The following is a 130,951-nucleotide window of genomic DNA, read 5'->3' on the forward strand; positions in this document are numbered from 1 at the left end:
TTCCTTATTAACAACGGGATTATTTAAACGATCTTCATGTCTAGAATAAATACCCGGCATACATTAATATGCATGCTATGCAAAATTTTTTTCGCCGAAATAATATTTAACTAACTGTGGGTTTCTGACCTCGAAATCATTTTAAAAACATATAGTCACCCTTGTCTTTTATATTTGACAAAACTAAGATAAGAACATGTTTTAAACCGGGATTTTGGTTTGAGAAACTCATTCACAAAGTATTTATTAAAATGATAATTATATTACTTGTCTATTAAGATATGGATGTTGCATCCAACTGATTGATACTAGCCATAAAACAAAAGAATTAATAACAAAATCCGATCGAAACCATACACATATGTATGTCACTAATATTACGTCTACTATCTAAGTCAATATATTTGTATTAATTAAACTGATTACCGAAAAATATAAATGTAAGTACGCTTAAACAAACAATAAGTCTAATGGTGGTTGAGTGGCTAATTGATTTACTTTGTCCCGCCTCCAATTAAAACTGTATACATTTACAGACTTGACCTTCGTCTAGAGGTAATAGTTTTTAAAAGTATAATTTGTAATATAATATTATTTTATTTATTTTACTCCAAGTTAATTGAATCGACATTACATCATTTTATAATAAAGCAATTTAGGTAGAAAGTAAAAAATATCGTCCACTTAGTACTATTCATTACAGAGAATATATAGCAATACGTAGTACAGTCAGCTGCATTAATATGTATACACTTACCAAACTTTAGAAACTTTTATCGGTGTTCGACTACGAAAATACGTATGCATGAATTCGTCAATCACATGTTATCATGGTATAAAGAATATGCACCGATCCGTGTATACAAATTTTTGAAACCGAAGACGTATATTAGTTTTTGAAGCTTTGTTACTGTATACATATTTATGCAGGTGACTGTACGATATTTTAGAAGAAAAGGTAACAAGAATTGTAATAATGTTTTAAAAACAGTCACAAGCTCTAGGGTTGAAATATGAGCTTTGTTAAATACTACTTCACGGATATGAAATGATACTTTTAATGTTAGCTACGCTTTTCGTTGTTACCAACAGTACGAGATATATTTTAACAATTTTTATATTTATTTGCTGTTTTAATATTTGTTTATGACTACTAGCGTACATTTTTTCATTTAAATCATAGAAATTTGACTTATTAAAGGCTTTTTGGAATACACTCTTTTTTTCTATCTCTTCGATATCCAAAACACAAAAACATCTTACTAATATTATAAATGTGAATGTTTAGATATATGTATGGATGGATGGACGGAGATTTGTTTAAAGGTACATATCTTCAGAACGGCTGAACGGATCTTGATGAAATTTGGTATACATATAAAACTAAGTCTAGAAAGACTCATAGGCTACTTAGTATTTTTTACAGCTAGTACCTAATATTAGTAATTTATTAGTAATATACCTATTTTAGTAATTATGTTATTCCTGACTTCAATATTTTTTACTGTACAATAAATACTGTGTATATCATATTACAATAAATTCAAAATTTAACAATGTAGGGCAGTGGCATGTTGTGGATACAAAAAATAACTTAGAGTTCGGTTGACGAGCTATCGATGATTTTGACGGACCGCACTAACTGTGGGAAAAAACTGAACCGCTAACGACAGTTTAACTAGTGGGTAGTGTCACAACTTTTCTCGCTTTTGGGGTTATGTGAAAAATAATACGGAAACTTTTAATTCTTTTTTCGAAGAAACAAAACAAAAGTAATTATTTTTTTAGTTAAGGTCTATAAAAATAATTATGAAAAATAAGCCAAATTAAAAATATAACAAAGATTTCTTTCACAAAAAACAACCCTTAATTTAAACTTGATCTTGTGAATTCAAGCGTTAGTTATTTATAATATAATTTTATTAAAGATGTAATTTACCGAAAAACAAATTCACTGATTTAAGAGAGGATGGCATTTTACTTTGTATTATCAAGTATTCTTTAGAAACTTGAAAACAATTGAGTATATATTTCGCAACGTAAAGGCATTTGAATAAACACGAAAATTGAGTTGCAAGTCATAAACTGGGCTTCAGTACTTAAAACATAACAGATTTCCGAGAAGAGAATACAATTCAAAATGCTGAATAAAACAGACGCCATTGAAAACTTTTAAAGCACTTAAAGCCTAGATAGATTGCGAACCAAGTACTCCTTCGTATAATAGCTTGGGAAACGAACAAAAAGCTTTAACTTAAATATTATGCTTGATGCAATAATCATAACTTAATTCTATTCATAGTTAAAAAACCTGAGTAACCATATACACTTTTATATCTCAATTAAACGGTCTATTTTCATCTAAACTGCATAAAGAGGTCAAAATAGATTTCAAACTGTTCTCTATTAGAAGTTCAGAGCTTCAAACTTTCATAGAGTTTTGAATTAAACTCATTTCATATATGAAAAACATACAATAATGCAGAGAAGTGTAGAATACAAAAGCTGGACTCGCATAATGTGGGTAATTCTCAAAACAATTTCAAAACCAGACATTGGTCAAATTTTCTAAAATATCAAATCTTTAAGCTTACACAGAATAAAACAAAAATATGAACAAAAACAATAAAACACAAATTACAATGCCCTTCATCATTCAGCTCACTAGACGTCCCCACCGAGGGGCTCGGAGCCTACCCTTAGTTAGTGGTGACTATGCCATAGTCAACCACGCTGGCCCGGTGCGGGTTAGTTCACTTCACACATATCATTAAATTTCTTCTCAGATATGCAGGTTGCATCACGATGTTTTCCTGCATCGTAAGAACGTCGGACAAATGTACATATGTAAATCGGAAATCGAAAGAACATTGGTACATGGCGGGATTCGAACCCAGGACCTTCATAGTGCAAGTCAAGTGCTTAACCCTTGAGCCGCTGACGTTTAATACCCTTCAGAATATCTTATTTCTTTCTTTTGCTCCAATTACCCTCTCGTCAACAATAATAATTTTATTCTGTTGTAATTCTCTGTTAATCACAACAAAAACATGTTTATCTTAGTCTCCACACTCTTAACAAATAAACGACATGTAGAAACACTTTTATAACGAAGAAATAAGACTCAGTTACCTCTAGGGGATAACGTGTAATTGATTCAAAAGTACCAACACGACACAAGATCTTGCAATTAGAGAGCAAGGCAATAAAGCTTTAATAGTACCAGAGCGTTCAGCGCATTCCCATTGCGCTCGATGTTTTATGTAGGTAATTTAATAAAACTAATTGTGTTAATGCACACACTTTCCCACTTCACAGTATAGACAAAATTATCTTTTAAAAGTCAGAGAAGTCCACAACATCAGTTGTCTCAATTTACTGGCTCGACCGGAGAAGCTGCGTGCCAGAGACCTAATTATAGTCCTCTTCCCTTCATACCCTTTTCTTCTAGTGAAAGGAAAAGAAGAGGTCTTGGATTTAGTGAAGGAGGCAACGCATCTGCAAATGCGGATGTCTAAGTTTATAGGCAACGGTACTTTCCTATTTCGGCAAATTATCGTCGTATCTTATTTTATTTTTTTTGTTTTAATATGTTCAGAATTTTAAACAGGTAAAACACTATGTTTCAAATCGTTTAGTTCTAAACTGTTGATCCAGCTATTGTTAAATAAAGTTAATACGAAAATGTTGTAACTGAGCGCCGGGTAAAGCAATTAGTAAACAAACCAATAAGGCCTAATAGCGCTAGAGAGCGCGCACAATTCAATTGCGAAGCCTTGTGTTATTCAATAAAGCAAGTTTTGCGAAACAAGAACTTAAAATAGCAAAATGTTTTTATTTCATTTTATGTTTACCTGGCTAGTTAGGATGATCTTTGTTGCTATTTGTATGTTGTAAAATTTGACAAATTCTATGAACGTAGTGTTTTGTAAGTACCAGATATTACCGTTTCCGTTATCAAAACGTTTCTAACTTCTTATTAAAGTCTGTTAATTTATTTCGGAATACTAGAATGGTCTTTATATTTTTTTTTATTAATTATATAAAAGTATATGAAAAGAGAATATTGCAGGCATGATGTTTTTACTTGCCACAAAATATAAAGTTTTGGTGACTAACAGTTAACTAAAAGTACTCGTGTAATTGACAAAACTATACCGCTACCCCGCTAAAGTTATACAGGATACCGCAATTACTGAACGAAAAGCCAATTACCTGCCTCATAAGGAAGCTCGGGGAAACTGCACTTGTATCGTTTCGTATGAAATTGTTAAACAATTTGTACATAGTGCTTATTAAATGATTTACGTATATCTAGGTCAGTATGTGTTATCGTTTTGAGGTAGATAAAATATATAATATACTAATAACGATTAAGAATGATATAAACAAAATTTGGGTCAATAAAAGCTACTAAATGCTAATGAACGAAATCCGATGCCACCATGCCGGCCACTCTAAATTAGATCTACTTAAAAATAAAATAATCATCGGACATAGATATTCAAGGAAATTGATATATAAACACGGCTAAACACTCACGTATATACGTCCGGTGACGGCACCGACTAGTTTCGAGCCCATCGGGTCCCTTCATCACTGAGTGAGTGAGCAAAGGGCCGCGTCCGCGAAATAATACCTGTACCACTCATCCTGATGTGAGTGATAAGTGAGTGTTTAGCCGTGTTTATATATCAGTTTAGTAATATAATGTCTCACGAAAGTTTGAATAATTTTATTCAAGGAAATGATTACACAAGATAGTTGTCATAAATGGAGTGAAAACTGAATTGTACAATGATTATATAATCGCGGATTTTTTTTCGAAATCATTGAAGAAAAAACCCTTGAAATAAATACTAGCAATTATGTTGTATATTTACAACAAAGTCTCGATGATTTTCCCTATTCTTTTCAATGTTATGACGCCGGCCACGAGGAGGTAATTGATTTACTTTGCACCGGATACCTCAATTAAAAACTATAACCATTAATCGAACGGCCCGTCGAGCCAACCGATAAAAGTAATAGCAAACTCCGCTTTTTTTACCCTAAATAAACACTTTGCAACTTTCTACATTATACCTACATCAAATTTGAAATTAATATTTTTCCTACAAGATAAACTGTTTTTATAAAAATACAAAAATTATAAAATATCTTTATAGTTATTTAAATACGGTAATAACACTTATTTTTATCAGAATTAAATTTAATTTAATATACTTACCAATTAAAATAATACTGCATACTAATATTATAAATGTGTCTGTTTAGATGGATGGATGGTTGTTACAATATATCTGAAGAACGGCTCAACGGATCTTAATTAAATTTGGTACAGATGTACAACATAGTCTGGAAAAACACATAGGCTTCTAATTTGTTTTTTTTACCGCGCGGACGGATTCGCGGGCCACAGCTAGAGATAAATTAAAGAAATAAATATGTCCTTTTAAAAAGTTTTAAGTTAAATATAATAAAGTATATTTTAAGACAATCAATCGCAGTCAGTAATCCTGTGCTCTAGAAAAGTATGTATATTTGTTTTGTTTAAATTGAACTAGTTTGCGAGTTGCTTGCATTTCATTATGGAGCGCAAGTGTGGCGGAGTATACTGACCCATTTGTTATCTGTCGCAACTGTTTCTGCAACTTTACTAGTTTTACTTCCAGCTATAGAGATATCGCTAATGTTTGTAACGGATATTATTAAGAAATAACTATTGAAAAATTGTTTTGCTACAGTGTACTGACCATAACTTTATTTATATTTTTCTTATTCATATATTGTGATGGGTTTTTAATTCTTTAAAAAATATATTAATATCTTTAGTTCTGTTATGTGAAATCAACGAAGAAAACAAATTTCAACAATTGTCTACCTTATGTATAATAAGTAGAAATTGGGTTTAATTTTAAAATTAATATTTTCGAGTCATAAGCTTATTTCTTAATAGGTTATATGTTCTTTAGATTTACATTAATTACTACTATTACATATTTATTAATAACCCGAGAATTCAAATCAAATCCAAATTATACATTGAGACATGACATTATTTACAGATACTTTAATCTAATCTGTAAAACGATTCTTATCTCCATTAACTAATGCAATTTCAAAGTTGGAACGCATATTAGCATTATTTACAAATATATTTATTTTTATGCAAAAGCAGAACTAACTAGAAGTGCTTGTACATATTTTAAAGGCGGCCGCAAGTACTAGGTGCAACCGAAATAAAATATGTGCAAAGTTTGACATCACTTCGCCTTTCTTTGTTTCGTACGACTTTGTTATTGTTTACTCCTAGTTTTAAATTAATGTCATCTTAAAATACATTATACAACATGCATAAAATTATATTATAAAAAGGAACGCAATAAATAACCTATCAAATTGTTTATGTTATTTTATCAAACACTAAATTTTTTTCTAGATATTTTTATCTTGAAACTTTTAACTCTCTTAGGAAATGGGTTTAACTAACTTACATCCATAAAAATATTTTTTGGTATTGGATAATATAGTTAGAATTACAGACGAACATTTTTTCACCATAAATCTGTCTTATTGAAAAGAGGAATAGGCTATGAGTAAGAGTGCGGATTTTGCACTTATTACCTTAAATTGAACGCAACAAAGTTAACTGCAAAGTTTCGATTAGAGTTGAACTCTATTCGAGAGTGACTTTGAACGTAACACAAAGCTGGGTCCGACTGAATCTCGCTAAATACTTGTCAGAGCGGGCACGGGAGCGGGGCACAGCCACTAAATTGAATTTCCGCGCGAAGACCGACACGCTTCGAGACAGTCGCTATAAATGGAGGCTTTCAAACTTTCTCCATTCAAAACTCGTTCAATTTAAAGTGATTCTTTACATTTATTTAATTCATGTTATACTTAATCTTCTATATAAATAAAACAGTTCACCTGTTTCATTAGTAAATTAAAGCTTCAAAATCAATGTTCTCTCCTATGCTTAACAGTGGTAGACGCCGGTAAGAACGTTTGTTGTACAAATGGGCAGGCTCGCCTGATGCAATACCAAAATTTTGGTTCTTTGTAAAGAAGGGATTAGATTGATGAGAGGCCAAATATAAAACGTAAATATTATCTTAATGTACGTCTCCTATTCCGACCATTAAAGGTACGCAACGTATCTGCAGCGGTCACATCGCCATTTCGGCGAAGTCGGGTGGCCGCTTGATCCTTTGCCATCATATTATATAAAAAATGCTCCTGACTTTATGATACATTTTCTTTTATTTTCCTTGTTGATATCTTTAATTATTTAAGTTTTGTGCTTAATGTAAGTCATTTGATTTAGTATTCAAAACAAAGTAGTATAAGAACGTCATGAATCCTAAGTTATGAGGCTGCGGCTTGCGGACTCAGAACTATTTAAATGGTTTTGAAACGCTCGCTGAAAATAATAGCTTAATTCACCTACACTAAAATCTATTATGCACCTTCATAGCTTAAATATTAAAGTGGTATATTACGTATAATAATAAAAGCGACGGTGGTTCAGGGCACTTGCCTTGTAATCTGCAGTTCTTGTGTTCGAATCTCGTCGTGTACCAATGTGTTTTTCGATATCAATCCGTCAAATCAAATCCGACGTTTTTACGATGAATGAAAACATCGTAAAAACGTACTACATATATCTGCAAAGAATTTCAAACATATGTGTGAAGTAAACCGACCCACACTGGGGCATCGCTGCTATGGCCTAGTCACCCCTGACTTAGGGTAGGCTCTGACTAAACAATTTGTACAATATTGTAATTTACCTAGATATTCTCAAAAATTTCGAACAAATCTCTAATAATTGCAATGTCCAGCTAATAAACTATTGCAGTTTTTTATATTCGATTGTTAATAATTCACAATTTAACACTTATGTCTGTGAAAATCATGATTGTCTCGTTTATCACAACCGCGGCATAATTTATTGGCAACCGCAGCGTGCAAAATTTGCAGCTTTATTTTACAACCTATTATTTGATGCTTTTTATATAAAATTAATATCCTTATAAATTTTAACTGCTCATTATATTAACTAAAATAAGCTCGGTTTTTTTACACTTAGCGCTTTGAAGATTCGAATTTCAGTAGTTAAAAAAGTTCTCCTATTTTAAAAATACAACAAATATAATATCACTTTATAAAATTACGAGTAGTTCATTTAAAAAACAAAAATGTATTAAGGAAAAAATGCAGGAAGTTTGAAGTAATACATTCTACATGACTTTGAAATAACTGAATTTAATTATTATAAAAACAAAAATGCGTAATCTTAGTTCTAAATAGTAATCAGTTATATCGCCGTATTCTATAACGATGTAACTTGATTAAACATAACGAGCCTTCATTGCGTGAATATTAATTACATGAATGTATAAAATCTACACAATATAATTCGTAACAAACCTTAAATTTATAATATCAAGAAATGTTATATTACTTCTTTCGCGCTTATTTTTACTACAATAAAATAAACCAATATAACGCATAACTCTATTTCTTCTGTATGCATCTTTCTATTTACTAATAATAAAAATACTAAAGTTTGGATGAATATTTGTTTTGATGGATGTTTGTTACGTGATATCTCCGGAACGGCGCAACTTACCAAGAAGACCAAATAGGCCAAAAAGTTTTTTTTTAATTTCACGACGAATTGCGGTCTTCAACTATATGTTCATAACATAAAACGGATTTTATAATATAGTGATAGTGATGTACGAATTTGTTTGAAATTAGCATATTTTAGGTAAATTCTAGTCATTATTTGAGTATTTATTACATCCATAATTTAATTTATTAGAGACCGCAGTTTGTGGAATGGATGATTTAATTCTGCATAATCGCGTTATCGAGTACGTATTTAAATATTAAATTTAAAGTTATTTCATTGGCTTTTTTTAGTAAAAACTAGTAATAGTGATAATTAGTACTATCTGTATTTTATCAAATCTTACTAATATTGTAAATGCGAATGTTTAAATGTATGGATGGATGTTTGAAGGTATCTCCAGAACGGTTAAACGGATCTCGATGAAATTTGGCATACATAAAGAATATAGCGTGGAAGAACACATAGGCTTCTAATTTTGTTCTTTTTTATTCCGCGGACGGCGTTGCGGGCGACAGCTATTTAGATTATAAGATTAGAAAGACCTTCCAATTGTAGATCAATATTAAACTAAACTTTTAGAAATAAAGGAACTAATGCGGTTTCGTTCCACAAACATAATTATAACTATTGTTATTTCTACTGCCATTGTTGTAAAGTCTTTATAAAATTTAAAAAGGATATGAAAAGCTATAATGAAGCAAATCTAAATATTATTTTTTGCTTTACAGTTTTATGAGAACAATTTTACTAGAAAATTCCATTCCCATATAAACTTTGCAGTGCTGCATATACGTGGCGTGGATAGTTTAAAAACTTCCTTAATTCCGATCAACGCATACAGAAGTTTGAAATTAAAAGTCGCATTTTTATAGACACGAACAATCTGTAATTAAAATTACATTTTCTTTCAGCGAAACCTTACACTAACGATAGATCTGGAGTATTTGACGGTTTAAATTATATTTTAATTCAAGTGTATATCCTACTAGCTGTCGCTCGCGACTCCGTCCGCCCGGAATTAAAGAACAACTTAATAAGTATAGCATATGTGTTCTTTTAGACTATGTTCTATATCTGTGCCAAATTTCATCACTATCCGTTGACCAGTTTCTAGATTAACAAACATCCATCCATCCATCCTAACTTTCTCATTAATAATATTTGTAAATAAGACTTTTATTTATACACAGTGAATAACGTGTTTTTTTTAGCTACAACTTTTTAAGAAAATAGAACCATTTAATCATTTGTGTAGTGTCTGTAATTGGAGTATTTCTTTCGATATTATAATGACACCAAATTAAGCCATTCATTACGTATGCTGCGGTCTCTAATAAATTAAACCATGGGTGTGATAAACGGCGCAATTACGACTTTCAACAATGAGTTTCGTTAAAATTATACTTGGAAGTAACAACAATCGAATTATATTTACGACATCAAGATACGTACTAACATAAAACCTTTCCTACTATTTGTGTAATTTTTTAAAAATTATTAGCGGATTTTTTTTTATTAATATTTCTTGTACCATTCCCACTAAGCTCTACGCTTTTGCTACGATATGGTTTACGACAATAGTCGAATGGTGGGATTCAAACTCTCGAACTCGATCGGAAATGCGTACCCTTAACCATTAGGCTATTGGCTCTTCGAATTACCTTCTCACATTTGTTTGTCTAATTTGAAAAAAAAAATTAAAAAAGTCAAGAACATTTTAATTAATTTTAATTTACTAACAGATTTATATAGAAGGTTAATTCTGAGTGTGAATACTCCTAAATAACTTAGGATAGGACAACTCGATCGGAAAATTCCTTGCGGTTATGGACCTCGTATTTTGATGTACAATAGTACCACAAATATACTGGCAAAGGTAAAAGGGACTGAGCCCGGAATTTCACCAACTGGAAGGAATTTTCTTACTTTGATTATTAGATTCTTGATTTTTTTGGATACTTAATTATAAAATACTAACTTTTAATATGTAGAAAATTACATCAATTTCATCAAAGAATTAAAAAGGAAGATTCAAACTGTTTGTAATAATTTTTTCTATATTTGGCCAAAATTGAACATTATAGGCTCTCGTGTGAATCGACTGTATATTTGTCGTTACTGAAAAATCCCAGATTGATAAATAACAAATGATATTAGTAATGTAGACAATTTGAAAATACAGCACCCTATATTGCGAGAATTCAGAAGTATTTTTTATTTTAGTTTATGTGTGCATTATTAAAATATGAACTTTAATATACGGTGCAAAGTATGGAGTACAAAAACTTGTAAAGGTAAATGAACATAAATGACTACAATTTAATTCCTTCATTGAATCTGGTATTATGAAGTGTACTCGGTCAGAATTGTACAGCCTACTTTCATCCTAACATCAAGCATAATATTTGAGTTAAAGCTTTTTGTTCGTTTCCCAAGCTATTATACGAAGTACTTGGTTCGCAATCTATCTAGGCTTTAAGTGCTTTAAAAGTTTTCAATGGCGTCTGTTTTATTCAGCATTCCAAATGCAGTTCTTCCAAATCAGTTATGTTTGAAGCATAATACCGAGTGTTGAGTTTGAAGCGCTTATTTTTTTTTAACAACGTAATCCGTTTTACTCTTGTTTGTTTAAAAAAAAATATTAAACATCGCAACGTGTTAAAGAAAACCTAGAAGACGAGGCTAGTTAAAGTGTAAATTCATTACCCTAACTTCCTTCATATTAACAGTAAAATACCACACTATTCCAGAACAATACGTACAAAATAAATAAACTTCAAATAACTCACGACGTGAAGTGGAAGCTCTTTTACTATATAGAATTTCTAAAGACAGCAAAGGAACAAGTTTTAAAATTAATTAACAGCTGCATGTTCTAAAGAAAGTCGGATCGAACTCTATATAATTATGCTCAGTAATAGCACTTTTTTAATTTTATATAGATACTATTTTAACAGTATGGGCGCTTGTTTGACATAACAAATTTATAACAGCCGCATTAATTTTTCACAAAGTTCAAAAATTTCGACCACCAGTATAGCTTTGAATGTTTAAATAACACACATTATTCTTAAGCATTAACCCAATATTGGAAATAAATAATAGCTATAATTTCATTTCGGGAACAGTTTATCTAACTTCTAATTAAAACAAAAAAAAAACATTATTTCTTTCTATCAAATATGTTCATGCATTATTTCGTAGCACATTGTAGATAACTGTAGCAGAAGCGTAGCGGAACAACTCGTTTTTAACAGATCTATGTTGTTTTATTCTAAGCGACGTTTTTGGCCGTCGGCGTTTACAAATGAGCGCTTTCTTTCTACAAACGCCACACTTAGTTGTTTGTGACAATTGTTACTGCAGTAAACCGGTTTATGGTTCTGTATCCATCTGTGAATAAATGCGTTGTTGATTTTTGAAGAATTTGTTTGTCTATTGTTTTAATTAGTTAGAATCATTTAGATCGAATAGCGCGCTTTCGTTACCAAGTCAAGTGTCAGATTGATTAGTAAGGAGACACGGATAAACGTTGTCATTTTAATAAGGCTAGTGTCGCACCGATACACCGGCACAGTGTCAGATTTTCTTCCTAACAATTGTAATGCAATACATTGAGATGTCCATCAAAACAAAACACAACCATGATATCATTGTTTGCAGTGAAATTAATCTTTATCTTTTGTATGAACACCAAATAACAATTCAGTACAAACGTAACAAAGGTGACCAAAACAATTTGATAACAAAAGATATTTACATTATCTGTAAATTGCCCAATCCTGTTTCATTTGACAAGCCATTTACCTTAATATTAACATATCTTTGTATTTTATAAAGTAAAATTAGGCCTCGTGTTTGGATATTTTGACCCTTAAATTTCTTTTCCTTAAAGTAAACTTACATTCAATTGGCTATAGATACAATGGAAAGAAAAATTGGGAAACCTATCTATCATCTTATTTACTCGAAAAAGTCGCGAAGCAAAGAAAATGTAAGTAACCGTAATACTTATTTACGATCGTTTTTCTGTTTTTTATCTAAAGTAGGCTTAAGTTTTCATAAGTCTTGTTTTTATAAACATTTAAACTCATAAAAATGTAACACCTATCCAAAAATTACTAGATAATATACTTTGTAAGGGAATAAATTACTAAAGTATAATACTGCCAGTTTCTATTTAAGATTTTTAACTTTCTTTTATACATAAAAGTTAATTTAAATATATTAATTGGATCTTTACTATTTAATTTCTGCTTTCGCAACTTTCTTGTCATGTGTACTATATATAAAACTCATGAATTTGACCAGACAAAGTTTAATAATTGTCTTAGGCAAACCAAAAAAGATTTTCAACTTTAAGTTTTTTGAATACCTTGTTGATTATATAACTTTATTCAAATATCTCTTAATTCTACATTAATTAAACTTAATATTTTCTAGTCATACGAATTTCAAACCATATCATCGTATAATCTTAATAAAGGTTTGAAATAAGCCTGTATGCAATTTATTAATTTCAAATGTAATATAAACGTAGTATTTTTATCTATTTATTTTCGTAATATAAATCAATACGTATTCAATAATTTAAAAGGTAAGGTTAAATGTAACATTCATATATAAATTGGTATAAGTTTAACCAGTTTAATAAATCCTGAACGTTAAGAGTACTCGTAGAACTTTTAATAGAGATAATTTGATTCGGTATTCAAAACATCCGGAGTTATGAATTCAGAGTTGGGTAAACGGAATTTATGTAAAGGTGGGAATAAATTATTTATACAAGTATTATATTGAATAATTGCTTATGTATTTTGATAAAGCATATAAATAAATAGCAAAAATGGTTCTCGAAAGGTTCTACGATAGGATTTTTTGAAGAAAAATGTTGAGAAGTTCTCGAATCTTTCATCATCATCATAATCAGCCTAGATTTATCCACTGCTGGATGTAAGCCTCCCCCATCGATTGCCACAATGCCCGGTCCTGTGCCGCCCTTTGAATCTTTATTCGATTCAAATAAAATAAAGAATTAATGTAATCGAATGATCTCTGTAAAGAAATATCAATAGAACGTAAAAGTTATACCCAAGCTATATATTTGTACGTTATTCTTTAACGCCATTAGGTTGTTTCGCTAAATGAAAGCGCAAAAGCAACGGAAGCAGTTTATGACAGATAACAAATGAACACAAACTGCAGCGTTCGGTTCCTAGTTATTTCTTGCTTTATAATTGATGTTTACAAGCGTTGCCTAAATGGTTATAGTTCTATTGTATATAATACTAGGAATAATGAGTATTCTTAAATATAAATCGCCACCCGTACCCCAGGTCTCTGAAAATTAGTCCTAAAAATTGTAATCTTAACTACTGCCCGATTTAAAAATTAATACTTACAAAGAAGATAGAAAATTGTTAGCCTGCTATGTTCTTAATTTTCTTTTAAATCTTACTAATATTATGCATATATATGGATGTATGGATGTTGATGTTTATTAGAAAAGATTCAGTTCTAGAGATATAGAACTTAGCCTGGAATTACACATAGGCTACTAATTAAGTTTTATTATAGTTGCGCCCTGACAGAGTCGCGGGCGACATCTAATACCTCATAGGATACTTACTACTGTTGCCTCTTTAGAACAATATAAATAAATAAAATAATTGTCACTGAATATCACACGATATTAAGCGCAAAGAACTAAATGTTAGACAAACGGAGCTAAAAAAAACATTACCGATGTATAACTCGGGTATTTGCATAATATCCATTGTATTGAAGCTGTTGCAAACAAACGTAGAATGTTTTTTTTTGTTAAAACTGGATTAGTTTCCTTGTTCGGTTAGTACAGAGTTCAATTAGGATTTACCAGTTCAATTTCCGCTTGGCGGTATCAAATAAACTATTGCAATCTAAGTTTCATTACGGACTCTAAGCGTAATTGATTAAAAGTTTAGTTGAGTGATTAAAATTAATAAATCAAGGTTCCTATCAACTAATTTTTAGCATTATGTATATGTAAACTTATTGAAATGAACAATTTTACTAATTTACTTCTTTCTATCTTAGTGATATAAATGCGAATATTTGGATGGATGTTTGTTTGAATGTCACAAGAACGGCTGCATAAATCTCGCTGAAAAGCATAAATGTATAAAATAGTTCTTCCAGAACACATAGGCTACTAATTAAGATTTTTAATAATTTCGCGCACACAGAGCTGCGGGCGTCAACTAGCGGTAAAGAATAAACACCTTAACCTTTTTTCTACAGAAAATAAATAAAAAACTTAATGTTAACGAAATGTTAACCTTTAACAATGGACAGGGCACTTAAAGTTAAATGAAAAATGAATCGCCATTTTCACAATTCTTAATGCAAAGTAAAATTAAGCCGGCACTTTATTTTACTTATAATATTTTTAGTCTCAACATAATGTTTCCATGACAGTAATAATACAAAAAGCCTTTATAGATGACAAAAAAGAGTTATACAAGTATAGCTTGACAGGGAAAATAATAACTTACAAAAAAAATTGGAACTAATTAATTTACTCATATCAGTCGCGTTATATACTGTAAGACCATTGAAGGAACCATGACCTGATTTTATTATTCTCAGTTACGCTATACTACTATTTTATTGACTAGTTCCCCCAACTTAGTTTAAGCACATACGGCAGAATATTTTTAACTTCACGACTTATTTAATTCTTTACAAAGCATGTTGTTGCTCGTTTATTTTTTTATTATAAGTAATAATATATATGCAATTGATCTAATGTTCCATATAACTCTTACATAGTGCTGGCAAAGAGCGATTTGAAACTTTTAATGGACCAATTTAGACTTCTATTGGCAACGGAAACACAACTGAACTTGAATGCAATTTACTAACTTGCTATTTTCAAAACGTTGTCTGCGTTTGGAGAAGTAAAAATAAACGCAATTTTTACTAATAAAATGTAAATGATTTTACAAAAAAAAATATTATCAAAGAATCATTTTCCAAAGATAACCTGTAATACTGACTTTATTAAAATAAAAATAATAGAGTACTATATAGGTAAAATATGAAATAAATTTTTATTCTTCCTCTTATTATTAACGCTTATTATAGCTCAGGAAGCAGCACTTTATATCTTATTAAAAGATTAATTATTTTTACTTTACACCACCTTAAACTGGTAAAATAATAGATGTTTTCAATAAGTCAATTTAGCGGAAAATAATTCAGCAAACATCGTAAGCAGAAAAATGTCTTATTATCTTACAAAATTTCCGTATATACTTAAATATTTTGATATCTTAGAAGCAAATTCTTCGAGCGTATATTCTAAGAAAATTCAGATTTAAGATTCAAGCGTCTAAGTTTAGCAAATAATTGCTGCATTGTATCGAGCAAATTTCCCTTCAAAACCGCAACCTCTATGACTATGAGGGAGCTACGCTGTTAGCGGTATTTGCATTATACGAGTAATAGCTTGTTTCGTAATAACCTGTATATACTTCAATATTTAAACTTTATTATGTTATTACTTAAAATATAATATATTTCCATATCAATTAAGAATTTTCACCAGAATGACAAGGGAGTTTTTCTCGTATAAGTAAGGATAGTTTTTTATATTCAAGCTATTACCCGCAACTCCGTCCGCACGAAATTTAAAAAAAAAACATAATTAGTAGCCTATGTGTTTTTCCAGACTATGTTCTATATGCATGCTATATTTCATCGAGATCCGTTCACAGTTCCAGAGATACCTTCATCCATCCATCCAAACTTTCGCATTTATAATACTAGTAAGATATGGGTACGTAAGTATGTAAATTATTTTGTGACAACCTAAAGATTAGATGTTCTCCTATGTCATATGAACACAATCAGTTTGCTTTGTTTCTTCAAAGGTTGACACCTTTTCTTTAAAATATGTTATTAAGTTACATATTCAACTGTTCAGTGTACATCTTACCAGAGGTATCGTCATCACTTAGAAATTCTAGACCAGTACAAAGACGTATTCTGTTCTACTATTTATGAATCCGAGAATTCGAGGAACGGAATTTGCGATTGGTGACGTCATTTTGATCATAATTGAGTTTAGCCGTTATTTTTAAACTTTAATTTGTTTCGATTTGTCCTTTTTATTAAAAGCATTTTTTTTAATTAGGATTAGTTTCCTTGTTCGAAGTTCAATTAGGATTTATCAGTTCAATTTCCGTTAGACTACAATGTGGAATCAAAATATCTAATTGATTCACTTTAATTTTTAACATTTAGTTAATTTGGCGTAAAATTTTTGTTGCTGTCACATACATATTTATAAATTTAAAAAAAAAATATCATAGTAAAAAAAAACATCTTTTCGCAATAAATACTGCAGCATTCAATGATTCTTCTCTACATTGTAATTGATGAATGAGTGACAAAGAAAATTTATTAAAACAAATTTTATACAAACCACAGACAATTTTAAAATTCTAATGTTTAAAGGTCTGGTTAATTAAGTATTATTTTACTTTCATTTCAGCAACAGATGTTAAGACGTTTTTTTCCTGCGACAAATCGAAGTCAATAGCGTCCCTCAAGTGTCACTTGCAATCGGTTGGCAGCACAATTAGCAGAGCCTTTTAAATTCAGACCTTATTCCTGATTGCCTTTGTTTTTTTAACTCTTATTGAAATCGCACTTTTTATAGACCTATTTAGTTCTAAATAAACTGTTAAAAGTATTTGTAACATAAGGTACTCATAAGTTTTAAGGCTTGAAATAATAATTGTTAACATAAAAAGGAAATGTATTATTAATAATTCCCTTGTAAAGAACACCAAACTCTAATTGATAAAGATGCAATATACGAGTACGTTAACATGTTTTGTATGCAAAATACAGTTATATCGACCAACTGTTGACAAAATTTATGATATACTAGCTCTCGCACGAGACTCCGTCGTCGCGGAATTAAAAAAACTGAATTACTCGTGTTCTTCCAGGCTATGTTCTACATCTATACTTAATTTTACCGAGATCCATGCAGCTGTTTTGGATATACCTAACAAACATCCATTCATACATCCGTCCACACAAACAATGTAGCATTAATGAGATATAGTAAGATATTTTTTCAACTGTAACAGGGAATTAAAACATAACAATCTCTTTTTTTTTACCTTTCACAATAGTTAATTTGATTTTTTATACGCAGAAATTCCTTCATCACACGAAAGCTAGACTATGGCAGTTGGAATTGCCAATCTGCGGTTGTATTCTGTGACATTGATGTCGTTCTCGACCAAACCTATTCCAGTTATAATTAGTTTAACGTCTCTAGATCAGTTATCGGATTGATAACATCGTTCAGACATGAATATTTATTTCATAGTATTTCAATATACCAATTATTCGATATGTTACACGATCAAAACATTTATTTTTCAACCTTTATTTATTTATTTATCATACTCTTAATATAGTACATTTCATATATAAAATTAAAAAAATATACAAAATATATTATTTTAAAAAGAAAGCACCACAGGCTGCGGAAACCCATGACTCAAACAACCAGTGGTCAGGGCTGCAGACCGGAGCCTTCTCACGATGCGTGCGGTTTCTAGGATAACTGCCTTTTGTATCTGGCCCTTAATCCAACTGTTTAACGAGAGCTTCTTAAGATGTTGGTCGAAGCTCTTCGCTATCAGTCTATGTTGGTTATTACTACTTCTCTCTTTACGTTATAGAAGCAGCCAATGCCAATTTAACTTAGACTTAATAAACACGAGACGTAACAATAACCGTTGGTTTCTTATACCTAAATCATGGTATAAAACATATCGTCATGTCTGTCATTATTTTTAACAAAACAGATAAAGATATATGATTTTAACGGAGATTTTAGTCTCAAAAACCCACGGTAAGTTCGACGACGTAAACTTTGAACAGATGCTAGATTAGCATATAATATTTAAGTGTAGACTATTTTTAAAGGTAACGTGAATTAACCTAAATAATACTAGTACTAAGTGTTAATGAAGAAAAAACAATGTAAACAGTAAATAATAATTAATTAAAAATAACTATTAGTTAATTGAGTACTAATGATGTAAAAACGCAATTTAATATTTACGTATTCATAAGTTGGCCAGTTGGAAATAATAAATGGAATTAAAAATAAATTCAATTAGTTTATAACACAGCACAGTACTGTTTTCTACAATAGTACTAAGAAACACTCGCTCATTGAGCGCAGAATGAGATTTTTAAACTCATTAACTGCTTTTGCTTCGCAGCTCCAAACGTAACTCAAAACTATGAGAAAATTAAAATAACGTTTACTTAATTCATTACAATGCACTTTGTAATATACATACAGAATATTAAAATATTTTTATTTTATTATTTATTTTAATTTCGTATATAAATGAAATCTCTCAAAAGGTATGTCCAAAAGAATTTTAGCTAGAGCAAAAATTGTTTTATAGATGGTAAAATAAAATAACATTTCTTTGATGTAAATGGAAATAAATCTTACTAACCTTACTAATATTATAAATGCGAATGTTTACATGGATGGATTTTTTGATGGTATCTCCAGAACGGCTTAATGGTTGTCAATGATATTTGATAACCTTAAAGAACACATAGGCTACTAATTAACGTTTTTAAATTCCGCGCGAACGAAGTCGTGGGCGACAGCTAGCTTTTAATATTCTTCTGATCCACGACAGATGTTTTCTATGTGTGCAATTTTCATTATAGTTAACTGTTAGCGACATAGACTATTAATTTTCTAGGCCATGTAGAGAATTAACGATTACTAATGACGCCGGCAGCTTTGACAGACTGCCAGATAATTAATCTATTAGTCTCCACAGGTAGCCGATAGCTCTTTTACGCTAAATTAGCCCAACTTTATTCTACTTTATTCATATTTACGAGAACATACTATTTTATTTAATTTAAATTCCATATATTTGTTGCGTCTTCTGTCCATCGTCCGATAACATCTTTACCTAATTAAAATCATTCTATCTTATGTAAGTTTTCTAGTAAAAATACTATTTTTGTACATTTATTTTTCTTAAATAAATATTGCGCAGAGATTTTAACAGTTAGAACATAACTTTAGTTTTCAATTCACGCTTTATTGAACAACAGCGGGCTGGCACAATTGGATTGTGTTGCACACGACATTCCTATTAAAGCTTTACCGGTCGGCTCCCTAATTGCTCCATCTTGCGTTCAGTTACAACGTTGCCGTATATTATAAAACGTTTCCGAAGCAAACATCCTTTTTTCTACTTTCTACAGCAATGAAACTAAAAATAATTATGTTATTATTTAAAACAGCGATTATTGTTATCGGTTGATAACGTTTAATATAAACTACTAGCTGTCGTCCGCGACTCCGTCCGCGCAAGGTTAATTAGTAGTTCTAATTATCAACCTATCAAACTTTCTGTTCTTTTAGACTGTGTTCCAAATATAGTCTATGCAGCCGTTCTGGAGATACCTTCTAACCAACATCCATCCATCTAAACTTTCTCATTAATAATATTAGTAAGATAGTTGAGTTATTTTTTGGTTACATTTTTATTTGTTTTTTGTTTGTTACTGAAAGAAATAAGTTTACGTAAATGTTTATATGAAAGGAAAACGTTTTTGGCATGCACAGGATAAAGCAATTAGACAGCAAACCAATAAGGCTACAATAGATCCGTTGTACGTACGATTCAATTGTTCCTGCCTCGTGATATTCAATGGAGCAAATAGCACACACAATATAAAACCTTTGTGATCATAATAAATGAAAACAAACAGGAGAAAATATTCCTTAATTTTTAAATATTTATTAATAATCATTTTATTTTCCCTCTTTTTCCATATTATTGAATATCATTTCCTTTTTATTTCCCGATTGCTATTTTTTTAATTCATAAGGTGGCAAACGAACGAACGGCCACCTGAAATCGCTGAAATAGCGAAGTGACCGTTACCCATAGACATACGCAATTGCATATGCGTTGCCTACCTTTAATCGACGGAGGAGAAGATGCACTGAAAGAAAATATTTTCCCTGTCTATGCATCCTCTCATCCGGAAAGACAACTACCACTTCCCATCCTTTCAAAAAGTAAGCGCCTAATCACAAATAACATAGAGATTCAATTACATTTTGGCTAATCTAACAATAGCCTAGTCTTTGATCTCTGACTATGACAAATGACTATGTCCTAGTAACTCCTGACTTAGGCTAGGCTCTAAGCCCCTCATTGCGGCAATATGAGCTGATGATGATGATGAACAATAGTAGATCTCGCAACAACAATATTTGTTGGGTGTACGGATGAGCGGAGTTGATACGTGCAATACCACGATCACAGATAAAACATGCAAATGTTTAACTAAATAGTGTCTCACTGTATATTTTGGAGTAATACAGTAACTTTTTATATTCCATTGAATTTCTCCATTATTTTTTAATTCATTACTATTCAAACGTTTTATCATGTCGAAAGACGCCTCTGATAGAATTTTAATTCCGTGTCTTTCGAAGTGCGTCAATCAAGTGTCAATTGTTGATGGTGTCGACGCGACGGCCGCATAAGTCTTACGTTTCTTTTTGAAAATAATCAACGGAATTTTACATTCAGTGCTGGTAATAATGATTATTAGAAATGTAAATTGCAGACATTGTTATTAATGCTTTGGTAAAATATTATTGGCCAGATATTATTGGATATTTTAAATGAATTCACTATCGATCGATAGACGTTTTTCGATTAGTTTTAGAATAACGTAATATGAAATAGCTATTTCATAATATTAATGTTAATCAACTTTAATTGATGATAAGTCTTAAGTCATTATAATAAATCCTCAAACTTAATTTAAATGTTTTAATTAAATTAAAAAAAAACAGAAGTCAACTTTTTTAATTCGATTTTCCCGCGAAATGTTACGCGCTATTATATTGACGTATGAAAGTTATTAAATATTATTTATTTACATGTTGTAATGCAATTGAATATCGACCACTTCGCAGACTCCACATAAAAATCTGCAGACTGCAGTGAGAGTGCCATTCAAAAAAAAACATTGTAGATCAATGTAAATATAAATGAAAGACTGGCTGAATATTTTGAATGGGCTGCGAAATATGAAGCACTACCTGAACGGGACCATTCTTTATTGTTTGTATAAGTTAATTGTTAATTTTTATTAATTAACTAGCTGCCGCCCGCGACTTCATAAGCAAAAGGATAATAAAGAAGTCTTTAATATTGTCGCATACATCAGCTGCCTTCCCATTACAGACACCTTGATTTCTTTCCACGAACAAACGCGGCCTTACGGACAGAAATAAAAGTCAGACAGACAAACATTTTAAAATTTGTTTTTCCTATTAAAACGATAAGGTTTGGCTTTAAATAAATAATAGCGATTTCTCACTTTTGAATAAAAGTATATGAATATTAAGATAACTTAAGTTATTAAAAGAGAAGTTTGTTTAGTTGAAATAAAGTTGTGAGTTAACTTGGTTGCAAGTTATTATATATAGGTAGCACAATAAATCGTTTAAAGTCGAAAGTAAATAGTTTCTTTATTCAAATGAGAGATTTTAAAGTTTTATTCAAACTAAAAGAAAACTTATAAATCTAAAACAGTTTTTAAATAGTGGAGATTAACTAAAAAAATGTTTAACAGTAAATTTGGTCAATTGTTCCGTCGCGAATATATATCAAAAAAATATAAATAAACCAACAATGTTGCCTTATTATTTTCATGTACTAGCTGTTGTCCGTGACTCCGTCCGCACGAAATAAAAAAACTTAATTGGTAGCCTATGTGTTTTTCAGACTATGTCCTAAATGTATAACAATTACATCGAGATCCTTGAAGTCTTTCTGAAAATACCTTCTAACAAATATCTATCATCCGTCCAAACATACGTGTATTGTTCACGCCTACATATCAAACATAAGTCCATTGACAATATACAGATAGTTAATATCATTTTATAAAGACTTAACTCTTAGCTAAAATTGACTTGTTCCTAGTTCTACACTACGCTAAAATTAATAGGAGGCAGAGTGCTTTCCAGGAAAACCAGTAACGCTACTATTGGAGCTTTCAATGAAATTTTAAAAGCTTTATTGATCAAAATGATGTTGCATATATAAAATGTATATATTATAATAAAATAGTAAAGTATTATAATAAAATAAGTTCAAACTTTAAAGATAAATAAAATTGGTTTCTTTATAAAACAATGAGTTTATTGTAATTATATAAAATTGACTAAAATAGGTAATATCAAAATAAAATTGCGAAACAAACAATGTGCTTAACTAAGGCCACAAACCATTTTTTTGTGTGATTATTGTCCAGAAAGCCGCATTAGTTACAAGTGTTTTCAGAAACGGCTGGACAGATTTTGACGGGACTTTAAATTTAAAGTAGCTTATGTATGCACGGCTAAAATCGGATAATTCTTTTAAAATTCACTTTGACGAAGTTGCGAGCAACAGCCAGTTTTCTATAAAATGTGGCACAATAGGAAGATAAGCTAATCTATAATCTCAGTAATATACTGGAAATTCTACATCTTATGAATGAGAAAGTTTCAGCGGATGGATGGATGTGTGTTTGAAGGTATATCCGGAACGGCTAAAGAGATCATGATGCAATTTTACACAGATGTAGAACATAGTCTGAAGGAACACATAGGCTAATTATTTTTTTTAATTCCGCGCGGGCGGAGTGGCGGGCGAAAGTTAGTAAGAGTTATTACCGTTCCAATAATTGTTGACATTTTAAATGAATGTTTAAATTACACACTCATTTTTGATTGTTCACTTTAACGTTTTCAAACAATGAATGTGGTGCTGGTTCGTAGTATTTTCAATATGTTTATAATTAAATTGTCAGGGTTTAACAATACGTGTTTGTTGTTTTAGAAATACGTATGCTAATAATATGAATTTATTATAATTCAAATTAATTTTCACAGCTTTAAAGATATGTTAGATTGAGAGTTTTAAATTTACAGACCTAATAAATGCCTTGCGTATTTCTCACTTAGAAAATAGTGTACACTTATTTTCCAGTAATAGGGTGCCCAGATGGAAATAGGATAATCAACAAACTGGGAACCAATTACTTGAATCTAATGCAAACGAAGCCGGTGCTACTTTTTAACTGCTTCTTGACTGAATAATTCTATTTCCTTATACTTGCATTCATTGGTTCGAAAAAAATATAAAAAACAAAAATATAGCTTTTATTACATTTCAATGCAATGCCCGTGGCATATATACGTTTAAAATTGGATAAACAAAAGATAAGAAGAAATAATCCTTTTCTGCCTTTTCTAAAAAGGAAGGGAAGAAAAAAGATTCAACTCGAAAGAAGATAGAAAGGAAAAGGGAATCTACATGTGTAAATTTAAGGCAGTTAACGCACCCGTATTTTATTGCAATTGCCACTTCTAATTTTAGAGATAGAGAGGAGAGCCGTTTGCTCATTTTCTACCTTTTACTATAAGAAAAGGAAAAAAAGTCTATCTAAACATAACTACATAGAAATAGGTTTTGAGATTCACATTCTATAACTTTCGATTTCATAACATTCAATTTAAATTGTAGTAGCATTTTAAATTCAATTATTTATAACCCACTTATATCGGACTAATAAATCTCATAAAGCGAGTCTGTCTATTTCTTTGAACGCTGTAATAAGTTCAGAGCACTGTGAAGTACTGCACTTTAATATTGGAAGCTAAATCATTTTTACGAGACAGCCAAAGAATTTCATTCCGAACTCAATTTTAATAGTAGTTATTTTGTATTTAAAATACTAATTTATTATTAAACTTTAAATAGAACGAAACGTATAATTGAACCTTAAGTATGAGTGTGGAGAGGTACACCGGTAAAGGAATGCCTAGGAATAGGTAACATGATTGAGAAGGGGGTAATGACTAAGGCGACTGTAGATACAAAGATTTAGAGGAAGTAAGCTTGGTTCGCAGACCCTATATAAGTGGAACAAGATCTGCGAGATGATGATGGTTAACTTTAAATGGAAATATGAATACAATAAAGTTAGATAAATGTACCATTCGATACCACTCCCTCTTAACAGCTTCAAGCAAATTCAAGAAGTAAATAAATTATTAATTTCAAATAAAATTTGACTACAGGCTTCGGAACGCACCGCGAGCTTTGAAAATTATATATTAAACGATATTTAACAAACACAAAACTATATTCATTAAAATAACACTCAAAAAGGCTCACTCATACCAAATATAAGTTAAGGCGTAAATGGACCTCATAGGAAGAGGGTTGAGTAAAGTTGTACCAACTTGTTAACGTCTTTTGTCTCGATATTACGTCGTGTTTAGAAACTTCACTAATCGCGGCGAACGATTGAGTCATCTCTCGGAAGTTAAGGGGAGTCCAAAAGGACTCTTTGGGGCTCTCGCTCAACGCGATTGTATGCGAGCACGCTGAGTAGTTCCATCTAATCCATGAAATTATTGAGGATTTAACACGATGATTGAACCGTATGATTTAATTTCAATTCAGAGGCAAGATATTAATAAGTGATGGATAGAAAAGCAATTACGTCTTTTGTGTCCCGTGGGTTACAATTTCATATAAAAGTTAAGTAATAAAGAGTGGAAAGATTTAGTAAGTAATCTACATACGTGTTCTATAATTCATACATCATAACTTGGGAAAATTGTCTAGGTCGTTATCTAATTCTGGAGCGCGCTAACAGCGACAGCAATTTGTAGCTGGAGCCGAGCTCTGCAGAATTGTTCAAATTATCCGAACATCGACGGCGGAATAACGTGTCGCTTGCAACGACTGCGGCTTTGGGAATTTCCTTCAGGCATTCGCATAGAAAAATTAAAATTTTAATAAAAAAAAAACTCTTACTTACATTAATAGTAGGTATTCAAAAGCTTCTTCGTCCTCATTGTGTCTTTTTACCTTAAAATATAAAACGTAAAAGCGTTTAGTTCAGTAATTGCGTCGTTAACAAGTTTACATTTAGGCAATGTTCCAAATGTTTCACATTACCATCATTGTCTAATGCTTTGAAAGAATAAAGCAATATGTAAATAAAACTACAAACATTATTGTATATCCGTATTCAAAAACATTAAAAATAATTAGTCATTGCGTTATGTGTCTATTTAAATCTACCTTTATCTTATTTTATAATGAGAATAAATCTACTTTGACAAATTATTATAAGAAAAGATCATTATTAAGAGAAATTATCATAAGAAACGTATTCATTTTGCAAAATTAAAATAAGAAAATGAAAACTCTTACCGTAATGTTATAAAATAAAATAATTTTTATCGGAGCTGCAAGTTGTGACGTAGATATAATATGTAAAAAAACAAATGACATTGTCTTTGAATTTTAACTGCCACTAATTTTGATCATCAAATGATCACAAATTCACTCAATTAAAAAAAATCAATTATCCCCACACTATAGCTTAAAAGTTATGAAATTCCCAAGTTCACTAACGGCGGCGGCAATTTAAACCTCAAGGCAAACGCTGCAGAATAGTTTGAGTTATTCGAATATCGCAGCTTTAGTCACGATGCCGTCGTCTAAGATGATTGTGGCTTTGGTAACGTCTCAAATATTTGCTTTACCCATCACAAAATTCCCATACAAGGAATTTTCTTGGTATCCAGTGTGAGAATGCAAAACCTTCAAAATGATTTTATAACTATACATATTTGAATATACTTACGGAAGAAGTATAAGACAAGCAGTAAAGAAAGAAAGTAACTATTAACTAATTTTATAAAAAAGATTATTTATGTAAAAATATTTTTCGCCGCGAAAATTTGAAGTGAATAAAATTAAATTTTCAAAATAATTACAAGCGGTTACGTGAACTTCATTAGAATAATTCAACATTTTTCCGCGTCTAAATATGGCTTAAATTGGCCGAAACATTGTTAACAATTTATTAAGACCATAAATAAACACATGTGCGTTTGCTGTATCTCTAAATAATGGCGTGTTGCTCTGCCAACTGCAAAAAGTCCATTAAAACTTTACGCCACGATTATACCGTTGCAGTCGAAATTTTCGCTGCTAATCATTTAACTGCTTAAATTAGAAATCCGCTTACTTTGTCTGGCTTATACAACAGACAGTGCATTAGTTAATATATTATTTTTATCGATAAGAATTGAGGATTTAAACTAGTGTTAGCTACTTGTTCATGAGACTGTTTATTGTTTTCAGAATTAATATTACAGAATAATAAGAGTTTAAACTCAATCAAATTGCCGTGTAGTCAATAGTCAATAGAAAACGCCATCAAGACAAAATCTGCTTATCTGAAAAAAGCATTCGTACTAAAGTTTATTGGAATCAATGCTACTTAAAATCGTTTTTAAAACATCGGTGATCAAGATGGGCAACATCAGCGGGCAGTAGGCAACACTGACCAAGACAAACTGTCGGTTGACATTGACATAAAATCAAAATAAGAAATTGTCTTTGGATTGTTTTGGGACTGTAAATTGCAACTTTTTTTAAGAAGTATTCCTAAAACTAATCTTAAAATTTAAATTCGTTACATCAAAGTGAAGTATTAAAAAAGTATAATGACTTACGATCGTATACATAAATTTCTTTTGAGGTCCATTGCCAGTCGAGGAGTTATTGCTATGCCAGAAGTTAAACAAATCATAAACTCATTTACAGGTGATAGAATAGTTGTTAAAAATTAACAATGAGATAGCCAGGTTTTATTTCAAAATTAATTTGTTACAGAGGATGTCGATGTTTCTCCTAAAGATCTTATTAAAGACATAAATGAAAAAATACGACCGTTCCAACAAAAGATCAAGATAACTAATGATGAACTTACCTCAGAAGAAGTCGTCGTGTTTCTTTCTCTTGGATATGATGATGCCACTAAATCTCAAAATATATTCTCGGCTACTGAACTTGAGTACTTCCGAATCTTATTGGAACAAATTATGACCACAGTAACTCGGCAAATAACTGGTATACATGCTATTAATTTAGTAAGCAGTATGAAATCTTCATTTACTAAGACTGATGCACAGGTACGTAATAACTAGTATTAATTTAAGTTTTAATTGTAATAAAACCTCCTTGTTTATAGAAAGATCTTATGAAATTTTCAAATCTTGATGGCGCCGGACCGAAAGAAGTAGAGAGATTTAGTATTGCTGCATCTCCAGTTATTGTTTTTAATTGCTACATAATTAATTTGTTTGAAAAAGATCCAATTAGCTACTAAGGGGTTCACAAATATGGCTTTATTAATCTAAGAAAATTGTCCAAATAATTTCTAAATCTAAATCTTTTAGTTTTAAGGTTTAAAAATAAAATAAAATCATTCAGGATGTGTACAAAATTAACAAAAAAGTTTTACACACAGTAATAAACTGATTTCTTTTAATTATTCCAGAAATTACTCAATGTATGGTGTCAGATGCGATATTTGGACAAGGATGATGCCAATTATGCATTAGGTGTTCGAGCAATTCATGAATTTGAAGGTTACTTCCGTGAAAATATGCCTGATATTATTGAAGAATGCTGCCTTTGTAAACAGGTTGTGTTTAGGGTAAGCAATTTAGTTTTATCTATTTCAATATAAAGTATTTGATGATTACCTATTTGAATGCTTAGCTATTTGTTTTCTACCTCAAAGGTTTTACTGCCTAGTCTTTAAATCTAGCACTTGTAAACTTATCTATGAAGATAAGCATATACTTCTTGCTAATTTTAAAATATTGGAATGTTTGGGTGTACAGATGTAAGTTTGTTAGAAGGTATCCCCATAATGGTAGCATGGATTTCGCTGAAATTTGGCATATCTTATATGTAGCATATAAGATCACATTGAGTCGTAGGCAACAGTTAGTTGTACTTAGTCAAGAAATACAGCATAATGTTTAAAAATAACAAGATCATTGTTTATAGTAACATTAAAAATAATCAATATTTTCTAACTTCAGGGTTGTAACTGTCCCGCTTGTGGGGTGGCCATTCACACGCTATGTCTAAACAAATATTTGGAAAAGCTACAAAAATGGCCATGTTGTATGATTGACTTTAATCAGGCTCAATTAGACCGTTTGAACTGTATAGGGTGAGTAAAATTTTTATATGTCGGGAATTTTTTTTAGCTTTTCTTATAAATGTCTATAACTGACATAAATGCTACAGATAATTACGATACAAATATTGTATAGATTCTTTTCTGGACAATGCAGCATTTAAAAAAAATTTTACTAGACAAAGAAAGAAGAAATCCTATGTTTTTAGCACTCAAATTTAAATAAATGTTTGAAGTAAGTAATTTTGAGGTTTTACTTTAAAAAAAACTACAATATATTATCTCAGGTTTTCAAAGTAGACTGAGAGATGAGTTTTAAATTTTTGCGGCAGAAACACATATTTAAACTACCTTATCATCTCAGCCACACGCCGCCCAATGTAGGGCATAGGCCTCCCTCAAAGATCGCCACCATAATTGGTCCTGTCTCCCTTATCCAGGATACTCTCGCAAGCTAAATCAGGTCATTGCTGGACCTAGTGTGTGTAGGCCTGCCTTGAGGAGCACTAGTGTGTTCCACCAGTGGCACTAGAGGAAGGCCACTGAGGAAGTTTAGTAGGATAAACCATCATTTAACCTTTTTTTCCCAAGGATCAGGGTATCTTTGTTAGGATACCCTGCGAAACGCGCATACCATTCCTCTGGTGTTGCAAATGTCCAAGGGTGTCGTTGATCACCTCGGTGTTCAGGCCGTTCGTTTGCCCCCTTCTGTTATATAAAAAATGATTGTTTCCTCCATACCGAAAACTAAACCTCAACCTATTTCATAGGTCCCTCGAGGGTGACCTATGCAAATACCTATTTCAGACCAACATCAGATCAGAATATTATGTTCAATGAATCAATTTAAAAGTAACAAGACAATGTTTTTAACATATTTATTTTGTCAATTCCAGTTTGTCACAAAGTGTGCGTTTGAGAGAAACTCAGGAGACAATATGTGATGAAACTGAACCTCTTACATGCAGTTCTATGGATGTAGATGATGGCACACAGGAAATCATTCCAGAGATCTCACAGAGGATTACAAGGAAGAGGAAACGACCGGAATAGGGTACTTTTTTAATTTAGTTTTATTTTTAAGTAATATTTTGTGATTTGTAGATTTATTATGTGTTGATCACATGAATGTGAAGTGTTTGTTTTGTCTAAAATTAAAGCCATGTTATTTTTTTCATATTTCCTTTAATTATTATTTTTTATATTAGAGGTTAGGTTATGAAGAATTTAATGTTTTAAACTGGTCAAAGTATACTTTTTACTATTCTAAGCGTTATATAGCTAAATAAACATTTTCAACTTTCTTCCTCACAAGTTTTGCTGATTTTGGATAGAAATCCAATAAATATTTCCATTCGTCTAATTTCAAATATACTATATCGACAACAGTTCTTGCTCTGAATGAGAAAAAATGTTGTACACCAACAAATAGTCCCTGTAATTAATATTAAAATGATGCTTTACTTTAATGAATGTTATTATTATTATGATAGCTGATGGTTTATACTAGTTTTTGTTTTGATCAAAAGCTTAAACGGAGGTGACTTTTTAATGATTTTTAAAAATTTGCTAGTTTGCCTATGGTTTCGGTTCTTGTTTGGAATCCAGCATACTGAAAGCCATATAAACTAATGATTGCACTTGCCTGAGCTATGCCAAAGCTATCTTCCGGTCCCAGAACATCGTAAATTGACTCGGTTAAATTAGGATGAACTGTCAATACTTCAACCTAAAAAAGTTACATTTTTATATTTTTTTGTCTTAGAATTATTTTTTTCTAAACGTGGATTTTTGTTTCTTCTTCTAAAGGTTTTTCTTCTTTTCTAATTCTTCCAAAATGTTTTTTCATCTTAGATTTTAAATAGCAATATGTTTTGCACGTTTTTGCAGTGAAAACCGACGATAAGATAAAGATATAGTCTCATGATTTAAAATCTACAGCTTACAAAACACGTTCACTATTATCTTTACCTCTCCCCTATGTATAAAGTAGATACATTGATCGGAGTCTCCGCGTTGCACTATGTAGTTCCCAGGGAAGAAGACACAGTGTTTCATCCACATAACTAACATCCTTTTAAAGTCGTCGTCCGTTTTCTCAAAGATAACCGACTCTCTTATATGACTCCCATACACTGCTTGCATCACTTGACATCGTAAACGGAATGGTAATTTGTAAACTAACTCCGGCATCTAAAAAAATGAGGGTCTTGAATTATTTTCTACTCAATTTTGAGTATACTTTAATGTGTAACTTCTTCACATAAAAAGCAATAGAAATATTGTTAATTAATCTACCAAATTGTTGAGATACTAAGAAATAACTAAAGGGATACTCTTTATACATATAAGGCTCGGTGCAGACTGACCACCGACTACAGTTATCGGTGGCCACCGACAAGAAGTTCACACGATTTTTCATAAATATTGTTAGAACGTGCGGCCGGTGGTGGCCACTCGCTACGTTAACAAAATGTATAAAAAATATTGTGAATTGCTTGTTGCTGGCGGCTGTGGTCGTTGGCCCGTCTTTGCGAGCCTTAGTGTGAAGTCAACCAACCCGCACAAGGCCAGGGCGGTTGACTGTGGCCTAGTCACCCCTAATATAGGCTCCGAGTCCCTATGTGAAGACGTATAGTGATCTGATGATGAATAATCCTCACTTGTCTCCCCTGCTGTCGGTTCCATAGCTCGCATACATAGTCCCACATCTTGTTCATCTGGTGGTCACTAAGATCAGTGTCTCGTAGGCCGTCTTTCAGTTCGTTTATCTGATAGTCATATGCGATACGAGATGACGAATGTGCTGTTATCATCGCCGACATTTCTGATATTAATAGACCTGGAAACTCATTAAATTTAAATGTCGAACATAATAACCAAATGGTTATTTTGTGTATAGCTTGACCAGGAATATAATAAGCCACATTGCAAAAAAATATAAAAGTATCTGTGATGTAATAAAATGCCAATTAAAGCGCCCTCAGGCTAGGACTTTTATATTCTTGGTTAAACTATAATTTTTAGATATAGGAAACATTAGTAAAACTAGTTGCTATATACGGAACGTGTCCTTAAAGTTACGCTCCACTAAGAATTATACAAAAAAAATCTTTATTCCTTTTTTTTAAATGTGAAGGATTACGTTTCTTTTAAATATTCAGTAAGTTAACCTGTGCAAAATTTAATTATTATAATAACTATAATTGTTTCGATAACTTCAAAATCGTTTTGTGAAGATACATCCCCGGTGCCGGTTATCGTCAAAAGATTTATCATGTACCATAATGCAGTTATGTAGAGAGAGAAATACTTTCCCTGTAAAAACAAAAGCATGTTTTATTAGCAAAAACTCTAAAGACTAGTTGTCGCACGGGAATACGTTCGCAAGGAAGTAAAACTAAAAATTTATAAGTAGCCTGAGTGTTTCTCCAGACTGTTCTACATCTATGCCAAAATTCAGCGATATCCATGCAGCCATTATGGAGATACCTAAACATTTACATTTATAATACTAACATTAAATTTCTTACCTCTGCATATTGTGCACGTAAATTCAACTCTTCTTTGGACATCCAATTTGACGACTTGCAATGAACCGGCGTCAAACAAGAAAGCTTGAAGAATAAACAAGCGTTTACGTGTGATAATATTGACGCCCATATAACAATCGTGCTGTAAGAAATTAGAGAATTAAATAAATCAACTCCGCCTTTCCTTTCCTAAAGCGATCCCATCTTTACAGAAAAGGCGTTGGACCAAAAGTTTTCGATGCATCTGTTTATTGCGGGATTTTACATCAGGTGAGTAACTAATGCGTGTAAATCTTTATATCAAAGAATAAAATCATTACGTATCTTATACTTAATATATAAAATCAATTGCTGTCCGTTACTCTCGCTAAAACTCGAGAACGGTTGAATGAATTTATCTTATCTTGGTCTTGAAATGTTCTTGGAGGTCTATGGAAGGTTTAAAAGATGAGAAAAATTCGAATAATTACCGGGAAGTAATTAAGTTTTTTTGCATTACAAGCGAACGGAGTCGTGGGCGACAGCCAGTATTTAATAGATTTGTTTATATGCAAATATACTTACTTTAATTTTAAGAATAAATTTGCGGATCCAATGTTTATTTTCCGATGTTGTCTGTACGTGAAGAGATAAGTAATCCTGAAGAGTTGCGGTGTTCGGAGGTAACAAAATAATGCATTTTGTATGTTGGGGTTTAATTGCATCGCAAATGCTAAGTAACATACTGGTAGAATTGATAGGAAGTCCCGTCTTCTCATGAATGTTTTGGAAAAGTACCTAATGTAAATTTATATCATCAATCCGGTTAGATGTGAAGATGATTATACTGATGTTATTATTCCAATCCAGCAATGAAATCCAGTGCTGGATTACAGCTGAAACACGTAATCTCACACTCGAATGCAGTTTATCTGGTTTATTTTTCCATTTTTATACATTCATTTTATTTGATCGCTGGACTGGGATAAAATAAACTGGGCATAAGGTTGGAGTTAACATGTAACCTTGGGATTACTGCACTAACTACTACATGCACACATGTAGTGTAAACAGACTCCTACATTCCTTATCTTACTATGTAATTCCTATTTGTTCGGAAACACATTTTTATTGTTGGTTTCTGAGACAAAAAAAGATTTTGGTCTCAGGAACCAACGATGAATATTTCAATTGTTTTAGTACCTATTAGTTTACTTTCTTCGCATTTAACAATGAATATAGCAATTTACTTACATGTTTCGTACTTTCTTTGGATTCAGAATATAGTCGCCATATCTATTTGTATAACCTGTATGCATATCTAAGAAGATCTTGTATAGAAAAATAATATCGAACACAATACAAATATAAAGGAAATAAGCATTCGACATGAAAGCCATTTGATATATCAGTATCATGAAATCAATGTATGATAGGCACATAATAAAATAATCTGAAAAAGAAAAATATTTTATACAATCTTACTAATATTATACATCCGATAGTTTAGATCAGTGATTCCCAAACTTATTTTATCTACTGCCCACTTTGAGAATAATTTTTTTTTGGCGCCCCCATATTTTCACGATTTCAAATTAAATTAATTAATTATTGTGATCTATATATGTATATTAACGGAGAATTCTAAACGAAACTTTTACTATAACCCGCAACTTGAGACCTGCAGCGCCCACAAGGGACGTTATCGTCCACTTTGGGAAATACTGGTTTAGATGGTTGTTTGTTACAAGGCCTCTCCAGAACGGCTTAATAGATCTTAATGAAATTTGGCACAAATGTAGAACAAAGTTTTGAATAGCACATAGACTATCTATTAGGTTTTTTTTAAATTCCGCCCGGACGGAGTCGTGGCAGCTAGTTACAGTATAAAATTGTTAATAACATGCTTAAATACCACATACCCATGAATGTAACAAACTTCGAATCTGGCACAACACTACTGCGAAACCATCTGTAATTTATATTACATTATCTTACAATATTTATTTTAAAGATCTGAATTTGATATCTTACAATTGAATTCTAGGAATCTGGGATATCATGATACATATGCTAAGTCTTTATATATTTTTTTGTTTAATTTGACTTCTATTTTTTATTTAAAATAGTAATAAAATATGTCTGAGGATTGAGTCGTCGTGTCTTCTTTATAATGTGTAGGTAGTTTTTGGATCAAATACGAATTTTAACATACCTATGTGGTTTGAACAATAACCATTTCGCGGCTATATATTCCGTATTCCCTATTGATGAAAATGATCTTGAACCATGAGACTCAGCTATACTTTTATCTGGACTCTACAAAGTTATTGTCATTATTACTCTTATTAACCAATGTATATGTATATGTGCGATGAGTTTATCTGACCCGGTAACGGGGATGTCACGACTATAACCACTGTTAGATCTATCAGAAAATAGAGACAGTTCTAGTTTGACAATCGTAGAGGGACGGCGAGAGTTGTACTTTAGTTCCATTTATGATCACCGGGTCAGATAAATTTGTCGCACTATAATAATGTTCATAAAAACATACTTACATCCAAGTATATATTAACATCATTTTCCTCTTCCTCTCCTGATTCGTATGTTAAAGAAAATGGTTGAATCTAAAGACAGATACGGTCTTAAAGGTAAGCTTTCTGTTGTTATTTTCATACAGCGAAGAATACTCACTTCTACACTAGTTCTTTCCGACATAATAGTAGATAAAACGTAATCTTTGGTAGTGGAACTAAATGATTCTTTTACTTTTCTCAACACAGATGGATAACCCTTAAATATAATACGGATTAAGAATAATCAAAAAACTAAAATCACAATTTATCGTTTGATTCATACAGTTCATGTCGTCGGGATTTTGAAACTAACCTTTAAAATAGAATAAAATTCAGTTCCTGGTATACATAGTAGGTCTATGTTTCTAGATGCGACAACATTCGATTGTGTTAGGTATCTCGACGCACCTCGGATATTACCGAATATACCACCGGGTCCCATGCATGCTTCTACTTCATTGCTTTCTGATATTATGTCAACCTGATGATAAATATGTTATTTATTAGCTTTTCCCTGAGACTGTCCGCGTGGAATTAAAAATCTTAGTACTATGTGGTTCTTCTAGATTATGTTCTTCATGTATGCCAAATTTCAGCGAGATTTGTTTTGCTGTTCTGGAGATTGGTAATAATAAATATTCATGCATCCATCTAAGCTTTCGCATTTATGACATTAGTGAGAAAATTTAAGGACAGCAAAGTTAAGGCATAGTCCTATACAGAATACTCGGTTATTGTTACTCGGTTATTACTTTTTCTGCCATAGACATTAGGTAAAACTTGACCATTCTTTTAGCGCTCCTTTTACCATGTAACGTTGCCTTAAATGCTACTTCATTACAGTAAATGATAAACTTTATTATACATAAAGAAAAGAAAATATTACAAAATATTTGCTATCGAATCGACTTATTCTGGAGGCAAATTAAACTTATGACATCATCTTAATCGAAAATTTATAAATTAACAAGTTTCCGTATTAGTACTTATGCTATCTAGATTTCACAATGAATCAATTTTGAATGAGATTTTAAATGAACTTGGTCAGTATATAACGTGGGCAACAAAAATATATATTTTTAGCATAGAATTTATTAGAAATTATATTTTATCCAATATTAAAATCATAGTGCACAAGTGCGCTTTTTTAATGTTATAGAAGATTAGAGACTTTTTCTAATGTAATGGAAATTATATGGCGCAATTACATTTAATTTTAATCATCGATGCCAGATTAACAACCGACAATAATTGAAGACCCCTCTATTAACCTCTGTAACCTCAACCTTCAGAATATATTTCACGAAATTAGTTCCCATCAAGACAACATTTGTAGCAATAGCAAAGAACTGGTAGGACATTTGCGTTGATGTGGTCTCTGTTTTTATCAAAGAGCTTGAAAGGGTTAACGATATGAGTTGGTTATACCAAACAGTAGAAACCCACGAATGTACACATGAAAAATACATATGCGTTGTTTACTGAGAAATATCTTTACCTATAATTCAAGGTAAATGTACATAGCAAAAGAAATAGTGGCAATACTTACTTTTCCTCGGTAAATAATATACATGCTGGTGACAACTTCATTAGCTCTTATCACCATGTAGCCTTTTTGATAATATTGCTCTTGCAACTGTTTTGCAAAAGATCTAAAGAACGAATATTCCACGTTCTCGAACAAAGGTATCTCTCGTAATGTTTTCTCATACATATACAATACTGCATCTTCGTTTAAATTAGAATGTAATTTTCCAAGTATAGTTTGATGCTGTGGAAGAAAGAAACTGAGATATTTAAAATTTTCCATTCTGAACTAGAATAGATAGATATGTGTGAAGTCAACCAACCCGCACTTGGCCAGCGTGGTTGACTATGACCTAGTCACCCCTAACTTAGGGTAGGCTCCGAGCCCCTCGGTGGGGACGTGTAGTGAGCTGATGATGATGATGAACAAGAATATTGTCTTGATTTTTGAACTTACAGACCAACCGCCAGTTCTTTTCCATTGATATTTCCAATAGTCAATAATCGTACGTTTAAGGGTAAATGCAACTTTCTCTCTGTTAAGAAATAGTTCTAAATGTTTCACGTTTTCTTGAAAGTTTGTCACCATCTGATCAGCCATTGCTTTTAGTGAAGCCATTCTCGCGTAGACGTATCTGAAACAATATGGTATTACTTCATTATCATGAAAGATATATGGGTCATGGGTTTTCCTTTAATTTTGGTGTAGTATTTCACATCCTTATTTTAATAAAAAAAAACGCTTCTAGTGTTCTGACGAATCTAATACATTTTTGTTTATTAAGATTATGAGCAATTGATTTGAATTTATATAACTAAGTCATCTGTTATAAGGAGTGATTTGCAAGGAAATAAATTATATACAACAAAATTAAAAACATCTACCCACCCGAAGAAGAGAAATCCATGTACAGTGACGCAAATTGAGAGTACCATGTGGGTGGTATCTTGTGCTATGATATCACCAAACCCGGCGCCGCTAAAACTTGTAGCTGACCAATAATACGCCAAAAGGTACGCCTTCGCAGGCGTTAGGTTTTTTACTTTGAATGTTTTCGCTTCATCTAACCACGAACCTATCGATTTTATTATTACCTAAAGTTGATTCACATTTCAATCTGTATTAACTTATATAAAAGACTATAAAAACTCATAATATTCCGATATTATTATATAATGACGAGGATGTATTTTGAACCAACCAATTCATTCGTAATTTTGAAGTAGACATACATATGTACGCCATAGTTAATTATTTTTCGTTTAACATACAACATTAAAATGCATCTTCGATAAGCAATAACAACCTTCAGAATCTAGTGTTTTAAATAGTATTGCCAATCGAAGAAATACGGGAAACATAAATAGCAGATAATACAACAAAAACAGTTTACCAAGTTGACAAATCATATTTCCATCGGGATTATAAGTGGCCTCCATTAAAGGTCCTTTTGCTGCTAAAATCTCTATTCTTTGCTCAAACTCATTTTCATCCGATGCAACCACATATGTGCACGACATTGTTATCAAAATGGACGTATACAGATTCAAAAAGAAGACCGTTAACAAAGTGAATTGTACGACGCTCATAAGATATGCCTGAAAAGAAATACGAGTATAATAAAATGGTGATACAGACAAAACATTCAGTTAAGATTTGTAATAGATATCTAACAATAGTTCAATAATGACGGTTATATACGAAAATAAGGGTGTTTCGGTTCGGACATATAATAGAGCACACAGCAGCAGGTGAACGAATAGACTTCGATCAGAAAAGCACAGCTTACACAAAACATATATGTGAAGAGTGGTAGAACCCGATTTAACGTCTTCGCACGAATTGGCCAGGTTCGTCCGGTGAAATACCACCACCACACAGAAAACAGGCGTGAAGTGGAAGCAATTCCGCGTTTCGTCTGATGAGTGTGCGTCCCGGAGGCCTAATTTAGTCCTCTTTCCCTTCCCACCCTTTTCGTATAAGGAAAGGATGGGAAGTGAAAGTGGACTTTCCGGATGAGAGGATGCATGAAAAGGAAAAATATTTTCTCTCTGTGCATCCTCTCCTCCGTCGATTTAAGGTAGGCAACGCATATGCAATTGCGTATGTCTATGGGCAACGATCACTTCGCTACTTCAGCGATTTCGGGTGGCCGCTCGCTCGTTTGCCGCCGTATCATATAAAAAAAAAAATGTATGGAGGTTATAAACTTCGTATTATTTTCGTTAAAATATTTTCTTCTTGTTTTCTTTTTTCCAGTTTTAAAAGGTCAGATGTATAAAATTAATTGGGTTGAATATAGGTGCGTGTAATTTTTTTCGAATATTAACCACACATTCAGTATATGCTTTGTAATTTCACTTACACGTTTTAAAGCTCCTATAGATTCAGTCCAAAAAGCAGCGTATAATTTGTGTATTTGCAGAACATTAATCATTCGCAAAATACAATGGTACATATGATTATTTATATAGTGTTCTTCCTCTGTATGGTTCTCGTCATGTCTCGGTACGAAGATTTTCCATAATGCATACCAAGGAAAACATGTAAGGAAATCAACTACGAATGCGTTCTGCAATGAAGATACTGTTTAATTATCAACTCAACAATTTACGTTACCAAATATCTGAATCTTTTGTTTTGTAGTGATTGGTTGTTTACAATCAAAACTACTTTTTTTCAGTTATTTGCCTTTGCTTCTTCTACATTCATATATCTACGTATACGTGGTCGTCGGTGTCACCCGAAGAGCACTCGCTCTTAATAAATTAGTTGGTCCTTTGAAAGGAAAAGAACGGAACTATTATACGAGCGATCACTTTGTTGTACGTCGGTCTGTTTGTCTGTCAAGACCATTTTTTAAAATTCATAACTGACTTTTAAAGTATTTTGTTTTCCTCACTAATCTCCTATATGGAAGAGATTGATGCAAACATTTTGATCGACTAGATCAGTATTTCCCAAAGTGGGCGATAACGCCCCCTTGTGGGCGCTGCAGGTCTCAAATTGCGGGTTATAGTAAAAGTTTCGTTTAGAATTCTCCGTTAATATACATATATAGGTCACAATACTTAATTAATTTAAATATGTGAAAATATGGGGGCGTTAAAAAAATATTTATTCTCAAAGTGGGCAGTACACAAAAATAAGTCTGGGAACCACTGGACTAGATCTTACCGTTATATAATTTTTAGCAGTCAAATACGGATGATAGATTAATTGATTTTTGGCGCCATAAAACGCAACGTGCAACATCAAATATAGATCTACGTAAGAAATCATTTCGAACACTAATAAAGACGTATTATAACTACCGTACAAAGGAGCCATTGAGACAATAATCTGAAAATAAAAAAGTTGTTTGCAATATAATTTGTAAGATATTGATCGTAATAACATAACAACCTTCCAATGATGCGTATTAATGTATAATAAGATACTTTACCGGTATTAATAAACTCATTATAAAGGCCGAGGAAATTCGAATAATAGCCCAGGTCTTGAGAAAAATACCGTCCGGTTTTATTGCTATAGGCATTAGCAAGTACGGTGTTATTTTACTCAGGATTGTGAACTGATTGTATGACTTGAAATAACTCTGGTCCTTCTTTTTATAATCGTTGTAAACGTTAATGAATGAATCTGAAAGTAATACATAAAAAGGTTCTCTTTTTAATCTTAAAAATTATATCTTATATATAAAATTCTCGTGTCACAATTTTCGTTCCCATACTCCTCCGAAAAGGCTTGACCGATTGAAATTGATCTCATGAAATTTTTTGGGCATATTGAGTAGGTCTAAGAATCCGCCAACATCTATTTTTAATGCCCTCGCGGACGGAGTCGCGGGCGACAGCTAGTTAAGTAATAAAATTGATTATAATCAACATACTGTCTAAGAAATCTTGCAAAAAGCTGGTGATTTTCATTTTCGGGGCTTTCTCAGAAACATTATAATGTTGAAAATATGCTTCAGCGCTTTGCAATTTAGCTTGATCTGCGATCATTTTTAATTCTTCTGGTGACAGAAGACCATCGTGCTCTCTCATATCAGGAAACAAATTTAGCGCTGACGTGTATGCAACGTGACTTATGCTTATAAGCTGTAACAAATAATTATATTTCATTGATGATATCAGATTTCATTTATTTTATTTCCGTGTAATAAGGAAGCCAGGTCTATTTTTATAGACCTATGGGACTACCTGTGAACGTTCTAATTTCTTTGCTTTGACTTCGTTTCGGACTATAGTTGGAAGTCGGTACAGAATTTAATTATTATATATTTACCTTACAATGAGTTAACGTAACAACAGTATTGACTGCTGGTACTCCGTACAACATGACTAGCAAACCAAGATGGTTGCCGGGGCCTACGACGCGTTCCTTTTTTTCCTCTCTCATTGCTTTAGATGTTACTAAGCAATAACCCCTTTCGATAATATACAACTCTCTTGGTATTGTTCCACCGTAATAGACTATTTCACCCGGTGGAAGTATGACGTCTCTTGCCACTGTAATATGAAATCATATTTTAAGCATTCGCTGAAACTATCTTTAAAATAGAAATTGATGTATAACAATTTAAAAGAAGATAGTATGAAGTACAAGATATCTTAATGGCCTTAGCTGTCAGAATATCTGGAAGCATTATTACTGTGTCTTTTACAATATTCTTTTCTTACTCCCAGTTAACGTCTGTATGTACGCTTTATTCTTCACTTGAAAAAATTTAATCGAAGTTAAAGCTTTGAATCTCGCTTGGTGTAGAACCTTTCTTCGTAACTCCGATGGTACCACCGTTGTGTCCAACCAACTCTGATCTGTTAATTCTACCCCCTGTAACAGATTTAGTGTTATTAAATTCTTGATCCACATTTCCTTAGCGTAAGATTAATTATTGTTGAACAGAAAATTGTGAAACCATGTCTTGTATGTACTTATAGCTTTCCTTACCGAATTATATTGCCATTGTAATTCATAAAACGCCATAATTCTTGATTTAATTGCTCGATGCATATTGTTCTCCCTCATGAATTTATCAATTGTAATAATCACTTCTAAAAATGCTGTTTTTGTTCTGAAATATACTTTAATGTAGTTATTCGTTACTTAACATAATTTGTATTACTAGGATGTAAAGGCGAAAGAGTATAACTTAATATTGTGTGTTAAAATTTGTTGATTCAATTGACTTTTTACACTTAAGAAGCAAAGTTTATTTTATCAAATATACCATTGAAATTCACCATAAATCTATTTTACCTTGACCAATGTGTTACTACAGAAGAGAACTCCGATATGCAATACCCAGTAAGTAATACTCCGAAAAGACTGAGGAATGCAACCAGCCCCATGTCATGTTTATCTCCCGGAGAAAAATCACCGTACCCAACAGAAAGTAATAGAGTAGTCGAAAAGTATATCGAAGTTATAAGTGGAAGTTGAGTCTTGGTTGCACTGAAATTATTTTAATAAATTACTTTATTACACTCAAGCGTGTGTCGTAATATTCCAAAATGTAGTCTATGATACTGCATGTTTCAGTAAGATGACATTTTGATTTTAATAGGTGTTTTGGCATTGAAAACTCGTTATTTAACACATACCGCATTTGTATTGCCACGGGTTTTTGAATATTTTCTGTAATAGCTCTCGCGAACCAAGAATTTTGTGAGCATCGCGCTACGAAGCATGATTCCATATAGAGGATCACTCCGCACCAATAACATAACAGACTCACAAATGTGCAGTATTTCGCGATCTGAAGAATAACATACAAACATTCTGGGATTTTGGTACATTGAAAGATCAAGGAAATTCGACCAACAAAACTAATTAACTTTAATCAGTGTCACATTATGGTGTACCTTAATAAGAATCGAATTTGATAGCAGCTTTCTTTCCAGCTTCTCAAAGAAATAAGTTAAACGCCAGACAAGGCACAATTTAGTCCCTTTGAACAGATAAAACAAGTGTTCTCTATAATCATCGTAGTACATAGTTGCTGTATGTATTGTCACTATATACTCGAAAGGTATTAAAGCAAATATATCCAAATAAAACGATGGTGAATTCAATCTGTACTTTAAGATGCCTGAAAACTTTTTAATATGTCGCTTTTTTGTTTTCACAGCAGTCACCAATGAGATAAATATGTTAATAATCAATGAAATAGATGTAACAATTTCTGCATAGAATAGGTAACCCCCTGGAAAGCTTCGTTTGATTCCAATATAAAAAGGATATAGTATGCAAATATAGAGAACTATTAGTAACATGTATAGCTCCCAGTATCTTGCTAGATAACACTCGGATTCCAATATCCATGGGAATTTTGAGTTAAGACAAGTGAACGATGTAGTTCTCTTTTTTATGTGATCGGAAAGTATGTAGAGATCTAAACAATTTTCATCCAGTTCATCGTCTTTTGTTAAGTTCACTTCTGTTTTACCTGTTAAAAACTGCTAGTTAGTTCTATGTTTTTTTTGTCTTGTAAATACGGGATTTAAAGTTGTTAATTTCAATTACCTTGTCTATATCTTAATTTATCTTTTAAACATTTGATACTGCTCTTTTTACGATCTTTTGAAACGTAAATGTTCAATAAGAATTGATCGTCGCCTGTTTGATTTTCTTTTCTAACTCGACTTCGAGCTATTCTTTTTAATATATCTTTACGTATTTCTCCTATCAAATCTGGGTACGTGATCATTAATTTAGTAAACTCTGTCTTTCTTAGAATTTGACATTCTACGTAAGTTGCAGCTTTTACTGTGCATCTGGCTGTAAATTGTACAAAATAATTTTGTAAATAATAATCGTTGGAATTTAGGTATTGTTTTTATTAAATTATTCAAACTTTCGTCATAGACATTATAATTTTTTTTAAAACGGTTAAAACACTCACGTGTATTCGTCCGGTGGCGGCACCGACTAGTTTGTCAGGGAGAGACGGGCCGCGTCCGCAAAATATTACCAGTCCCAATCACCCTGATGAAAGACCCCCGATGGGATCGAAACTAGTCGATGCCGATACTTACGAACATACGTGAGTGTTTTAGCCTTTTTTATCTGTTTTAATCAGATTATATTAGTATACATACCTGGAATATTAAATATTAAAGCAATTTCTCCAAAGCACGTTCCTTTTGAAAATGATATCATTGGACTCTCGTCGTCTTCATCTGATAATAATTCTAAAACACCACTTGTAACGCAAACCTAAATTAAAACAAATACACGCTTAGAAATAATCAATGGAAAACAATGTAGGGTAGATCAAACAAATTTTACATGTAAAATTCACAAGACGCGAATACTTCTTTGCAAATAATGATATCTTATGTAATTACCATAACAGTTTTGTTCTCATTGTGATTGTAAATAATATCGCCTGGTAAAAAGAATCGATGACCCATTGTCACTGAAAGACGTCTTAAAAAAGCTTCAGGTAATTTTCTAAATAACAATGAACTGTAAAGTGGTACTGCGTTCAGATCATAGCAAATTTCCATTTGCAAAGGAAATGGAAGAAGCTTTAATAGTTTTGGCTTAAAAACTCCAGATTTCTCGTACCAAAGATCTTCATAATATCTTTAAAACATAAAAAACGTTACAATTGTGTTTAGTAAGTATAAGAATGGAAATATTATTGATGTACCTGATAATACGCTTCGTTGTAATTTCATCCATTTTAATTAATTTAAGATGATTTTGTATTTTCTGCAACTGCCTTACATATTTCGCACGACGTGTGGTTATGGTAATAAATTGGGAAGTCAGAGAACCAACAAATACTATGGTTGTAAGTAAAAACCCAACTAATATAGCTGCCGTAGCTGTGACTCTTTCAGCTGTAGTCACCGGGTAGAGATCGCCCAGAGCATTTGTAGTGAGAAACATAACAGACCAATAGGCACATATGAAGTACCAATCAAACGTAGTCTCCGTAGGTAAATAAACGGCCGCCACGGACCAAGAAGAACGATTTTTATGTATATCATAATTTCGATAAGCATACAAATACCATAGACAAGTCCAAGTATGAACAGATAACACGAAAAGAATTAGATATTGAACCAAAAATGTGGTCCATTGATTGCTACCTGCTTGTGTTGATCTGTCGTAAAAATATTCAATAATTCTGTAGACACGTATTGTCGCGATTATCGGCGATATTGTATAGAAATCAAACAGAGAATGATCTGGGTCTATAAAATAGAGAAGAGAATATGGAAACGCTAAAATTATATCTAAAATGACACGATATAAATCAGGCTCCATTAAATTTAGCGTTTTACGCCATTTTTTGAAGAATTTCAATCCAAAAATAATAACAACGTCAATAGCAAAGATGGCGTTCAAACTGAACAGCAGTATGATGATCCAAAAAGATTTTTCTAGTCTACGACAAAATGTATACAGACAAGATTCTAAAATATAAGAGACAAATAGAACAGAGAGGATAAATATTTTCCATGCTGGATTGCAATATATTAACATAACATATCTAAGTTTTCTGTTACTGTAGTCTGTTCGTGGTTCTTGTAATATCGCGTAAGTTTTTGTTGGTTTTTCTTTACCATCTGTCGGAGTTCTCGACAATCGCCCGATCCTTGGTGCAATTTTAAACTTCTTCTGTCTATCAGTTTCATTTCTGTATTTGTATACATCTAGTGAAGAATCTTCATTTTCCTCACCACCTGGAATTGTTTACAATTTTAACATTTAAAATTTTCAACTACATAGACTGTATTTCATATTATAATATTAATTATTAAAATCGAATTAACAAGAATAGATACTCACTCATTTTGTTTATGTGTTTATGTTTACATTAATTGCATTATTATAATTAATTCAACAAATACCATCAACTCCAATAACACAAATGTCTAACAAACGAACAATCTAGTAGGTTTATTCTATTAAAACCAGAGGTTCACTAGTTCGAATTTCAATCTGGAATGACACTTTGACGCACAATATGAAGGCTATAATGTCTAGGTTAACTTACTTCACTGATTGATGAGTGAAAAAGGTCACCTGATTAAATTAAACTTGTCGGTTAAGGCTGCAGGTACTCGTAAACGACAAGTTCACTTTTTCTTTAGAAAGGAACTGAAGATATGTATACAATCGAGCAATGAAAATTCTTTCATCTGAGTCATATTCTCTTTATGACATCAACATATCTAGCTTAAAACATAAACTTTAAAGAAAACTTAATAAAAATAGCAATAGTTCAATCTTACGATTCAGCTTTTAAATGTGATAATGTAATGGTATTACCAACTAAAAAACACATGGGCTTAAGATTCTGATCTCCTTTCTTTTGTCTACCAAGACATTCAAAAAGGAGCTATTCCTAATTTGAACAGATAATTGGTCTTCACTTTAAACTATCTCGTAAAATATTATATAATACTTATGTATGAAAAAAGCTTAAGTTTTCACAAAGATTTTAGAAAGTAGTTTCCCGTCGTTTACCCTAATAAGTGATAATGTCAAACGTTAAACCTTTGTTCGGAAGCTTCTAGATGACGTAATGTTTTCGACACAAGATCTAAAACGAATGCGCACGGCACTACAACCTACATACGCGGACATAACATATATTACGAATTGACGTCGTATTAATTTCGTATTGTATCCTCTGATCCATGACTGGATGATTCATTCGACAGATCAAGCTTGACGATTACGATACTGTCATCTTAATCATTGTTAACTACTTTTAACTTAGATTCGGCATGCAAGACATGAGCTCGCCTTTAAGGCAAAGGATTAAGCTGGATCTGGACCTTTCACTTTTTTTTTGTCTTCAATTTTCATGTCCTATTTCGGTTTACTAGTCCCCTATTGATTGAAGTTTGTCTGTAAATTTACAATGAAAGATTTTTTTTTATAAAACTTTATGCGGTTCTTTTTCACATTTACTTTAACTGTGTTAAATATCACGATCATCTGTCCTTGCGGTTTTCCTAAAAAGAGATATAAAGTTTTCGATTCACGTACTAATATAACTTATCATGATATTTATGTAAACACTAAGTCTAAGTACAAGGTTAGGGAAAACATTACATTAGTTTATTATGTACTTTTGTGCAGATTATTATGTACTAATTGAGCAAATTAATAATAAGGTACTGTACACCATTCTTAGATCAGTTAACCACTAAATAACGTGAGCCTGTGGTCAAGTTCTAGCTCATTTGTTACAAAAAAATAATATATTTAGGCACTACATACACAAGGCTAGATAATCTCTGATAGGCAGAGATTTTAGTCTCTAAGCGACTTACGCAATACAATGTCATAGAAGTTTGTAGACTGGTACCCGTCGCATCTGAAGCCATTCGTTGGCTGCCAGTTTCTTAAGATTGTCGAAAAAGTTACCATGAATTTCTTTATGGCGAAACAAATCTATACAGTTGACATTTTGTAGATTCGTTGCAGCGGTAAAGTCATTATGCCTGTACTGACCGAATATACAATTTGCGTTGACAATTCGATGTACTGTGTGCGAACCGCTACGCGAAACTCGCGATGGGAGGATCGAACAATAATACCTGAGATTTGCGTAGTATTGTGTACGACAGGCCTTACAATTTATGTATTAGAGTCCTGATTTTATTTCCATCTTCGTAGATCCAAGTTCCATAACTCATGGATAATTAGTCTGGTAGCGAGCTACCATAGAGGGCGCGGGGCCGCATAATCTCAGCACTTTTATGGCAACACTGGTCGGTCTCTGCGAAAAATGTTGACATATAACGATTTCGAATGTTTAAACTCGTTACACGTAGCATTAAATTGAACTGATGCCTTATGTAGGTTAATGTATATAAAATGACTTAGATTTTTTTTAATTCTTGTTTTTTTTTTCGTTATTTAGTTGATTTTAGCTGTAAGCACGTGCGCATTCGCTTATGAGGTTTTATTTTAGCTTTTAATTATAAGTAAATTAGTTAAATGTGTGTTACAAAAATACGTAAGCCTTTACCTTTTCAGATTATCAATATCATATTAATTTAAAAGAGAGATCCACAAAATAAAAAACAAATAAAAGCCAATAAAATGCAGTAAACTTTATCAAGACTTAACTTTTTATCTACATTTAACGTAAGAACAATCTTCATTTATATTGGTTTCCGAAATAGAGTGGAACTCTTTTAATCCGCTTAATTCGATAGATCGGCGAGCTTTAGTATAGGGGTCAATTATCCATTTATCCTTTTAACGGAATTGATAAAACGAAACTAATTCCGACGTTTTTAATTGACTGAATCGTAGTTGATACTTTAGAACGAATTTCGTGAAACCTTCGGTGATTATTTTAAACCATTGTCTTTTGTAGACGATACCACTAACCATGGGTTTCCGAGACACAATATTCAAAACATATTGTTACTACATCTCTGCTTCATCAATGATAATGACAGGTATGATTGTTGATATTTCAAACAGATATTTTGGTCTCAGAAACCAACGATAAATATTATAATAATATAAGTAATTTTAATAGCATTACTTTAATTTTAAATTTAATAAATAATACCATAACGCCAACCGCATTCTATGTTGATGAGAATTTTTTATTTACTCAATACATCCGATCGCTACAACTATGTTTTTCTATTGGTAAAAACCCGAGTCCTGACACTATGCATCTATTGTGCAAGCTAATGTTCAATTCTGATATCATATTAACAGCAAAAAGTGAAACGTGCATTATAATAATTACAGTGATTATAATTGAAGCTGTTAGCAGACCACAGACAAAATAATACATTTTACCATCGTCTATCTTAATAATATTATAAATGCGAATGTTTCGATGGACGGATGGATGTGTGTTAGAAGGTATCTTCAGAACGGCTGCGTAGATCTCGCTGAAATTTAGACATGTAGAACATACATTTGATAGAAGAACATATAGACTACTAACTTTTTCTGTTAATTCTGCTCTGATGGACAGACGGACGAGAGTAAATATCTATATACATCTTAAATCTAAATCTAATCTAAGTTTGTACATCCAAATATTGATTATTTATTAAATATGAATCAAATTATATCGGTAGTTGTAATTAGCAAAAATTAACGCGTTAAATGTATTTGTTCTATTATTAAATCGATATTACGTATAAAATCTGCTTCACGGTCGGAGGAATATAAAATAAACTGAAATATGTATAAACAATAGTCATAGATTAAAAAACAATCAAGGAAATCGTGATTGTTCAATGGTAAGTACTAATAATGATGGAACGAGAAATCTTTTTGCAATATAAAATTAATTAGAAGGTAACATTTTATAAAAACAGGAGAATATTAAATAATTGAAATTTTTTATACCTATTAGACAATTCTTTTTCATTCTTTGGATATTTATTAACAGAAAAGTACTATGAAATTTTCGATCTATTTTATTTATTAAATAAAATCCTATTGGATTAACCCATTTGTAATACATAGGAGTATTGTAAAGTGTCTTGTTTTTCGTTGTGCAGGGTACATAGTGATACATACTGGCTTGTCTCAAGTATGTTTTAACTAATTGATTCATGTTAAGTTACAATAAAATCTAATACTTATTTTAACGTCGTTGTTGTAATAGGTGATAGTCATGAGCGTGGCGTCTAGATGGCGACACCTTTGCGGCCAATCTCGTGCATTTGAAAGAGACAGACAATGTTTGTAGTCGAGTGCGAACGAGACAACCGGAGGTTATTATTACGCCTACACAGCGGACGGCAGTCGCACGCGCTTGAAAAAAACCATTCGACGAGAGCGCAGGCGCAGCGCTATATTCACCCACAACTTCACTTCGGTCAACTTCGTCATTTAGTGGTGACCGAAACGTCGATGTGTGTGGTAGTGAAGTTAACTTTTCTAACATAGATATCTCACATTAATAACAATAACCAGTAACTAAAGTACAATCGCTTATTGAACGTGTCTAAAGAAACATTTAACGTGTCAAAGTTACAGAATAATAATCAAAATGTGTGATAATAACAGTCCTTCGACGCAAAGTATAGCGGACTACTTAGCTCAGTTGCTCAAAGACAGGAAGCAACTGGCTGCGTTCCCAAATGTTTTCATGCACATGGAACGACTTCTGGACGAAGGTAGGTTATAGTCTAGTTAAGCTACATTAAATATGCCGCGATGCGCATTTACCGGCCGAGTCTATTGCGGATTCTTGTCATCGAGACGATCGTAAATTGGTGCGTCGACAAATGCTACAACGCACACGATATTAAGTTTATTTTTGTCTTCGCCCCGCCGAGTTATGGTCCAGTGGTGTTTGTAATGCGATCCTTCGTTTCGAAAAGCGAAGTAAAGCAGAAAGTCTCCCGTTGGTGATTTACGGACATTCGTTAAATAGTTGCAGTCGAAAGAGATCGGTGAAATGAACGCGGCAAACGGGTTTAATGTTCATTTTAGAGCGGTATTGGACAGCTGTCGGAGACGAATGTTTGTTTAGTGATCACTAGAGTGAATTGTGTCCGTCCAATGGAATGAGGGCGCGTAATGAGAAGGACCGCAAGTCCTGAACCTGTTCGTAGGGCCGCGGCACATTCCGCGGGTGGCCGGAATGTCGCCACTCATTGTAGGTACCGTAGTCATCGACCGTTTTCAGTCATACGAGATTTGTACGCAGCTCGACGCTGCGCAGCCTTGTTTTATGACCGGTCGCAACCAGGCCGCCAGCGACATGCACGTACCTACTCCTTATCGCCGCTACCGAATGGCGAACTAACTGCCTACCTACTCCGACCTGACACATTGTTTATGTGTTAATCGCATTAAAGATTTATGGTGCATTGATATATTATTATTTTTAATTGTATTCAGGTATCCCAAAAGATGTATTAGATACGTAAATGGAAAATTTAGCTATTCATTTATTTTAATGACCTAACTACTTAATTATATTGAATTCCATTAGATATGTTGACAGTAATTAAAAATAAAAATGTAGGTATTTAGCACTATAAAAATAGTGTCAAAGAGCTGTCTTATTTCCTGTTAATAATATTAACAAATAGGTACTGTGGTAAATAACAAAACCTACATTCAGATAAGAATAGTATATAGGTAGGAACGTACCACCTGTATCTACATATATCCACATTAGTTATAAATGTTACTAATGATTTTGATGAAAAAAAAGCAAACTGTTGGTACAAATAATTATTGAGTAATTTTTTATTTCCACGCCATATTGCTTCAATGAATTCCAAAAAAATCATATGGACCATAATAAGAAAACCAAATGTTTTTTTAGCTTTACATCTTATTTAAAACGATATAACAAAGAGAGAGAAGGATTTTTAGGCAACCGAGTATTGTTAGAAGTCATGTCACGTTCCTAACCCAAGCGATGTTGAGCTCACACCTCGTGTCATACAGCAGCGATTTAGTGTCATTTTTGCCGGAACGATTCGAGAATTTTAACACCGTTACTCCGAAATGGACTGGCCATAATTTCATTAATATGTATTTAGCGTGTAAAATAAATTACGTAGCCTTCCAAAAAACATATATTTCTTTTTCTACAAGACAAGCAAATCATGTGGGATTCTCTGGTATATTTGTGTATTGGCCATTTCTTGATGTGACCAATTTTATGATTTGACCACGACATGACATAAAGGAATGGATTCTTTCTACAAGAGTTTTATGCTGATGGAACGTGTTTTTAAGGTTTCATTCATTAAAATTTAAAATACCTTAATTTTAGTCTTTGGTAAAAAGTTATGATCGTCAAATGAATTTTATTTAAGGTAATAAAGTAATTCAAACGTTAAAAATCTGATATTTATCTCCATCTATTAATATTTTCGGACAATATTACCTTTTTTTTAATATATTCTAAACAACAAAATTATTATAAGTAATAAAAATAGTTAATAGAAAAGGAAGTAATAGTTCTAATATTAATAAATAATGTAAATTTAATGCAATAGGGGTGATCCACGTTTTAAAATGACCCAATTAATTATCCCGCATAAATACGACTGATGGCCCTTTAAAAAGTTGAGTTCTGAAGGGTGTTCGTATTAAAAAAAATAAACACATTTTGGTCATTGATTCTGATGTTACGTAAGTATTTAATTTATTTTTAAAATGGGTCTGTTTGTAAAACGTTGGAAATGTCCTTGTAAACGTTCTCATATTGTTCAATGTTTACTCGCATTTAAATTAGTTGCTTACGAAACATGTCACATGTACACGAATCTGCTACGATTGGTTACGGTCCAGTCAAACTGGTGGCTGGTAAGGCCTCTGACAAATGTAATAAAACAATATGATTGAACACCCCATTGTTATCATTATCTTAGTTGACAGCGTAGTTAGCTTCTCTAAAACTTGAATTTAATACACGCCTTATTATAATGACATGATACTTAATTTTTAACGATTTTTATTTTACAAATTATGATAAAAATCTTAGCAAACCCTCCATTTCCTAGTTTGTTGTTAATAACCCAAAGCAAAGCTTTAACAGTACGAACTTTTCGTAAAGAACTTACGATATAAATGACTATATGAAGTAAGGTCTTCAAAAAATTATTAATTTTAATATTTTTAACATATTAACCAGTTAATCTCATTAACCAGTTTCGGTAACATCATTTATCTGTTGCAAGTGATAATTCAAATGTCCATTCGTCATATTTATATTACATTACGAAAACTTGTTATTTTAACATTTAGATTTTTAAACGAGAGCTCTTGTGTTTCGGAATGCATGTTATTAATTAAATTTTGGTATTTCGTCGCATCATGAGTCATGCTTCCAACAATTGGATTATTGGGAAATGTTCTTATGTTGCTTGAATTCCATTAAAGTATATTAATTACAAGTTCGTTGAATCGAAGCAATTAAGGAAACTACATCTAATATTATAAATGCGAATATTTGGATGGATCGATGGATGTTTGTTAGAAGGTATATCCAGACCGGCTGCATGGATCACGTTGATTGGTATAGATGTAGAACAGCATGGAAGAACACACAAGCAGATTTTTTTTTCAATTGTAGCGGATGGAGTCGCGGGCGACAGCTAATATTGATTGTAATTCTATATCTTTAAATGATTAAATCATCTTTATCTCCATTGCTGCTGAAAATCACTATAATGTATTACTATTAAGATTAGCTATATTATCAATTCGTTTATTTGTAACCAACGTTTTTTAATCGCGTAATAGACTAATAATATGTTAAAATTACATCTGCATATTTAAAATCGATATCTTTTAACTTTTTAAATTCGATTTTGCTCATTTGTTTTAGTTACACGAATTTTTCTTTTAAATTAGTACTGGCCGTCGTGTCTGGTATTAAAGTTACGAGCGTGCTCGCTAGATGGTTTTATGGTTTATTTGACACGTTGCCGGTCCAGTGGGAGCGACTTGACGAAAATATCGACGGCGTGCTGACAAGCGACAGGCGTTGCGTATCGCGTTACATCACTGTTTATTATTGGAATCTTTTTTAATCGGGTGGGATATTCGATAATTTAATACATTGTACCGAACAAAACGCTTTTCAAAATGATCTTCACACTAATGGGAACACATTGTGAGTTAGAGTATAGGAGATAAATCGAAGTAGCCCCAAGGCTCCGGGGAGCATACTTTGAGAAATGCTCTTCTATGTTTTCAAAATATTTGTTAAATACGCTTAGTCCTCTCCTTACTAAGCAATAACTGTTGTAAGTTCGTACCAAATTCACATAAATGAATATAAATCAACGTACATAACAACCTATAAATAGAGATTTTTTTGAAGTTTAAAATTTTTTGTGAAGTTGAATCTCGCGTCCGTAATTTTTTTTTACTGTTCTAACCGATGATACAAGAATACGTTTACCTGACAGTTAGTGACACCTACCTATGTCAATAATATGCCATTTAGCTTTTTATAGTACAGAGTCCTAAAAATTATTGCATTTAGAGAAATAGAAACAAAAAGAACAATTTTTTATCATTTACAAACATACTGAAACCTTGAGTTTCATTAGTAATAATAATGAAATGCACCGTCTCCGTTTAGGGAATATTTATCAAAGTCCTTAGGGAAAAATATTAATGGTAGAGTAAGCAATAACATCTGTTGCACGAATGTCCTGGCCAGTGAAATACCACGACCATATAGAAGACACGTGAAGAGGTAGTAATTCCGCATTTTATATCACAAGTGTGCACGCCAAAGGCCTAATTTTGTTCTTCCTCTTTCCACCCTTTTCTAGTGTATATTGCGACAATTGAAAGGACGACAACAGCAGAAACGGAGTTGGTTTTGTTAGTATCCGCAACGCTAGTGGAAACGCATGTGCGCTTCCTCTAGCGTTGTCGATGTCCATGGGCGTCGGATCAAATAATTTAAGGCGATTCGTTGCTCGTTTGCTCCCTTCTATATAAAAAAACTGCTGCATTCAAAATTATAAAACTATTATTATTGTAAGAGTTCATCTCGCGTTGTTTACAATCACTGTATTCGATTGTTTGCATTTCGAAGATATACTAATCGTTAACTAGTTAACAATGTGGCGCCGAAGATAAACAAATACACAAATCAATCAAAACATAAATCATATTGATAAAACATGACATGAATCGACAATTACACGATAAAGGGACATCAGTGCGAAGTCATTCAGATTATTAAATTGTTATAGATTTTACTGATAGTTGTAGGTATGAAATATTAGATTTTCTGATAACTTTTTATCTTGTGCGTTAAACAAACTCATCTTCCAGATTACAATGTGATATCAGATAAGGCTAAGTTTAATAGCCTTTAAACATGATTTCTTCATTATTATTTTTAAATAGCAAAATGTAATTATATCAAGAAATTAAAGTACCTACTTGTTTATCACCAACAAAAAAATATGTATTTACTTTCATGACGAAACAAATGTAACAAAAAAACATTTTCGTTTATGAAGAATACATTTCGATTAATTCAAATTCACATAAATTTACGTTTAATATTGCACTTATAAGTGACCGATCCTGTCGATGTAAGGTCAACGAAGTACTGACTGACGCTACCATGCATGCGTCATAAGTGTTCTTCGTTTCTTATCTATCCCTTCAATAGTAGTAACCGAAGAGTACTTTCTCAATTCTAACAAGATCCTGAAGACTTACTTTTCCTATTGTTTGATTTTCATACTTAATTAAAGTATTTCAATTACTTTCCTCCTTAAGTAGCTGAATGCTACTGGGTTACTTTTATATCTACAAACAAAATTTATTTCGCAATTATGACATATTGTTGTGTGGGCTGGAGCAACCTTGGGAGTGGCGGGCGCGACCCTCCGGCAAAAGTGAGTCTTAGCAGGGTCATTATAAGACTGTTTAGTTCGCGATTAGGCAAGGGCACCCACGTCGATGACCAAATGAGGGTAGTCGTGGGTAGCGTGGAGGTGTAACTACCGAGGCTGTTCCAGTACCGACGCGTAACAATATGTGGGCTGCTAATTAAAATGATACGACAACAAATTATATAAAACAAGCCGGATCACCAAACCAAATATGGTCTGTAAATGCGTCACAGGCAACAAAAAGGTCGCAATCTTTTTCGTTTTTTTTTCTTGAACATTTTGTGATCTGCGGAAACAATGTTTACTTGAGTGCCTTCTTTGTTTCGGAAAGCAAACATTGAGTCAGGTTTCATTATCGTACCGACCTAGATATGCCGATGCACTACATCTTTAGAAAACTGGTACAAGCGAGCGCCCATTCTTCGGTCCGTTCCCACGACACCGCTCTTACAAGTATCTGCGGTCGATCTCAAACGATGTGATCGCTTAACTAACAAGCTATCGTTTCTATGAATATGACGGTCGTTTAATTTACCCTTACCACAAGCACAACGTATAAGCAATAAGAAAAAAGCGTTCACTTTAAATCAAATAAAAACAATACTTTTACGTACTTTTGCCATGAAGTTTTATCATTATTGAAGACACTATTTTTTATTTTATGAATTTGTAAAAATATGCGAACATTTTTGTTGTATTAAATGTGAGATCAAGATGCTTTATGTATGGAATTCCATCGAAATAAAGTGACCATCGGTCGTTGTACTTCAACGTATGAAGAATGCACGCTCCCGGGAAGGGCGCGTAGGCAGCTCAGTAATTTGAAATGAAAATCAATAGCTGTGGTACAAGGGTACCTACCTAAAGCCCCGTGGGTGTGACTCCGAGGTCTCGTAGGAACAAAACCGGCGCCACGACCACTTTTACATTACCACTTTGTGTAACATTGCGGACACCTACATAAATATAATATACAACCTTAACTTTTTTGATTTGTGAGACAAAAATTAAAACGAAAATTGCCTATGCCGCAAAAATATAATCTATGGTAAGGTTATGACAAATCTTTTTATGTAAGAGTTGTAAACCTATCCTGAGTATTAAGATTGCTTTATTCTTTTACTAACAAGCCTATAAACATGTGGCTTATGAACAGATGGGATAGTTTAGTCTACTGAAGAGTCATTTTGCAAGTGCAGAGACAATTAAATTTGGAACGATGTTTCTTAGCACTCTATTACTGGTGTTATCACACAAACATATAAAATAACGAATTGTATACGCTTATAAAGCCGCGTCATATTTCTGCATGTGACCCAACCCATTGCAATGCAGATACCGACTGCATCAAGACTTTCATTACAGAACTAGTTTGTGTGTATAATTAATGAAGTATAAAGCCTGCACTGTCCTTATTGCGTTGATTTAGACAAAGGTACCTTGATTGAGAACATTAAAATAGTCGTTTACAGTTTAATATTTATAGATCGAGACAAAGAAGGAATAGATTTCAAGGCTCTGAAGGGACTCGAACATCGATTAGCATAGTTGAATATTTAGTGGTGTAGAACTACAAGTAACTTGTTTTTAAACATTGATTAAAAAGTCTTAGGTAGGGATTTATGGCTCAAAAAGCATTAAATTTTCCTTAATGCGCGTTGTCAACTGTATGCGATTTGTTTTAGAGGATAACTTTTCGGTGACGTAGGAATTGATAAAGATTATGTTTAATTTTTGCGTGTATCTATACATTAACCAAATTTATAACCATCTATCTAAATATGGGTCCGTCTCAGTCCAAGGCATTTGTTACCAACTCTGGTATTCTCTTCCGTAACAGTTGTGCTTACTATATTTATTCTTTCAACATGACCGAACTCACTGAAGCATACCTCTTTAATATTAGTCACAACATTCCTTTTCTTGCAAGGAAAAGATGGCAAGGGAAGTGGATTTGACAGAGAAGACGCATAAGTAGGGGATAGATCCCCTTTTCGTGCGTCCCCTTCTCAGTCGATTCAAAGTTGGCAACGCATTTGCAATTGCAGTTGTCTATGGCCATTGCTCGCTTCCCAATGTCGACGAATTTAGGTGTCCGCATTTTTTTTGCCACATAATTATAAAAAAAATCTTCTAAGTTACTATAAGTATCTACGTTTTGTATAGCATATTTAATTTTATTTTCCATTTAACGTTTCATTTCTCCTTTCCTGGTAATAAATGACCTCCGCACTCGCCAATAAATGTTGCCAGCGACATAAGATTCCATCAGTTTGAATGTATTGAATAGAACGGTGCAAAACCATTGACCCACATAGCACAATAGCTGAATAAATCTTCTTGTTTATACAAAAAAGGTTTTAGTAACTGCCACTGGCGCCAGAGTGGGTGAACTAACTGGGTAATAGTCAAACGGTTCCCACTCAATTGATTAACGCAACCTTAATTCGATAAATCCACTTAATGCCGTCTTGCTATGAACATCTGCATTTAGTAAAAGCCCACGTATTAAAACAAAGTGTATACTTAAACGACGACTATAAATAGGGTAATAAGATGTTAAAAATACATCTGGTTTTTATGTTATTCGTCTTTTATTTTAAAAATTGTAGATAGTTTAGGTCCTTCTATATAAAGTTTTGATAATTTTTATCCTACTTAACGTGGGTTTCTGACATCTCTGAGATTTCTCTGTATAACACTTACTGTCTTCTATGACATAACAATGATAATATGTCTTAAACGTAGATTTTGTTCTCAGAAATCCAGTGTTAATCAGAGTACATATGAATCAGACGTTTTAATTTAGATTTCCTTATTATTTTGAATTTTAGAATAATTTATATTTTAGAATGCTTGCTTACATTACTTTAAAATAAACAAAGGTTGCGTTGTAGAACAGGAAAGCATATGGAAAAGTCTTCATAACAATCTCCCGAAATGTTCCTTCGGAGAACTAAAATGTGGGTATACATTTTAAATACGAATGAATTATTTCAGGCAATAGTTTTAAAATGTTGAATCTCTTGAGATGTACAATACGTAAATTTTAGCAATTGGCTATTTGCCAATCGGTCAAGGAATCTATCATAAATCTGCATTACTGAATTGATCGTGTATATGTTGTTTTTACTAAGACTAGTTAACAATAAAAGTATAAGAATTTCCTTAAGAGACGATGCAATGAAATAAAGTCCTATTAAAAAGTTAACCTTGTTTGTACAACTTTTTGACCTCAAATGAACATAGGAGTAGGGCTGGTACAACATTGAATGACAAGCAGGTATAAATTTTTTATTTAGAAGTTCATATAATACTTTTTATTGCTTGATTTTTACGACACCATTAATAAAATGCGTGGATTTTTATCGATATCTTGATGTCATCTGAATTGTATTTCTTGATAACTGCATTTTTATCGTAAATTACACTGAGGTGCAACAATATAGGAATAAATTTTAGGGTTAAAAATCTGGAATTAAATAGGATCTGAGTTCAAAAAGATTCAGTTATAAATATATTTGTATAAGACTTTTGTGGTGTATTTTAGTGCTAATAAAATAAGATAACGTGACTATAGATTTGAGCCAAATAGTTTTCTGCGTTTGTTAAAAGCAAATATATCATATTTACGTTTTAAATGCTTCTGAGTGAAGTAACGATTGGCCATTGGTAATAAAGTAGTAAAAATGTCGCTCTAAACTAAACATTCGGCTATGTTTTTATAACCTTGGTTAAATATTTCCAAGTTTCGTTCCAGTCACATTAAATATAATTTAATAATCATACTTTACCCGTGGGTATCTAATACCATAATCCCTATTTAAAACATATTGTTATCTCGATTTTATCAAAAATGAGAATGACAGGTGTGACAATATCTTTTATACTGAGATTTTTGCCTCAGAAAACAACGGTAAATTTGGCCACCTTTAATTCTATATATCTATATGTATTAATTTCATATTAATTGAAATTGAAAGTCTAACATTTCCAAGTGACATTGACATTGCTACTATGCATTTATGTGAATAGTTTAATTTAGTGTTGTAGAGTCCTATGAGAGAAAACGAAAAAAGTAGTAGAATAATGCGATAGAAGTGACCCAATGAAATAAGATATTGATGTAACGGAACGAATTGGATTTGTTGTATTATGTTTTCTTAAAGAAATTGTTTATAGTACGTTAATAATCCGCAAGTATCGATAACGCAGGTCCGGCCTTCACGCACGTCACTAATCTCGCCTCGACCGTCCCCTGCGCAAACGATTTCAATTTAATGTTTACATTAACAATAATATACGATGATCGTTTTTAACACTGATATATGGTAATAAATTGTGACAATATGCACTAATGTCAATCTTAAACTACTCGGAGTTTTGCCAAGGTAGGCTTCCGAGATGCATTTTCAACTCCGTCTGCACGGAATTAAAAAAATATATTAAGTAGTAGTTCTTCCAAATTGTGATCTACATATCTACATCTATGTCAAATTTCCGCTAGATAAATGCAGCCGTTCAAAATCTGGAGATACCTTTTTTTTATTATTTTTTACGTTTTATAAGCTAGCGCTTGACCACGATCCCACCTGGTGAAGTGGAGATTTGGTCAAAAGATGGTACGCGCTAGCTTAGTAAGTACCTTCTAACAAACATCCATCTAAACTATCGCATTTATAAGTTAGATGTAATTTTTATTATAAAACAGTATAGTTTTAGTCTCTTTTCTCCTTTGGAACAATCTTTTCGCTATCAATTTTATGTTTGTTGATTTATTAAATAGTGTGAGGATATATTACGATAGTTTTATCGATATTTAAGATGCTTGATGAATAACTTTGATTTAACAAATCTGTCAAACATGTTTGAACGTTTATAGGGCGCTTAACATTTATTTCAAGTACATTATTTGTCCGGGCCGCGGACGAGAGCGAAAGCGTGCCCGTGGTCCCGTCCCGATGCGTTGGAGGAACAGAGGGGTTTAGTGGGTATGCCTCCGCTATGGAGGAGAATCCCACATAACTACCGCGTCCCTCCCGGGGCGCGGAGTATGCATAAAGCATTCCCCTCTGAAAAAAAAAAGTACATTATTTGTCAACGGGGTTGTGGCTCAGTGAAATTAAATTATTGCATATTGATATTAAAATATTTTTTCATATAATTCAACTTTCTATATATGAATTATTGATTTCGATTTGCATTAAAACATTTCGTTATTAAAAATCTTTACATTTTTGATATTAAAATATGTTTTCATGTAATGTAACTTTCTATTGATTAATATTTACTATCAATTTGCATATAAATCTAACTTCTTATATAATATTAGTGTTTACATAAAATATTACTTCGTAAATCAACACGATTGACCATTATTTATTAAGACCAAAATCTCTGTATAAAAGATATTATCATCCCAGTCATTATATTTGATAAAATAAAGATAACAATATGTTTTAAACGGAAATTATCGGTCTCAGAAACCCACGGTAAAAGATTCGTTTGCTCATAACGTAAACATAAACTTTAAATGTGGTCTTAAATCAATGTATTAGCAAATGGCGTTCATCCAGATCAACTTTCTACAGAAACACGTAGGTGGTTGTGACCGGCTCAATTTCTCTACTGGCATATCGAGTTGGCAGTTTATAAAAAAACATTTTTTATGTATAAAAAATAAAAAAGAATATTTTCTCGATCTTTTTAAAAAGATCCGATTTTAATTTGAAGATAGGAAATCATTTAAAAAACACTGGTAATTTATTTTCTGGCGCTATGCCATTGTAGAACTCGATTAGACTTCTTCCGAAGTCATACTAATACAGTTACATTTTTAAAAATGTCTTCAAAAACATGTTTTTTTAGTGAACTCCAATGTAGTCTTAGTTATAGGACATCCTGTATATTTTTTACCCAATACAGTAGTTTACATTGTAGTTACGAAAATTCGCTTTCTGTACGTATCATCAATGGTATTTGGTAGCAACGTGGATCGCTAACAAGTAAACAGTTGTGTTGAAAGCGTCTCTGTTGCGCCACACGTGTGGGATGCGCCGGCGCCGACCGGCCGTCGCCTATACAAAGCTGTAAGGGTCCTCCATTCATTTCGCGTTTGGTAATTTACTGGCACAATGTTTACCCATTCATTCATTGTATTGTGCAATGACTAAACTGACCGACTAAGTTTATCCTACGTTATATGACTATTTAAATGAATTAGAGATAGTAATATTGTCAGGTTTTTAAAGTTGAATCAAACACGTGACGCCTCTATGAATGATGCTATCTGGCAAAGAGCAAGCGTACGAATAAACATAATTGCATGTGCGTTTATTTTTATGTTTAATAATAACGAAGGAGGCTATCATAGTATCGTTCCACTATAGTAGCACGTATTATAACATACATTTTTAAACTTGTTTGTATTATTTAAATCGACTTTTTAGATAAATGTTATCAGGCATAAGAACTATTCGAGACTGACTAAAATGCCATGCGCGATTCTATGACTCATCATGCAGAAGTCGGCTGCTATGTCTCCGTTTTATGATCCCGATAGATTGCTGTTATCTCGCTCTAACTTGCTGTACATCTAATGATGCTATGCTTTTCGCCCTCGGCCGGCTCACATGCGCCCGATTCGCCCACGAACGAACGTCATGTGTTAATTAAATTATTCCTACTTTACATCAATGGTAAATACAATTGCTTCGTGATTTCGATTTGAAATAGAAAATGAGTTCTTTCATTTTATGAAAATTTACCTAACCTACTCAAATTCATAGCCTTGTCTTAGTTATTAAAAAGTTTGATATTATTTAAAATTAAACATATTGATTTGAAGATACTCGAAAAGAACTTCACAGTTTGTAGATAAAAATTTTAAGCTTGCATTTTTGAGAGCAAATTTTAATTGTTAATAATATATATTAATTGTAAAAAATACATATATATTTTCTAAGTCACTTGATAAATAGGATGGAGAAAGTAGCCTACTGGAAATTTGCCAAATAACGAAATTAGGTCATGCAAAATGCGAAAATACTTGAGGCTAAGTAATTATACATCTTGTTACAATTTAACTGCGATCTAAAAAAAATACAACATGGAAAATCTTATTCTAAAATAATTGAGTTTTATTATTCGGGTTATATTAAACTTATAATTATAATATTAATGTAATAACGAAATCTACCAGCTGTAAAGATTAAATATAACGTTGAATATATTTTTAACATCACCAAAACGTAAAAAATTGCAGTTCAAGAGTTTATATTAAGGATGTTATTGCCAAAAACGTTGGTGCCAAGTTATTTATGATTTTGAACTATTGACTTTGACCTTAGACGTCATTAAAACATAAAATAAAGCCAAGAAATCTCTATTAAACTATACCATACTTGATTACCTACTCTTAAACGTTAGGGAACATTCCCATACTACATGACCTATTATTTTAGTTTATTCGACCCCTACCTCCCCTCGGTGACCACTCGTAGTACATGCCAAGACCCCCCCCTTTAGTTTTTACGTAGTAATTCATAATTATGATTTTTAATCATTTCATAGACAAAAATTTATAGCATAAGACTGCATGCATACTTAAATTACTAGTGAATTAAGTATTATGAAAAAAATAACAACTAACGACTGCGTGACTAAAATCCGAGCCACGGGGGTGTGACTGATCGAAGTATTTTAAGGACTCCCCCCCCTCCCTAAACGGGTCACGTAGTATGGGTACGTTCCCTTACATAAAAGTAATTTGTTTAAAAAGTTGGGGCAATTATAACACGATAAGTATAATATGAAACAGGTTATGCCCGCATGTTATTGATTGATCCTCCATTATATTTCTTTTAACGGTAACTTGTTATCGTATGCCCCGGCCCTAACGTTTAAACATGCAGTGCTAACATTCATTCAATGAGCAATGCTATAGTCGTCATAATATAATTGGCTCCTTTCTCCGGACTTCTTTAGGGATAGATACACTGAGTAGAAAGTTTTTAAACTAAATATTCTAACAAGATATGTTATATGGATGGATGGATCATCCATCCATCCATGCATATGTATGTTTGAAGTTATCTCCAGAACGTGTGAACGGATCTCGTTGAAATTTGGCATACATAGTCTGAAAGAACGCATAGGCTACTAGTTAAGTTTCTTTATTTCCGCGCGGACGGAGTCGCGGGAGACAGCTAGTAACATTCTGAACTTCATTACAAGCATACAGAGTAAAAATATCAAAACGGCTAACGATATTTTGTAACGAATTACACAGACGTCGTCTTAATTTCTTCTCAAGATATACGGGATGCATATAATTCGTACAATTTTGAACTTTAACTGTATAGAAGATAGTTTCAAATCTCTATGAAGTATTAAATTGGGGTTTTAAACGAATTAATTGGTTATTTTTAATGATATACCATTCGTATTTATAAACTAGAGGAACGTAGCAGTTGCGGATGTGTTATTTGGAAATGCTTCTACTGTAATATAAACTGTATACAAATTCGCGTCTCTGTAGTTATACATTGTAGCGATTTATATTTGTCTGCGAGGAAGCATTTACAATTGCAAACGTATGTGACCTATTAAAATGGTACAAAGCCGCATTTCTGAATGTTATACGATATTTAAGTCTACTTAGTTCACGAGCTTTTAAGATGGTTAACCAATCCGTAATTTTAAATCTTTGATCATTTAACATGCGGGTTGTTTAATGATTCTTTATTACTTTTTTTAATCTTAAAGTACAAAGTGTTGTACGTATAGAAAGCTTTAATTTATTTTTTATTTCTATAACGTTTCTTTCATTTGTTGTCACACAAACGACTATATATAAGAACTAGCTGTCTCCCGTGTCTCTGTCAGCGCAGAATAATAAAAAAAACATAATTCGTAGCCTATGTGTTCTTCCAGACTATGTTCTACATCTATGCTAAATTTCAGCCGGATCGGTTCAGCCGTTCTGGAGATAGCTTCAGACATCCATCCATACATCTAAACATTCGCATTTACAATATTAGTAACATGTTGTACTTGTTTAGTTATTGTCGTTAATAATAAATTAACGTAATTTACTTTGGTGATTTAATAATTAACTTTTATGTTTTTGTTTCAGGTATGTTTATTCCCGTTTGCGTAAAGCGACTGGTAATTACTTATTGTTTACGTATTTAAGAAATGAATAGTAATAATTAACTGCCTTACAACATGCCTTCCTTGATTGTATTGTTAGAGACGGTAGCGACATCTTCCGGTAACTGTTTACAAGATAATAGACATATTTGTTTTAACGTTATTATGCAATTATGATATACATGTTGCTATCTCTTTACCCCTTTTCTGTATCTCTCTCCTTTTTGAAAAAATTGAGACAACATGCTTTCATGTGACATTTCTGTCAGTGAACTCACTCATATATAGCTTATCAGAAATATTATCATCTGTGGAACGATGTTGTTAACATGCTTGCCAGTGCGAAGTCTTGTCGTTACTAAAATCTATGGTCTAACTTAAACGTTTATGTGTTGCCACAATCAAAGATGCTTTATAGATGCGTGAATAGTTTCGAAGATCATTAAATAACAGAACAATGCAAGGCGCGGTTACAAATGTAATAAAAATCACAAGATGTTCAGGATGGGAGTGCCTAATAGGTCTACGGCCCTAACCAATAGACCGCGGTGACATGGATGAACGCTTTTTTAAATGGCCTACTTCCCCTAAGACTATTTTAGAATCGTTTTATTGGCATTATAACAAAGTATTTTAAGTCTGACATTTAAATACATTTTTCCTTTTAATGATCCAACAGTCTACAAAACCTAATGTCAATTTAATTTTTTGTTTGAATTATTTAAAGTCGTTTTCAAACGCGCGCGTAGACAAATCAAAATAATTATGAAGTCTGTGGCTGCATGAATGAGTGCAGCGATGGCGGCCGAGCGTCGAGTTTTGTGGCACTGGCGAGTTGCAATGGCGCGAAGTTCCGCTGCTTCCGCCGCGCCCCGCACAAACAATCGCCGGGTTCGGGCGACCCCTTTACAATGTTCGGCTACTGATTTACTAGATTTAATTATCGTAATAATAATGATTTTTTTGTAATTACTTTAATAGTTATTGATGAAAACATTTTTCCTATATTGAAAAAACGATTTTATAAATGTCAAAGAATTGTTTCGACCTTAGTAGTTTTCTCTTTCAAAGATCTCGTTCTGTCTTACGCAACTCGAATGCGTCGGCGCGCGTTTCGTCACCGCGGAAAACGCGCTGGCCCATTAAATTGTTTTATTATGAACTCGACGCCATCTTGCGTATTTTTGGCGGGAGTTTAGGTGTTTATCCGTTGGGACACTGTCCAAACAGTAATTAGTAAAGCTGAAATGTATTTTCGTAGTTTGTCTCAGTGGTTTGCGTGAAAATACTTAGCGTTTTGTTCAAAACATCGTCTAGTGTTATCATCGCCTACTTCGGGTGTGAAAAGTAAGTCAAAAATGTCAAATCGTAGACAGTGTGTTGAAATAAGTATCGTGTTTGACACGGTTGAAGTTCAAGCTTTTAATTTGTCGCCATCAATAAAACGGTATGTTAAATAGATGGCAGTCTACAAGTCTTCCTGTTTTAGACAGTTCAATGACCGCTGTTCTGTCACCTTACAACACGTCTACAAACATTGCCGAGCGTTACCCGTCTCACCTGTTTCATTTTTCACTGTGACCGACGTGTCTCTGACAATGTTTTCATTCTGAATTATCTGAAGGTTATTATGAATGATCTTGTAGATGTACGGCTATGGAATATTTTTTGTTGCATCTTAATGTTTACAGTGTACTCATTTACGTTTTATATGTGCGCCAAATTTTTACATTTATTTCTCATGTCTTTAATTAACGAAAAGTACTATGTTTAGAAAAGAAAAAAAGAAAGATTTTTTTCTTAAAATGTGAATTTGCGAAATAAATTGCCACTGTTATCTTCATATTTGATTCGGTGTCATCAGTCCAAATGAGTCATCGGTCACCTTATGGTTGCCGTATCCACAGTCTTTCATAACCTACATTACGTACTGGTAACACAAGGGTCGTAAAGCGCCACACACTCTCCGTAATAGGCAATGCACGATCTGTAACAGGCCTACTTACATAGCTTTCCAGTTTCACACTGAACGCAATGAATTTCGTGAAGGTTAATATTTCAACTTTAATAATTTTCGATGCCAAGACATGATAGGAATTTTGGTTATTTTCGTTTTGCTTCTCTGATCTAAATTGGGTTTCACGTTTCGTCATTTAATATGGTAACGTTAATTAGTTATCAATATAATTAAAATCGAGTTTAGGGATATCTTAATTATAAATAATTACAAATAAAATGAAATGACTAATAACTACTTAACTAAAGTGACTGAAATGAATAACTGGATGAAAATATTTGAAATAAAAAAAAAATGATATATTAAAAATTATTCTGCTCTTGGACAAAGAAGGTTTTGTATGTTTTAGCATCGGAACGCAGCCGAATGTTTTCTTTTCGGCCAGATATTTTTATAACTGTGTTCCTGAAAGTTGAGCGTGGAATTTCTAAACGCAATTAAATGATTCCTGACTTGTGTATCCCGGTGCCGGGCGCGGCGTGTTGGCGCGGCGTGGGAGCCGCAGGAACGTCGACCCCGTCCGCGTTCGAACTATAAATATAACTTAATCCACGCACATCTCAAAACGAACACACTTTGACGCCAAATTACGAAAACTTCGAATGCATGACCGAGTGTTTCAACAGAGTGCGTGGTAAATCATTTTTCAATCCATATTACTTCAAACACGCATCCAAATATATTGTTAAAGACGTGTACTTAGAGTAATAAATATATTTGCGGTGTAAAGCGATATAGTACGAACATATCATGTTTTACTATTTGTGTAACATTTACAATCTCAAGCCGAGCTATGCAATAGTTTGGGTTGCTAATGTTTTGAAACTGTGTCTACCTGTTCGTGATGAATTTATATTATAGATCTGCATTTTGTTTTTTATCCCCAATAATATCATTTTTTTCACTTCATGATGATAAGACTTATGTACCAAATTTCTTTTTTTTTTAATTGTGTAAATCAATGGTCTTCTATTAATTTATTTTAATAATTATTGTTGTTTTTTTGACATCTTTGTAACACAATTATTAAAAACTCAACAATTAAAAGGTTATTTTAGCTTATTTTGTAGTACATGTTTTGGTTGACGCAAACAATATATTTTAGCTGCTCGTATTTTAACTGACGTCAGTATTAGATGCAGATAATGTCGTGGTCTACAGCCGGTATAATTTTATAAATAGAATAAAACAAACAATATATAATTCGCAACGTGACCGTTGCAAACGCGAGCCGACTGATACAAATTGTTTCGACAAAGGTCAATGCCACCTCCAGATGGTGATAACAATTGAATCAGTTCCACTTGCAACGAATTAATGTTCATTAAGAACGATGCCACGCGACAGACAGTCTTCTTACTATGTATTAATAATGTGACCACTATCAAACCAGAATCCAGTGGAATTGTGACGTCCAAATGTATTCTATTCTCTTTGATGACGTCATGAAAGGACCTGAATTTTGACGATTACGATTAATGATATTTGTCTAAAATATTAATATTACAATGCCATTGCTTTATATCGATTATTGAAATTTGAATCAGAAAAACGTATTTATCGAGTATAATTTGACAAAGTGCATCCCTTGATTTGTTTGTTTAGGGCTAACTTCGTTATTATCATATGTACTAAAACGTGTTGATGTCTAAGCGGAACTCGGTCGTCCCTGATAACTTTCCCGCCACTAGGTCAGTTCTTCGCGTCTCACTTAACGGTACAATCAGGTTGCCGACCGATGCCACGTAACATTTTGTGATTGCAGTTTTCATTGCGGTCCATCGATGCTTTCTTGTTAAACGATTCTCAACTTTACGCGCATTGTATACGGATGTAGTGAAGATTTTCAACAAATCGCCTTAAACTTGCTGATAACGAGAAATAAACAGCCAGTTCGTTTTTCGCTCACACGAATTTTAATTGAATTTCGATCCGTTATGTGCCGCTTACCAAATTGTAATCGCCGACCGAACAACGTACTTTACGAGTACTTTACAATCTATCAAAAAGGCATCTTTTAACTTTATTTTAACTTAAACAACTTTTAAATATATCGGAATTTTACTCAAAAATAATTGTAAAAGTTTTTAAAATATGAGAAAGCGAATATCAAGTTTACTGCTGCAGATGATCAAGTATAGGTTAATATAATATTTTAACACAATATTAATATTTAAATTTTTCGTTCATTTTTATTCAATTACGTGTTATAATTGCACTCTCAGATTTCTTCAATAAAACGTTGCATAATGTATTCCATTCTTTAATACACCAACAGTTTAGTGGGTGATCTTTCTTCCGATGTTAAAATATATCACACGCTGAATTTACGATTTCAAAAATGAGTATATCAGTTCAAAAATGAGGTTATCATGTTGCATGCAATTTCAGATGTGCAAAATCGTTTAACTTTTGTTTCTCTTTATTTTTCCTCTATCGAAACTATGGCCAGATTTAAAATTAGTTTCAATAAGTTTATACTTCTTTATAATATAAGAATTGTAAGCAATTTCGATATAACCAAAGACTATATTTTAACCGATTTCAAAATGGAGGAGGTTCTTAATTCGTCTGTACGTTTTTTTTACCAAGCGATGCTGTAAATTAGAATCTTGTAAGAGGCTAGTATGACATCATTTTAGGCGGTAAAAAGATTAGTAATAAAGTAAACACTTTGATGAATAAATTTATAACGTTATCTAAGTGCTATTAAATATAACGCAATAAAATTACGCGTCTACTTGTATTTATAGTGATAAGCAGTAATATCCGACCTGTCTGGATTCCCTACTTGACACTTTTTTTTTATGCATCTTTATTTATGTATCTATTTGTGTCATTGCCTTCAAGTCATTTAATTAATTTTAAAAATTTAACACGTAATGTAAGGAGGGAATAATAATTGAATGTTAACTGGAATTTCCTGTAACGCTTTTTGTGCATTAGTTTTTTTTTTGTTCTTCTTAAATCTTATTAAATGCGAAAGTTTAGATGGATGTTTGTTAAAAGGTACCTCCAAAGCATATAGAACATATTTTGAAAGAATTTTTTTTTATTAGCGGACGGTGTCGAGGGCGACTGCTATAATTCATGAATAATTGGAATGAGGAATAATTAAAAAATCGTCCACATTAAGATGTTAGGGTTGGACTAGAATCTCGATGGTAAATTAGATTCCTATCTAGTGTTAAGTGGTGACGAGGTCAAGAAAGCACGCAAGTCTCTAGATATCTATTCAGTTCAATCTTACCTTGAAGGTTTAATACAAACAAATTGAAAATACACGTAACGTACGTGTAGTTACGTATTATTTTTTCGTAATATTTTACATAATATGGGTCATAAATTATAAAACTCCAAGGGAATTTATAATTGGTCATTGACGTTATCAAATTAAGGTATCAGTAGCCCTTAGTGTACGAGTATATTACTACACAAAATCAACGCTAAGTAGTCACCATAAAACGAAAGTAGAACAAAGGGTGTGTAAACTAATGTATGTTGCAGATGCGCATTAATTAAGATCTATTCTCAATAAAAATGTAGGCGACTGTTCATTTATAATCTCGTATGTTTCTCAACTGTAACACACAGGAAGAGCCCGAGCAATGCTATTTTACCAAAATAGAAACACACCACGCGGGAGAGTTAAAATTGTAAGTTTTTTTTTATTTTTTTACAATTCCAAATTCAAATTGAAATCTGGAAGAATTTAATAATGTAAGTTGTACTAAAATCGTGAACGACTAAATTTTATTTAATATTTAAATGATGTCCCAATTGAATTTTATTCGAATTATTCGCATATGGACACAGTTTCTGGATAAATTAATCCAAATGTTAATTCGGTCAGAAGTTGTAAATTCGATTTATAAATACGAAATAATTTAAATTCTATAACTTTATTTTATGTTTCATAAATATTTTATACGCTAATAAATAAAGCGTAAACATCAAAAAATATTTATTTCTGGCAACACGGAGACGATAAAAAAGTATAAACAAGAGTTTACAAAATCTTTATTGTCAGTGCCTACGTGGATAGAACAGGTGACGCTTTGTGCGGCTGTGAATTGTAGGCTTACTTTTGTATTCTAAAGGGATTCTTATTCACTATTGAATTCTTAGTGTAGTGACGTCACTCGAGGGGCGCGCCGTTATGAGGTAATCTCTAAATATCCTTACAAGTGTAAGGGGTCGTTTTTTGTCGAGACTAATTTCGTAATGAATTCTTATTAGTCATTTATGTCGAAGTATTTTTAGCTGAGATATCTGCCACAGAGCATGCGCAGCCACATGTTTTGTGTTAGTAAATGTATGTTAATTATACATTTAAATAGATTAAAGGCATGTTACAATTGCAGGTTTTTTTTCTTTATAATAAAATATTAGCAATTTTTTGTTAATTTACTAATGTTGCTGTTGCCATTCCAAGTGAGCTCTAGGCTTGTGATACGATATGGTTTACGACAATAGTCTAATAGCGGGATTTGAGCTCTCCACCATGTGACCCTTAACTATTAGGCTATTGGCACTCTAAAGTGCAGTTAGTGTGAATAACATTTAAAGATTTAATACCAGCAGAATTTACTTGTGTCTCATGTTCAGGAAATAACAAACCATGTCCTGAATTAATAAGCTGAACGTTTTGAAATACGAACATAATTTCGTTACAGAAATAATTAATAGTTTATTAAAATCGATTTAATATTAATTTTATCTTATCGATAATAATTTAACTATATTCGTAAATCGATTTTTATTTTAATTGTTGACGTTGAATAGAGAAACGATATGTCAATTACAAGTTATAGAGGAAATGTTGGTATTTTAGTACTAATATTATGAAATACACATCATATTTTAATTGAATTCCGACTTTTAACAGCTTATGCTGTAATAAAATGATCGATTCGAATAAATTTAAACATAAAACATACTTATTTTGACCTTTAACATTTTACCTTTATTTACAAATACGATTTATTTCAACGTTTCTTTTAACAGTTTTTTGACAAGAAAAGAAGTTGTAAAACAAGTTGTGTAATTACTAATTACTCAGACAAAGGGACCGTTAGTTGCTTTTTTCCTTTTATTCTTACGCGTTGTTTACGCTAACACGGTTTAGTACTAGTTTCCTGTCAATGTTACTTTAACAATTAAGCAAATGGAATGTTCAAGTTAAGGCAATTGTTTAAGAAATGTACTTTCCAAATGACGTCATCTTATCAATAACATTAGTAACGGAGTGGCCGGAAAAATACCAGGATTCCATGAAATGTAGGCGTTAAATTGTATTCCATTATTGTCATCTCAAAGACCGGCAACACATCTGCGGTTCTTCTTGTATTGGGGTAACACATCGGTGTTACCGCTGCTCGTTTGCCCCATTCTCTTATTAAAAAAACACTTTGTCATACATCTTTCATACTTTCTCCATCTTATTTCCTTTTCCTACTGTTCTTCTTTTATTTACAAACTTTAAAAAGGAGGAAGTTCTTATTCAACTGATCTCTTCCAAGCATCGATTGATTTTTGATTGAATAATTTAAATATTTTATCAATTCAATAAGTGAAATTATTTAACATATTTATTCTTAACAAATGAAAACTTACTAATTGGGTCGATGTTGAATTCAACTTCTCGCAAAGTAATTCTATTTTAGGGCAGTGTCTGTTTATAAAATCGGAACAGCCGCGTCAGACCAGATTTCCAAGCGTTTGGTCTTAGGTACTACGAAATTAGTATTGGATTTGCAACAAACGAGAGACTATTCTCAACTAAGATAAGTTATCTATGCGTGACGTCACAAACTCATTTAGTTTAAACTGCCAAGCAGTACATAAGGAAACTCGAATTTATATTCATTTTAAATAAGTTAGAAATATAATATGTGTAATAAAAATATAACAATAAATTTATTTGAAACCACAGTAACCATAATAACTTTAAGAATAGAGTACTAAAGTAGGCAGTAATTATAAATAATTGTTTTTTTCGCCAAGTTTTATAACCTTTCTTCTCTTTTTAGTATAGTAATTCGTCCACGTATTGACATCAATAACTGGCTGGTTGAACTGTTTATAAACAAAAAAACGTACGTTCCATTAAAATTAAAAACAAGAACGCGTGACGGGTAAACAATGTGTTTGAAGAGCGGTGACAATGTGCGGCCTTGTGTCCACAGTCCACACCAACTGATCCCATTATCTTAATCGAGATACGCTGTGACACAATCCATTCGGAATTCTGCTACTACAATGCATTACGAAGGTGGACCCGGTTAAAGGTAAGCGGGATGATTGAGACGATAGCGAAATGGATTATTCTTACTGAGGCAAGACAATCTTAAGCAATACATTGCATTTAGGTAAGACTAAATATTGCTTCAATCGACAAAAGAGTAACGACGTTTTAAAAATTGTATAAACTTGTATCAATATTGAAATCATTCAACACATCTTCGCTTTTAACGTTTAAATGTTTTCACGTTTGGCAGGTACTGCATAAACTTATCCATGCAAATTGAGATTTCATGCAACCAACATTACTTGAAATCAACGCGCGTGTACCGAGCCGTCATGATTTGTCACAGTCAGACGTACAATGGAACATACATTGTATGATATATCACCTCTTGAGACCACCATTGCTATATGGGTAATACGAAACGTCCATCGTAACATCTTACTCTTAGAAACTTGTAGTTTTATAGAAACTAGTTTATGCAACATACCGTTAGTAAGTAGGTACTAGGAACTGTATCCATACTAATATTATAAAGCCGAAGAGTTTGTTTATTTAAACCCGCTAATCTAAGGAACTACTGGTCCGATTTAAAAAATTCTTTTTTGCTGGGTAGTCCATTTATAGAGGAAGGCTTTAGGCTAAATAACATTACTCTGCGACCAAAAGTTTATTTTAATTTCGCGCGGACGGAGTGCCGGGCGACAGCTAGTATGTATGTAAGATGAACGAAGTAAGGACACTAGTTGTTTCCTGAATTTTGATTAGATACAAATGTTTTATAATATATTTTGTTACTGAATAAAAGAAGGCTTACCTTTTAGATGTAAAAATAAAACTCTTTGTAACCTTATAAGGGTAACGTCGGACTGAAGTCCTAAGTGTCACCCACGCGTACTAATGTCCATAAACGTCATTATGGTCGATCTGACTAAGCCCGGCAAATCGCCTACCTTTGTTGGTGATAACTATAAGGTTCGCACTTGGATGTGGGCGATCAATTCACCTTCGATATTAAAAAGTCATGTAGGTGGTAACTTTTAAAAGGAAGTTTAAAAGTTGTAAAGTGTCGAATGATTTCGTAATAAGATACCGTGTGGGTAGTTGATGTTTGTTCATAAATCAGTTCTCCAAAGCTTTTGAGTCGGAGGCCAACGAGTAATGGTTCAAAACGTTGGTTATATAAATACAAAATTATTGGAAGAGTCAAAATGCTAAAGCTGTTAGAATTTTCATTGCAATTCAGACTTCAAATCAAAATTTGATTACTACCATTTTGGCAATTTGTATTACACATACATTATGGGAAATAATTTTCTAATAAATTGTCGAATTGTCCTTTTAAATTTTAGGATTTGACCATCAAAGTTTCCACCAATAAAAGGTCCGTTAATTTGTAGTACCAATCTCAATAAAAGATATGACTACAGACCCTATGATTATGATCGCCCGGTAAAAAAACTTCATTGTTCATCTTGTTTGATCTATCTTAAACAACAAAATTGCCGGTTATTTAATTGATATCATTTGTTAAAGTATAGAATTATGTTTTCAACGTAACAGACCTGTAATTTTGAACCGCAACATTGAGTTCGTCGAAATACTTTGAGACTGCCAAGTGAACAAGTAATAGATACTCATGTGAACGTATTCAAGTGTTCCATTTTTGGCTTGAAGCTATTTTAATGGCAATCAGTTTGGAGGGGCCGATTCTACAGAACTGCTACGTGCTTGTGTTTTTCTCATACAAAAATTCCTATTTTTCATATAAAAGAATTAGTAACACATCCATGAACTTTATTTACATTGCATGACGCATATTGTCTTTGGCCAAGCAACTTTTTTCGTAATAACTAATCCGTCTAGGAATGACGATTTTAACAAAAAAGCGATTGGCAACTAATCATTGGACCTTTGAACTTTTTGGCCATAGTACAAAGGTTTGTATAAGGTGATCAACGGGAGGTCCAACTCGATGATTTTCATTGCCTAATAATTTTTTTTGCTTTTCATATCAATATTATGACGTCTTGACGGTCAAAAGTGCCATAACGTGCTTTGTGTAAAGATTAATTGAGTGTTCGTACACTTTTGGCGATAAATAGATAATTGGGATTATGTTTGATCATATATAACTGATTTGAGACATAAGTTATTTATTTAGGATTTTTTAAATCGATTACTATTTTAAAATTAAATCAGTAGGGAATTCTTAAGATCTAGGTACATTGCTAGTTTCTTCTATAACGTTTTACACATACTCATGAATAAATCTATGTTTATGTCTAATTGGAACTACAAGTAATTAGAAGACGACATAAATGTTTTCACATTATTCATAGAAGAATTAAACGAACAAGGGAAAATTATAAGAAAATTTAACAAAGTTCTAACAAACAACAGATGGAAGCAAACAATACGGTAATAAAACTAACGAGAAAACCAATCATTGAGGTTCTTCGTAATTTTCTCATCAACGACAATGATGCAATCATAGTAACTTATTTAGCGGCGTAAGTGACGAGTAGCCGCCGGCCAAGGTTCTTGTTTAATTACAGACGACATGTGAATTTGTTGTCGTCAGGTTTATTTTAATGTCATTTTTGAATGACATTATCTTAAGATAAGACGGAGAAGAATTACTTGTGATTATACCAGTGGCTATATCTGGACAAATACTGAACGAACTAAACACTTTTCTTATTGACCTACTGCTTTCACGTATTTTGTCTAATTGAGTTTCTTAGCTTCTTCTGCAAGTCTTTTCCGTTTAATTGTGTCCCTACACCTCCCATATTATTCCTTGCAATAGTTTTAATTATTTATCTCGCTTACGTCGGTTCACAGAGAATTCTGCAATGACTGCAGACAATATGTGACGTCTACAGTAACATGAGTTAAATGTTACAAATGGATAGATGTATTTTAAAAGTTTAATTATTAGATCATAAATAAAGATAATAGAGGAGGTGGAATTTAAATGCTTCGTATTCGTAAGCAAATCTTGGGAGTTATATTTCAAAGGACAGCGTTAATCGACGACAACAATTTCGCGAGATTTTAAGCCGTTAATTATTTGAACGATTGGGAACTCGGCCAAACTACCGACGAGTGCTTATGATGGTGGTGCCATGTTAATGCCAATATAAATAAATGCTTCATATTAACATTTAATGCAACCAAATTTATCTTAAATAAACAATATAGGTAATGGAGTCGCATTAGACGCGTAGCAAGACAGTTCAACCATTATAGAAGTTCATCTCTGAAACCCGTATGAACTTATTGCATTGTTGTTGACCTTTTTTTATACTTATATATAACGAAGTAAATACGGTATGATTAATGGATAGCATAGACAAATAGATATGCAGGATGTGTTCACATCCTACTTTAAAGATCAAAGAATCTTTTAATCAAAAGGAATCTTTTGTTAGTAGGTTAAAAGCTGTTTATTAAAACAATGTTTAAATCGATATGTAAATTCTGTTTTTAATACTATAGTAGATTCTAATCTAGAAATTAACGACCTGTGTCTCGAGTTAGCAAATGGTAGCTGATTAAATTTTATGATTTAAGAATCTCCACTTGTGATGTTCTCAAGTAGTTAGTAAATGTAATATTCTAGCAATGATTCAACTCTTTGTGCATGTTCGGACTAGTAACAACAAATTTCCGCTATTTATCCAATGCAAATACGCAGCCTCCGAGCGAGCTTTGTTGTTTGCCGAAGGTTCGCTGTCACCGCCAGCCACTTAAGTGCAAGCTGAGTAGCAAATTTAAATACAAGTTATGTGACATTTCGTAACTATGTTACATGAATGTGTATTTCTGTGTATGTAACTCAATTTCTTAGTTGCTAACAACTATGGTATTTTTAAACCAATTTATGTTTTATCTTCAGAAATTTCACAAAAATAAGGGTATGATCCCCTTACCTTTGAATTCCTGTTTCAGTAATAACTTTATTAAGTACTTAATAGGGTTATAACCCTTTTTATTGAATCTTGGAAATTTGGGAATTCCTAGAGAATGGGCGGCAGCGATTTCATTTTTAAACCTTTGTTTCTAGCTGTTTTTCCTTTTAAAATGTTCTCATTAAAAAAGAAAACTCGTTATTTTCCTTATCCATGCATGTATATTATTTTTACTTGTTTACGGTAAACTTTGTGCCAAATTTTCAACACTAACTCAGCCAAATATAGAAACGGCTATTTGAGATTATCGTCGATTCTTCACGAGCAGGCAACGCCTCGCGTATTTGTCTTTGATGTCTCTTTTGATTTACAATGACGCTGTTTATGATGGCATTTCAGAATTGTTTTTGAAATGCACGGTTAATTCTCTATTAAATTTCTATGACACATTGCTGTATTCTTGGTAATTTATTACTTGTTTTATAGAATACTCAGAGGCTTGTGACGCATAACTACTACTGTACATTTTAAAATAAGGTCAAAATATAATTAGACTCTTTTATTAATTCAGATGGAATCTGTCACCCACACTCGAAGTATTACGTGTTGTTACGTTATTGTTTACAAAGCAATTGCTAGCAGAAGCTTTGCAAATATTTTTTGTAACATCATTTATGTAAAATGTTCCTCATATGTTCTATCTCTTCCATATGTCACGCTTGTTAATGACAAATTTATTTAAAAACTGTGTCATTGTATGCAATAATTAAGCTTTCTTTATAATTGTCTCTGTCACTTATATCATTCTTAGCGGTAGTTGTCTCGTTGTCTCGGAGAAAGTAAAACGAGTTTCGTCCGTCCTAAAGATGGCGCCCATTACGTTCTGCATTCTTATGTCGAGTTTTTACTTTATCGAAATATTTATTTGTTTTAAGTTCGCATGTAACATTGTGTACTTTTGTAAACGATCTTTGAATTTTTATCCGACAGTTTTTGATGTTTTTCGGTACTGTTGAGTTTGGTTTTGAAATGTTTGTTGGCTGCTAAGATTATTGCTATTTGTGATCGATGGTGTTAATAAATCTTCCTCAGCTATGGAGGCTTTATACAACTTGAATGGGTCGTATGTGGGAAATGTAAATATCAAAATTTCAATTTGTTTTTTCACTATCTTCGTATGTTTCTTATGGAATGTGAAGCTATAACGAATGATCATGTTTTAACAAAGCATTATTTAAACTAATTAAAACGGAACACGGCGGCCATGAAGTGTATTTACAAGCATAATAACATTACAAAGAGTTTAGTATTCAGATAGCGAAATGGATAAATGATATTCATACGGAACCCGCCGCGGTGTACGGTCATGATCGGATAAACAATGACTCGACTTTACTCGCGACCTCATAGTAAAATAGTATTTAAATTCTTCTCCTTCTCTATGCGGTAATAAAGAGTAAATTATTCGAGAGATAACAGCATTAGTAAAATCCCGTTCGTCTTTAGAAACGTGGAGGAAAAACAAATCTTTTTAAATTAGCTTATGTATAATTTTTGGGTCTTAAATTACCTTAAAATATCTGTTTAAAATCACGTCACTTTAATGATATTTATATAAACTTAACTCCGCATAAATGTGCGAAGGAAAATTGTTAATTTTATTTATTATAAAACAGTGCACCATCATCATGTTTCTCATCGGTTAAGTTTGTATTAAAATATTGATGATTCTATTTATCATATGCATAAATAGATTCATATATTTGATGACTTCAACATTGTTATATGAAAATCGTAATATCTAAAGTTAGACTGATGATCGCACGGACAGGTTACTGGAGTTTGCAAAAGTGTTTTACAAACAAAAACTGTGGAAAGAATGACTCGATTAGAATTTTTTTTAATACTGGAACATACACAACGATTTGTGTTTGTGTTTTTTTATTACATTTTTATGTTAACCTAATCGTGTTAGTTCGTCATCTCCCTGTCTTTATCCCACGCACGAAGACTCGGAGCACCAGTAACTTTCGATAAGCCATGTAATAGTCGCGCGTCAATTTCATACTTTTTCGAAATTCGTTATAGAATCGATTCGAAGCTAGAGCACTTTGTCTAACCCAGGTGTTGTTGAAATTGTAATGAACATTATGGAGTTATAGAATTCAATTGTCTTTGAACACATAATCGATATTCCTACACATCACACTAGATTCCAAATAATTAACAAAGTGATCCTATTTTTTCGTTTCGAGGTACATAACCCTAAAAATCAATGAGAGAGTTTGTAAAATGTCTTAAGAGAGTTTGTAAATGTCTTAAGAGCGAAAGCGACTTATTTAAACGATATCGATGTAATTTAATGCGTAACAAAACTGAGACTAATTGATAATGATAGCGCCCGTAACTGTTATGTAATAAAATAGATTATTAGCTTTCTCTATTTTTTATTATTTATTTGCTATGAGAATTTCCACGTGCCGAAAAGAAATCTATTCTTCGTTAATTCCTGCTGGAAGTTTACGAAATTTAAATATGAAAGAGAGAATTATGTGACAGATGTAAACGACAACCAAGTCAATTAATTTATCATAAAAATGATTCTTGTGGTGCGTATGTGTTGGAAGTATTATTCAATATTCGTTATATTATCATTGCTTATTATAATCTTATATACAAATTTCTCGTGTCACAATTTTCGTTCCCATACTCCTCCGAAACGGCTTGATCGACCAATATCTATTTTTAATCTCTGCGGACGGAGTCGCGGGTGTCAGTTAGTTTAATATAAATACTTTGATAAAGTTATGTACAGAAAACATAATTGTAATGTCAACGTCAAACTCTAATGACTATAATCTGTTGAGTTAGAAGTCAAATGTCATAATGTCGTCTTATTCCTCAAGCACCTGTTAAATCTCAAGTCGTGTGTATGTAATTAACGGGGACATTTTGATATAATTAATTAGACGTTATGTTTTACTGCGTGCTACAACCTAACTATATCACCTACCCTAATTTTTGTATCCGTTTGAAATAGAGATCTGTGCTTTTAGGATAGAGTTGTAATTCGCTTGCAGGTATTTAGCAGGTTTGTGCCGCGGATAAAGCATGGTCTACGCGTTTTAGAACTAATGTTTTGGCATGTAAACGTTCCGTGATTTAATTATTTCGCCGAACACGATTAACTGTAACCAATGAAGCATTCGCGATTCGTACGTTCACCCTCAATAAACCTAAATAATATTTATAACTAACATAACTTTTTGCTATATTGTTGACATCTGACGGGCATATTTTAGCATATGGCTACCGCTAGTTATTAATCTTTCTTCTTACTAAAATTATCAATGCGAAAGTTTAGATGGATGTATGTTTATTTGAACATATCTCCGGAATTACCCAACGGATCGTCATGAACTTTGGCACAGATGTAGAACATAGTCTGGAAGAACACACAGGTAATTAACTTTTTTCTAATTCTGCGCGGACGGAGTCGCCGACGAGTGCTCTTTACATAATAGCTCGTATTTAGTTATTTAATGTAAATATTAAATAATGATAGTATTGAAAAGTATAATTAAGTAGGTTAATCATTAAACATGTAGTTACTCTTCATTTGTCATATGTAAAGGTATTGTTGATATGTTTATTCATGTTGTATGTAAAATAAGAAAATGAGATCGCGGACGATGAATTCTTAGTTGTCCCGCATTCCTTGTCCATAGTCATGTCTTATGCATAACAAGTATAGAATCCTTGTATGAGATTCAAACATTATATAATACTATTTGCCCGCTACTCCGTCCGTGCGGAATTAAAAAAAATAATAGCCTATGTGTTCCTCCAGACTATGTTCTACGTCTTTGTCAAATTTATTAATCTAACAATCGTTACAGTCAGCTGACGTCTTCATTTGTGGTGTCTACATTACAAACATAAACAATTCAATACTTTTGGTATCTTTTTACGTAAAAGTAATAATGATGCATTGTACGTACAGACAAATAGTTTTTACGTAAAGCGATCTTAAATTAGGCTGCAAGACAATGGCTTTGGAGTTTCGAACATGTTGAAAGAAAGCCAAATGCAAAATTTGTGCGCACTGTAATATGTCCATAAGAATGCTTTGCTATTCTTAATAGCTGTTTATGACCCTGTATTGTAATATTAATAGCGTGTGAGTACAAGGGCAGAGTCAAAATGCGTAATCTTTACCACGGACAAGTGTGTTTATTTAAAAAAAAATCTAATCATTCATCAGTTTCCCAAAGCTGTTCTATGATGTAATGTTTTCGTGTGAAAATAATCTTTATTTAACACGTCTAGAATAATATTTAAGTGGTGTTCTAACTCGGACAATCACATACATCATGCTGCCGGGCGAAGTGACTGGCACTAGAATGCCGTGACATATGCCCACATTTTACTTATCCTATAAATTTATACTAATTAAAATGTTAAACGACTGCCGCGAATGTTTAATATAGCATTAAGCAGTGTTTATATTTAATGTTTTTATTCGTTTCACTAAAACATAATTTGCATTGATAAAAATATATGGTCAAGTTTCTATGGTAATAATAAAAGCCTGGCGACACTCATTTATCCGTATTTTGGTTGGAACCTTGGCTCCTGAACTAAGTTTCCCTGTGATTCAGTTTGGCAATATTCAAACTATGTTTGAATTTGGAGTGAAATTCGTAAAAATTAAAGTTCAATTCACAATCTTATCAACTCTTTCACGTTCGGAGACCTGCTTTAAAACATAACGTAAGAACTAATATAAATCCACTTACTCTCACGTGATTTGTAGTAAAAATAGTTAATTTATAAGCGTTTCGACTCGATCAAATTATAGTTATGACAATACAAACAGTATGTTGTTTAATATGAAATTTATTAAATATAACTAACAGTAGAAATACTGTAAAAAAATCATCTCGCTGTATACATGTAACCTAATGAAATAGACGACATTTAGTATCCATTGGTATTATTAATACTTGGTAACTATTCAATTATCTTTCTAGATCCAAATTGGTTTTCGTATTCAATCAACGCCATCTACATTTTTAGAATTGCATTATCGAATGATTTTCGGACACTAGTCTTATGTCTCATGTTACCACCGGTTGGACAGAGGCATACTTTTGAACAGCTATTCGCGCTCCCCCTGTAGCTCTCAGATTGAAACACCAAGAGTAGCATATCTTCTGGCTTCCTGTATGTTTCTTAATTCAATAGATTTAGTATACATCGACATTCTTTTACGCATGCCGTGGTCATGTCAACAATTTAATTTTCATTGCAAGCTGCTGGTGACTGTACCATACAAATGTTTATTATTATATCTCGATAACAATAACGTGATTATTGAATTACATTTGATGTCAGTGAATATTTGAATATTTTTTCCATTTGACAAAATCATAGTTTCGCGTTGGCGTGATCTTATTTAGAACAATTGGAGTTGTTTACTGATGAGGAGATAGTTCTATTGTTGCATGTCTAACGTTGTCTGCATTGTGTTGGGGTTAAATGTTGCTTGTTTGTTTGTACCAACTATTTATTGACATAAATCTATTGTTTCAATTTGAGGAACATTGCGGTTGTTTATTGGTTAGGAGCATAGTTCAGGATATAAAATGTTAGGTTACATTTATTCTTTGATATGTAACAAATCTATAAAGAATTCATAATAAAACAATGTGTGTATATGTTAAAGATATGATTCATAACGTTCTCAGTAATGTATTGTGTGCAAAATGTTTAGAAAACTTAATAGGAAATATAAATACTGAAAAGAAATTATTGTTATAACAGATTGATAAATGAAGTTACAACCATTGCAGTTGGCAACCAATAAAATCACATCGATTAGAAATATTTTCATTTCTTATTTCCGTACAAAAAAGGCATTTAAATAAATTTCGGCTAATAATCGTGAGTTTCTGAGATTCCCCTATAAAATATTTTGTTATCTCTGATTTGTCAAAGCTATGTTAGTGCTAGATAGCTATGTTTGTGCTTTATACAAAGACTTGGCTCTCAGAAACCAACTGTTAGAAGATTTTGCTAATTAAGAATTTTTAGAGGCGTCTTATTAAGTCTTAAGCGTTCGCGCATACTTGTCGTATGCCTACGTTAGATTTTATATAGTGTTAAATTTAATTTCATTAATTTTGTTGGTACACATTAAATTTTTGCAACATAATTTCAACATAAACTTGAATGTTATTAAAAATTTTACTGTTTTTCCTTTTGCTAGTTTGTTATTAAGGTTTACAGGCGGATGTTATAAATTTTGTATTATAAATCGAACTAAATGTTACATTACAACCGCGAACGATCACGTAGCCGCGACACAGCCGCCATCTTTGTTTATATTACGAACAACTAGTTCACTATTACACACAGCGTGTTTGTCTTGACAGGATAATGCTCATAAGATTTGAGGAAGCGTGTCGCATATTTGACAATAGACTTCTAAGACCTTGGATAGTGTCTTGACAATCTGTCACATGTCGAAATTGAGATGTTGTTCTCTTTTTTTCACTAAACTGTTCCTATGAACACGCCTATCCATGAAATATAGATTGCGGTTTGCATTAATCACTTACTGTTAAATAGAGATAATATCTTAACATTTAGCAAGCTACGTCGTTTGTAACATTTTTTTACATATTACGGAACTAACGGTTGAGTTATATTGATGTCGCCATGGGCAAGATTTTTTCGGCGCCCTCTTTTTGGTGTTAGGGCGAAGTCAATCAAAGATAGAGTATCACGGGTGCCGCATGCGCCCCTTTACTTCCGAATCTGGCGCCTAGGGCGCCTAATCATGCCAGGCGCCCTGGGCAGTTGCCCCACCTCGTCCTACCCTAACGACGCTACTGGTTGTAGATAAAATACCTCAAATCACGTAGTAGAAACGAGCTATTAGAGTTGATGACATATGCATCCATATTGTTAGAGTCGCCTCCGTAAACCTGTTCTATATTTACATGGGGCCCGGCCTCGCAAGTAAACCGTGAAAAATAAATATTAGACTATAAATCAGCTAAAATCGCCGCTTTACTACAACGCGTTTATAGCTGTAATAAAAGAACCGTCAACCGCGGCACGGTGTATGCAGAATAAACAGCACGTATGAACCACGGCCTGGAAAACTCGACCCGTGACTGTCGCATTTGGCTACCATTTCGATGTGTAGACTCTTTTTCCACGAGCACGACTATGACCGCGACCTATTTTTATCAGCAAGGCTAAGCCACGGGGCTAGAATAATATTAGTTGCGCGCTTAGAGGAATTATTTTAAATCCTCTAAGGTTGTGCGTAGACAAAATCTCGCGACTAGTAGCTTAGTGGAAAAAGAGTCCGAAGTGCTTTCATTCGTTTTGATATTTTGTGTCTTTTCTCTCCAAATTGTAGGTAGTAATAGTTAGTACCTTCATAATTGATGGAGATTCTCTTGCAAAGTTCACGTTATTAATTTACTAAAGGGTAAACAACGACTGTAAAGCAACACAAAAAAGCCACTTAAGGTTTGTGAAGCTGCCTTAAAATGTCCGCTCTTGACTTCTAACACATTACAAGTGCTGTTTTGAAGTAGGTACTTAAGATTGTTTAATATATTCATGTTTCTGATATTACTGTCATTAAATAAAAAAGCCGTTTCTTCGATAATAAAGTATTAAGATTAATCGAATGGAGTATATTAAAGGTGGGTTGGTTGGTCTTGCATAACTAAACGACTTAATGCATTTTAACATGTGCTCAACCAAGTGAATCACTGTTTTACTTATATCATATTCTAAAGAACAATTCGCTTTCGTTGTTACAGCGACCATCCGATTACTCACTATTATTTAATTTTTAGACTTAAACTTACCTTTCTCAGTTTTTATTTTGGTTTTTGTTTTGGCATGTGGATTAATTAATGTTTGTCAGGCCTAAAATTTTATAAGTTTTAAAATAATTCAAAAGAAGTGATATTTAATTATTTAAACCGTAAGCATTTATAAAGCTAAGAGCACATCCTTGACAAAGCACTTGATAGTGGAGGCAGGAAGTCTGCTCTTTTCAAGACTAATAGTGTTTGGTCCAATGGATGTTTTAAACGTAAAATGTTAAATATTGTTAGTCATGTAAATAGATGATTCTCATATATATGTAGCCCAGACTTAGATCCATAATTCCATGATGTGCCGTCTAACGTTAGTGGGCGTAAGACGTCACAGTAATTCTAATGACCTGGCTTCCTTTTGCCACACTTTTATATCATGTTTGCGCCATGTATGTGTTTTATGTATTGTAATAAATTGTTTTCTCTCTCTTTCTTTATTTCTTAATGTTAAAGAGTGTAGTGTAATTATTAAAAATTAACACATGGAAAACAATCTTAACAATTTCGTATTGAAACTTTTTAGAGATTATAAAAATAGTTCTACTAAACATAATTCCTTCTACAAAGAAATATTGATGTTATAAAAACTAGGGCGTGTCGATCTGTTCGTCTGGTTTGTGTAGTGTATCATTGTTTTAAGGCTACTGTGCGCTGGAACAGTCACAACCGCCCTGTAATTATCTGTCCCATTTATCATTTTGAAGTGGAATTATTTTACTTATTCGATATTTAAACGGCTTGGATTTTATTACTACGAGTATCCACAATTTTCCGAAAAGTTTTTATAACGTAGAAATAAAAAAAAGTTATTTTTTTGTTACTGAACAGTACTAGTATGGGCGTTGAGTATCTTTTATTTTTTCTAAATACTAGCAAGACTAAGTCAAGACGTCTTTTTGCTATCGCCGCACCCTTAGAGAGAACCAGTCTAAGTTGCTATTTATTCGACCTCATTCACCTTTGCTAGTGTTGTTAAAAAAAAAGATTTCTAACACTGTAATAATTACAATCTGTTGTATGGATTCTCAGACGGCGTGTTAAAGTTATGGTCTTAGGTTTATGAGTGTTTGAAACTTAGCAAGTTTGCGAAATATGCGACAACCACATTATTTTATTTACTTACAAATAGTTACATTGTTAGGTAATAAAAAACTTATACTATGATATTTGTTATATAAAATACAAGTATCATTGGATATTATTTACATTCTATGAATTTGTTAACATATTAATTCGATTCTTTAAATTGCCTGTTTATTTACTGTCATAAAATCATAATCTCATGTTATAAATGCGAATGCTTAGATGGATGTTTGTTAGATGGTATTTTCAAAACGGCTTATCGGACCTCGGTGAAAATGACATAGATGTAGAAGACAGTCTGAAAGAACACGTAGGCTATTTAATTTTTTTCTAATTCCCCGCGGACGGAGTAGCAGACTACTGCTAATAATAATATTAATATAATTTGTGTTCTTGACAACATTGTAGTACTCGTGGATTTAAAAAAGTTCTACACGTATAGTAGTGGGTACTGAAGGTAATAAATGTGACCAAACTCATCAAGCCTGATCTCCTTGAGCCGAATATCCCGCATTCAAGCGGCCACGTCCAAGACATCCCACCGCGTTCGCGCCGCTAACGAATGTGGGAACATTCTAATGTACTGACTAGCATGGTAATGCTCAGAACACATTGCTATGAAAGCGAATTAAAAACCAACATAAAAGAAGTGCGTAGTATGAATTTGGTTCCTTCCAGCAACTTATTTATTGATACCGAAGCTGTAAAGAAGTGAACTCTCTAGTTTTATATCTCATTATGGTACACTGGCATTACATTTGGCTTTCGCGTCTGTGTGTAATATGCATAAGGGTGGCCGCACACTGTCAGTTTTCATTTTATGGTAGGTAATAAAATTATTCTAAGGATAAAAAATAAGCGTGATTTTAAATCATCTGTGTTCCATGTTTGTGCAATTTATGTTTGAAATCGTTACGTGATTGTCGATGGTAAGTCGGAGTAGTACCCGCTCTTGCTAACTGACCGTGGCTTCATGCATCGCTTCGCGCCGTGAGAGAATTCTTTCCGTGTCCACATTGTTCTAATTCGTAGCCTCATTTGTAGTCGGCTTAGAAATTAATTTATGTTGTTCTGTTGTTTTTTTATGCACATGAAACCGGATATTATTAATTTATTGTCGATTCCCTCTCGATTAAAATCTATGTATTTCATCATGCATGGAATGACAAATGTAACGTTTACAAACAGGTTATCTTACTAATATTATTATAAATTCCTTACTTTGTTTTCATTGTCTAAACACGCGTATAAAAACATATGAATATCCCTTTCATTCTCGTTGAATAAATAGAGATAAGAATATATTTCCAGATGTTTTCCAGTTCGCAGCATTGATATCGTTCCATTTTACAATAATACTTTTCATATAACATTTGTAATGCTTAGGTAAGAGAGGCATTAAACGGTATTATCGTTTGATTTCTCCGACACAATGTTCAGTTATTACGGCGTATTAGCGCAGTTTGCAATGTGCTTCGTAATACACTCTAGTTTCACGCGCAGACTTCGACAACGAAAGTGATTTCGACGCTGAATCTATTGCTACACAGATTTAAATCTGTATTTATATGGTCATTTGAACACGATAAATTTAAACATTAGTTTCTATAGCTTTAATTAGATCTGACTACGTATTTATGTTGACTACACGAATGCAAAAACATCTGCGTTCTATGACGTCACCACAGAGTCTAATTAAATTGCTACTGTCTAGTGACAGTAGCACACAAAAAACTAGCTGGCCACCCAAATTCGCCGAAATGGCCAAGCGACCACTACCCATAGACATCCGCAATTGCAGATGTGTTACCTAGTTTTAATCGACGGAGGAGAGGACGCACAGAAATATTTCCCATTCCTATCCGTCCACCGTAATCTACTTTCCCATGGCAAGTGAAAGAGCCCTAAAATTAGGTCTCCGGAACACACAAAAAAGTAGTACGAGAAACAAAGTCTAATTAGACACGTAACTCAATAGTTGACATTGTGAAGTGGCCACAAAAAATGTCACGTGTCTCGATAAGCTAGGTTTACAAGTGATACACTGATCGACCGGCATTAAGTTACAGTAACTTGAATCTGTGGGATCGGTGACGGATAAGTCTTATTTTGTTTTATGTTTGTATTGTCGTTTTATATAGCCAATAAATATATTGTGTTATTGTAGTTTGTACATTGATTGGAAACAGCTTGCTTATAAAACATGGTATTTTCCTTGAATCAATCTATTATTGGCTAAAAAAAATACGATACTAAGAGTAAAATGTTACTCCTTGCATGTATGTGCATGGATGTAAATGAAGAGCAGGAAGAGAGTTAAAAACATTTAATTTCAATCTTATTAATATTATAAATGTGAATGTTTAGATGGATGGATGGATGAATGTTTTAAGGTATCTTGAGAACGGCTGCATGTATGTTGCTGAAATTGGGCATGGATACAGAACATAGGCTGGAAGAACACATGGGCTACTAAAGATTTTTTTAATTCCGCGCGGATGGAGCGGGCGTCATCTATCTATAGTAACTTCTCTATTTCATTTGCGATTTATGAAAATATTAAACGAAAAAAAAAACGTAAACACTTAATAATGTTGCAACCATTGATTTTTAAACATACAATACATTAAACAAAGAACAAATATACATATTTAATCTATTGTAATCCTGTTATTAAAAAAACATTTTTTTGGTTTAATCTCCATTATTTTGCGATAATGATTTTTAAGTTACATTAAACGCGAGTTACATCGTTCTTGTATGGTAAATTAAGTCATCACTTTGTGACCTTAATGTTACAATTATTTTCTAATAATCTGTTTCTTATGCTTCACATAAGGTTACAAAAAGCTCAGGTGGACAAATTAGGCATATTATGAAAATTGTATGTTACAAAATACTTGTTTTTTCACCTTTTTTGAATATGGTTATAAGTTATTTTAGGGAAATCACTTTTGAAAGTATTTGATATGTAGATTATTCTTAATTTCGATATTGCAATGTTATATTATTAATGCGAATGTTTGGTTTGATGGATTAATGTTTGTTAGAAAGTATCTACGGAACAGCTGTATGGATCTAGCTGAAATTTGGCATAGATGTAGAACATAGTCTAGAAGGACACATAGGCTACTACTCATTAAGTTTCTTTCGTCGAGTCTCGGGCGACACCTGGTTATTTATAAAGTTGTAAACGTGCTAAAAACTGTATAAATAAAATTTCACAAATTATTTCTGAAAGTCTCGGGTATATTAAAAAAAAAACAAACTAGAGCAACATTAATCAAACTGGACACATTCGTCTGCGGGCGGACAAGCGAAGGAACATGTAAAAGATCACTTGCGTCAAAACACAGCCTCCATTATGCTTTGTTTTTGTTTCAAAGAATCATTTGCCAACACAAAGGCGGGCCGTATTGTTCAAACGTCCGATACAACTTGCCTACAACATGTTGCGACACACGTCAACGTTCTCTGTCACTTTGTAAATTGTTTTATTTCTATTCGCTTTAAAAGTAGAAGCGACCTTGCGGTCAGTTTTGGTGATTCATTTAGATCAACCTTTATTTGACTACACAACTAGTATTGTACCATCCTATTGACTGGTTAATAGCTTGTCCAAAACTAAAATGAAAACTCTTTGCTAACACAAATATGTTTTTTGTGAACTAAATATAACTAAAGTAGAGAGTTCTTGCACTCTTGAAACGTAAGACAAAACACTTTTTAACTTTTTGTACGAATATCAAACGTATTTTTAACGAAAGACATAATAAATACTGTATGGTATAAACAAAAAGCGAACGATGGAGCAGAATCCTGCAATGTTGAAATCTGTTATCTTTTTGTATGTATACATTTAAAGGGAACCCTGCATTTAAGCAACCAACACACCGAATACAATATCGCCAAAATTATCATATTGTACGAAGAATAAATTTTAAGTAAGATTATCATTTAAATTTCTTAAAAATTTTCCCCAAAAATGCAAGGATTATATAAACTTCTCGAAAAGGACATTGATATATGTAAAAAGGTGACAATTAAACTTATAATCCGACGACGATCATTGCGCGGCTGTATAACGGCTCGAGTGAGCGACCGGCCTTATATGGCGTGAAAGCTCCTCGTATTGTCCGGTCCGGAGTACCCGTGGTGTGTGATCACATGTGTTCGATAGCGCCTCATTGGCCCCATATGTAACTCGCCTTCCATGAAACGATTCCTTGTTTCACGAATTTGGATATGATACGTTTGATCGTCTTCTTTTAAAGAAATCTTAAAAATTATTTTATTTTAATTGCTGTATACTGAATTAGATAATATAACTCCATTCCTAGGAACTTCCTTGATAATTCTGGGGAATAATAAAGAAAAAGAATGATGGATCTTGGTAAAACTTTCGACTCGATAATTTGGTGAATAACAAATTGTAGTAATAATCAAATAATTTATTGGTGTTACGAAGTTATCGAGTTTAACTTTATCAATCAAAATAGAAGATCACATAGAATTATTACTTATTTATGTTAATTCCTACATCGATTTCGTTGTGATTAGTAATTGGAAGCGCTAAATGAGTTCCTTTGTGACTACATAAAACATAATCAAGAGGAAATTACACAAATGAGCTGCGAATATCCCGTTCTGTTTTGAGTTTGAGTAACATAATTTATTAGTGTATTTGTCAAGGTTGCCAAAAGAGTTTTACAAAGAGCAGGCGTCAGTCTAGATCTGATTAAAATAACACGAACTAGAATTCACTAAATGTTGTCTTATAAAATGTTTTATTGCAAACGACATGGATATAAATTTAAATATCATAAATCAACTCAATATTATCCTTGTACGTAGTGCTAGATATTTTCTTAGTAGAATTTGGCAAACGACTATAATAATAGAAAATTGTGTCATCATCCGATGTCGAAAAGCCTAAGTAACACCTTTCCATACTCGAACTTTATCCAAGTAATTTGTATGTTGCATTTAAACTTCCAACCCGCACTGGGCCAGCGTGGTTGACTATGGTCTGATCACCCTTAACTTAGAGTAGGCTCCGAGCCCCTCGATGGGGACGTATAGCTGATGATGATGTATCAATATTTGTGCAGCCCTATCGGGCGTAGACCAAAATTCTCATAATAATTTTAATGACGATGGCGATACGAAGGCAATTGTCGCAAATATTCATCTTAGGCCGACTGATAACGATTTAAACTTTAAAGAATATATCCAACGTTGTTTACATGAGTACAAAAATGGTGTTTGATTTAATGTTCTTTATTCAGATTATGAGGTGATATGACTCAGACTGATATCCGGTGGAGTAGATGACCATATGTTTTTGCAACACCGTATGCATTTAAATAATGTTACGTCTTCCTTATACGTATAAAACTAGTGTATCCTACCTGGTCTACTTCTTCATGTTTCCCTTCTTTAACGCAAAGTTACATCATCTTTGTACCAGATACGAATTTGGATAAGCACACTTATGACTTTTGAAATACGAAATACATTATTTAACGTGTATTTCGAATACAGAAGCAGAGTTCTTGTAAGCCATCTTACTAATATTATAAATGCGAATGTTTGGATGGATGTTTGTTTGAAGGTAACCTCCAGAACGGCTGCATGCATCTCGATGAAATGCAGTACACATATAAACATAGTCTGGAAGAACATTTATGCTACTAATTATGTTTGTTTTAATACCGCGCGCTCGGAGTCGCAGGCGACAGCTAGTCTGATATAATATCCGAAAACTAATAAATTCTTGCAACGACACATTAAATTTAATCTTTCCCAGTAAACCGTTTGGGCGGAGATCTAAAATTATCGCAACTAATATGACAGGTTTTATCTTAGAAATTTACTGCCGCAGATGTTGTAGGCCACACTAAAAGTTTTTATTGCTTTCTTTACAGAAATAGCGAAAGTGCGAGCCAGTTTATTCCAAATAAATGGAGTCAAGAAGGAGCCGCTTATTCTACCAGAAGCCGAGGGTATTGTTACCACACTCACAGAAAAAGTATACGTCCCAGTCAAAGAACATCCAGATGTAAGTACCTTTATAATCATTACAATATTTTACACGTTAAAACATTTTTCCTTAGGTACTAAGTAGTACTCTAGTAGATCTCAAAGCTTGGCCAAAAGCGATCGTCTTCTTCATAAAAAGTTAGTAATTATGTAAGGATACCATGATAATGTTTTTCATGGAACGAAAATAAAAAAAATAATGACATTAAACTTATCAATGTAGTAATGTTCTTATATTAAACTATTTATCGACAAAATATTTATCAGCCAGTAAATAAATTCTAGCTTTAATAAAAATAATATGCAATAAAATCTTTGCCAGTCATCTGAGAAATACGTGTCTATGGTATTAAAAATTATGTGTTTTTAAGAGAAAGTCCAATATTTAAGAATAAAATATACATATATTTAAAAGTTAAGAATGCCGAAGATTTTATTCTAAAGTATTTTTTATTCATACAATAATAAATGAATATATTTATTTCAAATTGAACATTTAATAACGGTGAAACTAATTAAAATTGTTGTTGTTAAGCAATGGACTTCTAAAAGCCTTGTTTGTATGTCATAAAGAGTAAACAATAGACAGTTAATTAGATAAACATACAGCTTCATGCAAAAACCTGTCTTCCGTTTATAGATGTTGTCCAAAGATTACTTGGACTATATTAGTAATAATTTTAACGCATAATCAAGCTTTCCTGCTTTATTTTATATGTCCGTATCAAAGCGTGTTGCCCTTGAACTCGAATCAATATTCAAATGTGAAATACTCGATCACCTAATCAATGAATTGCCTTGAAATAACGGTACATATCTAGACCGGTGAATTTGAAACTGGCAGCGTACGTTATAAAAACAAAATTAAATCTCGACAACGCTTTACCCGTGCCCAATACAGCTATCTTAAGTAGCTTGCCTGTCATTCATTCGCATTTATCTTTAAAGGGTGTATTTGGTACATTACACTTAAGATCGAGATAAATGGCGCAGGTTGGTTATATCACATCGGGAGATACTGCGCCGTATAAATAGAAACGCAAGGTTGGTAAGCTTCTACATTTGGTGACTTATGTCAGGGTTATACCTCGCTACAAACTAACGTACCAAGTTAGACCTTCGACTTTTAACTTTCATTCATTGTGGTTTGTAATCACCATCTCCATAAAATAGTAACGAATTATAAGATTCCTATTTAGGCAAAGAGGTTGTTGACTTGTATGATTCATTTCTTACATCAATGAATGTAACTAAATCTCTGTTTGAAACATAAAAGACATCTGATTGCGACTGATGAGGCTTATTTTGATAACATGTTTCATAGCAGCACGATCTAGTGCCTACTGTTGCCTTCTAGTGGCCGAAATCTGTGAAAGCGATCTGTTTTAAACGTACTCTGTGATATATATGGTTGAGAAGTCACTGACCCGAACAAGCTTATGAAGAAAACAGACTTCTTGATAATTCTTCAAGCTGTTTCATTAATAAAATGTTTTTAATGTTTGTAAAAACTTAGTTATGATGGAATATATAGTGGAATCACTATTATTTTAACGTTTTAACTATTTGTTTATCCATACTTTGCATACCTTTTGCCGGAAGAATAACGTCTTTATGACATGCGATTGTTTATCGATAGCAAAGATTTAATTTAATTTAATTTTAATCAAATAATGATTAAATTGTAGTATAGCTGTTCCAAAAATATGTCTTCATCAAAACAAATTACTATCTAATTTTACGCAATCATAATTTCTTTGATGCTGACTTTGTTTATTAATTATACCAATCAATCTTTTCGACTTTAGTTGATTAGCTGTTCGCTGAGCGCCCTTAGATCTTGTAAAAACATCTTATGAATAAAGTAAAGGCCTTCTTGTTTAGTTCACATAAGCTTTAGTCGCTTGTTAGTTGACGATTGTTGGCGCCATCCGTGCGGCTTAGTCACACTCCTTATATGGTATCGGTGTTAAAACGCTTTTTCTACATCGGTCACTCGGTATTTTTTGTAAGAATTTGTTTCATGTTCCAACATTCATTCTACAGATTAAAATTCGGCTAAAATACGTCATAGTTTTATTATAAATAATCGTCATTCTTCGTGAGGATCCTCTTGATAATTGTCAAGGGCGGTAACAATAAGAGCATAAATCTCTACATTAATCGAATATTGAATTACCGATCAAAGAAGCCGTAAGGATGCATTGGCTAAGGAATGATTGCATTTAATGACTTCTCGGAACAGTTATCGTATTCAAATAAGCATTTTTCAAATCAACATTCAAAGAAGCATTAGCATACCTACTGACGATTGTAAAGACTATAATATTATTGCTTCTTATAATGATTAATAAAATGACACCCTCAAATTTAAAAAGTCTACTCTTTGAATGTTTGATGATTTATTTAGATATCAGAAAAATCAATACATAAGTTGATGTTTATGCGTCTAAATATTGCGCTTTTATAAACTCAAGATTGATGTCTATTGAATGCAAAAGTAAAAAATGCCAACAATAAAGAATAATTTCCGTCATACCAAGAACTGGAACGGGAATATTTACTTTGGCGTTTTATTCGATCGCAAAAACCCCCGTAACGTAAAGTAAACGGCATCTAATCTGGAAATAGAGCACACGAAATGCGTTTCGTATACCGAATACATTGCTGTCGAAACAATAGTTTTTAGGCCTTGCTAGTAGCGGCCGTGACTAATAATGAAAATGTTTTCTATAGCAATTCGACTACACTCATTCTCGCAGAAGTGATGCCGTTACGTTTTAAATATGTTTTTGGAACTGTTAACTCTACAAATACAAGAGTTATTGACGCCGAAATTCGTGTGGTATAAATTAATTTATTTACGTCTTTAGGAAGTTTAGTCAACAGATTAGAGAATCTGTTCATATATTCGGAATCTTGTTAAAAATGTAGTTAACTTACTATTTTTTAACTTTGTGACATGATGAGCTCAGTGTTAATCTTTTTTCTTCCTTTAGTATTCTGCAAATTTTTCTACGTGGCCTGTATTTATACGTATAATGAGATTCATATGAAACGTATATTGCTTTATTGAAGTCCAGAAGTGCATTATATTCTAGGAAACGTCAACTGTGATATACAGAATGTATTTGTAACTAGAACGGCCTTCAACAAACTAGATATATTAACATGTAGCTGTATATTATTTGCCTTAATAGAAATTACACACCAAATGTATTTGTCGTCGTTTGTGAACTGAACTCCATGTAGACTTGCTAAAGGGAAGTCGGGTTTATAGTACCAACTTGATGGGATATCTTGTACTTGTCCTACTAGTTTTGTTCAGTTGCATTAAACCTGTACAGTTCAGTACTAATCAAGAACGATTTAACATAAGCATTTGATATTGTATCATGTGGAAAATTTAAAACGCATTAATAATGTAAACTGTTTTACTTTGTCTACAATATGTTATAGCAATTTTATGTTTACTTGTTACAGATCTCTGTGGTATTATCTATTGAATTTAATTATAAAATTAAAGAAAAAAAAATTATTATTGTACTAAGGGTAAATTTGACAGGGTAAAGACAGTATCATCTTACTAATATTATAAATTCGAAAGTTTAGATGGATGGATGTTTGTTAGAAGGTATATGCAGAATCGCTCAACGGATCTCAATAAAATTTGGCATAGATGTAGAGTAGTCTAGAAGAACACAAAGGCTAATCAGGTTTTTTTTATTACCGCGTCTACAGGTCCACGGGTGACAGTTTCAGTAAAAAGATTAGGCATTGCTATATTTATTATGTCACTTACAATCAGTACATTCAAAGTTGAGTTTATTATGTTCTTCCATTCGAGTCGTCCGCGGTATCTTCACATCGCCTTATAAAATAACTCTTATTAAATCTGTCCATATCAGTCTGTCCCGTTATACTATTTTTTGCTCAGCTTGTGGACTCCTCGTTCAAGACTTAACTGTTCTCTCTCCTTTCAATTCCAATCAGTATTTAAGATGTGTTCGGAGTGTTTTAGTTACGCTCAAACATATGTTCGATTTAATGATACTGTTCAAGTACCAAACTTTATGGTTAGAGAAAATTGTTGAGCAAATTCCGATAGTCTTCGCATTTAAAACATCAGTGGTCTTATTTATTGTTCGTAAAAGTCATTCTGACTAATATGTTTTCTATTCACCGCTTTTACGTGGACTGTAATTGAACCAGGTTGATTGATATTTTTATTGCTTATCGATAGTCATATGCTGTCGAATTTGGTGCGCTAAAATGTAATGAAAACCATTTTAAATTCATACAGTTATTTTCTAGCAAAAACAAAATTGTTTTTATAAAATTATCACCAGATTTTGTAGTATTTAATCCTTCATGAATCATCGCAATAGTTTTAATTTGATTAAATGGAATATCGAGATAAAAATATGTTGAAAAATAAAATGAAATAGAGATTTTAAAATAAAAAGGTGCAATTTTTTAAACACTGAAGACAGATATAATCTGTCTCCCAACTGTGTTCAAAATGCCAATTTATTTGAGCTGTCACCGTGACATATTGCACTTAAAATCTGCGGATACCTATTTAATTTAGCGATTTGTTTTCGTTCTACACATTTTACTAGTAAAGGAATTCCCACGGAAATATTAGTTTTATACACTTTTCATTCTTGGTATCTTTATAGCGGAACAGTCACTAGATAACATTTTTGATTTAATATGAACAAATGGGTTTCGTGGCTTTTGCAGGTTACTTCAAGTATAATGAAAGCAACATTTTATGGCAAATTTTATTAACCGTTCATTTTTTTCATACTGTGTTTTGTATGCGAGTGTGAATCTTCCAGAATTATTGACAGTAGGTTTCCGAGACTAAAATCTCTGTATAAAACATATCGTCATCATTGTAATTATCTTTGAAAAATATGTTTTAAACGGAGACGTTGGACGCAGAAACCCACGGTTAGAGGGTCAAGCAAAAGGACCAGAGGATATTGTATATTTTTGTATTCGAACTAGGAATTTTATTCCTACTTTTTGCTGTTGTTTTCTGCTTGCACTTTTTTATGAATTACTTTGGTTATTTTCATTTTAAGTGTGAAAGTAATAACTTAAAATTCTTTAACAATAAATTTATTTTAATGTTGAGTAGAAATAATCTCGTTAGCATTTCGCGCAAACAAGCTGTGAGTACTCCATCATTCGCAAGAGCAAACACCAGTCGGTTCTCGCGTATGTTTCAAATATAAAATAATTTGAATCTAGTACAAGGATCGATTTTAGGTTATGACTTGCAACTGTATTTACATTGTTGATGTGTTTATACATTTGGGAATTTTAAGATGACGTAGAAAAAATCTGTGGATTCATGCATTTTCAGTGACAATAATCGAAACTATTATACATAACCAAGGTTTTTGAAGGTTGGATGAAGATCATTTTTTACGTGGCAATTTATATTTTTTTTCTCATTCAGTACCTGTTATCTTAGCTTTCCACTCTTTCCTTCTCATATTGTGTATTTTTTCATCGTTCATAAAAAAAACAAGGCGAATTGATCTTTTTAAAGTTGACCTAAAATACCTTCCAAGTCCTTTTAATGTGATTTTTTTCTAGGCGTTTGCGAACTATCTAGATTTTCGGTTTGTGTGCTAAATTTTGTAGTGATGAACATAATTTAATTCTTAAATTAAGGGGCCAATTCCAGTAGCGAAGCAGTATCTTATGACTGAAGTAGGTGCGGCGTAGGCGGGCGTTGTTTATCGCTGACATCGTTGCTTTGTATGATTTTTAATGAAGTTTTCTCAGAGCACGATGTTAATACATTAAGCTATTACTTGTGTAATGACCACCGCGTGGGAGACCTACTAATTTCCGTTACATTTATTTCTTGCTACGCAAATTGCCAGACGTAATGGCGGACTATGATTCATATTGTACTATTTTAGCATACTTCTCGAAAACTTCCATTAGGATGTATGTCGTATATGTTACAAAACTTTGTTACCTTTTGATATGACTAACATTTGAATGTATAATTTGTATTAGGCTCGAAATACTTCGTACAGAATATTGTAAATGGTCAATAGTATCAAACTATAGTCCTATTAAGATGTTGCAAAAGACATAATAACGTGATGTCCTTTTCTGTAGTTATTTCCTATCTTTATCCCACTCATGTTGGGTCGGTGCACAAGGTTATATAATTTCGCTTAATTTTAACAGCCTGTTTGTCGCCAACCCTACTTGGTAGCTATTTTCTTTATCATAGATTATTATTATTTAGCAAAATATAATTATAGTAGTAATATAAATTTTCCGAACCGATCAACTATAAGAAAAAAACCTCACGTTCCTCCCACATAATCTTAACAAATTCAAGGAAATAATCACGGAACTCACGCATACGATTTCCTTAATCTAAAGTCGTTACTCCCTAATCAGTATTAAATGTTCCAACTCAGTACAAAATAGGTGAGTAATTAAGTTACTTTCACTCAAGCACGACTATGTTTGTCAAACCTGTCACATTTATCACCTGACTGCATATTTGTACAGAGAGTGATAACGAGCTGCATACAATAGTTATAAGGGCGTATTCACACAGATGTAACACATCTTTCCTATTTGAGGAACGAACCTTTACTTTGTTTTGTAAATACTACTTACAAAGACATCACAAAGGCATGTTCGTATTCATTTCCATACTTTTACGCGTTTATTTTAGTTACCTTTTTGCCCTATTTTTCCATTTAATAAGTTAATCGCGTTTAAAGAGATAAAAATATTAAATCTGAACTACGAATTTCGGCATTTAAATGCTTCATTCGTCATTTCGTTCATATGTAAAACATGAATAGAAGGATAATCCTAGTAAAAATAAATTTTGGTTGCAAAATGTGCCATTTATAAGCGAATTAAAACTCGTTGTCTGAGCATAATGTAACTGTGTACGTGGGCTCTAAACGCTTATGCTAGTTTCACACCAGGGCAGAACAGTAGACAGACTAGTTCTACCCCGATGTAGCGCTTTCAAACGATACTGCACTGTCGTACTGTACTGCCTAATTCGGTTCTTGTGTGAAACTAACATAAGCGCAACGAGGTCGATTAGATTGGTTGACGTACATATGTCTGTTAACAGGTCACAGTACACTAGTAACCGACTAAATAAGGAATCCGTATGAAATGTCACCTATAAATATTGTCATTTAAAGACAAAATACTAAATTATTTATTTGGCTTCTTAGGAAGAAAATCATGTTATACATGTACTAAATTTGTCATGACTGAAATTAGTAAGTACAAAAGCAAAAACGATGTCTATTTTTCTAATTACGATAAAAAAAGAGGATTGATGGACGACGTAATATCGTAGTTTCATTGAACGTGTGAATAAGAAGTTACGTTTAGTGTTATCTACGATACCGAATTCATAGTTAAATGCATATTTACGTTGACTGTACATAGTTTCACTGTAGTAATGATATCAGGTCGCATAGCGGTAGGGAGAACAGGCGAGCGCAGTGCAGCGGGTCACGGGTCAGGAATCGCTCTGCCCCTCATCTCACACGAACCCTATTCTAAGACTATGTGTATAGTAAAATTATTGTTGAATAGCTGTCGCCCGCGACTACGTCATCGCAGAATTAAAAAAAAAACTTAAGACTTCCAGACTATGTCTTACATTGTTGCCAAATTGTATCAAGATCCTTTGAGTCGTTCCGAAGATACCTCCTAATAAACATCCGTCTAAACTTTCGCATTTATAATATCAATAAGATATGTACCGACGTCTGTACACGTATAAGCTTATAAGACTTCTTCTGCTTACAAGTCTGCTATCGAAATTTTATTGACTTCTAATTACACGGGAAAAATTTACCTGACTAAAAGGTTCGCTTATTATGGTTTTTGTTGCACTCTAGTTTGAAGTGCATAACTTCGTATAGTCTATTTTCATCACAATTGAGTAATCTTTGATCACCCTTACCATCCATACACAAACACGTATATTAATAGTTTGTGCAGCTTTATCCGATTAGTTTGAAACGCAGCTGGGCAGATCATTACAACTAAATTGATTTATCTCACACAACAGACCGACGTCGCCGTGAAATAAGTTATTGTTGGTCTATGAAGTCATTACGTTATGTTACAAAACGTTCAATCATTCGATCGTATGTCATTTTCTTAGGCTGTATTCTTAATATTCAAAGATTCGATGAATCATAAAGAGATAGACAAAGACTCTGTTTACTTATTACTATTACGAGTGGAGAAAGAAAGTAGTAAAAGTGTCAACAACTAGCTTACGACCGCGATTCCGTCCGCGTGAATTAAAAGAAAACTTTGTAAGTAGCCTGTGTTCTTCTAAAATATATTCTACATTTATGCCAAGTTTCAGCAAGATTCATTCAGCCGTTCTGTTTCTAACTGACATGCATCGATCCGTCCATGCATACATCCAAACGTACGCATTTGTAATACTAGTAAGATGTATGAAGATGTACCTTGACACTCAAAAGCATATGTAATTATAGAATTGTTCGTCACATTTTAAGTACATTTGAATCAGTGTGTACTAGGTCTTATATTCTATCCCAACAATAAAAGCCCTGCGGCCACAATAGGAATGGCATGTCGTGACCATTTGCAGAACGACAATTATCCTAGAATTAATCCATCAATCAATCGCAATACCGGGATTTGTACCACGCCTACAATCATCCATCTGACGCCAGTAATGATCGGCAATCAATAGAAGTCGATAGTTCACGTCGGTACATTCATCGTGCTACGGTGGATGTAGTTTTATAATACAACGGGTAAAAGCGGAGGGTAAAGGTTAAACGCCGGTTATAACACGACACCAAGGTTATAGTGAGAACCGATCATTTATTAAGAGGTGTTTTAATGAAAAAAATATGTTAAACATGTTTTTGATGACAAATAAATATTTTTATTTTTTATTTGTCTATCCTATTTGACTCATTAGGATTGATGGCAACAAAAACGTTTGTACAACAACGGTGTTTTTGAACAACGATAGTTAAAGAAAAGTAAAAGTATTTTGATTGATATTACTACTAGTTAAAACTTCAAAACACATTCAGGAAAGTGAGTTAAGTAAAATTATTGATTATGGATGATATTGAGAAAGCGTCGGTGGCTCAGGGATTTAGGCACTTGAGGGAGCTGCCTCGGCAGCTGACGCTGACGGGGTCGCGGACGAGAGCGAAAGCGTGTCCGTGGCCCCGTCCCTATGTGTTGGAGGAACAGAGAGGTATAGTGAGTATGCCTCCGTTTTGGAGGAGAATCCCACATAACTACCGCGTCCCTCCCGGGGCGCGGAGTATGCATAAAGCATTCCTCTCTAGAAAAAAAAAGAAGTTTAGGCACATGATTTGTAACCTGCAGTTCTTGGGTTCGAATCCCGCCATGTACCAATGTGTTTTTCGATTAACATATGTACATTTATCCTACGTTCTTACGTGAAGGAAAACTTCGTGATGCAACCTGCACATATCTGAGAAGAAATTCAAAAGATATGTGTGAAGTCAATCAACTCTCACTGGGCCAGCGTGGCTCCGAGCCCCTCGGTTGGGACGTATAGTGATCTGATGATTGATGTGGATTTTCATCAAACATTAAAGTATAAACTCTAAGCTCTGAATCCGTACATATCCAAATATTGTTATTATCTTAACTCTTCGCGTTTATATACTATAGCCGGAGTAACGCATTAATAACTTTCCGACGATCTGATGCGAGATATCAAAACACGATGAGTAAGAGGAAGGTGCAATGTTTGTGCTTTTATAAAGTCGAAAATAGCTGAAAAAACAAATTTGCCTTTAAACTGAATTCCTGAACAATCACAGCGCTGGTGGTGCGATGGACAGAGTTGAATGCAACTAAACTTAAAAACTACCACTTCTTTGGGATTAGATAGTCCACTTCTGAATATAAAACTTAAAAACTACCGAACGGTTACTTACAATTTTAATCTGTAGACAGAGTTGATATAAGGAAAACAGGAAAACGATAAAATTCCATATTGTTTTGTAAAAGCATCAATGTAGAAGTTGTGTACGAAGTTTTGTTCTTAATTTGGAATTGCGCATTTTTCCTTGTTGCTTGAATAAAGTCAGGGTGCTTTATTAGTTTTATTAATATTCTGTTATAACACTGAAAGTCTGATACGTGAACACGTTGTTTGTGTCAAAGTTTTCTGAGACAGAAACGATAATAAGGATCGTGTTACAGTATATTGAGTTGATACTGAATGCACGCACTTTTATGGACATTTAGGTAAATTACATTCTTTCATGTTTTTACATTTAGGGACGTTGAGTATTGTGGAGTGTGGCTTTCTCTTTAACATTTATTAAGTTTTTAACGTGCGATATAATACTTTTTAACAAGAACAATTGCTAAATTTAACGTATTATATATCAAGAGTTGCGTTGTTGTTTACGTAAAGAAACAAAATTGACAAGAATATTAGTAGTCTATCTGTCTTGATAAAGTCCTAGTAGTTCTATTTTTATTGCTGTTTGGATTGAAAAACATGTTTTGATGAAATGATGACGTCATATTGTTTTTTATTTCCTTCTCAAACAGTCTAAAATGCACTAAATACATTATTCATTCTCATCACAGTTCGTGACATATTCAAATGCATAAACAATAAAATATTTATTAGTGTTGCGGCAAATCTAATCTACCGCCTTTATTCGTCACCGTCAAGTGTTTCTGTAGGAGGAATAAAATTATATACCGAACGAGAATAAAGCTCGAACAAATGTTTTTAATAGCGTATTCGTCCTTCTATTCATTGTAATAACATTGGAGACAACATGTAGGTGGCTGATTGGTCATACGTTGTCAATTTAATAACCTTCTCACAAGTGGTTGGCGTTGTTTAACTCAATTTATGTTTGCTGCAGATTTGAAACTTAACTTTGCATATTTTTAATGTGAAATATACATCGGAGCGTCGGTGGCTCAGTGGTCAAGCACTTGATTTGCAATCTGCAGGTCCTGGGTTCGAATCCCGCCATGTACCAATGTGTTTTTCGATTTCCGATTTACATATGTGCATTTATCCGACGTTCTTACGGTAAAGGAAAACATCGTGATGCAGTCTGCACATATCTGAGAAGTAATTCAAAGATATGTGTGAAGTCAACCAACCTGCACTTGGCCAGCGTGGTTGACTATGGCCTAATCACCCTTAACTTGGGGTAGGCTTCGAGCCCCTCGGTGGGGACGTATAATGAGCTGATCATGATACATTGGAGAATTTTCTTGAGTAGTTCTTTGTAATGTAACATTCTTGTTAATATTACTTCTTACTAATATTATAAATGCGAATATTTAGTTGGATGTGTGGATGTTTGTTTGAAGGTATCTCGGGAACGGCTCAACGGATATTGATGAAATTTGGCACAGATGTAGAACATAGTCTGGAAAAAGACATATGTTACTTATTAATTTTTTTAATTCAATTACATTTATGTAAATGGTTTAATCTATACTTATTTTTCCATATTTAGTTAAATTAACAAAATTTTACTGTTACTGGTTCTCTTATTTTGATATTATGTGATTTTTTGGCATATTACATTATAATTTTTTTTTATGATATAGTCTTGTTTACTTAACTGTACCCAGTAAGTGCACAGTCAAGCAGGTAAGTGATAAATTACAGTATTGTTAGGTAAAAAAATCTTTAAATTAAATAATTAAAATTCTCTGCATACTTAGTGTAACCATCAATAATTACCAGTATATCAGCAAGGCGGAATGCAATTGATGTTTACCTATTCGTTACGCTATAATAGTACTAACAATTGTTTACCTTCATTTGTTAATACTTCAAATATTTTTATTCTATTTCAATTGTTTTAAAAAAATCTTCCTATTTGTTTTATCGAGAATACCACAATATTAAAATAAATTTAAAGCTACTATAAATGTCCTTTTGGATAAAATCACGGAACACTTCGACTCTAATTAAGGAATGGCTATGTAAATATCTATATATTTTTAATTTGCTGACGTTCACCGACAAAAAAAACTTAATAAGTGGCCTATGTGTTCTTCCGGACTGTTTTCTACATCTATGCCAAATTTCTGCGAGATCCATTGAGCCGTTCCGGAGATACCTTCAAACAAACATCCATCCATGCATCTAAATATTCGAATTTCTAACATTAGTAAGATTACTGTATAAAATAATATAATGAAATATTATGTAATATTTAAGTATACGACTTCATTCATTGAATGGTCATCCAAAAAAATTCGATGACATAATATTCATACAAGATTCAAGTATAACTCAGAAGGCCAGGCTAAATCAATACTTCAGCATAAATCGAGGCAATTTTTAATATTATATTTAAAAATTCTACGTTCGTTTCCTATAAATATTTGTCGATTAAAATAAACGGATGCTTCTACGTTGCGCCAAATAAACATAACGCATCCGAAACATTTCCACAATTTCATGTTACAATATTATGTGGGTTATAAATTATAGAACGATGTTTAAAAATGTTGATTAATGACGACTAAGAATTTGTTTTTACTACTCTGTTAAGATTATTCACTTTTTTCCTATCTTTTAAAAGCCGACCAAATAATATTATGAAATTTAAAAATCTTTTAAACATGTCACATTCAATTGCAACACATATTTGTCTACTAGCTGTCGCCCGCGACTCTTTCCGCGCTGCATTAAAAAAAACATAATTAGTAGCCTATGTGTTCTTCCAGACTATTTTCTACATCTATGCAAAGTTTTAGCGAGATCCATGCATCCTTTCTGGAGATACCTTCAAATAAACATCCATCCATCCATTCATCTAAACATTCGCATTTATAATATTACTAAGACTAGTAACATTAATATTCAAAATCAGACAATTCTATATTAAAAACACTCAATGAAATAAATATTTTTTTATTTAAAAACAATATTTATGGAAACCCCATTTAAAATGAATGAATTTTCTTTGAATCAGTTGACATTGATGAGCGATGTTTCAAGTCAGTAAACGTGACAGTATTTAAGAATGGGATGTGTAAATTTGAAACTTGGTACAATGTTTCAACGTATTTTCAGTGCAAGAAAAACAGGAACCCCTTTTTGTATTAAACATTAACTATCGAGAGAAAAGTCAAAGAAATGGGCGCGCAGCCAAGTGACACGACACTGTTTTAAAATGGCGCTGCGTTCGGTTTAATAGGGTTGCCAACCGTTCCAGAATTCAGGGGATACCAGGATTAATTTAACTCTTATTCTCTCAACCCACATTTTATTTATGTAAGCAGAAATTATGATGTTAAAGAAATGTTATTTAAATTAAAAAAAATATAAGACTACAAAAGTAATAATTGATTCTCAAAATATTAATTAAATATTTAACTAAGATTTTCTTCATTTAATATTTGTTTTATTGGTTTCATTCCAACATTCCAACGTATTTTATAAAGAGCTCTTGGCCCTTTTGTTAACCCTACGTCCGCTTTGCAATCGGGTTTAATAAAGTAGATGTTATTGACAGACGATGGCTATGTGGAAAGTTTTCACGTAATACAAAAGTATATAATTTATAATAAAATATTTAAAAAACCATCCCAAATTTTCGCCTAAAAATCTTAATTTACTGATTTATCATGGGATTTCTTACCTAAGGAATGTAGGGTCGATCGGTGCAAATTTACTTGTCTGTTCTGCATACGGAATTGGCATTCTCTTCTTTGGTATTGCATCGTTAGGTACATTGCAAGCTGTCCTATTTTTCCTGTATAAAAATAACAGCACGAAATTTTGAAACGCGTGTTTGGTGCATATATTAGTCAAAGTAGTGTTCTCAATATTACATCTAATAATGTTATGAAGTAATTAAGGGTTTGTTCTAAGGGACATAACCAAAAATTCGTATTATTTTTTAACTTGTAATTAAAAAAAATTTAAACATCGTTTGATCTGGTGCGGATTCCTATGTTTATCTAAGCCGTCAAAACAGACCTTTTATATTGTTGCGACTATAACGAGCGTGTTGTTTGGCTGTGTGCCAATTGGTCCATTTGACGGCACAACGCCGGAATGATTCCGGTTCACGGTTCGTCTACACCGGACCGAAGTTTCAAGCATTGGAATTGAGGTTGTGTCAAATGTACTACACGTTCTTGAGTTAATGGGCCCAGGAAACACGGTGCGTGCGGACCGTTGCGAGTAATTAATCTCGCGTCTTAATAGCATTCAGTTTAGTTCATTACGAATTAGGACTCGGCTCATAGCTCATTGCGAATCTTTATTTGAACTAAGACTAGGCTTTATTTCTTCAACATATAGTGATGAAAGCGTAATTTTATGTGACTAAACGCACCGTGGGCGTGCAAGTACATTTGGAGCCACCGTACACGGATTGCATAGGAGTCCGTGTTTGCCGGCCCTTACGAATCTGACTGTATGCAGTTCTAAGTAATCAATAAGACTTTTCAACATAGACAATCAGAAAATACCAGTGTTGGACATGATAAGTCGACTAAATAGTCAAAATTATCTTCAAACTTATTATGTAAAATTTATTGAATATTTTTATTCTCTTTTTACAGTTCAACTTCGTGGGACGGATTCTAGGTCCCAGGGGTATGACCGCTAAACAGTTGGAACAGGAAACGGGATGCAAAATCATGGTCAGAGGAAAAGGATCCATGAGAGATAAGAAAAAGGTAAACCGACTCGATAACATTCTTTGTTCCCGTCTTACTTTGCTTGTTAAACAAATACTTTGTGCAATCTACGATAATCGTACTAGATATGTATGTTTACTAACAATTTGTCATTTTTCATGCAGCTTTTGGATTTGCTGCAGGAAGGATTATAAATCTTCTTTGTAATTTATTATGGGTAAAAAATTTCTTCTTTAAAATGTTCTGTGTAATAATTAAAGTTCATTCAAATGTTTTAATATAAAAAGCTATTGGTTCTCATAGTTGAATAACCTTAACCCTCACTAGGGAAAAATCTGTATACAAATTTCTTTTCACAATTTAAATCTAAATTAAAAAGGTTAAAATATTGGTATTAATCAGGTTCCATAGCAGTTCTAATGGTTTATTAATTTCATTATCATGGAAAGTAACTGCTCAACCTTTTGTCGTTCAGTTTTGTTCAATATCTCAATTAACTCGTCTTCATTCCAGGAGGATGCGAACCGCGGCAAGCCAAACTGGGAGCACCTGGCTGATGACCTGCACGTTCTACTCACAGTAGAAGATACTGAGAATAGGGCGAAGATAAAACTCGCCAGGGCTGTCGAGGAAGTCAAACGTCTGCTTGTACCTGTAAGACAAAAATTATATCAGAAATTAATCACAATACATTTGGGACCCGAAATCAAAATTAATCTGTTTTAAATCTAAAAACTAAAAAAACTGTTAGACTACTGAAGAGTCAGTTCATAGTTCACAACTCATATTGGGCCAGCGTACTAAAATAAATCTTAATCACCCCTAAGTTAGAGTAGGCTCCAGTTTCTATTTGTGTTTGTATAGCTGACGACGATATGACTGTTTGTTGCAAGATTAGTAATCGTTGTGATTCATTTCAGCAAGCGGACGGCGAAGACGAGCTGAAGAAGCGTCAACTGATGGAGTTGGCCATCATAAATGGCACGTACCGCGACTCCAGCGCGAAGGCCGTCGTGCCCGTCAACGGTCAGTGCCTCATAAGTATGGAAACCTTTATGTTTTGTCACTAACCACTTACATTAAGAAACTAAGGCCCCTTTTCCACTAACCAGACACTGCACCTCACTGCCACACCTATTGTAATATGAATAAGGTGACTAAGCTAGTCATTTAGTGGAAAAGAGGTCTAATTGACCTAACAACAATCATCAACTTATGCTCCTTAAAGTTATGTTTTGAGAAAATGTTAATGCCAGTGCCTTCTGGGAAGATAACAGAATAGGAAAAAATGTAGGCAAATATTTTCTCTTGACATACTTTGAACATTTTAAATTATTTGTAAATAAATTTGACACATTTTATAAAATGAACTCTCGCCAACGCATAAAAAAATTCCATGATAGTTCTCTTCATCTATTCTGTGAAATTATGCTATCATAGTTAATTTTTTAGGACTACTTTAGAAAATAGCTTGTTTTACTTTGCACATCGCCTTTGGGTTTGTTGTTCTGAATTTGTGACTATTTTTAACAGATCTGAGTCATCTCTTGCACCGTTACGATGACTAACTAAATTGATTTGTGGCTTGTTACGGTTATTAATTATTAACATGGGTGACTTCATTTCTTAGTGGCACCTTGTTATTATGATTGTGCACCTTCAACCGATACGGAGTTTAGTATCCAGAGTTACATTTAGTGCATATACTATTCTTAATTTAAGACTTAAATTCTTAATTGAACAATTATTTCTTTGATAAGACCTCATGACCTCATGCTTCTATCAATACGGTCAATTACCATCTTTGTTTTTGATACCGCAGTATGTATATGTTTATTATTTATTTAAGACCATATCAATCTACTAGTTTGTCATTACCAACTTTCATGTCCATCCGCAAAGTCTAGTATAAGGTTAAGTTTTTTTTTAATTATATTTATTGTGTAATATGGAAAACTTTGCAACAAATCCCACATTGCTGATGCGTTTAAGGTGACTTCACAGCGGACGAGGAGTGGAGGCGCGTTGCTGCCGCAGCGGCGGAGACACAGCGTCTGTTGGCGCCACAAGGCGGCGTGGGCAGTGTAGCTCTCCGCACTCAGGCGCCGCTTGGGGCGCCCCTGATATTGTCACCCCGCATGTCCGGTCCTGGCGCCCAGGCAGGCCTGCTGAACGGTGGAGGTGCGGGCGCCGCGGCCGGGCTGCTGTCCCCGGGCGAGCCGGCGCACCAGCTCATCTACGCGTCTCCGTACGCTGACTACGCGAACTACGCAGCGCTCACTGCGGCCGCTAACCCGCTGCTCACGGCCGAGTACGCCGCCGCTGACCATACCGGTGGGTTGTTCGCCCGTTGATTACACACCTTTTGATAGCATCTCGTAATCGGTTGTTTGGTAGAAAGTTCGATTTTGTACGCTTTAACACTTTCAGTGCCTACTTGCCTGACGTGTTCATACGAAAAAATCGTAGCAGCAGTGAAAGTGTTAATATTAAAAGCGCACTTTTATAACATTTCTATTGATCCATTGATACATTTAGTGCGTTATATACATACATACATATTTTTTTATTATTTTAGTGTATTTTAATTCTATTCGCGTTATCATTCATTTGCTCTGCAGAAGCAATTATTTATTGAAGATGCTATCAAACAATACACTAATGGAACATTCACACGGTATCAGGTTCTTTTCAAATCAAAATTTAATTCTACAACTAGAACAAAATGTCGAATCTTATTGTCAAAATTGTTTTTTTTTGGTATTCACATTGCCAATAGCAATTTTTCTATCACAATTTTCATTCAGACACTGCATGCGTAAGTAAATTAGAAATTTTCTTGACTCAATTTTTTTTAATGTTGCATGCCTTTTACTCTGTGGTTTTGTCAGGCTTAGCTTGTCTTGCCTGTTTAACTAAAATTCAAATGCCCCATTCTACAAATTAATTCGAAAGTTAATTTCAAATTGAAATACAGATAATTAAAAATTTAAAAGTAATTATTTTAATCTGTAATCTAACAATGATACCGGCGATACACAGCAACTAACCGACTAATCCAAAATGGCGTCGAGTTTATTTGAACTGTGTGAATAAAACGTTTTGATGGGGTTACAGCGTCAAGGTATCTGCTCGCTGGCTTTTGACAATGGCCGCAATCGCACCAGACCACAATAAGGCACGACAGGAATCGACAATCTCCGTATCGTCTCCAACATTTATACCGTCCTTAAGTTCCGCGTCTGCGATCCGTTGCGAGGGGCGCCATCTACACTCATAAAAGCCATGCATATGCATACATTAAGATAATATATTTTATTTTAAGTACGACTTAGTCTAGTGACTCGAATATTTGTACCTTCGATGTTTATAATTTTAGACGATCTTTATAACCTACATCCGTTTTGTACAGTTAACAAAAAAATTAAGTTTATGAACAAACTAAAAAAAATATTATTTAGCAGATTTTTTAATATTTATATTATTTTTTTTATTTTACAAATATTTATTGCGAATTTTATTTGACCGTTGTCTCGTGTTAAGAAGGCATGGAAGTTGTTTCGTTATTTCTAGTTAAATATTTTAGTTTAATCATTTGAACTGCCAATAGAAACGTTTCAAGTTACCGATATTTCATATACAAAGATGTAGATTGTTTATAATTTTTATTTATTATATATTTTTTTTTCGTAGACAAAAATATTTAAAAACATATAATATATCTTTATAACCCTTGCTTGTAACATAACTAATATATTAACAATATGTTTATCAGAATGTATGTTTTTGAACTTAAAGTTATTAGTTTTCACAAACCATTGAAATCATCATCTTGCATGAACTATATTAGATTTTCTTTTGATATTTTAATGTGAATAACAATTCGAGTTTTTATTAACCACCAAAATCTCTGAATGACGAATTATTTTATATATTCGGCGATTACAAGCAAAAGGGACCAATTAAAAAATTTATTAAAAAATCCACATACGAATATAATATTTTTAACTATTTAATAACACTGACATTTTTTAATATTTACTATATACGAACAATTCTAGAACAATCTAGGCGGTTTATACGAGATTTTTTTTTAATTTTACGTTTTATCAAACTACAATTTATAATGTTATATTATTGATGGTAATTTATTGATTTATTTAGTAATTTTATAAATTTTTTTTATAATATTTATAAACATACCATAGATTTAAGTATTATTATTATCTTTGAAAGATTTATTAGTTAGTATAAAAGAGTGAGCTTTATAAAAATATACAGCCTTTTATATTTAGATATATCGGCAGAAATGCTGCTAAGTCAGATTAAAAAAAAAGAAATTAATAAACCAGCCATCGCCTGTACCTTGAAGGGATAAATACCCGAAAATTTTTCAGTAATTATTTTTTTTTCATAATTTTATTTCCAAAGCATTAAATTAACTATAAGTAAATTATAGGATTAAATGAGTAGACGTTAGTGATGCTGCCAAATTAAAAAAAAAATAGTCGCGTCAAAAAGTTGGCTTAGAAAAATGAAAAAGAAAATATTTGGCAGTGATAATATATTCGAATATAGATAAGATATTAAAAGTTTAAGAGATTAGTATATATGCCATTTAAATTTAATGAGATTACATTTCTTTCCAGCATTTATGGAATAAGTTTGGTCACCCAAAAAAATCCATACAAATTTTTTCAACAGTAAAACCAAATGCATATTTATTGTATTAAAAATATTAAAAATAAAATGTGAAATGTATTCGTGAGTGTACAATTGCAGTTTATTCTTCGAGAATGTTCGACAGATTTGGAGAATGTTGTGTGTAAAGGCAGATTATAATGTGGATGTGCCGCTAGGTGTGGTGCGGCGCGGTCGTCTCGCGCAAGTGCGGGAGCATCCGTATCAGCGCACCGCACTACCCGCGCCCTAATTCACGCAAACGCTCTCCATCCGCCATTTTATTGACAAGGTAAAAAGCGCGCGCGCACGCATGCTCTCGATGAATACGCTTGCAATTTTTATTTAACTTTTGTATAAATGTGTAACTTTCGTGTCTATCAAGTTAAATTACATTAACGCACTAGCTGTCACCCGTGACTCCGTCCGATCTGAGTTAAAAAAAAAGTTAGTTCTACATCTGTGCAAAATTTCAGCAAAATCCATGAAGCCGTTCAGAAGATACCTTCAAACATACATCTAAACATTCACATTTATATTATTAGTAAGATTATTAAATTTTCCCTTTATTTAGTTCTTTTAATTGAAAATCAAGTACTAAAATCAAATTTATAAGTTTTTAATTTTTTTTTTGAAATAAAGTTGATTTTGACACGAATCTTGCTCATTTATTGCTTAATGGTGTCCCACGACATATCTGTTCTTTAGTCACGCAATCTAGTTATTGTATTAGCAAAAATATTCGTCGGTAATGCGTGAGTGCCTTTGCTTTATTATCTCTTTGTGTCCTTTCTATTTATATTGTGTACTTATTAGATATTTTTATTAGTTAGTATGTGGATAGGATGTCTATCAAACATTACTTCACACCGGATCTGAAGTGACACTGCATAATTTTGAAACTGTGATTTTTATATTTCTTTTTTTTATAGATTTTTAGACCTGAGCATGTTGTGATGCAACTGAAATTTATTTTACGCCTTTTAAAACTTATTATACTAGTGTCATATTCAATATAAAATTTTGATATTTGTCATCACAACATGACTTGTGACACCTCGAGTAATGTTTTCGGGTACCATTTAGATTATTTTTAATGGAAAGAAGTATCCGATATACAACTTATTTATATATCTTTCTATTTGAGAATATTCCAATCATATTTCTATCAGATAGATCCACTCAGGTGCTATTCACTGGTTGTGATATCCTTCTTTCCTTAATTTTCGTCCAGTATTTGTCAAGGGAGATAGCATTTTCAGAAATGTGCCATCAGTCCAGTATTAAAAAAATGCTTATCCTTTGACTTATTTTTCATAATAACCACAACTTTTTTCATAGTCAAAATAAGATTTTTTTTAAATATGTAAAACGTTAAGCTAGTTGTTTCTTTGCCTTAGTTAATTATAATTATATTTAGGCTTTCGTATTTGAAAGTTTTTTTTTTCTTATTTTATTTAAGATGATTTGCACTTGTGTCCTTGTGGATTTCAAAACGGGCAGACGTATGCCGTTTACGTATTATCACGCTTCTTTACACGAAATTTGATTTTAAGTTTCAAAATGCTATTCTCATATTATTATTATTTTTATAAAGAATTTTATATAAGCTATGTTTGTGTAAGATATTGTTTAAAATTGTTGATTGTAAATATTAAATGCATTTTCAGAAAATATACATGCAATAAATTGTCTGAAATTATAAAAAAAAAGTGTTGAGTTTTCTTTTAGCTGATCGCGTATAATGTAAATGTAAATTGTACAATGATTAAGTTGATGCCGTGTAGTCATTAGGTCAGTTGTAGCCTCACACGACTAACATTCCACAAGGCCAAGTCCCCGTTTGTTCAATATTTACCAAGTGCACTATCATAACTGCTATCGTCACAATTTGCAGAATATTTGTAATTATATATCTATATTATATAAGTCACTAACATGCAAATATGTAATGAAATACGTCCACAGACTAATTAACAATTATTTAAACGAATGCTATTATATACAATTATTGATTATTATGTGCGATGTTTTGAATAACTTACATACTTGCATCTGGGTGCTATGGTTATACAAGTGATTAAATATACTATGCTTGTCTGGGCACTGCTTGACTACATGACTAAGCCACGATACATCGTCTGTCTCAAGCATTGCCCCTTTGGGAACTATTGGGCATTTAATCCTATATCGTAGATCATATCACACTAAATTATTTAACATATATTTTTTTTTCAACCATTAACTACGTAAACTAATTAATTAAATTTTATACAGTGTATATTAACCGGGCCGCAAACAGTGAGAATATAATGTCTCGGCACGAATGCCTGATAGCCTCCCGACAATTTTTTTTAATTAAATTATTTTATTGATCGATTTTTATCTATTTTTTTAAATTCCGTACACCGGTCATATCAATCCGAGATCACGTTTTATCGCTTTTATTAGCTGCATGTCTTTTGAACACATGTAAAAGACAGTCATGTGATCAAGGTCAAACGCGCTGCCAGTCCACTTTGACATTTAACTTGGTAAAGCGCTCCATTCATTTAAAATATTATAGTAATTTTATAGTTCGCGGTATCGGGTATCGGCAGCTTGAAAGCGCTGGAACTAGAGCTCGCGATTGAGGCTAGAGGTGTTATCGGACCATGACATTGTTGAACTAACATTCTGTTTTCTCTCTTCTCGTTAACCCCGCTAGGTGAGTGCTAACGGAGCAGTGGCACTAACAGGAGACGCGGCCGCGGATCCACGCCCCTGGCACCGCCATGCCACCGCAATGCCACTCGCCACCGCCGCGTAACCCTACCATCGGAACATCGATCACCGTAGCTATATCGTTGGGCCTTTCACGTTAACATATACTATGTATTTAATAGTCTAACTATTAACATTTATATGCCTGTTATGTTTATAACATAATGAACTTTATTAACATTTTATATTTGTGGCGAAATGGCACACGCCATCGACTTATTTACTTATTGTATCACTTGAACGTTTTTGGTTGTTACAATTTTAGGTTACCCGTGTCCTTTGACGGCGCTAAATTTATAATAGTTAAGTATTTATCATAAGTTTATAAGAGATCTTTATTATTCATTAATACTTACATATTTTTTTTATAAAATTTCGAATAATTGTTTGAAAAATATAATTTAGCGCCGTCTTTAAATTTTATTTAATTAATTCGCTGTTACAAGATGGCGGATGCTCTTATGTGTACTTTGTAGTTTAAAAATAGAAAAGTTTTTTTGTTTTTTAATTTAAGCACAACAAAAAACTAACATAATGTTATACTATACATGAAATAAAAAAAAATCATTTTACAGTTTTAGCGAGAGGTTAAAAAATATTCTAGGTTTAAATTATGATTTTATAACTTCTTTTTCTCTGAAAATATCTTAGCCTTTTCATCTTTACCTATTTATATTTCACAAAAATAAATCTTAGTTAAAGTCTATAGAATAAAAACAAGTACAAATTGAACACAGTCTATGGTAAATGCTGCCAACTTAACAACTAGTTGAAATTTTAAGAAGATGGCAACACTGATTTCACCAGCTAATTACGAAGAAACATAATGTAAGTATGTATTACAAGATGCTTTGCTTTTTCTATTCAAATAAATTAAATTTAAGTTACACTCATCGACTTATCAACTTTCAATCATATACAGCAATATATTTTCTAACCTCAAAGCCAAAGAGTAATTTAGGTTTTTTTATTTGAAAATTAAATCAAAAATTATCAAGGTAATGTCTTCCTTTTAACAAAACAATAAAGTTGGTAAGAAGATGATGAAATTTATAACAAGTGCATTATAATAATTGCATTATATTTTTATTTTCTAGTGCTTAATATTTATAAATAATAATATTTTGTGCATACTAAGTGCCTTATCATGTACAATGTTTTCACCTAAACGGTTCTATACAAATTGTTATACGCTATTTAAGTAAAGTTAGAAGAGATTAAATTATTGTTAACTTTTTTAAATGTTAATGAATAAATCATATTGAAATTGATTGAAAGGTATACAGCAGATATTTAATCTCGATATTTTTTTATAGTTTTTATTTAGATTTGTGTTTAGTATGAAATAGGATTGTAGCAATCTCTCTAGGGAATCTCTGGTAGCGTATTTTTATCAAACTGAAAATTAACCAACAAAATCTCTGATATTAAGAGTTACTATGAATACAAAATAACATGAGACTTTAAAAATCCTCTATCATTTTGCATAGATAATGACTCAGTTATCTTTAGATAATTTCACAATCTGAACTTTCCAAGGTCGCTATGACGTCATGAGGTTAAGTCCTATATTAATGTGCACGAGTAGGTTTGGAATTTGATATTTAAAAACTTATCACCGTTATTATAAGTTAAACAAGCTCAGTAAGGGCATTCAGTTTACTAATAATAATTTTTGGAGTTAATTCCAATTCAAATCTAAAATTGTATAAGTACGAACGTCACTTTTTATCAGTACTTTTGTGATTTTTTAAGGAAAATGAAGTTAAATTAAAAAAAAGAAAAATATTAAAAGTTGAGATTTTTCCGCAAATAATTCTTAATATGCGAGGAAAAGATAAAGAGTCTTGTTCACATCATCATCAGCTCACTATACGTCCCCACCGAGGGGCTCGGAGCCTACCTTAAGTTAGGGTGATTCTTGTTTACATACACAATAAATTAATTCGAAGATTTTTCTAAAGCAATAAGAATCGATTAACATTTATTAATATTAGTGCAATAGGTGTGTTAATTTAATTGATATTTTATTAGTCTCGATATTTTATCCGATGTAAAGAGTTACATTTCTTATGAGATATAACTTTTTTCGTCAGATGTCTTTAGCTCGTCGAGTATTTACATTTTATAATAGAGAGATCTGATATTGAGATTAAAAAAATTATATCACATTCTTCTAAATAAATATTTTATTATTAAGGATAGATAAAAATATATATTATTAGTTACGAGTTTGACTTTAGTAACGTCGCATTAATTTTTTAAATACTTATTTGAATTTTAATCATCTTTAATTTTAGTGTTAAAAGATTATATTCAATATATTTCATTTGAAGCAATTTAATTTCACAAACATTTAGCATCAATTTCAAGATTACATTCTCCGTCCATACTTTTAAGTACTTAATTTGTTGGTATTTCATTTCTGTTATAAAACAGACGTTATTGGCTTAAAATTTCGTACAGTTTGAAATATTATATAGCAACTACATAATATAATAATAATTAACGAATTTGGTTTAAATTGAATAATAGAATACGATATTTTATCACCACAATGTCTTCCAGACTTACTTCCTTTGTTACTTATCAACATCTATAGTGTTTATTAAAATCATAGTTTCTATTTGAAAATTAAATTTGACAAAATACACGATTATTTGCATGCAATTTTCTTTATTTTCTATGTTAAATTATTTTTTTCTATTCTGTTATATACTTTTACATACTTTACGACAATTTGAAAATATATTTTTGACGATAAATATATTCATTATAGAATACTACTCTGTACTTTTGTGTCTGAAGTTAGTTACAGTATGAGGATGCGAGAGAGACGAACTTATACACAATAGCTACGATAGAAAGAGAAGACAGATGACAAGTATTACGCTAGTTAGTGCTAACTTCAGATGTACAAAGTAAGGAGTGTATTCAAATCACTGACCTTTATAAATGGACTGGCTATAAGATTGAGTATTTTGTGCTTATTTGATTAACGCCATTTTGGAGTTGATGGAAGCGGTTTGTAGCGGTTGTGTGGATTCGAATTAATAACAAAGATATAATTAACTGTCATGTAACACACATGTCAACACGCGTGATTAAATCGGAACGAAGTAAAAGCTGAAATTTCATAGAAATCGCCTATCCATTTAGAGATCAGTGTTTCTAATGTAAACAAAATTGAAAATTAAAACACTTCTTTCTATTTTCTTGTACAAAAACAGCATTTACAGTAAAATGCAATGCCATAACGTTCGGTATTTAAAAATGATTAATTCTAACAGATTTTAATAAAAAGTTTGTGATGAAATCATATTAACGTACAAATCATTACAGTCTGCTATAAAATAGTTTTATAATAATGTTTCAATAAGATTTCTTGAAACATTTAAGTGCCATTTAGCGGACTTTGTTACGCCGTTGTTTTTTTTATAATTTGTACTTATTGTATGCATTATGGCAGTTCACTAATAAAGTGCCTTAAACTGATCTTTGTAAATATTTATATTATTATTATTAATTTTTTTTTCATTAAAGTATTACTTATAGAGGAAAATGAATTCTTACAATTGTTTATCGTAAATCAAATAGATTTATATCGACCTTTATTGGTTTTAGTTAAGAGAGATTGTGCATATTACTTATGTCTGTTTTGATGTGTGTTTAAGATTGATTTGGCATTAGTAAATATATTATTTAGAAAATGTACGTGTTTTTTTTATTTATGTTCCTGATTATATATACACTAGAAGTAATCAATGCTTTATATCGCTATGTTAGTAAATAACAAAAATTTGTAATTTCAAAAAATATAACAAAATGTAAGGGTATTCCATCGTCGGAAATTTGATGCTACTTGCAAATAACATATTAACAAAGATTACAATTCTTCCAAATATTTTTTTAGTATTGGGAAGAGAAGTTCAGCTCTTTCCTGGAATACTCCTGGAAATAGAATTTTGGAGATTACAAACATTCCTTAAAGGCCGGCTCTGGTGTTGTGGATGTCCATGGCTGTCGTTGTCACCTCAGTGCTCTCGCCGCTCGTATCTCTTCTCTTTTAAAAAAAATATCCAAACCTTTTCAATGTTCTAAAAAAAAGTGACATCTAGCGGTTAAAGTGTTTATTACTATAAACCTTTAACTTGGAGCTCACGTCAAAGTGCTTTATATCGTCGCTAGATGGTGCTATTCTGCTACTTATAAAAAATATTTGGAAATTTAAATGCTGCAAGCTCCAAAATGCTTGCAGCATTTAAATTTCCAAATATTTTTTCCAAGCAATCTTTTACACAATCAATAAATTAATAGTAAAAGTTCGTTAACAGATGTAAAAAAAATAAAGACAAATCTGCTAACCCCTTTTTTCTCGAAGTCGGCTAAACTGGGAAGGGAAACACTGCTACAGTAAATCCAAAGGACGTCACCAAAAGGAAAGCTAGATTGGATGTCGGGAATTACAATAATATCATCAAATTGACATTAATAAAAAAAATAAAAAACTTTTTTTTCCCTTCCAACCAACCAACTCTTGTTAAATCAGAATACAAACATATTTGAATACTTAAATTACTGTACACATTGATAAATGTAAAAGTACTCTAATTAAAATTTAACAGTCCACTATTTGAACGTTTCCCCGATGCCGGGAAATGGAATTTTAAATTCGCTATCGCATGGACGTCCCCGGGATAGGTGAAATAAACGGCATGTAGTTTCTGTAATGTATTTGTCATTGCATATACATACGTGTAGCTATGTATTGAGAAACGATGTACTGAATGGCTATTTTTTCAACAGTTCTTTTTTTATTTTATTCTTTTTATGTGAACTTCTTACTAGTATTATAAATTCGAATGTATTGATGCATGACCTTAGGTTTGTGCGTCTAAAATCTCTTTTTAAAACATATTGCTCTCTCTCTTTTATCAAAGATAAATAACGACATCTTTTAAACAGAGTTTTTGGTATCAGAAGCCCACAGTTAATGACCAATATTGACAACAGTTTTTAATCTATATGTTTCCATTTCCGGTTGTTTGTGATGGCGGACTGTAGCGTGTAATTATGCTGTATTCTATAATAAAAAACGGTCATGAACATACATTGCTCTTATTTACAATATTTATAATATTTGTTAGAAGACATCTTCATAATGGCTGTATGGATCTCGATGAAATGGCATAGATGTAGAAGATTATTTGAAAGAACACATAGGCTACTGATTTTTTTTAATTCCGCGCGGATGGAGTCACGGACGACAGGTAGTTCTAAATAACTTACGTTATATTTTTCGTATATTTCCAAATGTCACTTTGTCGGCGTTGTCGTCTATTATTAGTCCTGTAGTTTAGCATCGCCCAGTGATTACTTTTGATTTATGCATGATATATAAATGGTGCATAATTGGGTCGTTGTTTTTATTCTGATCGTTTAGAGACTGTGAGCAATAAATCTTCATGGGATAGATTAAATCTCACTTGATAAATGGAAAGCTCTACGAATAATTTTGTGTAGAGCTTGCATGTGTTTCTAATAACTCATTTAAAATATTGACTACGTAAATCCATCTGTAAAATGTAATTCAGATGAATAAGATATTAAATAAAGAAGGATCAAGGAATTGATAATATAATGTCGAACAATTATCATAAATGAAAAGTTAACAAATTTGTCTAAAAAAATGAATATTCATTTTTCGAAATGCATCGAAACTCGCGTAACCAAAAATTTACACAAATACACACGTCTGGCACAGGTAACAATTTTTTTTAATCTAGATTCTATCGCGCATTGTAATACACAATCACGTTACTGTTGCGTGAAAAACAATGGACGAAGCATACTGTTCAAACTGAACTACAACCCCGTACAATGCGAAGGCTTGCAATGTGTGTAGGGGCTGGTGGCTGGGGGCCCGCGGCTAGGGACTTGGGGCTAGGGGCAAACCGCTCGTAAAATTGCAGCGAGCCTTCAGGGGACCGTCTCAAGACGCCCGTGCATTCTTAGAGAAATAGTATAATCAAAACTAGCAGATAAAACCAATGTAAAACATACATCAGCAATTAAAAAAAAGTTAATGTAGGCACGTCGTACAAAAACAGTTCAACATTTATTGAAGAAAGTTGTACTTTAAATCAAAATTTTGATTATATTTTTACTGCTTTTAATCGAATTGGAAATCAAAAATACGTTTATCTCTCGGCATATCTTTATAATCTTGCAAAATACGTTCACAAATGACGTTCATTTGTGAAATTAAAATGTCCAATTAAGAAAGTAAACGTATAATTAGCTAATGGATAAATTGCAGTGAAAGGCAGTGAGTCAACCGAACTTTAATTTACCTAGAAAATGCCATCTTTAATTGCCTTATTAATTGCATATTTATAAGGCAATTAAAACCCCAAATGATCGAAATAAATAGAAAGGACGACTTTCCTATTTCATTTTATTTGAGGTTAGTCAAACTTGAAGCACCTTAAAATTTAGTATATACTGTATGTTTAAGAAATCAACCCGGACTTAGCTAACAGCGTGAGGGCGGCGCGGTCGTAAAACTTTCCCCCAACACTAGGCAGTCCGCTGCAATGCCAACGCCATTGATTTTCAATACTTTTACGAACACTTTCCTTTTCGATGACCATTGAAAACCCAGACAACAAACTCTTGAGATTAACTAAGATTACAAATAACAGTTTAAAAGGGAAAAGGAAGTTAGAAATAAGATACTAGTATCGTTCAGAGCGTACATACATTTATAAAGTGATCGTATGTCATTTTTTTCATCGATAAAGTAATCAGGTTGAAACGCAATCAAGCACTATACATTTGAAATAAAAATTCTGTCGAATTTATGTTATACCACCTAATTGATGGCTACGTCATAAAAAAGATAATATTGCGATAAAAAATACTGGCCATTTCTCACAGTGTCTAATAGAATTACGCCTCTTTCATCATTTTGGGTAATTTTACAAATGTTCGGATTATAACTGCCACTTCCCTGTCAAGTTTCATATGATTTTTTTTCAAAATTATACGAACTAAGTTTGTATTTTTATTTTCATAGAGTTCATATTAGATTGGAGGGGATACGAAGGAAGCGTAGATACCGGTAGGCTTTAGTCTAATTAATTTTTTTTCGCTTTACTTCCAGCCTTGATTAATGTCATCCCGGGACGAACGGCCTTAATTTTTATGAAAAATTTCCCAAGCGACCGATGCTCTTCCAAAATTATTTAGGAAAATACAAATTGTTTTTAATTAATCATTAATTTTTGTTAGACTAAAATTTAAAGAGATTTTTATATTTTAAGAAAACATAAATGAAAAATTATTTTATCTTACTAATATTATAAATACTAATGTTTGGATGAATGGAACGATGCTTGGATGGATGTTTGTTAAGCATCTTCGGAACGGTCCAACTGATCATGATGAAATTTGGCATAGAACATACTCTGGAAGAACACAGTCTACTAATTAAGTTTTTTTAATTGCGCGCAAACAGAGTTGTGGGCGACAGCTAGTATAAAATACTTCAATAATATATAGTTTTTCGTCAACTAATACATGTTAGCAACATTCATTAGTACTATCAATTTGAAATACTCAAGCAAGCGGTCGTTATCTTTACAGAATGTAAAATATCATTTATTTAATATCTTCCTAATGAAGTGCAAGAGTGAACCATCATTAACATATATGTAGCCCAGTACTATCGTCAGCAAAGATGTTTAAAATATGGAAGTGTCATGAGTGGTCAAGTCTTAAATCTTTAAATGAGCAATTCTTGTATATATAATTGGAATTTCGGAATCGGCTCCAACGATTTTCATAAAATTTAGTATATAGGGGGTTTCGGTGGCGATAAATATATCTAGCTAGGAATCATTTTTAGAAAATGTCATTTTAATCGTGCTTTATCGATAATCAACTGAAACATAAACTTAACTTTTTCTATCGGTAAGATCGCAAAATATTATTCATATTTCATCATTTTATTAGTAATTCGTACTTAAATATAATTTCCAAAATACACAATAAAAAAAAATACCGAGCAAAGCTCATCGGTCATCCAGATTTTTTTCATTAATTCCATTTCCACTAAACTTGTGGGATAAGAGTGAAAGATATGTTTTAGTATAGGTTTTTGAAGCACGTTAACCGTTGGTTTCCGAGACCAAACTATTTTTTCAAATAGTATAGGACAAATGAAGATATGTTCTATACTATTAGGAAGAAAATCCGACACTGTGCCGGTGTATTGGCCCAACACTAGCCTTACAAAAATGTCGACGTCTGTCCCCTCACTAATAATTCTGACACTTGATTGTAATTAATAATGTCTAAAAATACAAAGATTTTGATATCAGAAACCCATGGTAAGTTGGTATATTATGTGGCGTAACATCTATGTTTGTTATAAAAAAAACCTTTTTGTATTCGTTAAAACGATTTAAAATCTGTGCTAAATAATTTTTGTAAATATCTCAAAATATTAAATTAATCTGTTCTTTAATATTTAATTGATTCGTTCAAATGAAACACTACAGTTTGCTTTTTCATTTATAAAAACGTTTCTATTCAATCTACATCAATGTTTGAAACTTGTTCCATCTCAGTGCAGATTATCAACAAGATACAGCTGAAATTGCCAGTCGTCGGATCAATTAGCCGGTTGGATTAATGTAAGTAAGGTCCTCGCTTTTAATTAAAAACTTCCAAGATACTAGCACTTAGTGATAGTACAAGTTCTTTGAATTAAAAGTAAGATAATAAAATATTTAACGCTTCTAGTGTTATTTTTACTATCTTTAGATTATTCCATTTGCATTAACACATATAGGTGAGAAAATAAGAAAAACAAACTGCGACATAAACGGTTGTATCTTTTGAATGGGTTGGTTTAGAAGTTTTATTTTTTGTCAGCACCTAGCGACCGCAAACCTGAGCAATTTCAGCATGATACCTTCACGCGTTTTTGAGGAAAAGAGTCTTGACAGGACGGACGGACAACAAAGTGATCCTATAAGGGTTCCGTTTTCCTATGAGGTACGGAACCCTAAAAACAATGCATCTCTGTGTGCTTGGTGTCGAAGTTTATAAATAGCAATGTTTTTGTTAAGAAGACTACATTCTGGTTATCAGGAGCTAAATAAATAATATCATTAAGATACTTTTAAAGCAATTTCCGTTTACGACCGTCAATAAAAGATTGTTCATAAGTTTTTTTTTTTTTAAGGAGAAGAGGGCAAACGAGCAACGAATCGCCTAATATTATTTGATCCGACGCCCATGGACATCCGCAACGCCTGAGGAACTGCAGTTGTGTTGCCGGCTTTTAAGGAAGGTATACGCTCTATTCTAGTTTGTAGTTCAATGTATTAGAACTTTGTACCAAAGGATCTTAGTTTTTTAAGACATAAATATAAATAATATTTATTCGTTCCCGAGATATATTATTTATGTAATTTCACTGAATCATCTATAAAGTCAACGTAATGACAATTTATAAGAATAATTAAAAGGGAAGTTACGAAATTATTTTGAATTGGAGTCGTGGGCGATATTATTAGCTTCGAGAATATTAAATAAGGAATGTCTACGAAGTTTCCGTATTTCAAATCGTCGGTGTAAATTAAAGCTTTCCTGACATTTGTTGCTCTGTTTCACGCTTACGATTGACTTCGAAATTCGTTTTTTATTGCTGAAACGCTTGTATCGAAACATATCGCCATCCCTTTCATACCAATTAAAAGAAAAGAGACAGCAATATGTTTCTGTTAGTGTATTTCGGTAATGAATATTCTCGGTATTATTGCCCTAATGTTCTCACCTTTGCTAGTCGGCACGTGGAATGTCTTCTATTCTCATTCGGGGCAATTATAAATGTGTCATTTCTAATTAGAAACGCTTTGGATATGGGTTACAGATGTCACTCATGTTTTTAAAAACTTTCTATTCATAATTGTTTCTATTAAAATGGTAATAAATAGAAATAGATGCAACAAAGATGTTTTTAAAACATTTTTCGAGACTATTGTGTCTTTGACAAAAAATGGGTTCTTTTAGATATTTTTTGTAGGGTTCATTTTTAGGGATCTGTACCTCGAAAGGGAAAAAACGGAACCCTTATAGGATCACTTTGTTGTCTGTCCGTCTGTCAAGACACACTTTTGTGAGTTGTATACGATTAAGTTTTTTTGCAACACCTTTTAGTTTCTTTTCTAAGATCGAAAGTAAAAAAAACAAAAGATGCAGTATTTATTTAAAAAAAATACAAAATTACGGCCAGTATTTTATTACAAGAGAAAAAAAATATTTCTGCAGCTTCGTGAATATTCGGCCACAACATTCTACACAATTTGCAGTCATTTGTATGGGTAAGACAGCGTTGCTAGGAAACTTTCCCTTGCAGGGCCTTCGTCAAGTTTCATAGAGTGCTCCGTGACTCTCATACAAACGAGGAAGGAACCTTCCTAAATTATTATCACAATTATGTTTGTGTGTAGCTCCAGAGACTTTACGTCGTGTCGACTTGCCCCGACCGTAAAATATTCTATATTGCATCAGTATTCCACGCAGACAGGGTAAAGTGATTGCATATTTGATATTTTTCTTTTATTTTTCCATCTGACTTTTTCTGTTTTACTTTTAAAACTCGTTAAAATAAATCACATAGGTAGTGTGCAAATTTGCGTTATTATGGGCAGAGCTAATTTAAAAAAATTATAACATTATGTTTAGTGATATATTTAGTAGGTTATTTAATATTTTTAAATATGTAAGGTAAAGATTTTAGAGGAACTATATGATTACTGTTTACTACAGTTTTTTTTTTACGATCGATCAAGTTATCTTATGCGTAGTATAATAAAAACCGTGGATATTTTTCCTCAAAGGAAAATACTTTGACGTCAGTTTGAGAATGTTTCAAAGTAAACATTGTACTGCTTGTCTGAGATGCCACAAGTTTTGACCTGAAAAGATTTCTAATGTTTCTTGTTACAAGTTTCCACGGAGCACGTAGAAGTTTTTGTTGTTGTTTTCATTGCTTTAGTTTTTTGTTTTGTTGCAGTTACGAATACCTGAGGATAAATTGTTGTGCGATGAATTGAGTATTTTCGAATTTTTGTTATAATTTTGGCTTGCTTAAATCCTGTTTTTATCTATATATTATTTAACAGTGGAAAAGGGGCTTAATATATTTTTTACTTTTATTTTCGATCTGAAACTGCTTCACTAAACGAATAATAAACAATTTATTATATCTAGTTCAAAGAATAGTAATTTTAATTTACGACAATTTCATCAAAGTGGATTAAATATTGTAATTTAAATATTTGCATTATTTATGTAAATGCTATAAGCCATTTGAGGAAAAAAGAAGAAATCACTTGCAAAAATAACGCAAGTCCCCTTCAATTTGGTAGAAACTGTTTTATTACTCACAATCTGAAGTTTGATGTTCACGCCCTTTGTTTCCATCTAGTTTCCACCCCTTGTTTGAATGATACGTGTATAAACAATACTAACAAAATATTTTCTTTTTGCACACTTCGTTTTTCTGTACTGTACAACTTATTTTATCCTTTGTTCTAATCTTAACCTATACATAGACTCTAATACTAATTTGCAAGGATGACATTAATATCTAGTCAAAGTCTATCTAGAATGTTTCATGTAAGCGTCTGTGGCTCAGAAGTTAAGCACTTAACTTGTAATCTACAGGTCTTGGGTTCGAATTCCACCATGTGTTTTCCGATTTTCGATTTACATTTATGTACATTTTCTTACGGTGAAAGAAAACTATGTGTGTAATCAACCAACTGGGCCAGCGTTGTTTAGTATTGCGTAGTCACCCCTTTTTTCAGTGGGGAATGCTTTAGGCATACTCCGTGCCACGGGGAAGGCACGGTAGTTATGTGGGATTCTCTCCCCGAATGGGAGCATACCCACTAAACCCCTCTGTTCCCTCATAGCCATAATGTGGGACGCCACGGGATCGTGTTAACTTACCACCGCGACGCCCCACTGACCAGCCCGAGAATAGGGCTTCTCAATGCGCCCCCAATTGGGCGATGGCCTAGTCACCCCTAACTTAGGGTTGTCTCCGAGCGTCTTAATGGGAAGTGAGGTGATGATGACGACAATGTGTTATGAATCTTGTAATGAGGTATTATTCGTTTTGTACCAATTATTCAAATCCTTAACACCTCTTTTGTTTCTTTCTCATTCCATCAATTCCTAATATCGCAAGTAGCTCCAGAAATTTTTACTACTAATTATATTTAATTGTTTCATAAATGTCAAGCCATTCGAATACACAATGTAACTGCTATTACTACTATGTGTATGATTTCATCGATTTAGTGTAAACATTTTAATGAGAATTAAAATACCAATTCTTAAGATTCATTGTATTCAATTAGTAATGTTAGTAACCTCTTAATCATTAACCAATAAGTCATCAGCATATCAAATATCTATCAGAGTTTCGTAGCAACGCCAAGGGGCTTAGGGGCGAAACAAACGAGCAAATTAGTCCGCACAAGCCCGGACAGATCCTGATTGATGGATGACTACCCGCAGCCCATGTCTTACGTAATTAGCTTCCCAATAAAACCCGCCCAACCGCCGACCGAAGACCTTATGCGACATTTTATCTGCTTATGCTGCTATCCTAATTCTATTTAATGTCAACCAAGACCGAACATAGCTTTATGCATCTACATTAAATTGCAAGAAAATGTAAGCTCAGCAAACTGTTTATATTATCATTTAGTTCAAATTACAGTAGTACTATGGTTACTTGATTATTTAAACTAATAAAAATTATTAATATTTTTCATGATTAGTAATTAATTTCAAGGGAAAATGATGTATGGAATTGCAACTACAAAGGTCTAATTACTGTTGATGGATTGTCAAGTATAGTTTCAAGGGAAAAATAAAATATAGAGATTGAGATTGCTAGAAGAGATAATAAAGATTTCCCGTGGGTTTCTGAGGCAAATATCCCTGTATTTAACATATTGTTATCTATGTTTTGTCAAAGACAATGAGTGGGATGGCGATATGTTTTATACCGACATTTAGGTCTCAGACACCAACGGTAAGCCTCTTAGCACGTTTATTATTTGCATGTTCAAAGAACAAATGAAGCTCTTACGTGAAGACGCAAGTTTATGAAACAAATACTAAACAGTGTAATGTACATCTATCTTAATATCCTTTGATAAAAATAGTATGAAGCTGTCAGAACTTGGCCTGTTGAGTCACGCCCTTAACGACACCGACTTCCTTTGTTTGGTTTGTTTATAGGCAAGGAAAAGTTGAACGGCGCGATAGCATAAACTATTATTAAGCAGGCTGGGCTAAAAATACGAACGGCGAAGTGGGTTAATGACTTTCCTTTCAATACCGTCACCCCTGGCCGTCTTCATTCATGGTACATCAAATATGAATACAAGAGTTGGAATATTTCGGCTTTCGATTTCTTTTTTTAAACGTCTACTACATCGCAGTAAGGGTTAAGGCACCTATTTATATTTAGAACTAACAACTGTTTAATCACTCAAATAGCATTTAAGAAACAAATAAAGTCTACGTAGTATACTTAACGTAGCAATATAGAAACTCTTTCGAATTTACCTTTATGGCATCTTGAATCTTTTGCCAACTTGTGATTTGCATATCTCGTTTAATGTTACAATCAATTTTAAACTTTATTGTTATTGCTTTAAAGCAGTATTACCTGGGTGTATCTGGTAAGAAGCGGGTGTTATTGGAAATTCTTGAATGTCCGTAACGTTCTGCTGATATCGGATGTCGACGACAGTTCGGGCTCCGATTGGAGCTTCTAGCTACGTGCCTTCCTGAAACGTCGAGTTGGCTTTTGTTTTTTAAAATACGTTCCCGTCGAAGCTTACTTTTAAAATTTTGCGACTTGAACGTTTCAGTTTTTAAAATTCAAACGGCAACAGCTGTGCAGATAAAAGTACTTTATTCCGCAGTCTCTAATACTTTTATGGTTCATAAAATTTTGTTGTATTAAGTTTCATCGTTAACTTTAAGTTACATAATATTTGTTACCTATTAAGTAATTTTTTTAAGTACAATTTTCACTTTATCAGAAGCATTGGGTATTTTAAGCATCTGGTTTTGACGCATTAAACATTCGTAGACTTAAAATTGTCCATCAAACTTCGTTAACGTTCAATAATCTGTGTTTCAAAATTCATAAAGTGGAAAACATCTTTCGTCGCGTCGCAGGCGTTAGTAGACGTGAACAAACTAGTAAAGTGGGAAGTCTCATAAAACAAAGTGTCAGTTATTACATTAATAACGAAAGGCCGTGGAAAGCGCCTACCCCTTTTTGTTTATCCCCTGGGCCTGTAGGAACTTTCGACGTGGCGTTGTCGAAAACATTTCCCGTGGTTAGGTGAACGTATATTTTGTTCAAGAATTTCTACGTGAAAGTTAAAGGGGGAATTTAGACAAGCGGAAAATGACGACGGGTTTGGGTTATGAATACATTCTTTTGTTTTTATTTATTATATTTTATGCTACGAAAAGTGAACATTGATATTCGTTGCCGTTGTTGCGTAGGGCAATTGTGAATCAAAAACAAAATAGGTTTCTCTTCACCTAAAAATGTAAAAAAAAAATAGTGAATTTAATTAATTACAAACGAAAATCTTTACTTTGTCAATTTTCTTCAACTTAAGATATACTATTACAAGTATAAATTTGAAGAAACGACTTTTACGCTAAGAAAATTTCCCTCTGTTTGCGAATAAAGATTCAACAACAATGCGAGAGAACTTTGTCTGGTTTTCTGAATTCCATTCAAACAACTTGAAAGCTGATCTCTTGTTGCGATTCGTATCGATTGTATCGAAGATTGTATTTTTATAGAAAGCAACTTAAAAGTATAAGTTAAAACTGCGACTCAATACGAAAATCAAATATTACGAGTATCATTCGCGTAACAAATTACTGAAGTAATACTGTTATATTTTAATTGCATGTGATAAACAGTAGTGGATAATTTATAGAAGTACATGGATGACGGAGCTTTGCTCGGTATTTTTTAAATTGTTTTTTTTTGGAAATTATATTTAAGTACGAATTACTAATAAAATGATGAAATATGAATAATATTTTTCGATCTTACCGATAGAAAAAGTTAAGTTTATGTTTAAGTTGATTATCGATAAAATGACGTTTTCTAAAAATGATTCCTAGCTAGATCGATCTATCGCCCCCGAAACCCCCTATATACTAAATTTTATGAAAATCTTTGGAGCCGATTCCGAGATTCCAATTATATACATAAATATGCAAGAATTGCTCATTTAAAGATATAAGATATAATATTCACAGTAATTTGTAAAGTGCAACTTTTACTAATAATATGCGAAATTTTAGATGGATGAAGGTATTTCTAAGGTTCAATGGATCTTGATGACATGTGTGGATGTAGTACAAAGTCTGGAAGAAAACATACTTATTAAATCTTTTTTTAATCTAAGCGCGGATAGAGTCGCGGGTGACAGCTAGCTACAAAAAAAACACTATTAGATGCAGTGTAATGTTTCAAAACTTTTACCCAAAAAAGTTTATTTTCCGTAGATAAAATAAAATTCCGAATGTCCATGCATTCGATTTTCTTCTGCCATTTCCAATTCGCACGCTCCGGTCGCCCACTGGCGCCGGTTGTGATTTATTTTCGACCTTTTCTGCAAAAACTTCACATCGTATGCTGTTTTACGTCGAAAATCCGAATGAATATTTTTTGTTCGTCGCGAGAAGTTCGGATATTAGTTGGGTTTCAGAAGAAGAGCGATAAATACGACACAGAGTAATACAACTGATACTCTGTAAATGTTGATTAAGTAACCTTGGGTTTCTGAATCAAAAATCACCGTTAAAAACATATGGTTATCTTGATGAAGATATATTTTAATGTCAGAAACCCACGGTAAGTTGATTTTATAACAACCACTAATCTAATATTAGCACTCATCCTTACAACACTTAAAGTAATACGTATTTGGTATTATCAATAGAAATTTTATTAGGAATCAACTTGAATTCCTGCGACATATTGACATTATGCATTCCAGATAAGAAGTCCTAATTACCTATAATTAGAGAACCAGTTTCCTTCGCTAAAGATAAATATACGACTGTGTGCCAAGGCGAAATGTTTAACATTAAATTAAGTCTTTCATTCTATTACCCTTTGTTCTTGATTGTTATCCTAACATATTTAATTAGTGAATAACGAGTTCGAGTCTCACTCACCGTATTTTTTTACAGTCTACTAATTTTTTTTTTGCTTACTCCACATTACATTAAAGTACAACAATAACTTAACAGTGGTAGAGCCCGCTTTAACATTTTCGCACGAATATGCCCGGTTCGCCCGGTGACATACCACGACCACACAGAAGACAGGCGTGAAGTGGAAGCTATTCCGCGTTTCGTCTGGTGAGCGTGCGTCCTTGAGGCCTAATTTAGTCCTCTTTCCCTTCCAAACCTTTTTCTTATAAGGAAAGGATGGGAAGTGGAAGTGGACTTTCCGGAGGAGAGGATGCATGGAAAGGGAAGATACTTTCTTTCTGTGCATCCTCTCCTCCGTCGATTAGGTAGGCAACGCATATGCCATTGCGTATGTCTATGGGCAACGGTCACTTTGCTATTTCAGCGATTTCAGGTGGCCGCTCGCTCGTTTGCCACATTATGATATAAAAAAAATTAGTTCAAATTAAATATATATATATTTATTTTAATTGTGTTTTATAATGTAGCGAATAGATGGCGCTGAACCAACCAATAGACTCTTAGTAAGTAGGATTTTTTTTAAATAAAGGTTAGGTTATTAAGGTAGGAATACAACAGACAATCAATTAATGAATAAAAAGCTGTTTATTTCGATAACTACAAGTAATACAAACTTAACTTATGTACAAATTCATAACAATTACAGTGATTTATATCCGTAACATTTTCATTCGATTTTATTAATCTCGTAGTATGTATAGAAAAAATGTACATCATACATCATGAAAATTTCAGATCCTTTTCTTACTATGATTATTTTTTGGTAAAGCTATTTCTAAAATAATTAATATAGATCAGAAGTTATTTTCAGACAGTCCGGGGCGGAGAGCAGAGCAACATTGCGAAAATTGAGCTTCCTAAGTTGAAACCAAAGATGCGTCTTTTTTTATCAAGATGAAGACTAACAGGCATCCCGGTCCGAGTGAAACCTTAGGCGAATTTAGTAATAACATTATTTGGTTTACTTTATCATTATCTTAGTTAGTTTGTTAATATAATTGTGTATTTGGTATACTAATATTTTACAGTTTGATTCAGATAAAAGTTGTACTATTTTAAAAGCTTAGAATAGGATGAACTTAGTTTATTATATAAATGTTTCTAACAGGCCACTTAAACAGCAAAATATAAAATGTTTCAAAGCAAACTACTGTTGTTTTATAATAAAATATCTATTCTATCAATATCTTTTTTAATATTCATATTTTCATAAAGTAAATGTGTAAGATTAAAAGATATCTTAACGAATTGATTTTGTCTTATTGATAATTAAAAAGATGTGTTTTTATATT

At 32.7% G+C, this 130,951-nt stretch overlaps 4 protein-coding genes across 10 annotated transcripts in view; 2 read left to right on the forward strand and 2 right to left on the reverse strand.

The window, feature by feature from the left end:
* LOC106122333 (lachesin) overlaps positions 1–25,664 on the reverse strand; it is a 92,383-nt gene extending 66,719 nt beyond the window's left edge. Inside the window, exon 1 of the mRNA XM_013318273.1 lies at positions 25,607–25,664. The gene's annotated coding sequence lies outside the window, so the exon portion shown is untranslated. The remainder of the gene's footprint in view (positions 1–25,606) is intronic.
* A 1,498-nt stretch (positions 25,665–27,162) lies between these two features.
* Positions 27,163–29,955, forward strand: Nse1 (SMC5-SMC6 complex component Non-SMC element 1). The gene is made up of 5 exons (XM_013318638.1): positions 27,163–27,408; positions 27,478–27,776; positions 28,145–28,303; positions 28,698–28,831; positions 29,695–29,955. Exons 1-5 carry the CDS (start codon positions 27,309–27,311, stop codon positions 29,849–29,851), a joined length of 849 nt encoding a protein of 282 aa, XP_013174092.1. The 5' UTR covers positions 27,163–27,308; the 3' UTR covers positions 29,852–29,955.
* Positions 29,956–29,971: 16 nt separating this feature from the next.
* LOC106122580 (uncharacterized) lies at positions 29,972–45,316 on the reverse strand. Of its 2 annotated transcripts, XM_013318635.1 has the most exons (32): positions 45,229–45,316; positions 44,081–45,122; positions 43,773–44,013; positions 43,524–43,641; positions 42,949–43,203; positions 42,288–42,871; positions 42,027–42,181; positions 41,683–41,877; positions 41,374–41,497; positions 41,103–41,256; positions 40,708–40,931; positions 40,310–40,520; positions 39,863–40,059; positions 39,595–39,759; positions 38,783–38,989; positions 37,811–38,015; positions 37,306–37,492; positions 36,874–37,051; positions 36,439–36,660; positions 35,203–35,370; positions 35,008–35,106; positions 34,872–34,940; positions 34,526–34,629; positions 34,233–34,282; positions 33,565–33,763; positions 32,896–33,108; positions 32,332–32,473; positions 31,972–32,116; positions 31,462–31,640; positions 30,770–30,991; positions 30,444–30,527; positions 29,972–30,233 (listed from the first exon to the last, which is right to left on the reverse strand). In XM_013318635.1, exons 1-32 carry the CDS (start codon positions 45,230–45,232, stop codon positions 30,072–30,074), a joined length of 6,504 nt encoding a protein of 2,167 aa, XP_013174089.1. In that variant the 5' UTR covers positions 45,233–45,316; the 3' UTR covers positions 29,972–30,071. The 2 variants fall into 2 exon arrangements, with proteins under 2 accessions (XP_013174089.1, XP_013174091.1); XM_013318637.1 differs by lacking the exon at positions 34,872–34,940.
* A 3,913-nt stretch (positions 45,317–49,229) lies between these two features.
* how (protein held out wings) lies at positions 49,230–113,825 on the forward strand. Of its 6 annotated transcripts, XM_013318527.1 has the most exons (8): positions 49,230–49,556; positions 91,031–91,164; positions 105,777–105,893; positions 106,368–106,508; positions 106,775–106,895; positions 107,847–108,188; positions 110,714–110,826; positions 113,242–113,825. In XM_013318527.1, the coding sequence occupies exons 1-7, from the start codon at positions 49,430–49,432 to the stop codon at positions 110,785–110,787; spliced, it is 1,056 nt and encodes a 351-aa protein (XP_013173981.1). In that variant the 5' UTR covers positions 49,230–49,429; the 3' UTR covers positions 110,788–110,826; positions 113,242–113,825. The 6 variants fall into 6 exon arrangements, with proteins under 6 accessions (XP_013173981.1, XP_013173983.1, XP_013173980.1 ...); XM_013318529.1 differs by lacking the exon at positions 113,242–113,825 and having other exon boundaries at positions 106,775–106,880; positions 110,714–110,982; XM_013318526.1 differs by lacking the exon at positions 113,242–113,825 and having other exon boundaries at positions 49,231–49,556; positions 110,714–110,982.
* The last annotated feature ends 17,126 nt before the right edge of the window (positions 113,826–130,951 follow it).

This window comes from Papilio xuthus, unplaced genomic scaffold (assembly GCF_000836235.2).
Source record: "Papilio xuthus unplaced genomic scaffold, Pxut_1.1 DF826923.1, whole genome shotgun sequence".
Lineage (NCBI taxonomy): Eukaryota > Metazoa > Arthropoda > Insecta > Lepidoptera > Papilionidae > Papilio > Papilio xuthus.

What these genes read in the sequence shown, in the direction of transcription:
- Nse1 (XM_013318638.1), top strand. Translation starts at nt 27,309, where the DNA reads ATGACTTACGATCGTATACATAAATTTCTTTTGAGGTCCATTGCCAGT. An exon ending in AATCATAAACTCATTTACAG is followed by an intron (nt 27,409 to 27,477) that starts GTGATAGAATAG and finishes AATTTGTTACAG; the next exon opens with AGGATGTCGATGTTTCTCCT. An exon ending in GACCGTTTGAACTGTATAGG is followed by an intron (nt 28,832 to 29,694) that starts GTGAGTAAAATT and finishes TGTCAATTCCAG; the next exon opens with TTTGTCACAAAGTGTGCGTT.
- LOC106122580 (XM_013318635.1), bottom strand. An exon ending in ATGAGAACAAAACTGTTATG is followed by an intron (nt 43,642 to 43,772) that starts GTAATTACATAA and finishes GTTTTAATTTAG; the next exon opens with GTTTGCGTTACAAGTGGTGT. An exon ending in TTACGTTAACTCATTGTAAG is followed by an intron (nt 40,521 to 40,707) that starts GTAAATATATAA and finishes TATTTGTTACAG; the next exon opens with CTTATAAGCATAAGTCACGT.
- how (XM_013318527.1), top strand. Translation starts at nt 49,430, where the DNA reads ATGTGTGATAATAACAGTCCTTCGACGCAAAGTATAGCGGACTACTTA. An exon ending in CAGTCAAAGAACATCCAGAT is followed by an intron (nt 91,165 to 105,776) that starts GTAAGTACCTTT and finishes CTCTTTTTACAG; the next exon opens with TTCAACTTCGTGGGACGGAT. An exon ending in CAACGGTCAGTGCCTCATAA is followed by an intron (nt 106,896 to 107,846) that starts GTATGGAAACCT and finishes GATGCGTTTAAG; the next exon opens with GTGACTTCACAGCGGACGAG.